General features: G+C 43.4%; 1 protein-coding gene, 1 long non-coding RNA gene and 1 pseudogene across 10 annotated transcripts; 2 read left to right on the plus strand and 1 right to left on the minus strand.

Moving 5' to 3' along the window:
• Window positions 1-5,799: 5,799 nt before the first annotated feature.
• On the minus strand, window positions 5,800-121,418 carry LRRC8D (leucine rich repeat containing 8 VRAC subunit D). Of its 9 annotated transcripts, none has more exons than XM_035018084.1 (5): window positions 120,719-121,164; window positions 120,274-120,318; window positions 99,473-99,620; window positions 98,524-98,639; window positions 5,800-8,741 (listed from the first exon to the last, which is right to left on the minus strand). In XM_035018084.1, the coding sequence occupies exons 4-5, from the start codon at window positions 98,597-98,599 to the stop codon at window positions 6,163-6,165; spliced, it is 2,655 nt and encodes an 884-aa protein (XP_034873975.1). In that variant the 5' UTR covers window positions 98,600-98,639; window positions 99,473-99,620; window positions 120,274-120,318; window positions 120,719-121,164; the 3' UTR covers window positions 5,800-6,162. The 9 variants fall into 9 exon arrangements, with proteins under 9 accessions (XP_034873975.1, XP_034873972.1, XP_034873974.1 ...); XM_035018081.1 differs by lacking the exons at window positions 120,274-120,318; window positions 120,719-121,164 and adding exons at window positions 103,472-103,642; window positions 113,140-114,129; XM_035018083.1 differs by lacking the exons at window positions 120,274-120,318; window positions 120,719-121,164 and adding an exon at window positions 121,189-121,418.
• Window positions 37,579-38,631, plus strand: LOC118019165. Its single transcript, XR_004681598.1, has 3 exons — window positions 37,579-37,669; window positions 37,894-37,941; window positions 38,425-38,631. It is a non-coding gene; the product is annotated as an uncharacterized LOC118019165 (long non-coding RNA).
• LOC118020505 lies at window positions 51,396-51,535 on the plus strand (annotated as a pseudogene).
• Window positions 121,419-144,179: the final 22,761 nt, after the last annotated feature.

The following is a 144,179-nucleotide window of genomic DNA, read 5'->3' on the forward strand; positions in this document are numbered from 1 at the left end:
CACCGTGCTGACATAATCCTCACAATATCCTGGTGAAGAGGAGATGATGAGTGATTTAATCACCATCTTCAAGATGATGAAGGATGCAGGATTGTCGTCTGGCTGGTGACCAGCTGTTTCCACCACAACCCAAGCCAGAGAAAGAGCCGGCAGGCCTAAGTCGTAGGAAAGATTTGGGTTAAACCCCTGGAGATACATCTTGAAGAGGTTTCCATCCAGGCAGTACTTCGTTTCAAAGTACTGAATTATGTGGCTACTACTAAATTAGAGTTTCCCAGTGGCAAATTGAAAACATAGATTTCTTTACAGTATATACACAGCTTGGCTTAACACCTGGGTGAGTCCTTTGGGTGGGTCTTCCCCTGAAACGACTCCAGCCAATTTCCATGCCAGGCTATTTGGCAGTTTCCCAGGGACATTCTGGAAAGGCTCAAATGAGCAGGTTATCCCATGGTTGAGTGAGCTTTAAGCAGCTGACCAGACCCAGCCTGAAGGTGAAACAACGCAATGGGGTAGTTTAGCTACCTGGGCTTGTGGAAGGATGTCTATGGCCTGAGCACAGGTACATGTCATTAGAACAGTTATAGGACCTTCAGAAACCTCCGACTCCTGAGAGAATGATATATACTCCCACCACCTCTTCAAGCAGTCAACAAAAGCAATATGACTATCAGGCCGCCTTCCTACGGTTGCCATGGTGATATGAATGCTATAGTTGCCGCAGGAGCAAAAGGGAGGCATGGAAGTTGGTACAAGCCACAAGCACAAGCAAAACCCCAAATCCTCCCCATCGAGAGCCCAGTGGGAGAGGCAGAACCCAGTGGTGGTAGAAACACCAGTCACCAACACCATCCTCTTCCCAGCTCCTGATGGTGACCAGCTGCCTGGTTCTTGCTAGGTGTGCTATTTAGGACAATGCTTCTCAGGTTCTACCATGCCTATAAATCACCTGGGTATCATTCTGTTACAATAGAGACTTTGATTCCATCGGTCTGGGTAAGGATCTGAGATTCTGCGTTTCTGAGAAGCTCCCTGCACTGCAGTTTGAGCAGCAAAGTCTTTAGGACTTGCATGTGTGAGAACCCCCTAATGAATAGGGGCTTCAACAAGACAAGAGTTTACTCCTCCTTTATGTAACCCTGCTCTTCGAAATTGCCAGGGGCCCAGTCTTCTGTCCTAGTGCTGGGCCATCCCTGCTTTGTTGCCCTGTGTCTGCAGTCTACACTGGACTCACTTCTAAAACCTGCAATTTAACCAGCAGCAATGGAGAAGGGGATGGCATGCTCTTCCCTTTAAGGGTCCAACCCAGAAATTGCACATTCCCTTTCCATTCCCATTCCTTTGGCTAGAATTTAGTCACATGGCCAAATCTAGCCCCACGTAAGGTTGGGACATATTTTATTTTATGCATATTTTATGCTGTGTTCCCAGGTGTGCATTGAAAAGTCCCTACCAAGGAAGGCGAGAAGGCACAGTAGGGGACACTAGCAGTCTCTGTCACAGTTGGGGATAAAAATAATGGCGACACTGGAATGTTATTGAGTCCTTACTCTCTGGCAGGCAACAGCGCCTTAGATGAATCACCTCATTCAATCTTCACAAAAAACCCCACCATTGGTAGGTACTATTATTGTACCCATTCACAGATAAAGAAACTGAGGCTTAGGGAGGTTACGTAGCTTGCTAAGGTCAGGATTCAAATCCAGACACTGTCACTCCTGAGCCTGGAATCTTAGGAGTAGGGAAAGGACTGATGATAGAAACAGCAGGTGGGGCCAGATGGTTTCAACCCTCAGAGGGCCCCCAGCAGTGGGAGGGCGGTGGGTCGTGAGTCTATGAGGTGAAACCCCGCGGGATTGACTACACCAAAAATCTTGCGCATTCCACTGAGAAAGAGAAAGACGATGCTTACCTGGGGCAATTTTTACATCGTGTATTTCCAGGGGCAGAAGGACGAAGACGTTCTCCTTCGGAGTTTTTACGATTTGTGAACCAAGGAGCTTATTATGCCCCAGGTGTTGGCGGCACGGTTGTCTCCTCAGGCTATCCCAGGCTTGAGAGGCGGGGTCTGTGGCCGGCTGTGGTCGCCCCGCCCCCGCAGCAGACACTACCCGGAATCCCTGGTGCATTTGTCCCAGGAGAGCCACCGCCGGCCAGGACCAGATGGGACCACTTCTGGTGTCAGTCACAAGTTAGAAGACATTGGAAAACTGTTTTCCAAAGTTCTCCCCACTCCTCCTTCTATTCATGAAAAGGGCTTTTTGTTAGTACAGCCTTTGGGGATTCAGTGGATAAAGGGACCATTTTATTGGAATGAATTACTGACGCAAGTGCTGCCAGAAATCCTAGCGAGAGGCCAGCACTCTGGCTTTTATTCAGCAAGGTGAATGGAAACAGCTACTGGGCGTCGCTATCAAGGGCACTTTGGAGTTCACTGCCATCAGCAACTTTGAGTTGCTGGTTGACTTTGAGTTTAGCAATAAAATAGAAGAATTTCTCCTTTATATATAAAACATGACAAATGGGCAGGAACTGTTGGCCAGGGCTTATATACAATAATAATTCTACCTATTATGAAATAATACCTACAATAATACATAATTCTACCTATTATGAAATTGCTGAATCTCCACCACAAAGACTGGGGTCCCTGTAACAATTCCAGTTTATTCTTCTGAATCCCTGGAAAAGTCACTTTTCTCTGTTGAGCCAAATGAAAGCTGCGGGAAAGAGTCAAACAGCCAAAAGTAAACCTCCGCCTTTGTGGGACTCACACAGACCTGGAACATTTAAAGGTTCTTTAAATTAATTCTCTTCAGATGGTGCTCAGAGGAATTTGGAAGAAGGTATGAAAATACTAGTGAGCCAAAACGCGTACATTCTAACTTGTTTCTCCCCCATGCCTGGTGCATGCGGTGCCAACCGTAAATTTGAAGACACATGGACTGACAGTGTATTTCTCCATATTCTCATCTGCTGTTTTGTTGAGACTCCAAGACCCAGTATATTTAAAAGTCTGCTAGATGAATCAGCATTTCTTGGGCAACCTCTTTTAAAATATTGCTATTTGCAAACAGTGGCAAGGAATGAGGCACTTAAATCAATTGACCGTGAACTCTTCAGAGTTCAAGGAAATCATTAAGGGCTGATAAAGTCAGTAGAAGTTTGGGTAAGAGAAAAGGTTCCCCTTGATGTTGTCTGAAGGCATGTAACACCAATCAGTTCTAAGTGATTGAACCCCAAGTATTGATTAGGAAACAGGTGCCCACAGGCAGCTGTCAAGCTTGGGAGTGTCACACAGATGGACTCCTACAGACCTCTCTGAAAAGCAAGATGAGCAGTGGGGGGTCCTGCCATTTATGCCCTTCCAAAACGACATGCACTTGTTTTAAGAAAGGACAAGTTTCCTAGTCTGTAGAGCAAGGATCATTAAGATCTGGCCTGTTTATCTCACAAGCAAGATAATGAAGCATCCTTCTAAAAATGCTGTACCCGTGTCTGATGGTGGCATTACTATGCAGGAAGAAGAGTGCCCTATGTGGCTGGTGGGAAGGAAAAGTCCAGGAGTGTTTATAGGCAGAGTTTATAGGTGCAAAACTTCCCTGAAGCTCCTCTTTAAGTGTGCCCCCTCCCAGCCATAGTTCATTCACCCAAGTTCTCTACGCCTTCTAGATTACAGTTATAACCATTTGTATAACTTGCATTACTAATATTCTCTCCTCCACTTTGCCAACAGTTCCTGCCCATTTGACATTTTTTTATATATAAAGGAAAAAAGTCTTACGTTTTATTGCTAGCACTTTCTCTGCCTGCCTCCCCTAAACTCAAAGTCAACCAGCAACTAAGCTCGAAATTGCTGATGGCAGTGAACTCTGATGGCAGTAAAGCTCCAGGAAGTAGCCAAGGATTTTGACTCATTCCAACAGTGAATTCCCAGTTCTCTGGAGTGGCTAGGCACACAGTAGGTGCATAATAAATTCTACTGAATACATCAGTGAATGCTGAAGAGAAATGGAAGGTACGTACATAATAATCAATTTGCTTCTATATCCCGAATTTGTCCTTGCTCTCTCATTTTCTGAACTCAAGATTTTATAAACTAGTCTTCTAGGAGGAGAGAGAGTGGCTGGGATGCTGGAGTTGGGGTCAGTTTCTATTTCAGCCAGAGAGGCCAAGGCTTTCTCTATTAGTGATACCACTTCTCAGAGTATTCTCAGAGTATTTATAAACTCCACAGCCAGCAAAGATGCACCACCACTTACAACAGGCCAGTACCCCGAGACCAGTTTTGGGAGGAAAAGCAAGGATGTGAATCCATCTTTTCACATTCTCCACAAAATCCTTCAAGTCATGCTAAGGTGTGACAAGAGAATGTCCAGTGTCTTTTATTTTTTTGAAGTTTATTTATTTTTAGTAATCTCTATTCAACCCAACGTGGGGCTCAAGCTCCGAACCTCAAGATCAAGAGTCATATGCTCTTCTGAGTCAGCCAGGCACCCCTCCAGTGTCTTATTAGAGGAGTCCGGTCTTGTGTAGAGATGACATTACTTTGTCATCTGGAGTGCCAAACAGTCTTTTTCTCTTGAAAAAAACACATCTATAGAAAGGCTGAGAAACACCTGCTGACCAATACCTAAACAGGTGGCAGGGAATTTTTTTGCTTTCTGAGATGGGTTTGGACACTTTGTAGGGTAAAAAAGGAAAATCATCATCTAAAAAGTAAATGCTGCCAACACTTCCCTGGGCATGAGCCCTCCTAGCCACAGGCAAGCACAAGAAATACAGCCTGTTGCTAAATAAATACACAAAGTCAGGTTTCCAACTCAGTGAGCTACAAGTCCTATTTTTTTCCCTAGCACTGAAAAGGGCAAGAAATTAATGATAATTGCTTTGATTTTGTGTTATCTTCCAAATGTTGATATATGGGAAAGCATTAATCACTAAGCCATTAAAAATTTTGTCTTGGGGGGTGCCTGGGTGGCTCAGTCATTAAGCGTCTGCCTTCGGCTCAGGTCATGGTCCCAGGGTCCTGGGATCGAGCCCCGCATCGGGGTCTCTGCTCCGCGGGAGGCCTGCTTCTCTCTCCCACTCCCCCTGCTTGTGTTCCCTCTCTCGCTGTGTCTCTCTCTGTCAAATAAATGAATAAAATCTTTAAAAAAAAAAAATTTCATCTTGCGGGGGCACATGGATGGCACAGTCAGTTAAGCATCTAACTCTTGGTTTCAGCTCAGGTCATAATCTTTGAGTTTAGGGGAGGCAGTCAGAGAAAGTGCTAGCAATTAAATATAAGACTTTTTCCTTTATAAGTATCAGGCTCCCCACTCAATGGGGAGTCTGCTTGACATTCTCTCTCTCCCTCTGCCCCTCCCTACTGTGCTTGTATGCGCTCTCACTCTCAAGTAAATAATTTAAAAAAATTTGTCCTGATTATAATTAATTTTTTAAAAAATCTTCTATTTATTGGCAACCTTATAGTATCGATAGAAAAATGTGTCTCATAATAACTCCAGACTACGGAAAAACAGCTATTAGTAAGGGGGGGGTGTCATTTTTTAATTTTTTTCTTGTTACTTAAAAAAAAAAATCAACTTCCCCTCGCCTCCCCCCACAATCTACACACCTTCACTGTGTTCCAGGCCTTCAAGAGTGTAAAATCTCTAAAATGGGATTCTCAGAAGTAGAAGCCCTGGCCCAAATCCAGATTTCCAAGCTGGGACCTGACGTGTCTTGAAGTGGTCTGAATTAAAGCAATACTGCACTGATGAGGCAAAGTAAATCAAGACACCTCCAAAAAGGTGGTATAGTACGAAAAATGTCAATTTAATCATTTACTGTAGCAGGCAAGCAATTTGTAAACATTCAGTAGCGGCAGCATCCAAGTTACAAACGATTTAAAAAGAAACCAAGATTAGTGATTATAACTGTTCCTTCCCTTTCCCCAACAGAAAAAAAGAAAAAAAGATTTGGAAACGAAGGACTGAAAACACTACAAACAGGGAACATTCAGTTACGTCTTCTATCAGCCTTCTATGCATCCTCTCTGTGTTTTATTTTTAAAGATGTATCTACTCCTAAAATGCATTATCTTGCAATAACTTGTACGTGAGTGTTTGCAATCTAGGAAGTTGTTCCTGCACACGGATGTGCACGGATCATCTCAGTTTAAATCCCATTCGCAAAGGGAATATTTATGTCTTGGTTCAATGCTTCTTTGACTTCGAGTGGCAGGGTGTCAAAAAGGTGATCTTCCACGACAAGCCCGCTTTTCTTGAGCAGGCGACACTGGCCCAGCTGGGCTGGCAGGCGGTCCAAGCAGTTCCCCTTCAGCTCCAGCTGAGTGAGCTGGGAGAGCTGACCAATCTTCTCGGGGAGGAAGGTGATGCAGTTTTGCCCCAGATTCAAAGTCCTCAACTTCACGCATTTGAACAACTGTTTTGGCAGAATGTCCACTTTGTTCCCAGTGATATGCAAATGCTGTAGGTTCTGAAGCAATCCTATTTCTATCGGAATCACTGAAATGTTGTTGTAGCTTACATCTAAGCATCTGAGTTTCTGTAAACTGAACACCGCCACGGGTAAGGATTCGAGCTTGTTGTTAGAGAAATAAAGTGACTCCAAGTTTTTGACATGGGTGATGGAGGGAGGAATGGTAGCGATTTTATTATGCCATAATTTTAAGCACGTCAGTCGTTTTAAATGCTGGAAACTGATGATCTCCTCAATTGTGCGGATGTTATTTGATTTTAAGTCCAGTTCCTGCAGATTTGAGAGGCTGAAAATAGCATGGGGGATTCTCTCCAGCTCACAGTTTTGAAGTTCGAGCTCGGCGACATTCATCATTTTCTTAAGGCTGTTCAGTACCAAGAGTTTAGTGCCGTCATTATGAATGACTAACTTTGTAAGATGTGGAGCCACATCTGTAATGTTGGAGGGAACTTTGGTCAAATTACTCTTCACGTGGAGAATCTTAAGGTGCCGCAACTCTCGGAGAGATTCGAGTCCAATCATCTTATTGTTCTCAGAGTTCAAATTGCCTATCAAGTACAACTCTCGAAGGTTTTTGAGCAGGTACACCCAGGCAGGGATTTCAGCCACGTCGGTGAACTTCACGTGAAGGCATCTCAAGTGATCGCGGAGGAAGCTAAAAGCAGTCTGTTCCACTTTTGCAGGGCAGTGGCAGAGGTGAAGCTCTTGGAGGTTAGTCATCTGAGAAATCTTAGCGGGAATTTTAGCTTCCGGAATCAGTTCAAGTTTTAGCACATCCAGGTCTGTGAGGTCAAAGACGGCGTCGGGCACACCCGACAGCATGAACAGATGGAGTTCTTGCTTGTCCTGGGCGTTGCGGGACACGTGCTGCCGAAGTTTTTCAAATGTCCACTCGTGGTTCAAACTAATTTCCCTAAGTTTATTTTCACTGACTTCTGACAGGAACACACCAAAGCGCTTTGAATACAGCTGGTCATACTGGTCTACCATGTGCAGGAGGAACGCAAAATCATTTTTGACATCTGGAATGTCACTGAAACTGCTCTCTTCTCTGACTTTTTCGAAAGAATATTCCTTCAAAGGTATCCTGAACAACCAGAAGAGAGTGTAGAGGCAGATAAAACCATAAACACAAATAATGGATATATAACTGATGAGAAGCTTTTTCAGCATGTAAGCCATGTTGTGGGTGCACTCGAATACCTCATAACCAGTCAGGTGCTCCACTTTGGGCTTGCAGATGTGTTCAAAGCTGATGGCGTTGACGAAGTTTGCAGTATAGCAGAGGATGAAAATGAATTTGGCTGTTTTGATAAATGTTTGGACCACGTAGAGCTTGTAGATCAAGTCACTGTCTTCCACATGGGCACGGAACTTCCTTACTTTCTCAAACAGGGCTTTGGCCTGTTCCCCATCTTTTTTATCCAGGATGGTCATGCTGGGGACTTCAATCACAGGCTTCTCGGCTGAGAATTTGAAGCCTGTTTTGTTGATCATCGGGGTACTGGCACTAGGGCTCCCTTCATCACTGCTGGTAGACACATGCTTTGGTAGAGTCTGGGCACCTGTTATTCTCTGCTTGTTTTCCTCCGAGTCTTCACACGCTGTCTCAGACAACGCTTTAGTAGTCCAAGGAGATTCAAAGCACTTTCCTAATATTGAAACAAAATGTTCTACTTTTGAGCATGTTTTGGGATATTTGAACCAAAAGTTGCTACTGACCATGAGAATAATAGTATGTATGAGAGCAAGGTATGGAAAGTACTTAGAATACCACGGAAGGGCCAGATGGTAACACATCTGATTAATAAATACATATTGCTGAAAATCCAGGTTTGTCTTTCGGCCTGTTGGATCTTTCTTCTCTTTCTTTGTCTCCTGATTTGGAACTGTCGAATCGGTGTGAGGATATGTGGCTCTGAGAGGTATGTCAGGTGTCACAGCAGATGCGCCAAAGGAAATGTCACTTGCCGCCCGCCCGTCTTGGTCTTGGTCAGTGGCTGCTTCCATCTTGGGAATATTGGTGGTGACGGCGCCATTTCCCGGGGGCGTGTGTGCCTTTGAATTTACAGGAGATGGCAATACTGGCAAGCAGACCACCTGATCTTTGGTAAGCTGCATGGTTCCTGCAAAGATGGCTACCATCAACATAACGACAGCCAGGTAATCCATAAACACGTCCCACCATGGTTTCAGGATTCGGTAAGTTGGTTGAATGTCATTAAGTGAAGCAACTTCTGCAAGGGTAAACATTCCTGGAAAACAAGAAAACAAAAGACATCATTACAAAGATGCAAGCAAAAACATTAAATGAAAAAAAAACTACTTGCGCCAAATTAAAGTGTTCTCCTCCACGTCCTAGCTTTTTATGCAAGACAGGTGTAGTAGAAAATAAACTAAAAGGAACACCTATGAGAAAAGAGGTGGTTTGTCGTAGGAGCTTTTCTCTCCAACCCAAGAGAAGAGAAGAGGAAAAAAAAAAAAGGGGTGGGGAATAAAGAATGCCTTCTAGGTGAGAAATAAAGGCAGCCTGCCAAAGAGTTGGAGTAGAAAGGGGGGGAATAGTTTGAGAGCCAGAACGGAAAGACTTATAACTTCCTGGACCTTGAAGAAGGATATGAGAACAAGACAGTATTTGCTGTGGACTGGACTGATTCAAGGTTAAGACTGGAGTTTTAGGGAGAGAGGTGAGATGACTTCTATTTTGTACAAGCCAAAATGGAAGGCTCCGTGTGTATTATTAAACTCTACATAAGCCTTGTGTACCAGACTCAGGCTTACCACTTACTAATGGTGTGATTCTCTAAGCCTTGTGTTTCCCATCTGTATGATGGGGACGATTACTTCTGAGGGGTATTGGAAAGCTTAACTTAAGTCCTGATTATAAAGCTCTTAGCACACCCTCTGGCCACAAGTATTTGTTCGCTCGTTACGTTAGCTCTTATCACTCTGGTGGAAATGTACCATGGACAGCTGAAATTAGGGTCTAGAGTTTAAGAAGAGTCTTAGTATACACATACTTGGGATTTATCAATATAAAAATAGCATCGCCTTGGATACAGCCCCTGTGGAAGCATGTGGCATGAGAAGAAGGTCAGAATCACAGGGAAATGATCAGTGACAAGACATCAAAGAGGTCAGGGCCAGTAAGACCTTGGATCTCTACCAAAGCAGGTGACCCCAGCAGCAATGAAGGGAACTCCAGTACCAGGACACCTGAAAATGTGGCCACCAGTTACTGATGGCTGGCAGCATTACAGTCCTGAAACTGTTCCTACAAGAATAAAAGTACCTGGACAATCACCCTGGGAGAAACCAAGAAAAACACAATGTTTATAGGGCAAGTGATGGGAATGGGCTTCTGTAATCATATATGTGAAATAAATGCTTATCTTCTTGAATTTGGAAGTTTCAACTTCTTGAAAAGTAACACCATCCCATTCTACTTTCTTGGGATGCTCCCAGGTTCTAATATTCATATATAAAATGACTTCTTTGAAAAGCTAGTAAAAACACCAGAAAGATGAAAGGCCAGGCAAATACCTAAAGTTCTTGGAATACATTATTTCTTTTTTTTTTTTTTAGGATTTTATTCATTTATTTGACAGAGAGAGACAAAGCGAGAGAGGGAACACAAGCAAGGGGAGTGGGAGAGGGAGAAGCAGGCCTCCCGTGGAGCAGGGAGCCGGATGCAGGGCTCGATCCCAGGACCCTGGGATCATGACCTGAGCCGAAGGCAGATGCTTAATGACTGAGCCACCCAGGAGCCCCAGAATACATTATTTCTTAAAATAAAGAAGATAGATGTTTATCTAATTATGCAAAAGTTGCCTGGACTGCTGTGTTGAGAAGGATTCTGAGGCTGACTCTGGTTTCAGCAGGAAAGTGTTACATGACTGGTTACTAGTGTCTCCCTTGGATGACAAAACAGAGAGCGATGGTGTCAGTACTTTGACTCTGCTTGCTCTGTTTTAGAGTAAGTCTCTGAAGATCGGGACCATGTCTTATTTCTTCTGAAACTCTCTACATACACCTAGTACTGTACAAGGCAGGAACATAATATTTCCTAATAAAATACAATGAATATCTATTCAATTATAATAGCAATTCTCATATCTGTAGTTTGTTTGTTTTTTTTTAACTGAAATGTCTTTTATGTAACTAGGTAAACGTAAGCCCAAGAACTCCAAATACATCTAAACTATTCCGTTGTACTTATACTTTGTGAAAATTGCTAGAAATCACATTTCTAGACTTCAGGGCTGAAGTATGAAATGCCTGGCACCCAGTGTTTATTTAAAAATGACCAAGGAAGTGGGAAACAACATCCCCACCAGAATCCCTTTATTCTGAGCTCTTATATCTTGTGCGTGTGTGTTTGGTTTTGTGAGTGGTTGGGAATTTAAGCAGGAAGCCAGGCTACTGGAATGCGCGGTGGGCCAAGCTACATGAGAAACAGTTCAACCACATGTCATGTGAGCTCTTTGGTCCCTATGTAGAATGCACAAACTGCAGCCCCGAGCCACAGGTTACAAAGGGACTCTTACTTCAGTGTATAGAGACTGCAGAACACACCTCACAGGTTTCTTCCTGGCAAAGAACTTCATACGGTCATACCCGCGGACCATGGTTTTAAAGGGCCATCCGTATAAATAATAAAAAAAAACAGGTTTTCTTGTTCTTTTTTTTTTCTTTTGCACATAATACCTCTTTCTAATAAGATTTTTCTTTACTCTTCAAATAGTTGCATTGGGCTCTCAAGAAGTCAGGATGTTTGGGTTGCAGAACTGAGAGGAGAAAGGAATTTTGAAAGTCATCCTGCTGAGAATATTAGTTACTTCTCTGTTAAGTCCTATTAGAACTGGTTTCTCTGCTTCGTCTTTCTTTTTATTTACTTATCTACTTTTTATTTATTTAATTATGGTTATTACAGTATAGTTGACGTGAAATGCTCTATTAGCTTTGGGTGTGTAAGACAGCAATTCAACAATTACGTACATTACGAAATGTTCACCGTGGTAACTGTGTTCACCATCTGTCACCAAAGGGATTACAATATTATTGACTGTATTTCCTATGTTGTACGTTTCATCCTTCTTTATTTTATAACTGGATGTCTGTACTCCCCAATCCCCTTCGCCTGTTTCATTCATCCCTGCGCTGCCACCTTCCTCTGGCAACCACTGGTTTGTTCTCTGCATTTGTGAGTCAGTTTCTGTTTTTGTTTGTTTGCTTTGTCTTTTATGGTTTCCCCATATAAATGAAATCATATGATGTTTGTCTTCTGCTGTCTGTCTGCCTCCATTCTTGACCTCCTTCAATCCATCTCCCACCTGCTGTGGGTCCTCTGGTTAAAACTTCTCTTCTCCCAAGATTCTCTATGCCCTAGGTTGATAATGTCTTCTAGCTTCTCCAAGCAGCCATTCATTCCCCCCTGTATTCTGGTCCTCCTATGCATTGTTTCCTCTACTTCCTTCTCAATCACCTTCATTAGGCTATCATCTTTCCCAGGAAGCCCTCCCTGACCCCTAGTCTGGGTGGGGTTCTTCTCCAATGTGCTCTCACAGGACTCTGTACCTCTACCCCTGAGAGCCCTTGTCACACTGTGGTGGAACCAATTGATTATTTGTCTGATCCCATACTTGATTTTAAATTCAGTGGGGCCAGGAGCCAGGAACCATGTCCATCCTCCTCATTCCCATATAGCCAATTGCCTGATGCATAGCAGGTGCTTAATCAAGGAAAGACTGTATGGCTCTTGATCGTCATCTTCAGCATGCTGCACCTCCTCAAAATTCCTCAAGAACAACTATCAACTATATATGGCATTGGGCAGAAGAGCATTTTATTAAACTTAATTGCCACCACAGTGCAACTTAGGCCCTTACGAGAATAAAAACTCTAAGCCAGGCCTCCACATAAAAATAAATAGCTAAAGGATCACAGAGCAAAGAAACTGTGGGATCCTTGTAACCAGTACTTTGTAGCTGTTAAAGCTTCATCTATGGTTTTAAAGCACCTTGGACTCGGGACAGGCTTTGATTCCAAGAGAGAGAAGTGGAGGTTGATCACTTTCCCAGAGGAGGGAGAAAGAGCTAAAAGGGGTTGCAGAGAACAGAGCATTAGGGTACTGTAACTTCACAATGACCCTGAATGATCGCTAGCTCAGCCCCCACATCCCAGCAAGGGTGACAACATCTGAACAACAGGGACCAGCATGCAAGGGTGGGCTCTTCTCCTCCACCATGCTGTCTACTCTGCCACTGCCCACCAAGGGTTCTGTGCCCCTGCCATTTCCTCCAGCCCACTTCCCTTTTTCCTTTCTGTTCAACTCCTACTTATTCATCAAGCACCAGCTCAAGTATTACCTCTTTTCCCAAACTCCTATTTTCTGGTCTAATAATATCTGTTTCTAGTATTTGTCTCTTCATGTAGATCTTGAGCTCCTTATGGGCAGAGACTATGCCTTATTATTCACCTTTGATCCACTGTGACCTACCCTCTCCCCTCTAAAGAACAGACAAGGCATTTAGTGATGATGATGATGATGATGGCAGCTATTATGTGTCGCCTTCCTTCCACATGCCAAGCACTGTTAACAGGAGCTTTACATCTGGTATAATCTCCTGCTTTTGTGCAGGATGCATTCCTGAAAATGAATGTAAAAAGTTTAGAGTTTCAGGTTTTAGGGGCTGAGGGAACAGTTCTACTTCCAAAATGCTACACAGTATCATAAAAGCCACCAGAATTCCTAAAATGAAAAAGACAGGGGCACCTGAGTGGTTCAGTCGTTAAGCGTCCGCCTTCGGCTCAGGTCATGGTCCCAGGGTCCTGGGATCGAGGCCCGCATTGGGCTCCCTGCTCCGCGGGAAGCCTGCTTCTCCCTCTCCCACTCCCCCTGCTTGTGTTCCCTCTCTCACTGTCTCTATCAGATAAATAAATAAAAAATCTTAAAAAAAAAAATGAAATGAAAAAGACAGATAAAAACAAGTTCTGGTGAGGATGTGAAGCAATGAGAACCCTTAAACATTGCTGGTAGGAATAAATTAGTAAAACCATATTGGGAAACTTTTGGGTTAGTATCTACTAAAACTGAACATGTGCCCACTCCATGACCCGGCAATATACCCATAAGAAATACATATCCTTATCAAAAGCCACGTACAAAGACATTCACAGCGACACTATTTGCAATCACCCTACGCTGGCAGCTAGCTAAATGTCCATCACCAGTAGAATGAAAAAATGAAATGTGGTATGTTCACAAAGTGGAATATCCGGCATCCATGGGAATGAATGGCCTAGTTATATGGGTCTGCTCGGTTTATAAAATGCGATCTGGGGGCGCCTGGGTGGCTCAGTCGTTAAGCGTCTGCCTTCGGCTCAGGTCATGATCCCAGGATCCTGGGATCGAGCCCCGAATCGGGCTCCCTGCTCCGCGGGAAGCCTGCTTCTCCCTCTCCCACCCCCTCTGCTTGTGTTCCTGCTCTCGCTATCTCTCTCTCTGTTAAATAAATAAATAAATAAAAATCTTAAAAAAAAATGCGATCTGTACACTTAGGCTATGTGCCTTTTTGGGTAGTCATTATGTTTTAACCTTCAATAAAAAGTTTCAAAAAGAAATGATAAAAGCGCAGACACCTGCCCTACGAATGTGCAGTGTCAGCAGACTGAGGCTTTGCCTTCCCCCATCCCAAGGCTCGCACAGGCTGGCTGGGATCCGAGGCCAGGGACCTACTCTCCCTGGAGTACAAAGGACCAAATCTGCCACAGAAAAGCAGGTGCAGAGGTGTGAATCTACCAGCTCTGGCTGGGACTGGCTGAATGCGCACAGATAGAACGCCAATGGAACCCTGCCTGAATTCCATCTAGCCCTCACCATGTTACTCTCATCTGCCACTTTCCCATGACAGAAACAGGCTTGCAGGAGTTACGTTGCGAAGGTCAAATAATTAGTGGTGGGATCTGGATTGAAAAATCTCAGCTAAGGCCAAACCACATGTTCCTTCTAGCGGGCTACACTGCCTCTCTTCTTTACTTCTTGTGTTTGCAGTTTGCAAACTACTTTTCTATGAAGTAGTTTCATAGTTTTCATAGCTGGTTTTCACAGCAACCCAGAGAATGAGGCCCTGCTACTGTCCACCAGGAATGAAGAAACCCAAAGCACAAGAAGTTTAAATGACCTCCTTGGGCTAATTAAGTGACACAGCTAACAGACTCTTTCATCTCTGTATCTCCTTCTCTATCACGTGGTCTTCCAATGCCTGTTCTGTTGGCTAAGGTTGGCTGCTGAAGGAGGAACTTCTGACCATTGCCCTGGGCTTTGAGGAGACAGAGGAATGAAATTATGTAATCATCACCTTCCTTCCCTAAGGTGACCTTTTACGACATCCGCTCAGAATTCAAGAAAACCATGAGCCAGGTGCCACGGAGGGGAATGTGGAAATGATGTAACTTAGTCCTTACCCTCCAGGAGTTCCCGGTCTAATGGGCATCCCCATTAGCAGTAAGTGTGCTATTACAACACAGTAAGAAAACTGCCCTGACCGGGTTAATACAAAATACAGGAGGTGCAGGACAGGACAAACCCATGTCTGCATCTGATAACTGGGGGGGGGGGGGGGGGGGGGGGGTGCGAGTGGTTCCACAGAGAGGTGGTTTCTAAGCTGAGATCAGGAGAGGGACAGTCATGGGGTGCCTGGGACGGTAGGAAATACGATTTTGACAGAAGAAGTAGCAAGCACAAAGGCACAGAGATATGGGAGAAATTAGCTATTACAGAAACTACAAATAATTCTACTGTTAACCCATTCATAGTCTAGTATTACCCCTGTATAGACAGCACACTTTACAGGTAAGTCACAAGGTAGAAACAAACTGAGGCATGGATGGTTTAAATGTAGTCTTAAGGAAGTGCCTGGGCCATAAGGCAGGAAACCAGTATTTTCCAGCAATGTCAGCCACTGACTAGCTCTTATCTCAAACACAGGACTTCAGTAAATGCGCCTGTTACCCTATTTTACCCATCAAAAACTGAGTAAAAACTTCCCACCTCCCAGAGAGTGTTTCAACCATTAACTGCCTGAAAATGCAGTAGCACTTTGAAAACAAAAGTTACTTTTCATACATGCAAGTACATACCAAGTATAGTAAATACATATTCATATAATATAGTATGTTAAATACATGATGATCCTCAAGTGACTTTCTAATGTGAAAGTCAAGTCAAGGAGAGAGATCAGTACCTAACTTCCGTATCTTAAGGTTTGATCTCTTTAGCGAACTGGGACTCAGAATGGATATACATGGTTATCAGTGGATTTTTTTTTTTTTTAACCCAAGAAAGGCACATTTAGTCAGTATTAATTGCATTCATTCTTTGGGTTCTCCTTTATAGTATGTCTGTTGCAAAGGACTTAAAATAATTACATTACAAGCATGATGATTTCACATTCCAAGGCTTCTCTATTTATGGTACATATGAAAATCAGCTTAACATTCCTGTAAGCACACATTTCTCATGGAAATTGAGACAGTTTTTTGTACTAGAACTGAAAGAGGGAAATTAATGGACTTTGGTGGAACACTGATGGATCAGAAAAGATTGAATCTAAAGAATCTAAATTCTTTTACAATATATGATTCTATTTTCTTATCTGAAAGTATGACCAGTAATAATGGACTAAACCAATAACCGATAGCCAGGTTCAAAAATTAGAAGCTATGATGGTTGGACAACCCTGTGAATATACTAAAAAATGCTGAAAAGTACACTTAACTGGGCGAATTGTATGGTATATGAATTGTACCTCAATAAAGTCATGAAAATTTAGAAGCCAGACCTCAATCTTTATTTTACTGCCTAAACCGTCTTTCAACAGAAACTGGATAGTGAAAGTAGGTAGCCAAATTGTAGATAGTCATGCTACACTGTATTCTAGGTTCAAATATGTTCTAAAATGATTGCTATGTTATTATGATTACATTGAACTGGTTCTGGAGAAAAATCTTTAGCACTTATCCTCTCTGAGCATCCATGCCTCATCTATTAAATCTTGGTAACAATATTGGCATGTATTGGAAACAATTCAGTTTAGGGTTTGCTGAATCTGAATGCAGAAAAAGAATCACTGAGGAGTAAAGCAAGCAACTGAAGAGGGTTAGGCCAATTTCTTGAATTTTGAATTAGCATGTAGCATTATGTACACAGAAGTAATCCTGAAATAAATGACAGTAAAACATCGGTTTCAATTTCATTTCTTTCAAAAACATTTCAATTAAAATTACTAATTTTTTTAAGATTTTATTTTTAAGTAATTTCTACACCCAACATGGGGCTCAAACGTACAACCCCGAGATTAAGAGTCACACGCTCTGCCAACAGAGCCAGCCAGCTGCCCTACAATGAAAATTACTTATATGAGGAGGTGGCAAAGTTTGATGCCAAAGAGATCTGGATTCAAATCTTGTTTTTTGCCCATGTTCTTTAGCAGTGTAAACGTGGGGAACTTAGTGTCCGTTGGAAAACTTACATTAATGAGATTATTATTAGCATACAGCAAAATCCCAGCATCAAAACAGAAAAACATGGCCTCCTAATTTAAACTTTAAAAATTAATCCCATCTGCACAAGGAGGCCTTCAATACCCCTATTAAAAGGAAGACAAATGGCTCTGAAGTATTATTTAATGAAAAGAATTTAGAGTACGAAATAGCAAACAGCTTGATTAATCAATCTAATACATATATTTTTCACATAGGTATGAGTTCCCTACCCAATCAAATACCAATTCTCACTTTCTTTCTACTGTGTTCTGTGAAAAACCAGTCAGTTTTCTTGGCCAAACTGGGCAAATGGGAGAACACCTGAGACTAGTGAGGATCAAATTCTCAAATCCTTCAGTGAAATAAATCAAAGTAGAACAAGTTAAAGTTCATGAAAAGGTAATAAGGTATTTCATCACTACCAGTAACCCTTCCTCAACATTCAATGTACATGTAAACATATGTATACACGTGTGCAGGAACGCACACGCATGCCACACCCAATTCAGACATGAAAAACTCCTAATAGAATATACTAAAATATATATTTGTGTAAAGTTGTTTTTGTAGCTCACAAGTTCTGAGTTTTTTCAATAATTATTTTATTTATTTATTTTTTTAAAGATTTTATTTATTTGACAGAGAGAGACAGTGAGAGAGGGAACACAAGCAGGGGGAGTGGGAGAGGGAGAAGCAGGCTCCCCGCGGAGCAGGGAGCCCGATGTAGGGCTCGATCCCAGGACCCTGGGATCATGACCTGAACCGAAGGCAGACGTTTAACGACTGAGCCACCCAGGTGCCCCTTTTTCATTAATTATTAATTGGGACGCCTGGGTGGCTCAGTCGGTTAAGCGTCTGCCTTTGGCTCAGGTCATGATCCCAGAGTCCTGGGATCAAGTCCTGCATCAGGATCCCTGCTCAGCGGGGAGCCTGCTTCTCCCTCTGCCACTCTCCCTGCTTGTGCTCTCTCTCTCTGACAAATAAATAAATAAGATCTTTAAAAAAAATAATTATTAATAAATATTATGGATATTATAATTATGCAAGATACTCTAGCTGATGTAATTCTATATGTAAATATAACAACTCACTTAGTGTTACTCCTTCTTAAAAGATTATAAGAAATTTTATTTATTTTTTTCAGAAGAGGGGAGGGGCAGAGGGAGAGAGAGAATCTTAAGCAGGCTCCACGGCCAGTGCAGAGCCCAAAGTGGGGCTCAATCTCATGACCCTGAGATCATGACCTGAGCCAAAATCAGGAGTTGGATACTCAACCAACTGAGCCGCCCAGGTGCCCTAAAATTTTCTTTTTAAACTCGTTTTTCTATTTTTAGTAAATAGAATTTTATTTCTATTTTCTTAGTTGGTAGAGCGTGGGACTCTCGATCTTGGGGTTATAAGTTCGAGCCCCACTTTGGGTGTAAATATTAAAAAGAAAATCTTAAAAAAATAAAAATAAAAAATAATTTTCTTCTAGCACTACTCTGGTCTAGCTACCTCAAAAATAACTGAAAAAAATGTTTAGGGACTCATCCCTTGATTTTACAAACCACTCAGCTATCTAAAACCTACTAAAACCAGATTTCACATCGGGCAAAATCCACCCATTTTTCTAACTCCAAAAGCTTTTCTTTTTTTTAGAGGGGAATAGGCAGAGAGAATCTTAAGCAGGCTCCACACCCAACACAGGGCTTGATTTCATGACCCTGCCCAAATCAAGAGCCAGACTTTTAACTGACTGAGCCATCCAGGTACCCCTCCAAAAGCTTTTTATAAACCCATTTAACACCTGAAAGAAGAGAACTTGAGAAAACTCAGAACTTGTGAGCTACAAAAACATCTTTACACAAAGTATATTTTAGTGCCTATTTGGAGTTTCTCTCTAGAGTATTGCTATTCACAGAGAAAATCCACTTCAAAGCTAAGGAACAGAACTCTCAATACATTTTAGAAGACCGAAGGCAAAATGTCTCAGGAATTAACAAAAAATGTTTTAATACACCATTGTGTATTTTCTTGCCTTTTCTTCTAGCTCTTAATTCTAAAAGTCAAGCCCCATGTTTGAAAGCTAGAAAATGAGATCTTATTCATGGAACAAAAGAGCCTCTAAATCAGTGTCTTCCACATTTCATTTCATGCAAACATCAATGTTTCTTTTACAAATGATCACCAGCCTTGCCTTGACCAGGAACTCAGGCCAACAGAATTTCACAAATCCTTCAGGACCTACAGGCATTGCTTAGTGCACCTTCTATTAGAAACTACATTTCATGCAACAAATATTTACAGAGTATCTATGTACTAGATACAGGTGCCGGGGATAAAAATGGAAATAATAATAAGAAAAAATAGTAGCTCTCCTTACTGAAAAAGCAGCCTAGAGGAAACACAGAGAAAGAGGTATGGCGACAGTCTGATCAGCCCTGAAAAAGAGAGCTGACAGTTAATGGGCTTTAATAAAGGCTCCAGAGAAAGCCATCCCACGCTCAGAGAGGTGTTTGGTCAAACCCTTCTAATCCTAACTGCATCCAGTTTGCGAGGAAGCCAGTGGGATTGCTAAAGGGAGTTCTGTTTGCATTTCTACATTCTTCCTGCCTGGAAGATAGGTATCTTAGACCAAAACTGACCATTTTCTTTTTAAGTTTACTCACCTTTAATATTGCTTCTCCAGTGTATGACTGGACATGCCTCAGACTGGACTAAGGAAAGTGATCCAGAATGGAGCTCCCCGACCCCCTTAGGACCTTTCCATGGTCCCGGGAAGTCTTGCCACATTCTGTTCCAGTTGCCTTTGGGACAGATAGCCCTTCTCATCACAAACCCATGGGTATCTGCTCTGGATATAGAGAGCTGGGAGGCTACCAGTCCTTGTTCTTGATTTAGTCCAGACTGCTAGAAAGCACCTGAGTACTCTGCCTGGTGCTCATCTTACTAACCCAAGAAAACTTCTCAAAGTTAGTAAAAGATACTCAGATATGGATATACCACACCTTGGACACGTAGTTCATGTTAAAAGGGCTACTTGGTGGTTCATTAGGACAGCCCAGCCATCAGGACTAGAAATGAACGCAGAGTTAGACAATGGTTGCTCATGACCCTTGCTGAACCGGGAGTTCCATCTGTCTGTCTCCTCCTCTCCCTCCACCTGGGTTTGAATTCCTAACCCAAAGGAGGAGTTTCTTTTATCGGCCTGTACCCAGAGCAGGACACAGGGAAAAAAAAAAAAAAAACTTAATAAAGGTCTCAACCAGACCAGAACGAATCCCAGTGACCTATAACATCATTCTAGGAGTGGGTGTAGAAGGCACTGAACCCGTGAGCCAAATTCTGTTGCTGTTCATTACAGGGACATATGAGGTCACTATTAATTATGCCAAAGTTAAAATGATCAGCTTTGACAGGAATTCTTCAATGTCCAGACGGACAGTACCATACAGCTCTTTTGAACAGGTTATTCTGAAGGTGACTCATATTGATAGACCATCTGCATGCAGTTTGGCTTATAAGTAAACATTCCACAGAAAAACAAAAAGACAAAGGTAAGCTTGGGCACACCCTCACCAGGAGATAAGACCGAGGTCTGATCCTTGATGGCGGGCAGGTGATAAGCCAGTGTGAACTCTGGGACAGAGGCAAAAGAGCACCATTTTAGCACACAGCCGGGTGATATAAAAAGACCAAGCAGGAAGGAACTCCAGAGAGGCAGACTCCCGGAGACAAGGAAGCTGCCAGAACCTCAGACTTTCCTTCTCCTTGTCCTCATGGTGTTTTCTGACCTTGCGCACACATACTGGATGCAGATGTTCTGACCGCATCTAACTGTGCGTGCACGGTTTGCTGGAGTCAATAAACACTTAAGTCAGAATACCCTATCAAAGTGTTGAGTAAGTACCCAAAGCACATGGTAAGTGCTCAGTGAAAGCTGCTGTCATTATTCCCTGTGTTGTACGAGGCATTTTATATAAAGAACTCTATAAAAATTCTTTGCTACTACATACGAAGAGAAGAGCTTGCCTTTCATGATGTGCTGATATAAGAGCAATGGAATCTGGGTGTTCACCACTTAGCTGTAGCTTCCAAGAAAGTCAGCTGAATTTTATAATGGCATTATAAGCATTAACTCTTAGCCTAAATCTTTGTTTACTTATTCACTCCCTCATCCCTCCATCCATGAAATATACCTATGTACTCAAGTGTTAACATGATGCAAATTCCTGGAGAAACTCTGGTGAGCAAATTCAGACATATTTCCTTTCTCACAGAGTGCATGCACAGTCAAGGAGAGAGAACTTTCATGACTGAAGATATAAAATGGTCAACTGAGAAGAGCTACCAAGAAGAGGGCCACTCAGAGGCAGATTTACTTTGCAGGGAGAGAAATGTGAGCTTCAGGACCCCTCGCTGTCATGGACCCCTTTCAAGGCCCTGCACCTACTTTTTATATCACGAACTTTCTGTTCTTTTTCTAAAAGAGATCTCCCCTGTGTCAGGATTCCTTGACCTTCCCCTGCTTGCACGCATCATGAAGGCAAATAACAGGGGCTTTTCCTCCAGGCGGCAAGATCAGGAAAGAAGTCAGGACTGGGGCAGAGTGTGGAGAAAGAGTGCAGAGGGGCTGGGCCAGAAGGTCCAAAGGCCCCACGCCGTGGAGAGATGAGGAAAGAGCATCTGAGGAACGGAAGGGTCTGCAGCCTGGAGCTCAGGGAGGGTGTGCGGTGTGAGGGATGCAGTCCCGCGAGCCATGTGGAAGTTTCTGATGTCATCGAACTAAGGGCAGCAGGGAGCCACCGATGTGTTTGGAGCTTGAGATGGGAGGCAGGTGACAATCGGGGTGGTGTCTCTTCCAAGATCAATGTGGACTGGGTGGACAGGCTAGTGAGGGAAGATGGGAGATTAGGAGAAAGAGCTACTGGTTACTCCGGGCAAGGGATGAAGGTGAAGACTGGGTTCTGAGTGGAGAAGGGAGGGAGCGGATAACACGGAGGATTTAGGAGCTAACAGGCCCAAGAACTAACAACCAGACTTAATGGACTGATGAGGAAGGCGAAGGGGAGAAGGTATGACCTCCAGATTTCCTTTAATTCTCTCTGTCATCGTTCCATACCCTTGTTCTTTGACATCCATTTACAGGATTTTACTGTAACTGAATCTTTTTTCCTAAGCCCTTCAAGTCCTTTCCTTTCCCCCACACACATCTTCCAGAATCCTTTATTCTTTTTTTTTCCCCAGATACTTTTAAAAAGTAAGCAGATTATATATAATAAGTGAAAAGAAATATAAGTCCTCACATGTTAGGACATGAAATCTATAAGCTTAAGATAGTCTGAAAAACATTACTTTAGTGTTATCAACATATAGATGATGGATAGCTATCTTTTTACAGTACTTCTGGGGTGAAGCACAATTTTAAAATGAAAAACAGTTCTGCTTTCATCTATATTTAGAGAATGCATACATATAATGCATTGTACTGTACAACATTATATGCAATATAATCAAAAGAAAGCCAGCATTTAGCACTGTAAGAATCCTACATATAGTCAAAGCTTGTAATTTTTTGTGCTAATAAAACCTGGTTTCTGGAATAAACTAAAATGGAAACTAGTAAAAAACCAAACACACTCCTTCTTTAGATCTTTCCGTGGAGACAGGGAAAGGCAGCCTAGTTTTGTTCTTTCCCATGTTTTCTTTAGGTCAATATTAAAATGAGTCCATATTTTATAAGTATACAATAGCCAAACAGTGGGGTGGCAGTGAAGATGGGGCAAAGATATAAGGGGCAACAGTATGAGAACGCAACGAAATACTTTAAACTTATACAAAAATAATTTAAAAATGGCATAATCTATGCACAAATAATCGAGAGTCTCCTTTTACTGAACTGATAATTTAAAACAGAATTTCAATTCTTACACACTGGTAGCATAATGGGTAAGAATGTGGCTTAAGGAGTTAGCCTGCCTGAATTTTCATCCCATCTCCACCTCTGACCACTTCATCTGTAAAATGGACACGCAATTAATGTCTCCCATCACCAGCTGTGTAAACTCGGGGTTTAATTTTCGTCATCCGTGAAGCGGGGATAAAATATCACTGTGACAAGATACACAAGATATCCAGTATAATGCTGAACGCACAGTAGGCATGCTCACTGAATGTTCCCACACCAACCACTCTCCAAAATTGGCTCTAGATGTCCAGACAAAATTAAGGAAGGTGGGAGCCCCTAAAGAAAACCCTGAAGAATGTGGTGACAATAGAGAGAAAAAAGGACCATCAAGGATTTGAGAGGGGAAAAAAAAACAAAGAAGAAGAAAGAGAACAGGAAAAAGACCCAAAACAACAAGATAAGAAGGAGGGGCCTTCAACATAATAAAGGTATAAATCAAATACCACGAAGATGAAAAACAATCAAAACTCTTAAAAATCATTAATGACATTTGCCAAAATAATCTCTATTAGAGTGGAATTCATTATTGACATTACAAACCATCTGAGGTTTAACAAAAAATTCTGCTGAAGGGTCAGCCTTCTAAAGTAATACGAAGACTCATTTTAGAATTAGTGTTAAAATGGTAAGCTTGGCTGAATATCACTTTTGTCCTATTTCAAAGGATTTGATAAAAGAAAGGAATGTTTTATTCACAATTTACTTTATCTTGTTTCTCAGTGCTTAACATCCATTTGTGTAGCCCTTGTGAAAACTCCATATCATCTCTAGAAAAGCGGGTCTGATAGGATATTTAACTGGAAGCCCTTCACTAACTAACGTGTGCATGGACTTAATGGTATTTTCCCTCTTCCCAAATTAGGATGAATTAGCAGAGTTTTAATAGAGAGCCACAATCATCATGAGATAATTTATAACATTTCCCTTAGTTATAAAGTAATAGTGGAGATGTAAAACTAAGGCACAATTGAATAGCCCATGGTTTGTAAAAACTCCTGAGCCTTTTTGTATTGGGAAGGTACGATGACCTTACCTATATGCACATGGTTACCTTACACATAAATTAGCGTAACTGCTAATTCAGTATGCTGATTTTAGATGAGTTGCTTCTTTGAGGATTACATGAAGATCCTTGACTTTAAATAATTGGGGGTATTCACTTTCTTTTTTTAAAAAAAGATTTTATTTATTTATTTGAGAGAGAGAGAGTGAGAGAGAGCATGAGAGGGGAGAGGGGCAGAGGGAGAAGCAGACTCCCCACTGAACGGGGAGCCTGATGGGGGACACGATCCTGGGACTCCAGGATCACGACCTGAGCTGAAGGCAGTCGCTTAACCAACTGAGCCACCCAGGCACCCGGGGGGTATTCACTTTCTGACAAAGCATGACATCCATTCAACTCTGAAAAAATGACTCAAGATAACATTTTTGGGGAAAAAAAAAAAAGGTGCTACATATGCAAGTGCCAACGTATTTATTTAAGCATCTGCTATTTTAACTGTAGAGATCATTAACAGTGTTCCTCAGCCCATTTCATGTCACAGTCCACAGAAAAAAGGGCATTTTTACAAGCCCTTGTGTAAACTCAAGAGGGTGAACACAATCAGGCCCTGGGCTTTAGGTTCCACCCAAATGAACTGATATTTCAGCCATCTGGTACCCATTCCTGGCACAGACTGGGAATTCCAAACTAAAGTATAAGATATTGGATGTAAATAAAGATCTAAAATCTTCTAAGTGATAGAATTTATCCATCTGAGATGTGGTAATTTTTGGAGTGATGAGATGTTATTTTCCTTTCTTCCTCATGAGCCAAAACCCCAGTAAAAACAGATCCTTATAACCAAGAATCAGTTTGCTTGTTTATGTCATTTTACATGCAACATATTAGAACTATAATAATAATGATATGTACTGTTTTGATGGACTGATATCATTAGGTAGATGCTGCTAAGGCTAAAATGGAGGGTGGCTGTTCAATCACCCATTGATTCATTGTCAAGCACTGCATTGTGTGTTAAGGTATTAAGGATTTGTAGTTGAAGATAACTTATCTGGCCCATCATAGACTTTAGGAAACCTTTATTGTCATGAAGCCATCAGGCTCATATCATTACACATTATCAACATATATTTGGCTTAGGTAGCGATAGGTGCTGAGAATATGTATATAATAGAGCAAGACTGACATATAGTCCTTACCCTCCCATGGCTTAAAGATCTGCCCACGCTTACTTTATGTACTCTGGAAAAGATGAAGTATGAACCATTACCACCATTCTGCCCAGAATTACTTAAACAGTCCTAACACATCCTAATCTAAAATGACAACAAAGTATATGACTGTTAGGAAATCTGTGAGAGCTGAGACCAGTGATATGCAATAAAAGTGAAAATATAGTTCATCTTCTGAACTGGAAAACTTTTGAGAGTGACAAATGCAAAACAAAAGGGGAAGCCAGGATAAGGTATAACTGGGACTCTCCCATGAAAACCAGGAGCTGTTGTCATCCTTATAGGCCACATGAGCTAGAAATATTTGAGGCCATTATGTAAGGCTTATGTATAAACACAAGTCTAGATTTTTTTAAGGCAAATAATCCGTAGACACAGTCTATCTTTTTTTTTTTTTTAATATTTTATTTATTTATTTGCCACAGAGAGACACAGCGAGAGAGGGAACACAAGCAGGGGGAGTGGGAGAGGTAGAAGCAGGCTCCCCGCTGAGCAGGGAGCCGGATGCAGGGCTCGATCCCAGGACCCTGGGACCACGACCTGAGCCGAAGGCAGACGCTTAACTGACTGAGCCACCCTGGCGTCCCTAGACACATCCTATCTTAAATATTTGACTCTTTAGCTGTTGATTCAAAGTAGTTGATGTCTCAAGATAGTCTTTACTACTTTATGAATGGGGACTGACCTTTTATCATGGTAGTACGATACATATTACAATTATTTTCTAGTAAGAAATCTAAAATTTTTAAAAAGATGAAATAGACATAAACCATCTAACCAGCATTTCCTACCCACCAAGATATGTGCAGAAAATGATAATATTTGTACTGTACAAAGTAGAAGACCACTGAAGCTGCTCATAACTGGAGTGCCCTGCAATGTGGGCTGAGAGCATATGTATTTTGGCAAACATGTATGTAATTCTGTTATTAGTATGCCATACCACACCTCCTGAGAAACTGACCCAAATGATGTAACACACCGACGGATGTTGTCTGTTTACACAACTGAGAGTGAAGAATACAAGAGGGCAGGATGAATGATAATTTCCCTTAGAAAGAGAATATGTCAACATTACCTTTCAGAAAATGCTCTGAAGATGGAGATGAAATGTTACCAACAGTTGTACTAAATGTAACAAACGTTAAGTACTGACAACAAAAGTCTGGAGGGAAATTCCATGCTATACATGCTCATGTGTCTAGTGTCACCAACTTTTACCACAAGGCATTAGTTGAGAATGAGAGCTACAAACTGCCCTTTCCATGTATATACCCTTAACCCTGGATGACACACTTTTTTGGAAGGGGAAAGAAATAAATAAGAGGTGTTGAATCCTATTACCAACATATGGTAACTGCTAAATCTTCCAGGGTAGGTCCAGATGGGTTAAAAAAAAAAAATCACTAATTTTCTCCCAGTTTGAATTTTTTTTTAAAGGTTTTATTTATTTATTTGAGAGAGAGAGAAAGAGAGAGCACAAGCAGGGGGAACAGCAGGGAGAGAGGGAGAAGCAGGCTCCCCGCTGAGCAAGGAGCCCGATGTGGGGCTCGATCCCAGGACCCTGGGACCACAATCTGAACAGAAGGCAAGATGCTTAACTGACTGAGCCACCCAGACGCCCCTCCCTGGTTTCACTTTTAATCAACATAGTTTTTTGCTCCTATGATAAAGGCAAGTTAAGTATCCTCCAGAAACCATTCTCCCTTTCTCCTTTTTGGTTATAGACACCTGCTACCGTCACTGCTTAGTTGAGCTGGGTGGAGACTGTTGCCCAGCTAGAGGCAACATTTCCTAGCCTTATTTGCAACCAGGTATGGCCCTGTAACTGAGCTGGGCAAATAGGATGTGAGAAGTGATTGCTCACTTCCTGGTAAGCTCTGTAAAGATAAGCCCACCTGCTTTGGCCTTCCTTTTTCCTTTCTCCTGCGGGCTAGAAAATGGGGAAGCAGGCGCAAGCTCAGGAGCCACGTGCAAGGCACAGCAGAGCCGTCCGGCCAGCCGCAGGCTGCTCGCATCTGGACTGCTGCATGAGAAGGAAACGCCTTGTAAGCCATTCTATTTTGGAGTCTGTTACAGCAGTTTATCTGGTACCAAAATTAGGAAAATTTTGAACACCTCAAAAATGCCTCTTAAATACAAGGATCCAGAAATAGAAAGATTTGGATAGACTCATTTGTGAGTACTTCTTTGTGGTTTCCCAGAACACAAAAGAGGGGAGGCTCTTCCAAGAGGAGGGCTCAGGGAGAGCACGACATCGTCAGATCCAAGTTAGGAAAAAGGGCAATAAGGAACCCCTGAAGGGTTTGAACAGGGAGGCGGGCAATGAGATCAGCGCTCCACTTTAGAAAGAATCTTATCCAGAGTATGGAAGTGGGACTGGAGGTAGGAAAGGCTGGAGGAGGGGAAGTGAGTGTGAAAGTTATACTAGTCAAGGTGACTTCCAGGTAAATTCAGTTTTTCAGCGTGAATAGCCAGGACCTGTGTGTAATATATTTAAGTAGAGATTACTAGGAGTCACTTGACCTACATCTCAGGGGAAGGATCCAAGATGGAATTATTCATCTGTGACTAATCAGTATATGGAAGATGAGAGTACCCAAGGGGAGTACATACGGAGAAAAAGGTCAAGGAATCGTGGGGCTCTCTACCATTTAGGGAACAAGTGGGAGAAAAGGATTCAGTGAAGGAGTGTGGGGGGCTGGTTAAGAGAAAGAAACCAAAGGTGACAAGTCAAGGAGGTTAAGGAGTAAAGAGTGACTGCTGGGTCTGCCAGTTGAGGGTCACTCAAGACCTCAGCCTAAGCACTGTCCACAAAGAAGTCTGGCTTACTGAGGGTGAGGAGTTAAGTGGGAAAGGGAATGTCTGCTTCTTGAACAATGGCTGGGGAGAAAAACAAAAGCCTGGAACAACGGCAAGAAGGGGAAGCAGGTTAGATGGAAGGGTTTACTTTTTAGGATGGGAAAGGACCAGGGAGTTAGAAGTTAAAAAGAACAGGGTGAGAGGTATAGAGATGTTTTTTATATGGCTGTCTGTTATTTGGAACATCAAGTTAAAACAGATGCACTAAACACATTTCTACAAGGAGCTCTAGCTCAAGTATGTAGCATGCTGTTATGACCAAATAAAGGTATCAAGATTAAGGAATTCATAATTCCACAGAAATTTTTTTTTTTTAAGATTTTATTTATTTATTTGACAGAGAAAGAGAGAGCACAAGTAGGCAGAGTGGCAGGCAGAGGGAGAGGGAGAGGCAGGCTCTCTGCTGAGCAGGGAGTCAGACGTGGGGCTCGATCCCAGGACCCCAGGATCATGACCTGAGCCGAAGGCAGCCGCTTAACCAACTGAGCCACCCAGGCGCCCCCCACAGAAATTCTTTTTTTTTTTCTTTTTTTCTTTTCTTTTATTTTTTTTAAAGATTTTATTTATTTATTTGAGAGAGAAAGAATGAGAGACAGAGAGCATGAGAGGGAGGAGGGTCAGAGGGAGAAGCAGACTCCCTGCCAAGCAGGGAGCCCGATGCGGGACTCAATCCAGGGACTCCAGGATCATGACCTGAGCCGAAGGCAGTCGCTTAACCAACTGAGCCACCCAGGCGCCCCCACAGAAATTCTTAAACAGAGTTTGGACATATATTGTTTGCTTTTTCTCTCCAGTTAAGTCAGTAAACATTAGCCTTGCTATCCACCATATTACTTACCCAGTTGTAAAACTTTAAAGATTCCTTTCTGGGGAAAGTCGAAAGAGAGAAAAAAAAAAAGGTGACTTGCAAAAAATAAAAAAAAATTAAAAATATATAAAAGAATTCCACGACTCCTATAACTTTGGAAAGAAAACACAGCACACAGACATATGAGCGAGTAGCTCTGTGTATGTTCAAGTTGTCTAAACAGTATCAGGCACTCTCACCCACTGAAACTCCCTGCTAAGGTCAAGCGATTAAAAGAACTCAAGTCAGATTACACTGAAAGGAAGAAGGTGGTTAAAGAAATATTTATTATTCCTAAGCAGAGTGTTAGTGACCTAAATCAGCTCGATTTACTTCCCATTTCCTTGGCCGCAGTATGGAGGGGAAGATGGGGTGAGAAGGTGGTGGTGTGTGCTGCCCGCATCTGTGAGCGACCCGCTTGGCCGGGAGACACCATCACAGAACACGGAGACCGCCGCGCACACATGGGAGACCGAAGAAAACTGCCCCTGATAAGGAACCAACACACACTCGAGTTCATGAAATTGTCACACACACCTCCCCCCCAACGCCAAGCAGTGGCATTCCTATTCTAATTTCATGGAGAAAAAAACCTGAGGTTTAGCAAGTTTGCAATGACCAAGGTCACGCAGCTAAAATCCAGTAGACCTGGATTCAAACCCAGATCTGACTGACCCCTACCAAGCCCATACCTGCCCCTCCCCCAGCTTGTTTTAAATTAGAGATTAGCTCTAAGTCAATTAAAAATTTCCCCCCAGGGGTGCCTGGGTGGCTCAGTCGGTTAAGTGTCCACCTTCGGCTCAGGTCATGATCCCAGGGTCCTGGGATTGAGCTCCACATCGGGCCCTCTGCTCGGCCAGGAGCCTGCTCCTCCCTCTCCCGCTCCCCCTGCTTGTGTTTCCTCTCTCGCTGTGTCTCTGTCAAATAAATAAATAAAATCTTTAAAAAAAATTTCCTCCCAAACTTAAGAATTATTAGAAGGAATGCTTAAGTAAAGGAGACACAGCCCTGGTGTTCAAAGGCTGCTTCAGGACACAAGGAGCAAAGTCTGAAAAGTGAAATGACAATTTACAACCCGACTGCCATTTAATAACAGGATTACCTCACGTCTTTATCATCATCTCAGCTTTTAAAACCACTGGCATGGATTCCGACTAATCTGATCCTTACAGACTGCTAGGAGACAAAGAAATAGTGTCAGCTTCATTTTTTGGCCAAGAAACGGCTGCAATAAGGCAGTGGCCAGGTGAAATTTTAAGTGGAGAGCTCTGGAAGCCTCAAGCGGCATACTCCTACTTACTAGAACAGGCTCCGACACGCGTGATGGTCTCACAATTTTACGTTTCTTCAGGAGTGGTTAACGGCGTCAGACCAAATAGTCTCTGTAAAGCCTTCTTGAAAGGTAGCTTATGAAGCTTTCCTTTTTATTCTGAATTCATTTACTATAAACTGCAACTGTACTTCATAAAGAGTTAGGTAACTCACTTGGGCCAGCCCGTTCTTGGTGCAAAATACGTACTGATGACCCAATGTGAACCCGAGCCCTGCTACAGCTGTGACTACAGGAATACCACAGGAAGGGTAAGGGACTCCAATCAGAGCTAACGTTCTCACTCGGTAGGGGGGACTGCCTGCATTTACTGTATCCTTACAATTCTACTCCGCCAAATAAAAATTTCCTTTAGCGCTCCTGGAAAGATGCACCATTGGCGCCCCTATGACGTTCTCAGTCTCTTAGACTGGGCAATGAAAAAAACTGGTATTAGAGAAAATATTTCTACCTATTACTTTTAATTCAATGATAACACAATCAAACCCAGCAAGTGACATCCTAATAATCCATACCTGGTGGCTACTTTCCATAAACCACAGCTCGTGAGCACGTAGTGTGTTTCTTAAATAACTTGGGTCTTTATTCACTATTAACATAATCACAAGGAGAAGAAAAACCAGACCTGAACTGCACAAGCGTAACTGAGAGATGGTCATACCACTGATAGAAATTACAGGCCTCCTCTGAATCAGACACTGTCCTCAATCTCACAGAGGGCTTCCTGCCCAGTAAAATCTGCCTTAATTGGTTTTCTTTCTGTTGTTGCTGTTGAAAAACAGAGAGAATGAGCCAGCCCAGGCAGCATCATGGGAATTTCAGACACACACACACACACACACACACCAGGCAGCATCATGGGAATTTAACACACACACACACACACACACACACACCCTTTAAAGCCCAAGTGAGTACATCTAGTTTTTAAGGAAATACTAATAACAAGGAACAGGTTGAGGGTATTTTCCACTGGATTAAAAATAAAGCATTCTACCCTTTAAAAAAAAAAAAGAAATCTTAGAATTATAGAAACAGGAAGCAGCAGCTGGATTTATCGTCCTTCATTTCCTCTGAGAGTCGTAGTAAGGAACTCCCCATCGAGACAAAAGCCATGGAGGGGCAATCTCCTCCCGCCTGCACCCACAGCCACATGCTGCTGATGCCTGTTGCAACTCTGGTTGGACACTTCAAAATCAAACTGCTCACTTGATCTTTGAAAGCCTGCCGTGCCCAGGCCCTACAATTTGACAAAACGAAAAATCTGACCAGAACTGAAACACGCATATGTACCGTCCCCGGGTGCTAGCAGAGCCCAGCTACCCACCCCCACCCACCCCCCGCCCCGCAGGTCTCTCTCAGGGCTCACTCCCCTAAGGACTCTGCAGCCTAGTTCTGGTGGCTGGTGTTGGAAAGGGCAGGAGAGCCGGGCTCAGCTTCCCTCAGCCCCTTGCAACTGTGGCTGATGTTCTTTATTTCTCTCAGGTTCAGTTCCCCCATCTGTGAAATGGCAACAAGGCTGCCTAATTTCACATGGTTGTAATGGGCGGTCGCAGGGATGACGAACGCCAAAATACCTTGCAAATCACACATAAATCGCAACACCCAGAGGGACGGGGATATATGTCCTCGTAGAAGGGGTTTTATCACAAATGTTATCTTTTCGTTTGAGCCTCCAGATGATGCAGCATCAACACCAACACTGTTATCAGCACCGTTTCATAAATGAACTAGTCTAGAAGAGCGTAATAGGAAAACCGTGTCGTAACTCCTTAGCAGCAACCAAATCATTGGAAAACATTTCTGGCAGTACATGAGACGTAAGTACTAGGCTGGGAGTTACGAAAGCTGTTCACATTTCAGGTCTGCTACTCTGGGCGAGTCCCTTAACCTCTCCAGGCAACATGATTCATCCATCTGTCACCAGGCTGGTGGGAGACAAAAATAAAATGAGACCTGACTCCAGCTCTTGAAGAACTCACTTGGAGGCAAGGGTGGGGGAGGGAAAGAAGTGACATATAAACAGATTAATTATAAAACGGTATTTACTTAAAATATGGAGTTGAGCAAAGTGCCCTGGGATCGAAAAGCAGGAAATGACTAACTTTGGGGGACTCATGGAAGAATTCCTCTCATTTGTAAACTGGGAAAAGAAGGAAATCAGACTATGTATTTATCAATGTCTCTTTTGGGGCTAACGCTCTCAGAAAACTAGGCTGAGAGCGAGCACTGGCAGTAAAAATACGCAGCACAGGGCCTCTTAGACACGTGTGCATAGGCGACACATCATTTAAAAAATAACGTAGGTGGGCGCTTGGGTGGCTCAGTCGGTTAAGCGACTGCCTTCGGCTCAGGTCATGATCCTGGAGTCCTGGGATCAAGTCCCACATCAGGCTCCCTGCTCAGCGGGGAGTCTGCTTTTCCCTCTGACCCTCCCCCCCTCATACTCTATCCCATTCTCTCTCTTTAATAAATAAATAAAATCTTTAAAAAAAAAAATCATTAAGACTGGGCGACAGGGTGGCTTAGTTCGTTAAGCGACTGCCTTGGGCTCAGGTCATGATCCTGGAGTCCCTGGATCGAGTCCCGCATCGGGCTCCCTGCTCAGCAGGGAGTCTGCCTCTCTCTCTGACCCTCCTCCCTCTCATGCTCTCTATCTCATTCTCTCTCTCAAATAAATAAATAAAATCTTTAAAAAAAAAAAATAACGTAGGTATCTTAAGTGCTAGGGAAGTGTACTTCAGAAATCTCTGAGCAATAAGATTTTTCAGAATATTACTCAAATACAAATAAATCATACTTGGAAGTCTGTGTAAGTGTATGGGAGCTGGGTCTATAGTTAGCCCTATTTGCACTACTGATGGGACTTAGATCTTAGAGCCAGATTACCTAGGTTAAACTCTTGACTTTACTAGTTAGTAGCTGTGTAACCAGCTAAGTTACTTGATCTCTTTGTGCTTCAGATTCGTCGTATATGAAATGGCAGTGGCGGGGGTTGGCGGAGAGGCGGGGGTCATAGTAACACCACCACCTACCTCATAGGGTTGTTAGGAGGATTAAAAGTACTATATACGTGTACTTAGAGCAGTTCTTGGCACACGATAAAGGCTGAGTTAGCTACTGTTGTGATTTGCAAAAGTATTATAATTGGTATTTTTGGACTATTCTTCTACATTACGCCTAGAAGTTTCCAATTTAGTCTCAATCCACCATTTTCATTTTTCAGAAATTTATGGAAAGTTCCATTAATCAATAAAGAAATGTTGGTTAGCTGCTTCAGAAATACATTCCCCCCAATTCTGCTTAAGTGAAACATACTAAGTATGATTTAAAAACCCACGTCCGGTGGCGGATATGAAACTAACACAGGCAATACAGGTTTACGGTGATAGAGATGTTTGCACTTCAGAAAACCGTTCGCCTTTAAAGTGACTACATGGGAGTTTTGGATGACATTTTGGAATTAGAGAAAATGAAAGAGGAAGGATGCCTATATTCCCACAGTTTTTTTTTTTTTCTATTTAGTTTTATATTTAAAACATCACTTGGAGTACTTTAAAATTATAAACATCCAGGGCGCCTAGGTGGCTCAGTCGGTTAAGCATCTGCCTTCGGCTCAGGTCATGATCCCAGGGTCCTGGGATCAAGCCCTGCATCAGGCTCCCTGCTCAGTGGGGAGTCTGCTTCTTCCTCTCCCTCTGCCTGCTACATCCCTTGCTTGTGTTCTCTCTCACTCATTCTCTCTCAAATAAATAAATAAAATCTTTAAAAAATAATTATAAACATTCAAAGTCATATTAAAAAATGCTAATTTAACCACCCACTGAAAAATATAAGCATTTAAATAACAAAGTTTTTTTCATTTTTCTCACTGAATTCACCCAAAATTTCAGGAAATTATTTGGGCTGGTAACAGTATTTTATCATTATTATATGGTAGCCATCAGCTGAAATGGATTGTATCCGGATAAAATTAAACTTCTATAAATCAAACTGCCATGTTTTAATTGGCAGCATTAGCAACACTCACCAAACCAGAAGATTCTGCATTTAATATTTAATATATTAAACATCATTATTTCATTGGCTCTCAACCAACATCAATACTTACTGACTGACTCTTGGGGCCTGTGATTTTCATCTTAGTCAATAATGCTGAGGCTCAGGCCTCAAAATTAATCATTAAAACTTGCTGCTACAAAAAGTGTTCACTAGAACCCCAAAAGAATAAAGAGAGAGGCATGGTATTTATCATACTCTTATGTTCTGTAAAGAATGGGTTACTTTTTCTCAATACAAAACATTGTATTTTGTAATGTTTTGTGACTCTACTTAATGCTTTATAATATATCCATAGGAAATGAAGCAAAATACTTCAAGCTATAATTTACTCTGATTCAAATATATGTTAGGCACATTTGGGGAAGGGTTTTATGAAGAGTAAGGTACAACTTCTTAAGGCAAACTGAGGAAAATTATTTCCCTAATTTTATAGGTGGAAAAAAAAAAAAGCTTAGAAATGTTAGGTAACATCCTCATAAAGTCACAGAACTAAAAACTGATAGACCAGGGGGTGGCTCAGCTGGTTGAGCATCTGACTCTTGATTTCAGCTCAGGGCATGATCTCAGGGTCATGAGATGGAGCCTCGCACTGGGCTCAGAGCTCAGCATGGAGTCTGCTTGAGATTCTCTCTCTCCCTTCTTCTGCCCCTCCCCCGACTCACTTGCTCTCAGTCTCAAATAAACAAACAAACAAATAAAATCTTAACCTCCCCGCCAAAAACCCACAAAAACCCCAAAACCAAATTGATAGACCAGGAAGCAAAACTAAACTTAAACACACAAACACACACACTTTTTCGTAGGTTGTCCAGGTAATCATTTTAGAAACATATAAGGAAGGCATTCAAATGTTTCTTACCGAGGGTACTAGATGAATCTACTTAATTCTACTAATCAATGACATAAAATCAACTTAACAGTGCTTTGTGGACATATGGTCAAAAAGTTAGGAATAATTTAGGTCCCCTGTAAGGTTAAAAGGCCACTTTCTCAACTAACCAATCCTTATAATCAGAATTAACTAAAAACTAAAAACAAAAAGTACAGTGATATTTTAATAATTTTATAGAAAAGGTTTAAGATAGTGTTCAACAGGGGCGCCCGGGTGACTCAGTCAGTTAGGCATCTCCTTCGGCTCCAGTCATGATCCCAAGGTCCTGGGATTAAGCCCCGAGTTGGGCTCCCTGCTCAGTGGGGAGTCTGCTTCTCCCTCTCCCTCTGCCCCTCCCCCCTGCTTGTGCTCTCTCTTGCAAATAAATAAATAAAAATCTTTAAGAAAAAAGATAGCATTCAACATTCAAATAATTCAGTGCCATTTATTAAGTTTCACTTAGAAGATTCTTTCATCCTTTCTTTTATCTGCCTAATTATACTGTGTGACGTTCTAGTATATTTGGTGCAATGATTTAGAACTCCTAGATTACCTGAGGGCCACAAACTATTCCAATTAGCAGGTTTCCAGACTACCCTGCCTTTTACTGTTTCGTAATAAAAAAATAATGCAACTAGTTTATGTACCAGGACAGCTATTACTGTAGGCTCATACAAAAGAGAATTTAACAGTTAATCCTTCTAAGACAGCTTTATGATAAAGGTGACTCTAAAAATATCAGGTTGTTCTAGGAGAAACTATATTGAGTGTTGATCCCATTTTCCCAAAACAGTGAATTCTTTGGGTACCCCAAGTTCTATATCTAGAAGCGATAGGAAAGTTCTGGTAGGACTCTAGTTCTGACACTGACTAGCTATTGGATCCTACCAATCTCTAGGTCTTAGGTTCTCCATCTGTAAAACAGTAAGACTGTATTAGATTGTGCCTTCCTGACATAAAAATTTAAGATTCAGTTCACACTTAAAATCCAAACTCAAATATATCCTTCCACAGAAGCCATCTGCCTCCCATTCTCACCCCGAGGCATAGTCAGCTGCTCAGGGAAGCTGAGTCCCCACACTACTTTATTCACTGTTCATTAGGGTAATCATTAGTATATAATTATTTGTTTGGCCAAGAGAGTGTAAGTTATTCCAGAGAAGAAACTATGTCTTATTGATCTTTGTATATCTATCATATAACAGGTTCTAATTGCTTGGTATACAAAAGAGCCTTACCATTTTTCCCTCCTCCATTCCTCTTCTATATGATGGGCATGAATCTATGTCATGCTCATTTTTTAAAAAAAGATTTTATTTATTTATTTGGGAGAGAGAGTGTGTGAGAGAGAGAAAGAGAGAGAGCAGGAGCGGGGGCGGGGGTGATTAGAGGGAGAAGCAGACTCCCCGCTGAGCAGGGAGCCCGACGTGGGACTCGATCCCAGGACCCTGGGATCATGACCTGAGCCAAAGGCAGACGCTTAACCGACTGAGCCACCCAGGCGCCCTGTTGTGCTCATTTTTAATGATTCAATTGTTCAGAAGAAAAAATGATCTCAAAAGAGTAGTGACTGATTCAGGGCTGGAAAAGACTTAGACACCTGAAGATAAGCAGAAGAAAAAAAAGTTTAGGAAAGATTAATAAACATTTTTAATGGGGTGCTGTAAGTTAAAGCGTGAGGTTACCGCAGGCGAGGGCACAGAAAAAAAAAAGGGGGAAGCAAAAATATATGTTTTTTGGCCTGGAAGGGTTTAGCTTTCAAGTTCCCAAACAAAATTTCATGTAGTACTTGTCGGTTCTCTGGTATTTATTTTTCTTGTTCATGCACATCCCTGGCGGTTAGCAACAAAAGGGAGTGAAGGTTGCTGGTACTGGTGCATAAAGGCTCGGGAGAAGACAGGAAGCCAAGCACCTGAAGGATGGCCAAGAAGCCCTTCGGGACCCTTTGCTGGCAGCTCACAATAGACCCTCTTCAGGAACAAATGCTGACAGGTTTGCATGGAGGAGACTGAGTGACCCACTCTTTCGCGTGTTTTTCTAAAGTAACACCCAAATCAAGATGAGCTGGGGTACGTACTACGAACCCAGATTCCTGGGCTCTACCAAGATCTATCCCTTTCTACATGAGCACCCCCTCCCCCGCCCCCATCTGTGAAAGAGTCTCTGAGAGGCTGAAATACAATGAGAAGTAAAGCAAACTCAATGCAGCTTGGGACTCTTACCAACAAGGCTGAGCTGAGATGACTCAGCAGGTTAGAGCGTGACCCTTTACTTCTGGACTCATTATTCTGGTTCTCATCCAGTGGCTACTACAAATGCGCAGGCACGGATTGGTCTTACTCCAGAGCCCATCTGAGAACAACATGGAACGGCTAACACGGCTCTCGGCACGACACACGGGCAGCTCTTCCTGAAGAAAGCCAGCCCCGGGTCCTGGTGGACAACCAGCTCCCAGAAGTCTGGCTGAGAACTAACAAAAAGGTCATGGTCCACCTTAAATTCTGCAAAATTCTATACTTTAGAATGGCACAGAAGTTGGGGAAAGTAGAAAAGACAAGTTGGGTGGGAGGCGGGATTGTGGGGTTGTCAGTGATGCACTACAAATCAATGCCCAAAGCTATGAAATTAATCATGGTAATAATAATAATTAATAATAATAAAAATAGTAAAACTCCTTCCAATGATTATTTTTTTCTATTCTTCAGCAGCTGCAATGCACTTGCTTCTATTCGAGCTGAGCGCTGCGACACAAGGTACTTTGTCTCCTGCTTGTTCACCTCTGGGCTAAGTTATATACACCACCAGATATATGTAAGGCAATACGGTTTGGAGGAATTAGTCCTCTCACTATTGTTTTTGTCAAATGAGAATTATTTTTTTAAAGCCTGAAAGTGGTGCTTGAAAGAAGCTTCAGGTGTAGGAAGGGATCAGAAGTAAAAAGGGATGGGGGCCACATAAAATGTGCCCCGACTCCACATTTAAAGCTCTAGCTGAAGGGTGAAGAAGCGCAAAGAAGGGCAATCTCAGGTTCAATCACACTGACAGGATGCCTTATCTCCCTTCCTCACCAAGTGTCCCTGGGGAGCAGGGACAGGTCTAATCTACCCTTGGAGACACCAAGGCAGGTGTCGCAAAAGGACTTTTATTTACTCTTCTCAAAATTCCCCACAATAACAAATCAGGCCTCTCCACCTTCTCCTTCCCCCCTCCTCCCTTTGGGATCTGCCTGCCTGCAGAGATGATGCATTCTGGACTCCTCTCCTGCTGGCTTCCGCTGTCCTGCTCTGCCCAGGAAAGAGTCGGTGGTCTGTCTAACTCAAGGATGAAATTTCAAAAGGCCCACTTGGCTGCAGACCCAAAGCTACGTTCTCCAAAAAGTATTTTCATTAATAAAGCTGGCATCTTGCTGTCCATCAGCCTGACTCCTTTATCTTTCTCAGTGGGTTTTTAATTTGGGCAATGGAGGAGGGGTTATTTCTGGGTCCCCTCAAACCTCAAGAGTGGGTAGGTCACCTTGCTTTGTCTATGGTATAGTTTTTAGCAACTATTTATTGAAGATGTATGTACAAAATCGCGGTGAGAAGGAAGTGAAAATAATCTATCTGGTCTTATTTGTTCGTGGGTGGTTCTATGGCCATATCCCATCCCACCAGTTTCTTGGGAAGGTAGTCCAAAACATGGTATCCAAATTTGTGTGAAATCTTGGAGGGAAACCATTCACCTAAAATATATTCAAAAGAGAAACAGCTCAATCAAACATATTATTGATGACTTAGCACATGGGAATAGGTTTCTGACCTATGAGGATCAGTTGAACCACCTGGAAACTTTCTTCCAAGTATTTTACAAGCCAAATGACAAAGGTGAAAACTTAACCCTTAGTATGATTTCTAGAGCCTTGACAAGCAAAGATACCAGACAGCTAACAAAGTGATTTTATTTTACATTTTTTAAAAAGATTTTATTTATTTGTCAGAGAGAGAGAGAGACTGAGAGCACAAGCAGGGGAAGTGGCAGGCAGAGGGAGAAGCAGACTCCCTGCTGAGCAAGGAGCCCGATGTGGGACTCGATCCCAGGACCCTGAGATCGTGACCTGAGCCGAAGGCAGGCGCTTAACCGACTGAGCCACCCAGGTGTCCCAACAAAGTGATTTTTAACATGTGTCATGACTGCAATGCATCTCTACAACCACCCTGTGAACTAAGTATTATTCTCAACCTCAAGTTGGGGGAGAAAACTATGTTCACAAGTGGTTCACCTCGATGCCCACGATTACTCAGCTAATTAATGTTGGCAGCACTGAGACCCAAACCCAGGTCTTCTGATGGTAAAACCTAAATGCTTTTTACAATGTCATGATGCTGGAACCGGGACGCTAGGGTGTCTACACCCTCCTGTGCAGTTTTCCGGAGACCTGGGCAGCAAAAACCAAAAGTAACCTGGAGCAGACAGAAGAACAAGCTAGCTCACTGAGGTTAGATTTCCCTGACCTTCTGTATTCCTTCTTAGTCCTTTTAAGGAAGAAAAGTAAGTGAACTCATTTCATTTTATTTCCTTCCTTCCTTCCCTTCTCTAGGCCTGACCCATAGAGACACAGCCCAGGAACCAGACCAGTGGGAAGCTGATATCTCTAAAAACAGTTTCACATCTGTTAAATTATAGGATGCTCCATTAATTCCAAAGAGAAGCCGAGGGTCCAACTTTCTCAAATTCCCCAGTGGTCAGATGGTCATTACCATCTGTGATGAAAACCGCAGCTGAGCCTGGGGACTCTTGAAAGAGCCAAGCTAAGGGTGAAATGCTCTTGGCTTTGAAGGAAGCATGGGGGGAGGAGGATAAGAGAGCTCCTCCAGAGTGCGCCAAAAGACATCTCTCTCTGTTTACATCCTGTCCCCTCACTTGAATTCTCGAGACCCCACCTTCTTTGGTTTGTCCTTAGAAAAACAGCAACAGGCTTGAGTCCTGAGAAGGGGGAAGTTGGGTGGTCTCAGACTAAACTGGGAATTCCAGGATGATAATTACTCTTAGGGACAAAAACAATGAGTAACTGGAGCCTCCCAAGCCACTAAATAAATAAATGACCAGTGGATGTCAGATACCAGAGTTATTAAGATGATCTTAAAAGTATACTTATGTTTGGAAGAAATCAATTCAGAGGCAACTATAAAATTTCTGGGCTCAGTCCGAGGCATCAAATTAGTCTTCAGGGGCGCCTGGGTGGCTCAGTCGGTTGAGCGTCTGCCTTTGGCTCAGGTCATGATCTCAGGGTCCTGGGATCGAGCATCAGGCTCCCTGCTAGCAGGGAGCCTGCTTCTCCCTCTCCCTCTGCCCCTCACCCCTGCTCATTCTCTCTCAAATAAATACATAAACTCTTAAAAAAAAATTAGTCCTCAGAACTCCATTCAAGGGAAGTAGCAGATTGAAATGTTCATAAAGTAAGAAACTCCTTTTTAGGAGTCATGGTTATCACCACTATTACGAATGTCAGCAAACACCCCCAAAAGTCAGTAGTGGTAAAGAAGCAGAGGAAACAATATTTAGCTTTTGGAAGGAAACCCTCTTTTTTAAAAAAAATCAATAAACAACACCAGAATGCTGAAAAGACACATTTCAATGTGTGTAATTGTGCTTGCATGGAGAGTGAGAGGTAAGATACCTAATACCAGCCTTTCTGGCTAATCCTGCCATTTCCCTCAGTGGTGAGAACAATGTCACCTGAGTGGAAATTACACTTGGCAATGTGAGACTGTGTACGTCATTGAAAAAGCATCCCTATCAGACTTTTGTTTTGATCAGATATAGGGTAAAACAAAAACAAAAACAAAACAAAACAAAACAAAACCACGAAGAGGAGAATGAAAAAAACATGGCATTACAGAGAAAAGATACTATCTAATATATTTAAGAGGAAGCTCTTTCTTGTCAACAGTTCAAACCAGCTTCAACTTGACGGAAAGAAACTCAGTATCAGTTCTTCTCCTCAAACACAAAGCACTACCACTTTCCCCATGCTGTTCCCAGCCCACCAGACCTCCCCAGCTCCTCCTCCTTTGAATACATAGCACAGTGTCATGGTTAAGAGCAGGGCTCAGAAAAGTCCCACCGCAAGAGTAAAAATTCTGGCTCTGCCATTTATTAGCTGTGTGACCTTCAGGGTGGTTACTTAACATCTCTGTCCCTCCCTTTCCCTCATCAGTGAGATGGAAAAAACAGCACTCATCTGAGGCTGTGGTGAGGAGTTAATGAATCCGGACCACAACACTCTAGCACGGTGCCTGGCACACTGTAAGCACTCTAAACATCTACCTTTGATAGTGACAGTAGTGACGGCAACAATGACAATAAGGACATGTGCTTAACCAGACTGTGGAGAAAGCAAGGACCTGGGGGACCCCACAGGTCCCCCAGGCAGCCACATGGAGAGTCCACTAGAAAAAAAGCCCTCTTATTCTGTGGTCCCAGGGGACTCAACTTGACTCTTCTTCTCAGTGGTTCCAGTGGCTTATCAGAAGGAGCAGGCTCAAAGGACCAAAGCCAGGGCAGGAGAGATATGGAAGAACAGAGACAGAGTGCTTGAGTCTGGAAGAAACTAGTTTGGGGCAGCTCTGAGAAGACGTAGCAGCCAACAGTTGACATCATGGGATTTAGAACTTAGAAAGAAAGTAACAGGCCAGATAGGCACATTTTGTTAATATGGCAAAACTCTCCACCACCTTTCCTTCAAGGTCCCTTCGGCGGGGAGCATCTTCCAGAAACTGCTCTGTCTCTAAGTTCCTATAGCACTCCTTCACATTTTTATGGCTACTTTTTCCATGTAATTGTTCTGGAGCATAACTCATGTCTCAATTTGACTGTAATTTCTGGAAGGAGGTATGTGTGTGGCTTATGGTCTTGCATCTCTCTTCCTGGCCTATGTCTGTCCCAAGGCCGAACTCCCACCGTGGACATTTTCACCTGGGAAGTACACAGTGCAGTGGAAGGCTCTGAGTGAGCAGGTGCTACAGAAATACCTGTTACAATACTAAAATAAGCGCACACGTGGCTAGTCCAGAGAAAAGGGCAAGGAGCAAAGCAGCGTGCTTTTGCCTTTACCTCTCTGAGGCTTTCGTGCAAAGGCTGAGTCCCGGAAGTTTAGCGGTAGATTAAGCCTTCAGTGATCCTAAATACTGAAAAGATTAGAGTTCCCCCAAGTAGAATTTAAATTAAAATGATAAACCATAAAATACTAAGGAAGTCCAGCAAAAGTCTGCTTTTCCTCCATGATGGTCACTTTGATATATATATATTTTTAAAGCAGTGAATATCAAATTCTTTTTTTTTTTTTTAAAGATTTTATTTGACAGAGAGCAGCAGTGAGAGACGGAACACAAGCAGGGGGAGTGGGAGAAGCAGGCTTCCCACGGAGCAGGGAGCCCGACGTGGGGCTCGATCCCAGGACCCTGGGACCATGACCTGAGCCGAAGGCAGACGCTTAACGACTGAGCCACCCAGGCGCCCCAATATCAAATTCTTTTGAAAACATTTCCTAGTGGTGTCTTTGCTTTGCAGGTGCCCTAAACGCATGTTTCACCTGCCTACCTGGTAATCTAGCCCCACCTGGGCACCAAAGGATTCCCTCCAGACACTGAGAGGCAGGCCTGAAAGAAGGGAGTCGGGTAAGGGCAGGTGGGTAGAGAAGGAAGAGTGAAGAAGACAGTGGGAACCGAAGAGATGGCAGCTGAAAATGGGGCAACGACGCAGCTCGAGGGAGGTTTGCCACTTCGATTCCTGCCAGCTTCGATCTAGAGAGAACTGCAGCGATCCTTCTCCTTTTGTGGGACAGAAGTTACAACCCACTGGTGACAACCTACTCAAGGCCAAAGCTGCCAGTGTGGGGGCAGAGCAGGAACCGGAATGCGGGTCTCCCGCTGCCTCCCGGGAGCCCTTCCCACTTAGTAGAGCCCCTCCTCTGGACACCCACAGGCGCCAGGGGTTGGGGCTCAGACAGGCAGCTCAGAACTCAAGCCGCCATGAAAAAGCGCTGCGGTCTGCCCCCCCCCCGCCGCCGCCTCAACGCCACGTGTTGTTGACAGTCAACGGAAGAGGCAAGAGAGAGTAGGCCCCCGGTTATCACATTCTTCTGATGAAGCCATTTGCCCTTCTGACAGGATTCCCTGGACTAGAAATGCATGGGCACAATCTGTTCCCCAGCCAGGAGGAAGTCTGGCTGGATGGGGCCCAGGCTTGACAACGGAGGGCATGAGAGCACACAGCACAAGAACTGGGCACCATTTACATTCCTGGTGCCCCTACTGCCTCCATTGGCCATCGCCGAAGAAATGAAATCACTGCTGGATGCACGGCTTTGTGGGTTTCGCGATTCCCGAGGGAGTACAACTGTGAAGGACGCAGGGTGAGGATAGGACATGTAAACCAGATGAGGGGGCTGCTTTAAGAACAGTCTTGAAAGGGATAGTGTTGTGGTTTTGCTGGCTATAAAATTGGGGCAGACACAGAAAATTACTGTGAGGCTCAACAGATGCTCTTGCTAAGTGCTCTGCATGGCTTGTAGACCATCCCTCAGTTTAATCACAATTCAGACCTCCTGAGCTATAAAAGCTTTCTTTATGAAAACCGGCCTGCTTCCTCTGAGAGAGACTTTCTGTAAGTACCACTATGCTGCAATGCCCACCTCAAGTGTTAAACATATACGTGGCACCTGACCTGGACAAAGTGTTCTTTTTAATCTTGGGGTTTTGCTGATGTGCAAAAATCACTCAGCCTCGTTCCTGTTCCATATCCCAGACACCTACACAAAATCAGGCAAATGAGGAGGAAAACAAATGACTACATCTCTTGCCTTCTTTCTTCCTTTGAACCCTCTCAAAGCACTCTGTGTAATAAAAAGGTCATTTCTCCCTAGGGAAAGCAAACGAGAACTGAATAAAACACTTATGACCCCCTCCTCGGTCCCCATCTACACACCTCTGCCACTCTGGTCCCTCTGCCGGGAATATCGAGCTTTCTCGGACTCACCTTGACTTCCCCTTTGTCGCCCATCAGCACCTGTGGGAAGCCTTCCCGAAATCTCTATGCCAGTACCCTATTCCTTCTAATCCTTCTTTGAGGCTCTCAGAGCATCCTGTGCGTTTTGGAGCCTGCGCACCCTTTTACAATTACCTGGCTTTGAATCTACCTTCTTGACGGAGCTGTAAGATTCTCCAGGGCAGGGATCGTTACTTATGCAGGCTTGTTTCCCCAAGGACGAGTAACAGCACCTGGTACACAGCAAGAGTGCAATACATGACGCCATTGTGAGGCATTGTCACACAGTCTTTAACTGGATTCTTAAAGTGACACTTAGGCAGGAATTGCTAGTCTCATTTTACAAAGAAGCTGAGGTGCAGAAGCATTTTTATAGGCTCCCCAAGGCCACCAGTTCTGGTACCTTCCGGCTCCTGGCTAGATTTGCGCGGGACCACACTATAATCAGTTAACGATACAAGCTCTATATAGAAGATAAAAGAGAAAGCACTGATCCTCTGATGTAGGCATACATGTAGTGACCTGTACACTTGAAGAAGAGATACAGAACGTTCAAATATGGATAAAATCATTGTTCTGAAAGCAGGAACACTGATCAGATCCGGAGATGGAACTCACACTTACTCTTTTCTTGAGGACCTTTCTATCCTCCAGCTCTGCAGAAATGTCTGGTGGATGTGAATTAGAGACAGACGAAAGTGCATCTGATTAAAAGGTCATGAGACAAACCGTCGCTGGTTAAACTGCCAAGGGGGCCTCCGACATCTTGAAAGAGCTGGACGTAGGTCGGCAGCAGCAGATAGAAGGCGGCTGGATGTGGCTGAGTCACCATTAGGGCTCAGAGGAGCAACTATAGGTAGAACTGTGGCTGCTGGTGGGACGGGGCTGGTTTGGGTCTTTGACCCTTCATAAATAACCCTTTTAAGGGCACCTGAAACCCTCCTCGGCTGAGGAAAGCAGTTTCAGCACAACTGTACCCTAGAAAAATGTGAGGGAGCCTCTAAAGTGTGCTCAAGGCCGGGCCCCAAGCACAGAAGTGCTGACTTGTCAGGCTGGCCTCAGCGGGTGGGCCTCATATCTGCATCAGAAGTGTTGAAAAGCTCCTCTGCAGGAGCGCCTGGGTGGCTCAGTCGGTTAAGCATTTGACTCTCGGTTTTGGCTCAGGTCCTGATCTCAGGGTTGTGAGATCAAGCCCTGTGCTGGGCTCTGCGCTTGGTGCAGAGTCGGCCTAAAACTCTCTCTTCCTCTCCTTCTGCCCCTCCCTGCCACACTCTCTCTTTCTTAAAAATAAATACATCTTAAAAAAACAAAACAAAACAAAAAACTCCTCTGCAGTTCTAGTGCACAAAGTGAAGATGACAAGCTCAACTAAAATGTCTTCTGGGCCCTTCCTTTTTCATGCATCCATCAAAGTTTAAAACACTGAAGTGAACAGCTAGCTGTTCAGCACTCTGGGGATACTGAAACCAATTGTGCATTACTTAAAATCAACAGAACATTCCTCTACTATAGCCCTGACTGAAAAGTTTTCCAGCCTCTTCTACTCAAACATTTTCAATGACAGGAAACTTTCTACCTTAAAAGGCACTTTGGAATTATATGCTTAGAACAGGTGAATGTATGGGACGCCTGGCTGGCTCAGTCTGTTAAGCGGCTGCCTTTGGCCCAGGTCATGATCCCGGGGTCCTGGGATTGAGTCCCACATCGGGCTCCTCGCTCAGTGGGGAGCCTGCTCCTCCCTCTCTGTCCCTCTGCTTGTGCTCTCTCTGTCAAATAAAATCTTAAAAAAAAAAAAAAGAACAGGTGAATGTTACAGTACGTAAAGTACAGATCTTCCTCAATTTAGGATGGGGTTGTAGCCCAATAAGCCCATTGTGAGTTGAAAATATTGTAAGTCGAAAATGCATTTAACAGTGGCGCCTGGGTGGCTCAGTTGGTTAAGTGTCTGATTCTTGATTTCAGCTCAGGTCATGATGTCAGGGTCATGAGCCTGAACCCCACATTGGGCTCAGTGCTGGGTGTGGTGCCTGCTTGGGATTCTCTCTCTCCCTCTGCCCCTTCCCACCTCTAAAAAATAAATAAATGAATGAAATGTTTTAAAAAATGCATTTAATATACCTAACCTAGTAAACACCACAGCTTAGCCCAGTCTACCTTAATCGTGCTCACATTAGCCTATGTCTGGGCAAAATCAACGAACACTGAGACTATCTTATTATAATAAAGTGCTGAAGATCTCATGTAATTTATTCAATACTGTACTGAAAGTGCACGGCTGTATGGGTACAGCATGGTTGTCAGTATATTGTGTACCCCCGTGATCCTGTGGCTGCCTGGGAGCTCAGCCCACTGCCCAGCGTCATAGGAGAGTATTGTACCAAGTATTGCTAGCCTGGGAAAGATCTAAATTCACAATCTGAAGCACGTTTTCTACTGAACATGTATCACTTTTGCACCACTGTAAAGTCAAAAAAATCGTTAAGTTGAACCATAATAAGTCGGGGGTCGTCTGTGTATCTCAGTGAAACTGTTGTGCATGTGTTAAGTGGCCCACAGCAAATGATCTCTAAACTTCAACTGCCTGGGGCCTGGGTGGCTCAGATGGTTAAGCCTCTGACTTCGGCTCAGGTCATGATCCCAGGGTCCTGGGATCGAGTCCCGCATCAGGCTTCTTGCTCAGCGGGGAGCCTGCTTCTCCCTCTGCCTGCCGCCCCCCTTGCTTGTGCGCATGCTCTCTCTCTGACAAATAAATAAATAAAATCTTTAAAAAAATAAAATAAACTTCAATTTCCTGATCCAAAGCAAGTGAGAGTATTTCCTTTGTAGGATTTGTGAGGATTGGAAAGCACCTAATATCTGGAACACTGTAAGATGCTCAATGACTAATGCTTCCCTTTCTCTCCCTGTAAAAGTGGAGTGGAAGTCTTCACCCAAAGCCCTTTTTGGGCTAAACTTCAATGATGTTTAGAATCCACGGATACTTATGACTCCTCATCAGGCTGTAGTTTTTCCATTTCTCACCATCTCAGTTCTCCTGCTCTGAAATCCTTAGATTTGGTTTTGATTTTCATTTTTTTAAGCAAGCTCTACGCCCGAGGTGGGGTTTGAACTCATGACCCTGAGATCAAGAGCTGCAGGCTCTACTGACTGAGCCAGCCAGGCGCCCCTGAAATCCTAAGAGCTGACAAACGTCTGTGGTGGCATCACTTCCAGAGCATCAGTGGATTCTGGTACCCAGGCATCAGCTGCTTACTTGTGTTAAATATTCTACAAGTTTTAGGAGCCCAAGAATCCCCCCCCCCAACACACACATACCCGGTATCAGTTGCCTATGGGCACGACACCATATATGCAGGCTCCGCAACATTTTGGAGAGATAACGAGTCATCTTTATTTAGTTCCTCAGGAGTAAGTACAGGGATGGGGTGGGAATTCCTTCTTTTAACTGCTGCACCAGGTGAGGTGGCCTCCGATTATACCCCATGTTGTTCCCTCACTGTAAGCCTCCAGGACCAGACACACATCATGCTGCACCTTACCCCATGTCCCCATCTCTGACACTGTCACATCTGCCCAGTCCCTTCTGATCTATGATTCTGGTGTGGCAGCATAACACTGCGGAAATAAAAAAGATGTGGTGAAGACAGGTTCAAATCATGGCACTCTCTCTTACAGCAAGCCATGTGACTTTGGGCAAGCCGTGTTAACTCTGAATATCAGCACCCTCCTCTGAAAATGGAAACAAAGCACTTTTCTACCGGGGTTACTATGAAAATTAAAGGATATGTTACAACAGAACATACAGCCCAATGCCTAGTAGTTATTATCATCAGCGCTGTGCTATGGCAATTTCTCATTGTTACACTGGACTCTGTCCTGAATGCTAATCTATTTGGCTAGGGCCCTGACCTCTCTGCTTAGTTCTTGCTATCTCTGTCCTCCAGGGGAGGTAAAACCTGGTCCCTACACAGAAGCTTTCCCCACCTTCTACCTTTCTTCACAGCCCCTCTCCCCACAAAGCCCCAGAGTGTAGACTTGTGGATTTTTCAGCTCCTATCAGCACCTGCTGGTGTATAAATTGAGCTGGGGATCAGGAGACCTGGACCCTAGGTCCTTTTCAGCCACTAGCTATGTGACCTTGGGCCAGCAACACAGATTTCTTGGATCTCTGTTTCCCCTACTGTAAGATGATGACATTAGACAACGTGATCTCCAAGGCCTCTTCCTGATCCCCCCCCACTCCTCCCTCTGGGCCTCTCTCCAGCTATCCTTTATCACTCCCAATTCACCCCTTTGCCTTCCCACCTACCAAAGGGGAGTCCTTGAGTAATGACCCTCTCCCCACACTGTGACTTCTGCCCAAGCCCTGGAAACATACTATTAGTGGCAAAGAATTGATAACAAGCCATTTAAGGCACAGATTTCTGGAGGCTAGTCAGGAAACTAAAACTCATGTTATCACATCATGTTTATTAGAGAACGTATTCGTAAACTACACTGAGATTGCCTGTTAAAAGAAAATGTAATATATATACTATGTAAAATGTTTCATAAACATTTTCTGGAACACTTTTCTTTTCCTGGTATTTCCCATGGCAACACTGCCACCCCCCTTCCCCACCGGGCTGGAGATGATACTCTGCACAGTCAAACTCAGAGACATTCTATCCTGGTCTCACAAATTACACACAGATGTAAACTGTTTTAAGAAACCATGATAAAGAGATCACTAAGATCACAGAAAAATTTAGAAGTGATTATTCCTTTCTTTTTAAAGAACTCTTTTAGGGGTGTTTGGGTGGCTCAGTCGGCCAGGCATCTGACTTTTTAAAAATTTTATTTTATGATTTTATTTATTTATCTGAAAGAGAGAGAGAGAGCATGAGTGCGCGGGGGGTGGGGGGGAATAGAGGGAGAAGCAGACTCCCCGCTGAGCAGAAACCTGACACAGAGCTCAATCCCAGGACCCCGGGATCATTACCAGAGCCAAGTCAGATGCTTAACCGACTGAGCCATCCAAGTGCCCCAAATGTCTGACTCTTGGTTTCAGCTCAGGTCATGATCTCAGGGTCTTGAGATAGAGCCCCAAGACAGGCTCCGAGCTCAGGATTTGCTTAAGACACTCTCTCCCTCTGCTCCTCTTCCCGTGCACTATCTTTCTCTCGCAAATAAATAAATGAATGAATGAATGAATAAATGTTTACCAAAAAAAAATTAAAAAATAAAAAAATAAAGAGCTCTTTTAGGACATCTAAAAATAATTTCACTTTTAAAAGTTCAAGGCCTCAACAACTTTTCAGAAGCTCAATCGCTCTATAAAATGGAATTGATCATATATGAATAGAAACTTGTAGATACAAAGATATTTTAAATAATTTTTAAAGTTACGTAAGTCAAACCTGTTCACATATAAAATTAGAAACTAAAGATACACCAGGAAAATGAACAGCTACATCTTTATACATATGTTTTTCAAACCAACATGTTAACCTAGAAGATACATGTACTACATAGAAAAATTTCACTACACACATATTTATATACAGTTTCTTTTTTTTTTTTTTAAGATTTTATTGATTTATTAGAGAGCAAGCGAGAAACAGCATGAGAGGGGAGAGAGTCAGAGGGAGAAGCAGGCTCCCCGCTGAGCCGGGAGCTCGATGTGGGACTTGATCCCAGGACTCCGGGATCATGACCTGAGCCCAAGGCAGTCGCTCAACCAACTGAGCCACCCAGGCACCCTATATACAGTTTCTGAGCTTGCTAAGGGCTAACTCAAGTTGCCTTTGAGATTTAAGCAGATGGTTGGGATAAAATCACCTACCTGTGAATTTTTCTAAGCTGTTTGTTTGCTTACAACAATAGCTTGAAAAAATATTCCACGTCTGCCAAGTTTGTAAATACACAGAGATTTAAAACTTTTGTCAAATAAGAGAAACAAAGAAATTTAAATGCCATGTAACCAGATGTTTACAATGTATCCTATGAATATAGAAGGCTTATCTTTTTTGGGGAAAGTAATGTAAAAGTCCTCATATGCTGAGTTACCTATTTAGGAATATGTAATAATTTTGCTTCTCAGAAATTTTCACTGTGTTAGCATACATGTTGTTACTAATGTCTCAGCATACCTATCCATCCTCAGACGAGCAAGTACAGGAGTTAGTCAGCACTGCTCCCTGTAAGCACTGAAACACCAGCCTGTCTGCTGAGTGATGGGTGGGCGTGCTGGAGGACATATCTGGCTGCTGGGGATAACAATGAAAGAACATGAGCATGTTGCAGGGAATACAGCTTTTTCCTCTTTTAAATGCATGGTTCTTTCTGAACTTAACAGAACTTCCCATAACCTGTAAGCCAAGAGCTTCCTCACTATACGGGAGAGCTTGTATCCTGAGGGAAGGAAGGAGACAACTCTTTAAATGGTTATCTATCTTGCCTTTAGGAAAATATACGTAGGTCATTCACATCCAAATAAGGGTAAGTATCAATTATTTTTCTACACCTCAGCTTCCTTAATATTGTGTTGCTGCTGCCCCCGAACTTTGTTAGCATCATCAACAAAAGCATAAACAGGTGGCGAACAAGGGCCTGAGAGGTTCTCCCACGCCAACCGATGAGAAAGCCTTAAATGCTAGCGCACAGGGCTCTCTGTCCTGTTCCTCTCCAGGCCCACATGTAAATCAGTGTTCTGCTCCAGAAAAAGTCATAACTGCACAAAGCTTAAGAAGAGAGCAAAAGAGAATTAGCAATAAAAACACCTCAACAGGCTGAAAGAGGGGCCAGAACAAAACAGGTTTTATTTAGTAGGAATCAAGTCAAATAATTTAATTCAAAAAATGTCAAGAGCACAGATCAGAGTAAAAGAACGGTCTTAACAGTTACCACATTTATGAGAAAAAGACTTTGATGTTCTCATAGATTGCGAGCTTAACAGGAGACAAAGATGAGACTGGCCACCAATCAAACATTACCAGACAGACAATGACTGGGACAGGGGAGGAGGTAGTCCCACTCATCTTTGCACTTGTCAGATCGTGCCTGCCATTCTGTGCTCAGTTTAGTTCTGGGCATCAAAGTCCAAATGTGACACAGCTATTAGATGAACCAGAGCTGTGAAGGGTCTAGAAAGATTAACTCGAAAGCATTTAGTGAGTGCTACAATTTGTACAAGGTATTATATATCGCTTCTCGGCCTTTTGGCTAAGATCAAGTGTAGTATCTGTTCTTATCAGTGTACAAGGTATTATAAAGTGTGCTAGTACCCAGGGGTGATAATGAATGAAAATGATAACAATGAAGAAAATAACTAGCTTATCTTATCCCAAGCGTTGCTCAAAGCACTTTCTAGGTGTTAATTCATTTAACCAGACAACTGACTTGCTTCTTGGTGATCTTCCAGATAGCTGAGGTTTCCCCATTTCTGCCCAAGTGAACAACCCCTATATTCAACACGTTGTATTTAATCACTTATTCTTCCATATTTTATACCACGTTTCCCCCCATTTTCTTTTGTTAAAAATAACATTTAAATAAGCACCAAACTGATACACACCCATCACCACCTGATTTTTTAAAAGTGACGTTTTGATTATAAAGTTAGTAACACTGAGCAAAGAAAAGTCGGAGAACAAAGACACAGAGAGAGAAGTAAAAGAAAAACAAATCAGATGATTTTCCGACCTTTGTTACCACTTGTGGAGTTCCCCTCCACTTTCTGCTGTGAATACACTTGTGGTTTTCATTTTACATTGAAGTTATCATACTGCATATGCATATTTGTATTTGACCTGGTTAACCTGACAAGCATTCTTCCCTTTTACTAAACAGGCTGTTATTGTCAATTTATGGGCTGTGAATATACCATATGTTTGGAGATAAAAACTAAGAAAAATGTTTCCTCATTTGTGCCACTTTAAATCGCTCATTACTAAGAGCTTTAAGGTTTCTTTCTTTTTTTTTTTAAAGATTTTATTTATTTATTTATTTGACAGAGAGAGACATAGCGAGAGCAGGAACACAAGCAGGGGGAGTGGGAGAGGGAGAAGCAGGCTTCCCGCTGAGCAGGGAGCCCAATGTGGGACTCGATCCCAGGACCCTGGGATCATGACCTGAGCCGAAGGCAGACGCTTAACGACTGAGCCACCCAGGCGCCCGAGCTTTAAGGTTTCTGAAAAAATGTCCTTGTCCTTGGAAATGAATGCTAATAGAAAAAGAGAAGTAGTCTCTTAATTGCCTACATTTAATGAGCACTTACTGGACAAGGAGAAATTTCACTGAGTGAGCTAGACTACAAGAGTTACTAGATCCTTTTTCCACTACTTAAACCTCTAAGAAAAATCCTGGGTAAAAAAGAAAATCCTAAATGTAACTGCTATCTCTTAGGCAGTGACAAATCACAACCCCTCTTGAGGCTCTTGAGAAGAGAGCCTCCCAGTCCTAAGGCAGTCTCTCCTCCTCTTAAATGAACTGGCAAAAACAGAAACCTTAGGCTATTGAAGTTCCTACTACCTGCCACAGATGAGGTGCTATAGACCTTAGAAAATGGGAGAGAGAAATTCATCATGGATGAGGTATGACAGGGAACAGATTGTCTCCCACTCTGCTTTCCAATACCTCTTCTTATGGAGATAAAGGGACAGAAGGAAAAACGCAAGTCAGTCTGTATGTCCAAAAAAACACCTAGTTACACCTGAAGAAAAATAATGGAAAGGAGTCTGGGGAGTGAACTTAAACGGCTTTTTGACTATTCTGCTTCCACAGCTTGAGAGCTGAAGCCACAGTTCGCGGTGCTGAGGTTCCTGGCACTCTTCCCATGAAGGGCTCCGCACACAAGGTCTTCGCTAATGCCTGAGCGTGATCTGCTTACTCCATCTAAGTAAAAGGTTAAGGAATGGCAGTAAACCTAGCAATAGTAAAATAAGGATTCTCTGAGAGGCTTAGGAAAACGTTTCTTAGTGCTATAAACAGGAAACTTATTATTGCCTTCTTGCTCTTTCCAAATCCCCTAATTCAAAAACATCTTTCTCTGGGCAGTTGAATACTCTGGTACTAACCTTACTAGGATGTACTGATGACACTATGAAGGTAATATATCCCAACCCTGTCAGAAAATTAATTATCAAGGCAGAAATGAAATGGAGAGCAGAGGGCTATGTGTCAAGGTATTAAGCTCCTCATCATTTTTTATAAGAAAGATGTATTTCTGGGCCCTCATGTTTCTTTTATGACTGATGATGCATGCATATTTTGAAATATAAACAATACTGTGTGTGCATTTTAGGCCGAAGGAACAGCATAAGCAAAGGCACAGAGGCAGGACCGAGTTCATCATATGCCTAAGGTTAAGATGCCTGTGTGAATGGAGCACAAAACTGTACTGAGTCATATGAAATGAAGTCAAAGCGTTAAGGTTTAGCTAGATTTCAGAGGACACTGAAATCCAAGAGAGTTTGGTTTTATTTAGTATGGCAACAGAGAGACCGTGCAAACTCATAACAACATGGAACAGAGCTTTGGAAAGCAGAGTCACACCATGATACATGAGATACAAGGTAGCGGCGATGCAGGGGATGTTAGAGATGCTGGAGCCTGGCTATTGGGTTGTTGTCAGTGTGCAGTTGTAGATGAGGTCAAATCTGGTATCAGTGGGACTGAGAAAGAAAGAGCAGGGGCACCTGGGTGGCTCCATCAGTTAAGCGTCTGCCTCCGGCTCAGGTCATGATCCCGGGGCCCTGGGATCGAGCCCCGCGTCGGGCTCTCTGCTCAGCAGGGAGCCTGCTTCTCCCTCTCCTCCCTGCTCGTGCTCTGTGTTTCTCTCTCTCTCAAATAAAATCTCTCAAATAAAATATAAATAAAATCTTAAAAAAAAAAAAGAGCAAGCAGATGTGCTGTCTCAACAGAAGAAACACAGGTGGGACATGCGACAGTGTGAAGGAACAGAGGTGAGGACAGTTCAGTGATGCCAGGATCTGCCAGCACACCACCAAGTTAGCCATCTTGGTTAGGCATTATCAGCCGCCGTGCCCTTCTCTGCTTCAGGCCGGTGCCTGACAAGTGGTGCAAACCCCATTTCTTTCTACTGTCACACCAACTCTAAGGGGAATCATCACTCCACTTTACAAAGAGGAGGCCTGGACTTAAAGACACTGAGTGCCCACTAAAGGCCACCAGCTGGAAGAGCTGGGATTTGAACCCCTGTCTGCCTACTCTGTGGCTCTTATTCACTCCAATGCTTCCCTGCCCCCATCAAAGCTTCGAGAAACAGAAGCTGCCTGCCCTTCACCACAAACCCTTACCTAACTGAGCAGTTTCCCATACACTCAATAGCTATAATTATTTTCCTTTCGCTAGTTTACAGTATAACATCACATATACGATTTCTGATACTTGGTTGTGAATATATATGGCACTTGGGAGCTCTAAAGTGCTGAACAGATGTTAGGTATTATTTTTATTATTATGTGGGCGTTTTCCTTCAGTGACTAATGTCAGGAAATAGAAAGGGCTCCATTACACACACAGTCTATCTGGTCTACAGCCCACCCTAAAGATGAACTTATTAAGGCATACTGTGAGGTCATTTTCCTTTATACCAAGATATACAGAACAAATGAAGAATCTGTGTTCACGTGCTCGGGATTCTTACAGAAAGACCCACCTGCAATTTTAGGTGCAGGCTGTAGCACGAGCAGATGCTGTTCAAACAACATGCCCTACTTTCTTCGGCGATGACAAAGAGAAAAAAGGTTAACATGAAACACTCAGAACTAACTGGTTTGTTTTCCTATAAACTTTACCTACAAAGTATTAGTAATGAGTAAGCAAAAAAATGCATCAAAGTAGCCACACTGTGCTGGGCTTAGATGTCCCCCTCCCCCAGCTGGGTGCTGGCACGGGGTGGCTGGCTGGGCTTTCAGAAAGCACCCCACTTTTCTCCAGTCCCTCACAGGCTGCTAGTGCTGAGCAGGATCTGAAGAGTGCTGACAAAGAAGGTCATTAAGGCCTCGAGAGATGAATGTACAACATTCTGCATTTTATGCCCAATTGTCAATATTCCAATTACATCACCTGAACAATGTGTTAGAGGCCACAGAACATAGAAGGGGTGTAGAATTAGCCTCTTCTGGTTTCCTTTCTTGTCCCCCTGCCCAGCTGAAACCGCATGGTTAGCCATTTTATGTGTAGCCTTGGAGGCTCAGAATCTGCAGCCTAGGCCAGCTCCTCTAAGAGCATCTCTCTTGGGGGGGGGGGAGGGGTTGGGGGGTTGGGGGCGCTTTGCTGAGGGTGTCGGGCACCTGAGCTGACAGGGCCTCCAAAGGCATGCTGCTCATCTCACCCTCCCTTAGCATCTCACAGTGACCCTGTACCTTAGAAAACCCTCCTTCTCCCACTAGGCCCTTCTCAGCCTCCAGTCATGCCTGCTCCCCACCCCCCCTAAAAAATGCAACCCTATTTTGATCCTGCAGCCCCTCCAATTAACCCATCAAACTGCCACCAATGGTAGTTTCTGAGAGTTCCCTCTGGAGCAACCTTTTAAAAACTTCTGTGGCCTACTAAATAAAGTCTAAACTCACTTGACTGGCTGTCCATGTCCCGTCGTTACCTGCCCCCGACCTTTCTCATCTCTCCACATTTCCCCATATGCCCTGTGCTCATCACCAGACAGAACCCCTGTTGTTTCCTGGGCTTAATTGAGTGGCTCCTGCCATTTCTGATGTTTGGAATATGCCTTGGGGCATCTCCTTTCTTCTCATGTGGGAACTGCCACCTATTTTCCCAGCCCTGGCTCAAAAGTCACTCCTTCTGAGAGAATGGCTCTCTATTATAGCAACAAGTTAATTTCTGTCTTGCAAAGCATACTTACTGATTCATTAATTCAACCAACACTTATTAAGCACTTGGGCACCAGGTACATTGCTGGGAATATAAAGACACTTAGAATCAGAAATACAAGTTATCAAATAGCCGTGTGTGCTTCTGGGGGGGGGGGGGACTGTGGCTTCCCTTCTTCACACTAGTCCATACACTCCCTGATGATGGGGAATGATCCGTCTCCTTCAGTATCTCCCATAGCACTTAATACCATCTGTGGACTCACAAAACTCTCAAGCTCTCTCAATTACAGAATGTAAATGTACTGTAACTTATCTGCCTATCCCTGAGCAGGCTGACAGTAATTTTTATACATTCCCAACAGCCACTCGAATGTACGCCATGTAGTAGTCTCTCGGTAATTCTGAGGAATGAATGAAGAGAGGGAAGGAGGCAAGAAGCAAGCCACCATGACAACAGGGATGTCTGCCTTGTCATGTTTGTGTCCCTGGGGCCCAGTACAGGGCCTGGCACATGTGGAAAATAACAAACATTTAGCAAATAACCATAGCCACTGTCCGTGAAGAACTTCACCAACTGTCAGGTCTCTAGTCTCCTCTCCCAGCACTCAGCCAGAGGAAGCTCTTAGGCAAGTTTCTAACAAGAGACGGAAGTCCTCAGTCCAATTCCCATGGGAGTGAGGTCTTAGCTTCATGATACCTTCCCTGGCAGCTGCTCTGTTGGGCCGGGCTTTAGCCCGATCCTTCCGAGACATCACCTAGGCAGAGGTGTAGATGAACCGCCTCCAGACGGAGGCCCGTGAGCAGCTTGCAGAAAGGCGTAAAGTGACCAGGGCCAACTCCACCTCTTAGATCATGGCCAGGGAGTACCCCCTCAGCATGGCCTTGCCACTGTGGGCCAATGCTTCCTCATTTGGTTATCAATCTGGAAATGAAAAGCAGAAGCTAAAAATAAAGTTCAGTGAAACTGTTCAAGGTTAATGGGATGGCAACCACAAAGAATTCATGCCTGAGGGCAAGGCCCGTGGTTCTGGGCGATAGCACATAATCAGCACCACCAAGAGCTTTGTAACCTCTCCCGGGCCCCTTCTCAGAATTGCTCTCCATGTGTGGCCTGGACCACACAACTCAGCACCTGGTTCTTGCCTCTACCTCATGTGTCTTCAAATTCTTTTTTAAGATGAACTACAGATGCAGCTTCATCTACATAGATCTTATTTACTGGACAGAATGTCCTGAAGGGAAAAAATGGTCTGGGGTCTAAATACAACTCACCACTGTTCAGCTAAGGGAAAAAAAAAGGTAGTCAGCATTTATAAATTGAGAGATCGTACATTAAGAACCTGACTCTATTTTTATTTTTTTTATTTTTTTAAAGATTTTGTATTTATTTATTTGAGACAGAGAGAATGAGAGACAGAGAGCATGAGAGGGAGGAGGGTCAGAGGGAGGAGCAGACTCCCCGCCGAGCAGGGAGCCCGATGCGGGACTCGATCCAGGGACTCCAGCATCATGACCTGAGCCGAAGGCAGTCGCCCAACCAACTGAGCCACCCAGGCGCCCCTGACTCTATTTTTAAAACTGGAGGATCTAGCAGCCTGGGATCCACACACTCCACGGTAATAACAGCTGTAGCCGAGCTATCCCCTTTCGGATGGACCACGTGTCTGCCAGTTTACAACAGCCCCTAACCACTCCTTGTTTTCTGACATGCTTAGCTGCCAGGCCTGGTGAATACCTGAGCTTGGAAACCATATTTACCCAGTCAACTCAAGAGAAAGCCTGAATACCATCCCTGACTTCACTCTTTTCCTCACCCTTATATTTAATCAATAGAAAGTTCTACTGATCCTTTAAACGGTTCTGAAACTCTTAAGTTTCCAATTCACTCCCTCTGGTAGTCACTCTAATGATCTGTTAATCCCAGTGGGACTAAATTCCATGGATCCTCTACTTTCTCAATGTCACTCAGCTCTTTCCACAGGATTATAAACCCTGCCTTCCACCTCAGTTCCCTCGCCTCTCTTTCCTTCTTCATTCTAGAGATCTGGCAAACCACAGTTCTTGTTCCAAATACAAGTCTCTGCTTGCTCAGCACCAGCACCCAGGCTGCTGAATGTGGCTGGAGAGAAACAGGTAATCCTGCTGACTGACGAGACCTATTTTAAACTCATGACCACTGGATCTCTGGAGGGTTCTTAGTGTAGTCTCAGCAACCCGACCGTCTTTCCCTATTCCATGACTCTCCCTCTCCCCTAGGTGACTATTTCACACATTCTCCTCTCTTCAGACTGATCTCCTTACCCACAGCTGCAATACCCTGTGCTCTGTGTCTCACTGAGAAAACAGAAGCAATGGAAGGAGAACTTCCACACGCTCCCATTTCCACCTTTACCAACCTTCCTGCATTTGGACCCACACTCCATCTTCTTCCTTTCTGTTTCCATGAGTAAATGGTCTGCCCTATCTAAAGCAACTCCTGCCCTTGTATTCTAGACCCCAACTTCTCCGACTTCCACACCACCATTCCTCTAGCAACTGTCTCTCTCTCAGGTCACCGATCTTCCACTCACCACTGGGTCAGACCCATCAGCAAAGTGCACGTTGCAATCTTCCCCATTTTAAAAACTCCTCACCTCCTCCTCCAGCTTCTTTTACTCCTCTGCTCCCCTTTAAAAGGAAATTCCTCCAGAGATGTCTACATTCATTCCCATTCTCTTTATTTTTTGTTATTCTTTTAAGATTTCATTTTCAAGTAATCTTTATACCCAGCATGGGTTTTGAACTTACAACCCTGAGATCAAGAGTCACATGCTCCACCTACTGAGCCGGCGAGGTGCCCCTTTTCCCATTCTCTTGAAAAGCCAGAGAACCAGGCTTTCATCCCTTCCACTCCACCAGAACACTCCACACCAGCTACCCAAGCTCCTCACTGATCCTTGCATGCGCCAAGCGTGCTTCTGTCTTGGAGCCTTTGCCCAGGCTGGCCCTTCTGCTTGACACACTCTCCCCTGAGCTATCTCCAGATGGCTCCTGCCATCACCTCCTCCAGGCTTCCCTGATCACCACCTTCTCACACATACAGCTTGACAGCGCCTAGCCTCCACCCTGTGTTTTATTTTTCTCCATTGCCCTTATTGACATGCGACCTATTGTAAATTTATTTATTTATTCTTCTCCATCTCTCTCCCCTCTCATTGGCTTTCTCATTACTAAGTTTTGAATATGATAGCGTGTGTGGGTTTTTTGTTCTATATCATCATGGATGTTCTAAGATCACAGAATACTCCTTGGATTATCATTTGAAGTATATAATTTGCGCTCTCTAAGCAGTTTCCTTTCTGTGGGGAGACATGTCTGCAACTCTCGATGGGTGGCTGGGAAGGCTGCTAGGAAGCACTTTAGGTGTGTCATTCGGATAAGGTCAACACTCGTGACTCAGTGCAAGTCTTCAGGCATCCCGATGTGATGGATTACACATAAACTTGCCACTTACTAAGTCACATGAAAGTATGTACTGAGCATAAAACTCTATTCAATCAGATGCTTGTCAACAATATCTTTAACTTCATTTCTTTTTATCCCCCCAAGGTTATTTCTTAATCATTCAAATGCTAAAGTCATTTGGTGGACAAAGACATCAAATTTCTTTTTACCAAGTCACTCAAAGCTGTGGTCAATGTAATATATTCAAACCACTGTTTGGTCAAAATAGTGCCATCATTTCTTCATCTATCGTGCAGGGAGGTGGTAAGTAAAACAAGTCTTGTGTTTTGAAAAAAATTATTCCATCTGATGGTTCCGCTGTTATATTTAATACTAGAAAGAGGAGAATAGCCACTTTGGAAACATCACCTAAGGAAATATGTTAAAACCCGGGAAAAACTATAAGCACGTGCTAATCAGCATTACAGGTTATAGCATTTTGCATGACAGTGAAGCACTTGATTTTCCCACCACAGTAACACAACAGTATGCCACTAAATGGAATATTATCTAGTCATATAACAATGATGGTTAAATATTAATAGGAAAAAATGTAACATCTCAAATGTTCTGCATACAACAACTTTACATTTTTAGAGACACTGAATGGAAAGAGGTCAAGATGTTTATTATAATAACTATGTGTAGGTACTTTTTTTCTTTTCTCTATTTGCCAAAATTTATCATATTGCTTTTATAATTTATTTTTTTTTTTGCTTTTATAATTTAAATGTGTAACTAGATTTTAAAATTAAGGAAACAGACAACTTTGACACATACGCATTAACACAAAAAGGCTCGACTGCACATGTTATTTTGTGAAGCCGGGTCTTGAGACTTGAGTCCACATCCCGTTCCAAGTCTCCACTCATTTCTAACTTCCTCTTTCAATAGTTTCAGACAATCTTCTCTACATGGTATGTGGTTTTAATTCCCAACTAGTTTAGATTTCTATAAAAACTTTAAAATATAAACAGAAAAAAATATATACCAAAGGTACAGACACCTTAAAATGTTCCCTCTTTCAAGAGACTGAATTATATACAAATACCTATCAATATCACTTTGTGTGTGAAGAGTCCAAAGAAGAGCTATTTCTTTTACAGCCCATGTTTTAATTTTTTACTTTTAAAGATGTTATTTATTTACTTGACAGAGAGAAAGTGAGAGAGCACAAGCAGGGGGAGGGGCAGAGGCAGAGGGAGAAGCAGGCTCCCCGCCGAGCAGAGAGCCCGATGCGGGACTGGATCCTGGGACTCCAGGATCATGACCTGAGCTGAAGGCAGTCGCTTAACTGACTGGGCCACCCAGGTGCCCCCCAGCCCATGTTTTTAATCATAAAGGATTGATGTACTCATTTTGTAGGTGCAAAGACTGAGAGACAGAGGAAGTGTTCATTGTCTCACTAAAATTCCCACAGTGTATCCAGAATTTTAGACAAGAAATTGGAATAATTTTGGAATTTGGAATAAACTAACTTAAATTCAACCATTTATTCAACAAAATTCACATGTTGCTAATGTAAGATGCCTAGAGCTATACAGAAATGTATAAATACATAGCTTTAATCCTAGGGAGCTTGTGGTCTGGAAGCAGTGGCAAGATGTGTTCACCTGCGAATATCACCAGGTGACTCCAATGGTGATGTGACTCATATTATTCACCTGTGTGTCTTCACCACCGGGCAGAGTTTGTGACACGTATCAGATACTCAATAAATGTTGAACAGATAATTGAATTAAAAATGTTACAAGATATAAAAAGCAATAAAGAAAGGAGAAATTAGTTTGGACTAGGGGGATGAGAAATAGAAATGGAGCTGGAAATGAGAAGAAGCCAAAGACAAGCAGGAGAGAAAGAGAGATTCATGTTGGAATAGTTGGAACCAGTAGGTAAGAACCTGTTCTTCACTCTGCAGAAGATGAAATGCCACTGCAGATCTCTGAACCGGGCAATAAAGTGACATATGTTATACCTGAAAAAATTACTCTGACACTCTACATTTAGGAGAGCAAGTATAGAAATTGGTTCAGAGACTCTTGTAATAGTCCACGTAAGAAGAAATAGGTGTAAGCCCAAGAGGTTGAAAGGGAATAGAAAGGAAATATATTTAGGGGTCTGACTGGCTGGTCAAGAGCTGCTGCTTTAAATCCCATTTTCTGATTTAGATTCTACTGATATTTTATTGAGCCCTTCATAGATATGTATATATGACACCAAGCCTGGACCTGCCACATACTCGTGGAACAGTATTATTGCCCCTCACATTATGGATGGAGAGACAAATTCTCTGCAGCACACTCAGCAAGAAAGAGGTGGGGGACAAAGAAAAACCAACAAGCCCAGGTCTTCTGGGTATTCCTTCTGGTCATGACAAACGTTCAACCTAATGAGATCTCTCTGTATTACAGTCTAGAACTGAAATCTAAAGCTCATCATTCCAACGCCAATATATTTTGCAGGAAACACTTTGCTTGTGACAGTCCTAGAAGTGACTCTAGAAAGTCAACTTTTTCATTTGGATTAGATAATCTGCCTCCAGTATACCTTTCCCCTGTCTTATCCAGTTCTCTGTCTCCACAAACCCTGTATTCAGCCACATCAGACTCCCAACATTCCTTTCCTCACATATCCTGACCACATTCACTTTTACACAACCAATTTTCTGATCTGTACAATGAAGATGACAGAGCCAAACCTCACAGAGACACACAAAGCACACATAAAAAGGTCCCACACATAGTAGATACCAAAATATATGTGAATTATTATACCTGCCCCTCCAACCTTGTCTTTTAAAGTTCAGTCCCCATCGACTCCTTGCGTTGAAATTTTCTCCTTGGAAGAATTATATGGCTCCCTCTTTGCTCTTTTTGCAATTTGATTTTAGTATTTTTTATAGTCTCCTTTATGTTCTGGCTAAAAAGCACATGTCTATTTCTCCAATTAGAACACTAAGGCACTATCTTATTTATAGTTCTATCCTCCATGAGGCTGGCATAGTGTGAAGGGTACAGTAGGTCCCAAATAAATAACTGCTGAATTTATCCATGTATACTTTAATTAGTAAGTTGCTAATTAATCTTAAAATGAATTTGTAGGGAAGATGATTATACAACACACATCATTAGAACAAATGTATCTACTAGAGCGTCACATTTAATAAGTCAGTCTCACAATTTAGCAAGAAATAATTCCTTTTATACAACACTTTAAGGTAACATCACAGATTTAATTGGAAAATATTTACTTGTATTATAGTATCTTTGGCGGGTACAATATCACAGCAAACAACATCATCTCGTCCAGCTTGCTGTCCATTCCCACATCCCTCACAGAATGGTCTGATTGAGCACATCCAAGGGCTGTTAACAGCAGTTTGCTGGCCAGTTCCCGTGCTTAACAAATGTTTCCTTATACTGAGCTTAAGTCAGCCTGCTCAGAACTTCTACTCATTAATTCTAGCTCTGCAATTTACATTAATAAGGTTTCTACCCCAAGGAAATTTATAACTGAAGGCACAGTCCTCCAAACTGCAAATTGCCTCCCCTCTCCACAGTTCAAATAAAAAGAGAGGAAAAATATTGAATTTATAACAGGAGAAAAGTTTTTATTGCTTACTCTCTTTCAACCTGATGTGATGCAAATGGGTGTCAAAGGGCTGTAGAGAAATGTGCTAGAAGAGCTGTAGGTAAAGTCCAGCAGGCAAAAGGGGTGGGGTGATATGGGGCAGGGAGGGGCACAGAAGTGCCCACAAAAACAGAGCCTGCAAGTCAACCAGCCCTGCCTACTGGGCAGCGTCATCCCTCACGGGCCACATCACATCAGAGACCTCGATACTTCCATATCCTCCCTCCCTAAGATGGCTAAAGTGTCAGGCTGCCCATGATTTTGAGCTGGAGGATACAAATAGGTTGACTATTTTTTCACTCTTTCTGCTCTGTGCAAAATGAGCCCATGAAAACTTTCAGCAGGTTCAACGTATCTCTGATACATTCAAGCACAATCTAGAATTTGAAAGCAGAAAACCAACAGGACACCACGACCTAAAGGATAGGATCACTACTTGCACAATGAAACAGTGCCTGCCATCTGGGCAAGGGTTTCTCCTTATATTATTTGCTTATCGAGGAGTGTTGCAACATGGTCTTACAGATCAAAAAGGCAGCCTTGGAGAGCAACTGCTGAGCACATAATATCTGCTGAACACTGTTGTTCCAGCCTTGGAGAACAGATCTAAGGACTGAAAAGTACTGTTATATCATTGCTATCTCAGAAAGCTTAAAAGTAGATTTCCAAGAGGCCGCCTTCACTGGCTTCTGGGAAGTCTTTAAAAGTGGTATTGTTTAGGGGCGCCTGGTGGCTCAGTTGCTTAAGCGACTGCCTTCGGCTCAGGTCGTGATCCTGGAGTCCCGGGATTGAGTCCCACGTCGGGCTCCCTGCTCAGCAGGGAGTCTGCCTCTCTCTCTGACCCTCCCCCCATCATGTGTGCTCTCTCTCTCTCTCAAATAAATAAATAAAATCTTTAAAAAAAAAAAGTAGTATTGTTTAGCCATGGCAAGTATATACACTGGATTATTAGTAGGTAATACTGAAGATGAGAAAGTTATCAAACTGTCAACTTAAAAAACCCCACAGTGATTTTATTCTAAAATTTTTTTCACTTTTCTACTACTATTATCATTTACACAAACAATTGCCAACTACCCCCCTCCCCATGATGTTCCTGCCAGGCCCGCTCACACTTCTGTAACAGGGAAGACATTAAACTTACTCATGTTAGGAGATTCTGATATGTCTCCAGATAAAATAGAAACATACTTCCTTATTTCTTCAGCTTAGGAATAAGCACTGACACTAAGAAATATTCTGCTTCTAATTAAATATACCTCATTTATTTGTGAAGAGTCTCTGCAAAATAATCTGGCCACCTATCAATGTTTACAGTGACCCATCAGTAAAACTCAGACAATAACCTTGCCACAAATGTCACCTGCTGGACCCACCCGGGTTAACCTTAATGAACCTACATGGAAGGATATGAAGCACAGCTGGTCTCCAAATTAGAAACAGATTATATTAGCCAGATTAGTGTACAAATTACCCTGAAATTCAGAATCCACTTTCCTTAAAAAAAAAAAAAAAAAAAAAAAAAAAGGAGGGGGGGAAATAATAAGGATTACTTTCCTAAACTAGGCCACAAAAAACTTACGAAATAACGATAAAGGGCAACAAATACTTATAAAGTGTTTACCATGTGCAAGACACCACTTACGCAGTCAAGTTCATGGCAGTCTTACAAGGTAGGTACTATTAGTATCTCTCTTACAGATGAAAAAACTGATGCAGAGAGAAGCTAAGTAACTTGACCAAGGCCAGAAAGCTGGTAAGAGGCAGAGGGGGATCCAGACACAAGTAGCTCTATGTAGTTATTTGTTTTATTTAAAGATTCTATTTATTTGAGAAAGAAAAAGAGCATAAGAGGGAGCATGAGCTGGGCTGGAGGCGGGGGCGGGGGGGCAGTGTGAGGGAGAAGCAGGCTTCCCGCTGAGCAAGGAGCCCGATGTGGGGCTCGATCCCAGGACCCTGGGACCACGACCTGAGCCGAAGGCAGACGCTTAACCGAATGAGCTACCCAGGCACTTCTAAATTTAAATTAATTTTTAAAATTGAATTGAAACTAGTAAAATAAAAATTTCAGTTACTCAGGCACATTCCTCACTCTTCAAGTGTTCAATACCCAAACTGCAAGTGTCACTGGCTAGCAGACTAAGGAGAGCAGACAGAAATATTTCCACCCTTACAGAAAGTTCTACTGGATAGCTCAACTGCCTGACAAAGTTCTTCTGGCAAGGGCCAAATAGTAAATATTTTAGGCTTTGTGGGCTGCACGGTCTTTGAGGCAATTACTCACCTCTGCCACTGTAGTGTAGAGCAGACAGAAACAAGACAGAAAGGATGAATGTGGCTATGTTCCAAAAACACAGGCCACAGCTTCCTATCCCTTATTCTAGAGGACTGTTGAGCTTTCCCGTAGATTTGCCCTTAAGGTTTGGTCTCCCACCATCCTGCAACTTCTCTTAACAGAGAGAAAAATTACAGTTGGATTACAGGAACCCCTGCACTCTGTGTTGAGGAACCTGGGTCATAGAACTCTTTATTTCATCTCTTTCCCCTCACAAGGGCAAGGACACATCTTCTGACCTGGTGGCTTTTTTTTTTTTTTTTAAGATTTTATTTATTTATGAGAGAGAGCGAGCATGAACAGGGTAGGGGGGCAGACAGAGAGACAAGCAGACTCTCCGCTGAGCAGAGAGCCTGATGAGGGGCTCGATCCCAGGACCCGGGATCATGACCTGTGCCGAAGGCAGACGCTTAACCGACTGAGCCATCCAGTTGCCCTTGACCCAGTAGCTCTTAAGCAGCCTAAAATACAGATCTGGGGGCCCCATGTGCACAGACGGGCTTAGTGGGTCTGAGGTGGAGCTGAGGAAGCTGCATGTTAAATGAGCCGCACGGTGGTGTTACTCCTGGTGCTCTGTGCACCACAGCATGAAAACCGCTGCCAACCTTTTAAACACTGGGTGGGAGAAGAGATGGAGAGTTAGGTGGTAAGTTCCCCTCTAGAAGGTGTAATCCCCAAACCGGGGAGAGAAGCTAGGAGGACTTATCCCCGGCAGGCCCAGGAAAGTCCAAGTGTCAACTGAGGAGAGGAGGCAACAAACCAGGCTCCCAGTGGGCCAGCAGGCAAGAGCTCTGGGTGGAAGGAAGCCTGGGCAGAGTGGAGTCAGCCTGGCAGGGGTGGCGGGGGACAAAGACTCTTTCCCGTAGGACCTCAGGAGTGGACATGCGTCCTAGCATGAGGACTCCCACCCTGTCTGCTGTTCCTGGAGCCCAGGAGCAGCCCAAAGAATCTCCGAGAAGTCCTTCTGTCTTTATCTTTTTTCTTTATAAATGGATTCGTTCATTATTAGCTGTGACCTGTGCAAGTCCCTCAATATCTTGGTGCCTCAGTTTCCTCCTAAAATGAAACAAAGTATATAGAGGGTTTGTGAAAATCAAAATCAATGAGTAGGTGCAATGGGCTTAGAAAAGTGGCTCAGGGTAAGTGCTCCAGAGACGTCTGTTAAATAAAAAATGCCACTTACCATTTAATAATCACCTCCTACCAGTCAGGTACAGTGTTAGATGCAAAGATACAGAAATAAAGAGAGCCTGGGGGGGGTGGCGGACAGAAATTGAAACACTGCTGGAAATGCTAGGTGTGTAAGTAAGGGAGTGCGGTGAGAACAAAAAGGATACAATTCTAGAGAAGTGTTGCCCTGCAATGTGCATATGTACACCGAAAAATGGTTAAAATGGTAAGTTTTATGTTATGTGCTTTTTACCACAATTAAAAAAAAATCACAAATGAAAACGAGAGGGAGGGCGTGAGGAGAAAGGGGAAGAAAAGCTGATCGGGGTAATTTGGGACTGGACAGAAGACAGAAGCAGGAGGTTTGCACAGGGATGTAAGGGAAGAGCCAGTTCCTAAACAGCAGACTAGATTCCCACATAGGCTGTGGACGGAGCTCAGAGGTGCCATGTGGGAAGGACAGGAGTTAGGCTAGTTGTCTGAGACAGTGGTTAGTCTGTTCATTATTAAATCTCCAGTAATTACAAAAAACCAAAATATAAAAACCCCCAATAAACCCTGAATATCATTTACTGGGACTCAATATTATCAATCAGAAAACGGGGGCTTTTTATGTTTTTTAAAGGAAATTCACTATTTGACTCTCATATTATAAACTAGTCTTCTTGATTCCATGATACGATGTTCCAGGAAGACTCTTTAGTAATGACTTCCATTGTGGATTTATGTGGTTGGTGTTTTGTGATATGTGGTATTATCTTCCTAGATAAGGATTTGTCACCTTATTGAAAACTAAAAATTGTATCGCTCTTCTAAAAAACAAATACACAAGGGGCACCTGGGTGGCTCAGTCGGTTAAGCATCTGCCTTTGGCTCAGGTCGGAGTCCTAGGACCGAGCCCCACATTGGTCTCCCTGCTAGATGGGCAGCCTGCTTCTGCTTCTCCCTCTGACCCCCCCAACTCGTGCTTGCGCTCTCGCTTGCTCTCTCAAATAAGTAAAAAAAACCTTTAAAAAAAAAAAGAATCAAAAAACAAATACACAAAAAACAACAAAAACCCAAATGGAGAGTGTGTATTGTAGCCCAGAAGCCCCTGGGTGGGGGATCCGCTCACCACCCTGCATCCTCCTCCTGTCTCCTCTGCTCCACCCGCACTGCTCACCCTCAGCCACATAGGCTGAGGCTATTGTACTTATGTTTTCTCTGCCTGGAACGTCTGTCCTCCTGATACCCTATCTGGCAAGGTACTTTCACTTCCTTCAGGTCTCTGCTCCTGTCTACTAACACCTCCTTCTCCCACTGCTCTCTCTCCTATCCTGCTTGATTTTTTTATTAACACTTACTACAGGACAGATAATGCTTATCAGCCCCACCCACTTCATGGTCTCCTTGAGGATAAGGACTCTGTTAAGTTCACTACTGCATCTCTAGCTTCTCAAAGAGTGCCTGGTGTATTGTAAACGATCAAAACCCATTTCTGACATGAAATACAGTGTCGATGAAGAACATTTCACAAACCCTTATTATATTATGGGGGTTCGTAAAGGCTTGGTAGTCAAATAGTTTGGAGCCCCTCACTTTTAATCACATGCATATTTTAAAGCTTATAATCTAGTAAACCCTCCCATGTTAAAAAACAAAACAAAACAAAACCCAAACAGCAAGAACTGACCATAAAAAGGACATTTGTATTCTGAGCAAGTCTGAAGATTCTACTTGGTTATTTAACACATAAAACAACATTGTTTATAGCTTCACTCAGGTCTCTTATTTATCCTTATAATGTTCTTAAGGGGTAAGGATGGGATATTTCCCCCACTTAATAATGAGAAAATAGGCCAGAGAGGTTTCCTTGTCCACACACACCCAGATCAGCAACAAAGCTGGAAACATGGACACCCTTCCTCTCTCACCAGTTTACTGAATCATTAGGGCCAAATGATTCCAATGCCACTTACGAGATAGTCCTATTATAGAAACTGCTGAAATGACAGTCATGACAGTCTTAGAACTGGCTATATGAATAAACATTCTCCTCACCAATTCAGCCAGCTTCCTCCTCTACAAGTCAAATTAAGCATACTTTGCATACTTTGCCGTTGCTAGATTCTCCTGGCATTCCCATGTCAATACACACTGAGTAGAGAAGAAGGCAGGACCCACCGACAAATGGCAACATGTGACCCCAATCCTTAGTGAATTTTTTTTAGGTGATAAAGTCATTGCAGTATAACAACGATCCTCATTACTCCTGAAATAATGAGAAACATCCAAGTATAATATCCCTCATTAAAAAAACAGCTTCACAGCTGAAGGAACAATGAAGGAAAACAGATTCATCACTTAGGGGTCATAGAATCCAACTCTGTCTTGTTACAGCTGAGAAAATGGCGACCCAAATAAGCTAAAAGATTTGTGGAAAGCCACACAACTAGTTTTTGCAAGAGCCAGAGCTAAAACCCTGGCCTCCTGCCTCCTAATTCAGAGTTTTACACTTACAAACTTGATAATCCACATAAACTGGGATCTTTTCCTCCTAATTTTTCCCCTTTGCTTTTGGTTTTGTATAGAGGAAAATTAGTCATTAAACAAAGTACCCACAGACCTTTTGATCATTAAATGCTCCATAAATATTTGAGTGAACTGAACCAAATCTGGACATGACTTATCCCCATAAGCAGAATGCTTAATACTTAAGACTATCCCATTTGTGATTTTTGGTTTCCATAGTGATACATAACATTTACTGCTACATGTGGTCTGGCTCACATCTATGAACAAGCACTTCCTGATGAATGGCAACTCCCACAAGATATAATTTCCCAAATATTTTAGACAGCTGATGAAGAAAAAGCATTCCCCATAGAAAACATTAATAACCTATTAGGTCATTCAGCATTGAAGGGCACTCTAAGTTTGCCATGATAGAGCTGATATTCTGCCCCTATAAATCTGTTTGAGGCACATAAGGGTAGACATTGGGGCTGCATTAACCAACTTAACGGAGAGGATTATAAAATTTAGGATTGTAAGAACCATGCCACATATAAATTTGATTCAATAGTCTAAATCAAGATCATTTCCAATCCTACACAATGACAAGGATGTATTTCGTATTTTAATTCTTCAATGATTAGTGTTAGCTTTATAGAGGGTCCTATTTTATAGGATAGTGAGTGCCCTCCTCTACTGTATCCAGCAAATCTGCAACATAACGATGCTGTCACTTCATTCTGGCCATAAACATGGAGCACTATACAAAGGAGAAGCCGCGGAGAAGAGCCATGAGCTTCAATAGCTGCCTGGTCCTTCACTGCCTCCAGCTGCTTGCTGCGAGGGGGGGAGTGGGGGGGTGTCATTCAGTGTTTCTGTAAGAAAGAAACTTATCAAAAATGTTCAAGGTTAGGTCACTGAAAATACAAGAGGAACCTAAGAAGGGTATATACGAAATGATATATTTATTTATTTTTAAGATTTTATTTACTTGACAGAGAAAGAGAGAACACAAGTAGGCAAAGCAGCAGGCAGAGGGAGAGGGAGAAGCAGGCTCCCTGCTGAGCAGGGAGCCCGACGCGGGGCTCGATCCCAGGACCCTGGGATCATGGCCCGAGCCAAAGGCAGATACTTCACCGACTGAGCCACCCAGTCGCCCCTGAAATTATATATTTAGAAATACATATTATTTTTTCTCCTAGCATCCTCTTCCCAGAAAGCTGTCACACAGAAACTGGTTTTGATCTCTTTCCTATTTTGCAACTTTGTGTTGACAGCGTTGGGGAAGGGTTGTTCAGTGAGAGGGAAGGGGTCAAATATTTTTCAAAAAGGACAGGTTGAGTTAGTATCTTGATGTTCCCTGGATCTCTATCTCTCCCCTGTATGATTACAGAAGCCTGTACACATTGTTTCTAAGAACATTTCAACAAAATTGCCTTTAGTGAGAACAAGACAACTGTTCACAGTCTGGACAGAATAAGTAAGTCATTTGTACTAGAAGCCTGGCTGTAATATGGCTTTAAAACTCCATCTTTATTCCTCTTAGGTCATAAACTCTTCCCACCTAAAATTCCCAAGATTCTATCCCAATTTTGACTCCAAGCAATCCTCTCCCAAACTTGTGGAAATTAAACAAAATATTGTTAATTAAGAGTTAAATCTCTTAAAAACAGTCATTCATGCAAGCTTTGAACAAACATCACAACCACTTATCATATACCTGGCACTGCACAGGAGGGCAAGTGGGGCAAGCCATATGGGTAGCACTTTCACCTCAGAGGGGTGGGGTGAAGCTGGGGAATGGAACAAACACACCCCAACGTTGACTTCAGGGAAATGCAGTTGTATTAAGTCAGCAGACAGAACCCACAGCAAAGTGACAATGGTGAAATACAGATACTGCTTGGTTTCTCCAAAGGACAGCATAAAGGCTGCCCTTCAACATCAAAAGGCTAGATTTTTCACAACTGCTATCCTTACGGTAGTTCACTTGGAGATGTGGAATGAAGAAAACAGAAGTTGGGGAAAGCAGAACAGACTGCTAATTTCTTCGTACAGAGTATGATTGGGCTGGTTCTTGTCTGGCTTGCTCCATAACAAACAGCCGAACCAAGTCCTGATCTCTATAGCGGAAGAACCCCCATAAAGAGTAAGGAAAGCATGGCTGCCTCCGCTCCCCCCACCCACCCCTCAACGGGGCGGTTTCAGACTTCAGGTCTCAGCAGTGAGTGGTGTGGCATCTCTGGAAGCTGCTAGGAGAACACTGTCTACGTTCCACTTCCAGATAATAAGGCTGTCTATCACACACCTGTAGGCAGCTCATTTCAATGAGCACTTACCCTGAAAGCACCATGTAGTTAGCTCCATGCTAGTTTCTGTCAGTGGATAATTACATGTAAACTATAATACTTGCCTCAATAAACAAACAAACTATAGTACTTGTCCCAAAAGAACTTGCATTTAAGTTGGAGACAGAATATATTCTCAGGAAAGCCATATTCCAAATTCTAAATTTGAAAGTCTGCAAGATACTGCGAGCTAGTGAGGAAGAAATCATTAAGGGACTGAGCTCCATATACCAGGTTAAGAGAAATAGGCCAGATGGTGGTAAAAGCCATAGGTGCTCGGGCGCCTGGGTGGCTCAGTTGGTTAAGCGACTGCCTTCGGCTCAGGTCATGATCCTGGAGTCCCAGGATCGAGTCCCCCATCGGGCTCCCTGCTCGGCAGGGAGTCGGCTTCTCCCTCTGACCCTCCCCCCTCTCATGCTCTCTCTATCTCATTCTCTCTCTCAAATAAATAAATAAAATCTTAAAAAAAAAAAAAAGCCATAGGTGCCCAAAGGAAAAATCGGAGAAATACAAGGTAGCGCTTGAAAGCAAACCATCAAAAATAAAGACAACAAAATAAAAGTACACACATACAAAACCACCTCACAATATTTTCAATGGAGTTTTACTGCGGAAAAGAGTCACTGAAGGTACTGAAATAAATCGGTCTACCATCCGTACCAAACCAAACTAGATACTGTAGGTCACCAACATTTTCCAACTGCAAATCACCAGGACGTTTTATAATGAAGTTGACTGACATAAATCATTAACTCCTGAGATGATACTTAAGGCATCTTTGTTAGTATTCCTGTAAGCAGCGAAAAGAAACAAGCGTTAATGAAAAAAGCAGAACTCTGCGGCTATCGGAGACCTGAGATAATTATGCCCTATGTATATTAGTGTAAATGCAAACAGTCTAAGATCTCTTAAGCTTTCAATTCTGTTCAAATATATTTTAAGTCTACGAGTAAACATACTTCTTAGGAGGGGTAAGAGGATATCTCTTGAATATTTGAACCCTGAGACCGTTATGTACAGGTACTCAGAAAAAAAAGCACTTCTGTACGTTTTTAATTAATCATTAATGAGGATCCAAATACCAATTCAACCTCAGGCAATCATCTACTCACTTTCTTTAACAAAGTACAAACCAGAAACTATGTTACACTGTATTACCCATGAGACTAGGACATTTAACCCTAGGTATGCATAAGATAACTTGATCCTGTAAACATAAGACAGCAGCAAGAAAAGGCCAAAGATATGCACCATGCTGCTAGGGGTCTGTACCTTCTAGCAGGGGCAAATGAGCTTTTCTTCACTAGCATTTTATCTGTAAACAACTTACATAACTTTGCAACGGTGAGGCCTGAATGAAACAACAGCGGAAGTAACTTCATCATCCACCACTCAATGCTGTATCACTAAGTATCTCCTCTAGGAAACAGATCTCAAGTAGAATTAGTAGAAGCTCAACTGTGTGCCCAAATGGAAGGTATGGAGGGTCCTACAGACATGATCTAAATGTAATACACTTCCCAGAAGAACAAAATGTTGACACTACTTGCTTACTTCGAAATTACCAAACCGGACCCACTGTCACCGAGCTGGATCGGGCGGGGGGCGCAGTCCCACGTGGGCACCGCTGCCTGCAGTGTCTCCCGCTCACCTGGAGCTCAGTCGTGAGGAATCTCACAGGCAAGGATGGGTCGGCTGCTGGAAGCTGGAACCGTGAAAGCACCTGCACCACAGACTAGACTCCCTTGGGGAGCGGCAGAATGAAAAATGTCTCTGATCTCCTGACAAGATGAGTTTCCCTTCTAAATGCTCCCCCTTAAAAGAAAGTTTTGAAAAATCGTAGGAAAACTGTAGTCAAAGTACTAAGAGTTTAAACCCTTTTCTTGCCTTACACAACCACGTGAGGCCAAGAGAAACTTTAGTGTTCCATCAATTTTCTAGAAAAACCCAAAAGGCATGCAAACACAATTTAACTTCTTTTATCTTCTAATTAAGTTGACCAAAGCACCCAAGCTCAAGAGAACCACTAAGGTTCTCAGTCCATCAGAGCAGAGCCTTGAACCTAGGTCCACCACTGGCTTTGGTAGCCCTCACCCCACCTCTTCCCCAATCCTACAACTCTGCAGCCATATAGCACCTTCCCCACGTCCCCCAGCTAGAATTGTTGAAGTCATCTTCAAGTCAACTCTGTCAACCCTCGTATCTAGAAGGTTGCTAAGCCCTAATGGTTTCAGCTTAGAAATCGTTCACCCTGTGAACCCCTCCCCACTGCCTAAATCTAGGCTTTAACCCCAGGTGAACTCCCTGCCACCCATCTCTACCTACAGCAGCTTATTTTCCTTAGAAAAGAAAAAGGAAATCTAACTGTAACTTCCCCCTGCTGGTTCTGGGATCAAGCAAAGATGCCTTAAGTATCATCACTTCAGGTGTCCCATGGAAACACACCCTGTGAGGTTCCTGCCACACTCACCTGTACCTGCAGTGAGCAGGCCAAGAGAGCAATGACAGAATCGCCATCAAAATAATACTCGGTGGTCTTTATAGAAAGTTCCTGCCCTACACCTTTCCCCAGTTTCTGTTGCAAAGACTCAGAGAGGTAAGGAAGACTTTTTTGTACTGAGTACAGTGGCCGAGAGCGAGGGCTGGAGGGCTGGAAGCCTGAAATCCTCCTGGCCTGCCTCTTTAGAGCTGGTGTGATCCTGGGCAAGTTACTTAATCTTGCTGAGCCTAAATCTCCTTTTCTGTAATACGGGACTAAGAGGAGGACTGACCTCACCTCAAGAGCTGAGGCAATGAAATGACAAAGGCAGTGAATGCTGCTTAGCACAGTGCCTGGAACACAGCTGCAGCTCCGCAGCTAGCCCCACAACCACGGGAATTGCTCTGCTTTCTATGGGGAGGAATGAAGTGAGGTATATTTACCTAAATAAACCTCATCGGCATCATGGAATTCACAAATACCCAACTTCAAGCGCAGGCAGTGGTGTGTGCAGGAGTCGTGGGCGAGATGAGGCAAATATTTTTGAAGAAATCTGTGTGATCTGAGGGGGCCTGTCAGCTTTTAAGAACTTAATCTAGGGATGTTTTATTTTGCAACCCCAACCCCATTTTATTTTTTTTGTAAAGATTTTATTTACTTGACAGAGAGAGACACAGCAAGAGAGGGAACACAAGCAGGGAGAGTGGGAGAGGGAGAAGCAGGCTCCCTGCTGAGCAGGGAGCCCGATGCGGGGCTCGATCCCAGGACCCTGGGATCATGGCCTGAGCCAAAGGCAGATGCTTAACGACTGGGCCACCCAGGCCTCCCCCACCCCAACCCCTTTTTAAATGATGTAAAGTTCCCTGCAAGGGATCAACAGCTTCTAATTCTTACATTTTTATGATTCTACACTCTTTTGATTTGTCTGCTCTGTTGTGTCTTCTTCAAAACCAAGAATAAATACTTTGTGCCAGACACCAAAGAAGGTACCGGGAAATATAAAGATGGCTTTTGTATTTTCCCACCATTTGAAGGCCATTCTGTGGCTTGGTTGGGCTGGTAATTTAGCACCCTGAAAAGAAAACTCTTAGATCTGGGCCCATCTTCCACCTTCTCCGGCTTCCTTTGCTTATCACAGGCAAGCTTATCATTTGATAGGTTCCTGAAGATGACAGACTGTTCAATTGCTTCCACTTAAATTCTAACCTGCCAATTGTCAGTCCTTACAGTGAGGACAGTTATTTTCTCTCAATGTTCCAATCCCTGAAAATCACAGGGTCACAATTTGGGTCATAATTTGTTTCTTCTGAGAATTCCCAAAGGGTATATTTCTTATGTGTATTAGAATTCCTGAGAGCCTAGGAAATCTTCATTTTTTTAAAACAATATTTTATTTATTATTTGACAGAGAGAGAGCATAAGCAAGAGGAGCGGGAGAGGGAGAAGCAGGCTCCTTGCTAATGCGGGGCTTGATCCCCAGGATTTGGGATCATGACCTGAGCCAAAGGCAGACACTTAATGTACTGAGCCACCCTGGTGCCCCGGAAATCTTCACTTTAAGGGAAAAAAAATTAATTAAATATCTTTACGTGAAAAGATGCTCTACATCATTAGTCACTAGAGAAATGTAAATCACAATGATCCACCATTTCAGCCCTACTAAGATGGCTACAATCAGAAAGACAGATAATGACTGGGTGTCATGTCAGGATCACACCAGACTGGCCAGAATGTGGTGAAACTAAAACCTTCATACATTGCTGGTGGGAATGCAAAATGATACACTGCTTCTTAAAGTCTGGCAGTTCCCTGATATGTTAAAATACAGAATTACTGTATAATCTATCAATTCCACTCGTAGGTATATACCAAGAAAAATTAAAATATAACACCCCCACAAAAATGTGTACATAAATGTTCACAGCAACATTATACACGACAGCCCAGAAGTGGGAAACAACCCAAATGTCTGTCAACCAATAAGAATGGACAAATGGATAAATAAATGGATAAATAAAACTCGGTATATCTAGTTTCAGTTTTGCAAGATGCAAAAGTTCTGAAAATGTTTTACCACAATGTGAACCTAATAAGACTGAATGGACTCTTAGCAATTTTTTTTTTTGGCATACCTATACAATGGAATATTATTTGACAATTAAAAAATGAAATACTGACACTACAACTCGGATGAACCTTGAAAACATTATACTCAGGGAAAGAAGCTAGTCACAAAGGTCACGTATTTTATGATTCTTTTTATAGTAAATGTTCAGAACAGGCAAATCTACAGAAAGTAGATTAGTGGTTGCCAGCGGGTAGAGGGATTGGGGACAATGGAGAAGGCCTTGTAATGGGTACAGAGTTGGGCTTTTTTTTAAATGTTTTATCTTTTTAAGTAATCTCTATACCTAACGTGGGCCTTGAACTCACGACCCTTAAATCAAGAGTCACATGCTTAGCCAACCAGGAGCCCCAGAGTTTCTTTTTAGGTGAGGAAATATAAAATTGATTGTGGGGATTATTGCACCAATTCTGTGAAAGTACTAAGCTCCAGTGAATTGTACACTTTAAATGGGCCAATTGTATGGTATGTGAACTTTATCTCAATAAATCTGTCAAAAATATGTAAGCAAAATAAAAAAATAAGTGACTTGCTAGGTCCTTAGGCCAAAGCCATGACATTTTGTTTAGCTTAAAAGGCCTTCAACTTTGACGTCTGTAACGGTAACATTTGTACCAATTTTTCCTTTTAATGTTAAGTATACAGATCTGATACACTTGAAGTTCTTCCGGCCTTCCCTAGCTGCTCTGCTGTGTTCTTACTATAGTCCCCCCTTGACAGGTGCTCCTGAGTGACAGGGCTACCGGGTTACTTGGGGAAATCTTGTTATTTTATTTCATGTTACCCGGGGAAACCAAGAGACAACAACAGAGAGCTTATAGCCCTTAGTAAGAAAGAAAACAAGGCTTTGTAAGATGCAGACATGGTTTAGGAGGCTGGTGAGGTGGAGAACCAAGGGAATGACCCACATGAGCCAGAACACCTTTGGAAACACAATGATATGGCAAAATGGTATGTTTGTGTGTGGTCTGCAGTCAGCTATGAGTGCTATAAGCAAGTGTTCTCAAATGGGGGTCTAAGGAGCTCTAGAGGACCAGAGACACATTTAAGAGTCTGTGACCTCTCTAAAATAATCTCAGTTTTGTTTTCACTTCACTGTTAATCTAAAAGAAACTGATATAAATACACACTGGACCATCTGAATGATCCCGTTACCAATACAGTGCCAGGTTTGCGTTTATGATTGCAGTGGCTTCTAGTGACCCTCATCACTAACAGCACTTATAACATGCTGGCAAGCACACGTGGCAATGATAAAGGTCAATGTAAGACACTTCCTGAATAAGACTTTGATTTCACAGCACCATGAAATAACAAACAGGAGAGTATTGTACTATATTGCTATAGGCTAATAAGGAAAGGACAGAGGTAGACTTGATACATAACTGATGCAGTCACACTAAGTGAAGGTCAAATGATATTAATGCATTCATAATAATACCTTCATAATGGCATGCAAGTATTATAGAACAAAGGTTTTGTTTTAGTGGTTCAAAAATTACAAAGAAGAGGCAATTATCAGAAAAAGTCATGTTCAAGTTGTTTTCAAAATAGTGTGAATGAGTCATTTCTATTATCTATTGACTTCCTTCAGCAGTCTGACGCTTGGCCACATGCTAAAACTTTAAAAATTTTCCACATCTATGAGAACTAAAATTGACAAACATATCCCTGTTCCTGGTTTTAGTAATAGTTGAATTAGGTAAATGTTTGATGTTGATTTCAGTAATTCTAGAATGCTAACTTTATCTTTAAATGTACAATAAATTTATAGCACTAGGAAGAAAATGAGAAATCATTAAAATCATCAAAATTGTAATTCAAGGACTGCTCGCTGACAGATGTGGCCTGATGACGTCTCATGGTTCTGAGATAGTCAGCAAGGCCTTCAAGTCCTTAATGTGCTTCTGAATAACATATTTACTACAAACAAGTATTTTTTGTAGTATTTTCTGCATTACTATTATCAAAATCAAAAGACTTATATGCATTAAGTAAATATTAGGACCCAAGGCAACAACTTTGTTATTTTAAAAAAAACATCAGGGCGCCTGGGTGGCTCAGTCAGTTGGGCGACTGCCTTCGGCTCAGGTCATGATCCTGGAGTCCCGGGATCGAGTCCCGCATCAGGCTCCCTGCTCGGCAGGGAGTCTGCTTCTCCCTCTGACCCTCCCCCCTCTCACGCTCTCTGTCTCTCATTCTCTCTCTCGCAAATAAATAAATAAAATCTAAAAAAAAAACCCATCAATATGGGGTGCCTGGGTGGCTCAATCAGTTAAGCATCTGACTCTTGTTTTCGACTCAGGTCACTGATCTCAGGATTGTGAGACTGAGCCCCACACTGGGCTCCACACTCAGCTCAGAGTGTGCTTAGGAGTCTCTCCCTCTGCCCCACTTCTCCCTCCCTCTCGCCCACTCACACTCTCTCTCTTTCTAAAAAAAATCAAAAATAAAAAAAAATATATAGGTGATTTAGTTTCAGCAGAAGAGCACTCATCATACAAATATTTTTCACTTAAAGTTTAATGGTTTCAAAATATTGTTTGCATTTTTTGTGTGTGATTTTTCAAATGTTTCCATAGTTGCCCAGGAGCTATTAGCATAAGGAGTACATATTTTATTTCATGTTTGTACATATTTAGCGTAAGTAAGCAAAGCTAATTTAAGTCAATAAAAGGAGTTTACTAAAAACTCCTTTAAAGAAAAGAAATTCATGCATGGGCTGTTGGATAAGCAATATTGAGTAGTAACATGGGAGTGATTTGGAACATGTTCATTTCATTCAAAGAACATTTGAGATCCTACTGTATGCAAGGCACTAGGATACAGAGGGAAACAAGATAGACATATCTATGCCCACATGGAGCTTGGAATCAATTAGAAAAGATAAGTAAATGTATAAGTGAAATGTTGGGAAGATACGAGTTACTAAGAAACAAACATCAGGGGGACCTAATTTAGTTTAGGGGTTAAAGAAGACTTCTTGAAGGATATGACATTTAAGGTAAGACAAAAGGAAGAAACAGGAGTTAGCTAGACAAAAGTGAAGCGGCGGAGGGGGAAAGAGTGTTCCAGGCTTCAGACATTCCCTGAAGGCTCGTTTTCAATGAAAGCGTAGCAGATCTGAAAAACAGATAGAAGTTCTCTGAGGCTGTATATGGAGTGTGTCTGGAGTACAGTCGGGGATGAGGCAAGGCAGTAGCTGTAGACTGCAGACTACCTCATGCAAGGTTTTAAAGTCTTCTTAAGGAGTCTGGTTTTTAACTTCTTATGAAGGAGTTCTGAAGGCACGGAGAAATCACTGGAAGGTTTTATGCAAGTCACTGACATACTATGTTTGGTTCTGTAAAAGCCTCTAAGACTTCAAGTAGAAGAGAGCACTGGAGGTCAGAGGCAGGGAGGAGGAGTTGGAGGTAGCTTCACTAGTCCTGGCAAGACTTGATGGTGGGCACACTGGAGCTGTGGACTGGTGGGCACATTGGAGCTGTGGACTGGAGCAGTATACTGGAGTTTCAAGGGATATCAGATAAACTTTAAGTATTTAAGTTTAAGAAAGAATTGAGACTTCTTGGCAACTCATTGCAAGTGGAAGTTAAATGAGAAGGGTATACTAAGAAAAATGGCCCAATGGAAACCAGTGGACAGTGGTGTCTTTCCCAAGATGGAGGAAGAATTGCAAGTCCTTATGAGTTGAGGACCACCTGCATTCAAAGACTGCTTTGTACATGCTGTTTGAAAAAAGTATTTTGTTTTTCTTGCAATTTCATACCTCTAAATCTATTATGAATAGTTTTTCTTTTTTTAAACAAAAATACTACTGACTTGCATAATCACTCACACCCAGGGGCGGCAATATTCAAAACAACTCTGTGTTCTTTTTGGAAAGTCTTGGTTCAAAGACAAAAATCAGAGAACACACAAATCTTTTGATCCTTACTACTGACATGGTGCTTCAGTGCAAACCCAAGCACTACTAAAAACCTTTCTTTGATGGGACAAAGGGCAACAGCTCAACACAGGCACTCAGGTTTAAGAGGCTCACTCTACACTGACAGAAAGAAGGATTTAAGTATCAAAAGAACTGGGAACTCAAGTTCAAGTGTCCAATGCACCTGGGAGAATTTAACCCAGCATTAAGCTTCTCCATGCAAATTCACCATTTTCTAGGAACAAACAACTCTGGGAAAATCTTCCCATGACCCACCTCCTCATGAACATTTTTAATATTTCAAAAATGCTTAAAAACTGGAACAAAGCAAGTTTGAAATCTCAAAGGGTCAGAGCAACTGGAATTAGTTTAAGAATGCATTATACATGAAAGACACCAAGGCTCTATAAACAGGGCATCTTCTTCACACCAAAGCACAAGAAAACAAAAGAAGAACTAAACTAACACAGACGCAGAAAATAATCACATGAAAGGAAACCATGTCTGGCCTAGCCTGCAACAGAAAAATCTCAAATAAACAGGCTTGGTTTTTGTGGGCTTCCTAAAAGCAATGCGTAGAGAAAGGAGAATCACAACCATTTTGAACATCTTGAAAGTGAGAGACAGAATTTTAGTAATATTCCAAGTTATTAGGATTACTAAGGAGACAAACAGAAGCAGAGGATCCAGGGCCATCCACCCTGTCTGGTTGTACACAGCTTAGCCCATGACCCACTCACTGCACTGCACGATCTACCTTCTCGGTCTGTCTCCATCTCTTCCTCCAGGGGCCAGAGCTGGGAAGGCTACAGTTGACCCTTGAACAACACGGGTTTGAACTTTGCAGAGTTCACTTGTACCCACACTGTTTTCAATAAACGCAGTACAGTATTAGAAATGTACTTTCTCTTCCTTATGATATTAATAATTTTCTTTTCTCTTGCTTACTTTATTCTAAGAACCCAGTACATAATACATATAACACACAGAAAATGTGTTCATCGACTTTATGTTATTGGTAAGGCTTCCGGTTAAGAGTAGGTTATCAGTAATTAAGTTATGGGGGAGTCAACAGTGCCCCTAACCTCCATGTTATTCAAAGGTCAACAGTATTTACATGGGTGATTATTTATTTATTATTTTATTATGCTTTTTTTAAGAAGTAGGCTCCACATGCAGTGTGGATCCCAATGCGTGGCTTGAACTCACGACCCTGAGATCAAGACCTGAGCTGAAATCAAGAGCCAGACATTTAACCAACTTAACCACCCAGGGTGATCGCCCCCATGGGAGATCATTTATTTTATTTAATCAACACTTGTGTTGTACTTACTATGTGCCAGACACTGTCCTAAATGCTTCACAAATAAGAACCCCTACTTAATCCTCCTAACAACTGTATGAGAGAGGCACTATGATTATTCCTGTTTTACATGCAGAGAACCAAGGCATGCAAAGACGATGAAGTTTGCCAAGAGTCAAACTGCTAGTGAGTGATACCTCTGAGATTTGAACCCACTCTTAATCATCTGACTGTGAGGCACCGGGGTGGCCCGGTTGGTTAAGCACCTGCCTTAGGCTCAGGTCATGATCCCAGGGTCCTGGGATTGAGCCCTACATCGGGCTCCCTGCTCAGCGGGGAGCTTGCTTCTCCCTCTCCCTCTGCCTGCCGCTCCCCCTGCCTGTGCTCTCTCTCTCTCTGACAAATAAATAAATAAAATCTTTAAATAAGTAAATAATCTGTGGAGCTACAAAGGTTAATTTTCTCCTATATTTTTATATTTTCTTTAAATGAGGATTTATTACTTTCACAATAAGGAAAAGCTAAAAGATCATTTCTACTTTGAAACAGAAAACCAAAGAAAAGAAATAAAAACAAGACCTCAAATACCTCTTCTATGAAATCATAGGAACAAACACCTCATCTCTTGGAGGCCAAGGCCAGATGATCTTCTTTGGGTTACTTGCCATAGATCTTTAATTCCGTGCCCTGTTCCCCCCATTACACAAGTAGCAAGGGGAGCAGAAAATCTGCAGAAGAGTAGCAATGAAGAATGTGTTGTCCGGAAAGCTGCCCTGGGCTCTAGCTCCAGCTTATAAGCTGTATAAACCTAGAACAAGCAGCTTAAGTCCTGTAAGCCCCGGTTTTCTGATCTGCCAAATGGCCACAGCTACACCTGTCTGCTAGAATTCACTCACATAAACCATGTAAGAATACAAAAGCACCTAGTAGAGAGTAAGAGGTCAAAACACTATTAAGCATAGGAGAACCAAACTGTCCAAATATTTGTCTATTTAGATGATTCCTGGGCCAGAGCAATCGAACCCTCCAAAGATCTCATAAAATAACCAAACATGGACAAAAGAAAGAAGCTGAGTAAGAACACAGAAAGGTTTTCATCCATGCCTTAGTTAGCAATTAGCAACAGGGCTAACAGCCTGGAGATCATCTCTGAGCCACAGGGAAATGACTCCTAGGTCTAAAGGCTAGCGTCATGGTGCTGCATTGGAGTCTAAGAAAATAACTACGTTAGGAGCCACGTCTCCCTGATTTGCCTTTTTTTAATGTGAAGAGCTATATTTCAAGTTACTTTACCTGATTCTCCATTTCATTACTGATACAAGAAAATCATTGAATTGAGTAGTCCCAAAGATTCCTTCTAGCTCTAACAATCTATATTTCTCTAATGGTATAAACCTGCTCTCTTTTAGTCATCTCATCAGAGGCTGATGAGATTCTATCACGTTTCTAAGTGATACCACTCTGTCAAGCAAGGAGGTCTTCAAATAGCTTGTAATGAATCAATTTTTTATGTTGCCCATTTAGTATCTACAGAGAGTCCCCCAAAAGTTATGTCGAATGTTCTCTCTTAAAATAACGCTTCTGGCCCTTCTGGACCCAATATTCTTCTTCTCTCTCAAATACAACATCTGCAATCAGGAGCCTGGCTCCAAAAAAGAAACTTAAATAGAGGAAAAATTAAATGTTACCAATACAGAGTTCTACATCCATAAGCCTTAGTATAGTAAGATTGTTCTCTATCCATGTCCAACTGCCCTTTAGTGCTTTCGTGACCATTAACGATGAAGCAGAAAGTGCTACAGTAAAAGCTCATAGGAAAACTAAAGCAGCAATGGATCTTGGCTTTATCAAGGGTTTTAGGGCTATCCCTTGTGCCAAATACAAAGGACATGGAGGATGGGTCACTGTTCACTGACTTGCCCAGGTATCAGACACTGACAGGGATGCTACCCCAGGAGCTCAGGGCATCCCTGGACACCACTGGTAGACCCTAAGGCGTAGGTATAGAAAGGAGGATGAGAAAAGAAGAGAAAATCATTAAAAGCTCTAAAAGAATAAATGGGAGGACAGAAAAGGAAGAACAGAGAAAAATGAAAAGGGGCACAAAATAAAAAGCTACAGAATTGTGTTCAGTTGGAAGGAGTAACTATACCAAGTGCTTTACATACATTAAATTCACATGATAAGCCTCACGTCATTTTATCCTCATTTTAAAGAGGAGCAAACTGAGGCTCAGAGAAATTAACTTAAGATTGAATGGTATGTGTGCACTTTGTGACCTCAGAGAGCTTACTCCGTGACCAGGGGAGGTGTTGGGCTCTCTGCACCCCTGACTGAGGACAGCCTCTCCGAGGTGCCCTCAGCGCTGGGACCCTGGACAGCACAGGGCAGTTCGGTCCAGCTCTGCAGAGCTTTGAAGGAGATTTCTTCCTCATAGGAAGCCTAAGTCTGTCTATCTGCAACTTCCACTTGTCTTTATCCCAAGAGATCAACACACTTGCAGCAACAAGGTTTCCTGTCAAATCCTCCACTAATAACTAAAAGGGGGGAATGGAAAATGTAAGAAAATTTTCAAGGAAAATCTCAAAAAATCCTATAATTTTTTTTAAAAAAAGACTTGTAAGATAAGAGTTAAGAGCCTTGGGATTTGTAAACTAACTACAGAGAAGATTGCAATTAGGTCTGTCTTTGATTAGGTACTTCATAGAGGATGATGTACATCTATTTCTATTAAGAAAGGAATCAGAGTTGCCTTAAGTTTGAGCATAAAAGATTTAGTTTAAAATATTACTGACTTAAGATCAGAGAGTGCAGAGATTTTTATTTCTTCCAGAAAAGCTTAAATTGTACATTTCCTTTATCCTGGAATGGTTCAGATAAAAGCCTGCCTTAAGCAAGAGATTTGGAAGCTTTCTTTCCCAGTACTGATGAAAGCTTAGTTAAAAATGAAAAGCTCATCTAATGTGTGACCTTCAACCTAAACTACTTGGCTTTTAAGTTCCTCCATAAAGTGGGAATACTACTTGGTAAATCGCATTTTAAGCTTGCTGTAAAAATGTTGCCTTTTGGTCTTACTGCCCTCCAAAATATATGAATTACTCGTCTAGAATGAAACACTAAAAAAAGAAAGCAAGGAAACTTACTTTAACAAATATATAAAATACTTCATATATTTGATGTGTTTATACAACATAAATTTGGCAATTATATAAATATTATTTTAATGTTCAGTATTTTCACAGGGTACTGCCAAAGTCATTTTTTTAATTTTTGAATTTTCCCTTCACTGTTTGTAACCACCTCCTGAAGGCACACAATGGGAGTTAGCCTCTTTGTCGAAGCACTGCTCTAATATCTAGATCTCGAACTGGGCATCTGTGCCAGTGCTGATCACAAGCTCACACTTCTTTCAAAGAGCAAATGATGAGGAAACACATGGAGGAATCATCACGGAATAAATGGGTGATAAGGCAGACCAAAATTAGTGCTTACTGATTTTTCCCTAAGAGTACTTATTAAAGCGTTATGGTTTACATTTAGAAAAGCAAAGATAACCTATTATACTACTAGTTCTTTTGGGGTGAAAGCTCAGGGTTGCAGATAATCCTCTCCACCCCCGCCCCTGTATTTAAAATAATGAGAGGATTATTTCTTTCTTCCATTCACAGTTCTTACCCCCAAACCATTTCTCACTTAAGTAATTTTCACAGCTGTACCTGAGGAACAAAAAGGCAGACAAAATGTTACAAAGTAGATGTTGACAAGTTAGAAACTGAAGGGACCAATGACAGCGCAGGTCAAAGGCTCCAAAGCCAACACAGGTAATGCTTGGATAAAGGGGTAACATAGTAACAACCCCTAGAATTCTCCTCATTGTTTCTCCACTAACATTTCCATGTATCAAGTCCCATTCAGAAATGAGTTTAAAAAAGAATCAAATTACTTACCCTTACTTCCAGACTTACTGAAGAGTTTACTAATATGGTTTATACTGCAAATATAAAAATTCAATTCATTTCAAGCTTGTCTTAATAAGCATCAGAAATCAGAAACTTGATTTCTGACCTCTCTACTTATAAAATATATCAAAATAATATAAAGAAAATGTATTAAATTCTACCCATAATCATTAAATAGCATTATTTATATTTTTGTATTCCTTTCAAAACTTGTATATATCTCAACATAGTTGCAATAACCAATGAATTCTTTTTTCATGAATTCTTTTTATGCTTATTTCATAATTTGAATAAATTCTTTTTTATGCTTATTTCATAATTTTTCCAATTGTTTTGTATATACCAAAATGTTTAATTCTATTAGCTTTAAACAGAATATGAAGACTAATTTATTTCTTACCTTAAATGAAATTTCCTAGCTCTAATAATAAGGTATATTAAAATGGAGACCTATAATTTTCACCTGGAAATAGAGACATAATTGGTTTGCTTTTTAAAGATTCTCTTCTGATCAGAAAACACAAAAAGCTTCGCTGGTCTTTTGCTTACTTGAATGCAGCAAAAGATAATGATCCCAATTTCACAGGCTAACAAACTATGGTATTTATAAAATTTATGATTTTTTTGAAAACACCTGGCAGGTTAGTTGGTACTAAAACCATTTTTTTTTAAAGAAAAATCTACATTTCACCTCTTTGCCCTGAGCTATGAAACTTTTCTAAACCTTAACCTGGGTTTGGTTTACATACAAACCCAAATAAAGTCAGAGGATATAATCAACATCGCAAGAACAATAACGGTAATCTTCTCTAAAACTGCATGAAGGGGAGTTTTCTGAAATACAGACAGCAATGACCTCCCATTACTTACAAGCTCTTCACCTACTACCCCAGGTACCGGCTCTAACACCATCGCCCCGCCCTGCCCAAGACGACAGCAGGTTTTATACCAGCAAACCAAAGAACTATTACAAGTTTTACAAGGAAAGCTATACTTTAAAACTACTTTTCAAGTGTTCTTACTCCTCTGCTCATTATTTTTTTAAAGACAGTGAAGACCCATAAGGACGTTGCATGCACAGGAAAACTTAATTATACAGAAAGAGAGGGGTCTGGTTAACTCTGTATTAGGTGAAAACCGTTTTTATGTCAAACCACATAGTGGATGGGTCCTAAGTCCTTCGGAGGGTTCATTCTCACTGTGTAGGCAGAGAGGGTACAGAAAGGGAGCTGACAACCTTCCCAGTGCAAGGTGAGAAGCGGCCAATCCCTTTTCCTTTGTCCTGCCAGTGCAGTGATGGGGGTTGTAGGGAAAGTGTGGTTATCTCAAGCTGGAAGACAAGAGATGGTGTAAATTGTAGAACCATAGGAGATTTTCAGCTTGTTTTGCTGTGATTTGCCCTCTCCTTTCCCCTCAAAATGAAAAGAGCCTTGTTGTTTCTGATTATAAAAGCAATACCTGCTTGCCATTGAAAGAATCAGATAATACAGAAAACTAGAGAAATGAAAGTAAAGATTATCTATAATCTTTCCACCCAGAGATTAACTACTCATGTCTTAATACATATCCTTCCAAATTTTTTCTCTACATATGCACATAAACATGTTTTTGCCTTTTTTTTTTAAGAAAGTAAAATCAATTGTAAACTCTAGGGTAACCACTAAAAAATTTTTATAAAAAGTAGAACTGATTCTACTTAAAGAAGAGATAAAATAGAATCATATAACCTGCTCACTTAAAAACAACAGTAGGAGGGGCGCCTGGGTGGCTCAGTCAGGCTAACTCTTGATTTCAGTTCAGGTCATGATCTCAGGGTCCTGAGATTGAGCCCTGCATCAGGCTCCGTGCTCAGCAGGGAATCTGAGGATTCTCTCCCTCTCCCTCTCTCTCTGCCCCTCCCCGCCCTGAGTGTACAAGCACACATGCACTCTCTCTCTCCCAAAAACAAATAAATAAATCTTTAAAACACACACACACACCACAGAAGGAAGAAAGAGAAAAAAGAAACAAATAGCAAGTGCAACAAATAAAAAACAGTTACAAACATGTTGGATATTAAACCGACTATATCAATAATCACTTTAAATGTGAGTCGTGTAAATACACCAATTAAAAGACACAGCTTATCAGATTAGATTTTTTAAAAAATAGACCCAAATATACATGGTCTATGAGAAACCCAATGTAAACATAAACTTAGGTTAAAAATAAAGTAAGAAAGAAACTGAGATTAAAGCTGTAAAGTGCTCTGAGCTCTGTTCTTCTACCTTTTCTTGAAAGGTAAGTACAGAAAAAAACTAATCTACTGAGAAATTCTATACTGTTCTCAATGTATATATAATTTCCCCAATACATATAAACAATGTCCAATATTTTAAAATGTTGACTTATTTATACTATTTGAGAAATAAATAACTGCACATTATTTGAACTCCCAAATTAATGATAGCTGAATACTTAATGCACATATTTCTCCCTAATCTTGCTTATATCTCACAAACAAAAATCTGCTGACCATAACACAATTGATTTCCTTTCTTTAAGATGAGCTCTCACTCCTTGTTTCTGGAAGTCGAGAAATATTAATAAATGTTCTTACTCGTACCTGAGAACATGTGTGTGTGTATTTATATATATATATATATATATATATATATAATTACTGTAACAGATTCCTTTTTCCATGTAGTTCAGTGACCAATATGAGCTGTTAAACATTTCTTAATAGCAAAGCTATGAAATAATTCACTGATCTATCATGCTTAAGTTTAGATGCTATAAGTTTACAGAAACTCAGTTGGCCTTTCTCTAATCGTCCTGAATTGAATACCCAAAAAAGACATTTTCATCGCTGCATGTCTAGCATGCCCACATTGACCAAATACATCTTGGAAGAGGACTGACTCTCCTAGACGGATTAGCCAGTGGTTAGGCTATGACATTTCACATATGCCAAAGGTATGTTTTTGAATTTCACATACATATCCTTGCTCCTCATGTTAAAAGTGAAAAAAGCAGCATTTGATTTGATTTTCTGAGGTTGGAAAAAAATGACTGAAACTTTCCCATTGTGTGATGATGCTGGAATCTTTGATCTCTACTACTCTAAGTTCACAGTCAGGCTACTTAGTTTATTTTGAGAAAGCAAATCCTTCCTGTTGTTTCTCAGGAAATGGAAGAACACATTTATAGACTATGTTTTAACTTCACATGTAAATGGCTTTAATTTTTTTAACTATGTTTCACTTTGAAGAATATTTAATTATATGGAGAAATTTAGACTTTCAGAAAGAAACTAGAGCAGTGGGGTGAAGAGAATAGTATTCTCAGACTTAAGCTAAAAGGGTGAATTTTTTTAAAAAATGGTCTCACGCAAACTGTTACACCCTGTTTCTTCCTGTGAAGAATTTTCCAAGCATTAAGTTGTATAATAGCTTAATGAGGAAAAAAGGAAATGCCCAAGTTTCTCTCAAATATTTAACAGCACAGAGAAAGATTAGAGACTTAATTTTTGAAGACTGTCCTATTACCTGTTTAGGCTTGTTAAATTATTATAATCGTCTCTGGAGCCATTCACCTGATCTGGATTCATTTTTTAATGCCAGCCACACCTCTAGGGTTTTAAGATGTCATCCCTTTTCTTAACAGGAGGCAAAGACAGTTTAAATGGCTTTGAAAAGTAAACTTTCCAGGGGAAGAACATACCCAACTGAGCCTTAAGTGATGAAATGCTTCAAACTGTTTCTGGTTTTTCTACCAGCAAAGAAATCAAAGTGTACGGAAGGAGACGGAAAGGAGAAAAGAAGGCCTTTTGAGGTAAGATGCTAGAAATAATGCTTAACCTTCTTCAACTGTTGACTTCTCTTCTACAGTGCTACATTTTTAATGAGGAGGGAGAAATAAAGCCAGCTAAAATTAAATGCAATCATATGAGAGAAAGAACCAGCACAGATGATGAACACAAAGAGCACCACCACCTTGATGAAATAACGTGTGATGTCTGGGGGGCCAGCACACACACCCAGCAAACCCACCCTGCCAACCCCTCACCCGACTGCGGTCACAGCCCCATTGCCTCCCTTTCCTGATGGGCTACCCGGTGTGGCCTGGCAGTGGGCACTGGGCATGCTCGCCTGACAGCTGGTCTGGCCTTGAGTCGTCGACTTCCCAACGGCACTGGGGAGAGCTGCTACCAGAGGAACTCATGAATGATAAATGACAGCAATCTAGCGACTCTCATTTTCTGTCCACTCATTTTTGTCTACTAATGGACAAGTCTCACAGACGTTCTGGGACTTATAGGAGACTCAGGGGGGCACTAATTATAACTTCCTCCCCTGAAAGAGGAGGACAGCGAGGCTCAGTGAGACGAGCTGACTTCCCCAAGGCCGCCCCCTGTGAATGGAGAACTCAGACCAGAACTCACGTTCCCTAACGTTCAATCTCTTCACTCCTTCTGTGCTCCTTTCTTCCCTTCCCCTGCACCTTAAGTGCCCTTAAATCACCATCAAAACCTAACATTGCAGGCAAGGCCTTTGTGTTTTATTTTAAAAGACCAGTCATGATATTCATCGTACTCTATCAACCAGAAGAAAAACCCCACCATCACCACCTAATGCCGGCTAACAAAGCCCCAACTGGGCCCTCAATGATTACACATCCTACCTCCATCAGTGAGCTCCTTTCTCTAAGTTTACTATTAATAACTTTAAACTGTCTTCTCAAGGCCCCTTCACTCCCAGAAGATTTTATTGGCTCCTACTTTACTGAGAAAACCCAAACCTTCAGAAACGAACTTTCTCAACTTCCTTCTCCACCTGCACACTCATTTTCAGGCACACATAACTTCTCTTCCTCTCCTGCCCCAAAGGAACGAATGTCCCTGTTCCTTCTCAGACGCTTTTTTTTTTTAAGATTTTATTTATTTATCTGAACAGAGAGAGACACAGTGAGAGAGGGAACACAGGCAGGGGGAGGGGGAGTGGGAGAGGGAGAAGGAGGCTTCCCGCTGATCAGGGAGCCCGATTCGGGGCTTGATCCCAGGACCCCGGGATCATGACCTGAGCCACCCGGTGCCCCTCAAGACACTTCCTTTGACCATGCTTGCATTCCAGATCTTGGCTAGGCCTGTTTTTTCTGGAGCCTTCGTCCATCAGTCATTCTCTCTTCTACCTTTAGTCACTCCCTCGCCACACTTCCCAAACAAAATGCAAGCTCTAGACACGACTGCACACACAAAAATATTCCTTCATGGACAAATGTGTACACACACACACTCCCACCTGGTGCTTCCCCTCTCTAGGCCTACTCTTTCCTCACCCATGACAATGCCGACTTAGACTTTAGAACTCTTCTGACTACTTAACACCAACTGAATATCTCATTGCCACACCCAGGCTCCCACTTTCAATCTTTGCTCTACCTGACCTTCCTGTGGCCTCTGACAGACCTGAGAGCTTTTCCCTTTTTACCACACCTGGGTGCTTTGGCAAGGTGCTTATCCGAGCTTCTGAGAGCTTCTCTGTAAAAGCCAACAACAATAATTATTTCAGGAGATACTACTGAAAGGACTGTATGACAATATATATAAACAAAACAAAAACCCTGGTGCACGATATTTCCATCAGCTTTGTTTCTGTCTTTTCCTGATCTTCTTTCTTTCTCCTCTTCTGTCTGCTTGGCCTTTTGGTCGTTGGGCCATCCGTGAATGGTCTCAGCTACTACATTCATGGCAATAATCATCAGTTCCCATTACTCCCCAAAACACATCTCTGGCCCTGACTTCTCTCTGGGGGCGAGGCCTCTCAAGAACAACTCAGTGTCCCAGGGGCACCTCAACTTAAGTTCAAACTGAACGCATTGCTCTCTCTCCAAAATTGTTCCTCTCATATTTTCTAACGACACCTTCAGACAGTGAATCTTCCCAGCCAGAAACATCAAGTCACCTTTCTTCTTTCTTCTTCCTCCCCTCCCACTTTCCATTCAATCAGTAACCAATTCTCTCTCCTAAATGAGTCTCAAATCCATCCTTGTCCTTTCCTTTCCCACCATCGTCACCATACTTCCAGTCCTCACTTTCTACCTGGATTGTTTTAATAGCCACTGGACTTCCCCCTGCTTCCTTTGCATATACCTTAAGACCATGATTTAAGCATTTGTTTCATCTCTGGTGATTCCACAATGCTGTTGGGAAAAAGCCCACACTTCTAGAAATAGCAGGTGTGGCTCTAGACATGGCTGGATCAAGAATCTAGACCAAGATGCACCCCTAACCCCCTCTCCCCTCTGCACCAAGACCTCTCTGAGCCAGTCACTCACACTCTGTTCCTCACACTGAGCTCTTCCCGGCTCCGAACCTGGGCTATTTCTTCTGGGGCTTTTTTGTTTTTTGGTTTTTTTTTTTCCCTCCTGCTCAGCCTGGTAAATAATCCTATCCCTCTAATAATAAGCACCAAAATCACCTCCTTCATGAATTCTTTCCTCACGAACAAGAAAGAACAAATCACTGCCTTCTTTGCGCCCCACTCTCTATTATTATTTATCACAACGCTGTAAAGCACCTCACATTCTAAGTTCCAGTTAATGATTTATGGGTCTATCTTCTGAGGTCAGGCACTGTGTCATATTCACATTGTTATCTTCAGAACTTAGCACAAAGACTGGTACACAGCAGGTAGGAGGAAGAGAGATAAGGGAACTAAGATTCAGTAGTTTAGAGCTCAGCAAATGTCTGTTGAATGGATGAAGTAGCTTTGCTGTCAATTATATTAGAATAATTGACTAAGAGAGGAGGCTGGTAAGACAGGTGGATCTGACAGCTGGTGAGCTGAGCATAAAGGAACCTGAACGAGAAATGGAAAATGTCAGCACTGATGAAGACCTCTCCTGAGTATGTAAGTTCAATCAGGTCAGTAGCTAGGGTTGTTATAATCAAACTTAGATGAATACCTAATAAATCCTGTTTAAAGCACACTGGGAGAACAACTCCAACAGCCCAAGAACATGGTCTTACCTGTCTAAGCAAGTTTTAAACTCTAGAACATTCTACATTATAATTTTACTGGACTTTGTGCAAGCTTACTAAATTTTAGTAGTTAGACTGCAACCCTCCCCTATATCCATAAAGCACCCTAAGAACTCCAGATGAAAGAAAAATAAAATATAGCCTGTCACCCATATAGTGGTAGAACTGATGGCCAAGGGGAACATCTTTGGTCCAGACAACCATGCCCTGCAGTATCTATTTTGAGACCACGATTTGTCCCCCACAGTAATTGCAAATTAATTTACAATAATAAGCCATGTTATGTACAACATGGTTCCATGCCATTTCATCAACTAAGCAAAAAGGACACTCTATTCTGCATAGGCATGCAGATGACCGTTTACCAAATCAAGTGATCCAGCATTCAGGGGGACATATATTAGAGCCTGGAAGAGAAATGAGACCAAGTGAACTGAGAAGGGAGTGGTGAAAAGCAAACTTGGAGAAAACCAAGCCAAAACTGGCAATGTTTTCCCAATAATAAAGACACATCTATAATTAACAGGCTTTCAAGAGTATTCAGCCATGTATTACTGCATCACACCTCATAAAACATTCATTCAAAAGCCATACCAGGGAAGCACATCCTAGCTCTATAAGCACATGCAGAGCACTGAAGAAGAGAAGCCTTTGAAGTGAGACATCCCCTGCCCTACATAGGTGACCAAGTATGGAAGGGAGCCATATTGCTAACAATGAATAAATAAATAAAACTGAGAAGGAAATGGAATGTGAGGGATGTTAAAATTAAAATGTTATTAAATAAATACAGAATGTTCCCAGTGAAGTAAACACATTTCTAGAAAATGTATGCAGGTGTAAAGAGTTAACAAACATGCAGATAACGGCAAGAAATCTACCTAAAATCATCTATTTTTGAACTTTTAAATTTATTTCAACCTTGGTCATAAGATCAAGTTATATAAATGTACATGTAACAAGATAAAACATATTTCAAAGTCACAGTATTTTTTTAAAGATTTTATTTATTTACTTGAGAGAGCGAGAGAGAGAGCACACATGAGCAGGTGGAGGGGCAGAAGGAGAGGGAGAAGCAGACTCCCCGCTGAGCAGGAAGCCCAAAGCGGGGCTTGATCCCAGGACCCTGAGATCATGACCTGAGCCGAAGGAAGGCAGACGCTTAACCGACTGAGCCACTCAGGTGCCCCTAAAGCCATAGTAATTTAAAAAGTGTATCAATGACCCAGAAGCACACAAATAAGCCACCTAAACAAATGAGGGTTCTCAGAAAGAGATCTGTATAAATGTACACTTATAAGCCAGAGGTAGAGAAAGAGTGGATTATTTCATAAATAGTGCTGGTGAAACTGGCTCACAATATGACCAGTTTTTTAAAAGTAGAAATGGGTTTCTACCTCATATCTTCAATTCCAAATAGTTTAAAAACTCAAGAGTAAACCTGTAAAGTTAATAAAGGGAGGAGAGACTAAACTGTAAGCCCAGAATAGGGAAACATTCCTGAAATGACTCCATGCACAGACCACAATAATATTAAAAACTGGAGGGTTCATCTACATTAAAACTAAAGATTTTTGTTGTTGTTAATGAGAGTCACCATCGACAGTTATCAGGCAAGTGACGTCCTGGGAGAAAGTGTTCACAATACCTAAAGCTAAGAAGGAATTTGTTTCTAGAATATACAGGAATTCCACAAGAATGCTTTCAAGGAACTTCTTGCCAGAAAAGGGCAAGAGACCCGATTCACAAAAAAAGGGAAATTAAATTAAGTAAATGAAGAGATGCTCAACCTCACTTATAATCGTAAAAAAGGCAAAATTAAACTATGAAGTACAAATAACATCCATCAGATTGGCAAAAATCAGGAAATTTGTTAAGAAAAAAAGAAATCATCGTGCAGTATTGGTGGGGACATAAACCTAACAACAAGTTGCAGATTTCCTAGTAAAATCGGTACGCTTACATCCTAAGATCCAGGCAATGCTGCTTGTGGACAATATTGCCTCAAGAAACTATCACCAACAGATTCAATATATCTAGGCTCCTTAGGGGGAAAAATGAATACATACTGCATGAAAGCCAAAAATATTTATAAAATTCTTTTTAATAAAATTTCTAAAAGTTTTGACTCTTCCATGTCCCTATTTCCAAACACATACTCTCTATGGTTGTAACTTAACCCTTGCTGAAACGATAAAACGAAAGGTAAGGCTAAACAAAGTGTGATCATTTCTTTTCACTGGTGAGGTTAAGGACAGACAAAGCAGCACATGTAAAGAAGGGACTGTTTTAGCCTGGGGAATCAGAAATCTGAATCCCAATCCAGGCTTTAGCTTGTTTCTGTGAATTGGATAAGTTACCATCTCTGCCTGCCTCAGTTTCTTCATCTATAACACAGGGATATTACCTATCCTGCACAACACCAGGAGGATTAGAGATAATCCATGAAGTGTCTGACACACATGAAGTGTTCAATAAATTGGAAGTGACTTTTTTTCTTTTAAAACCAGAAAAAAAGAGTATCATGCACTAACCCTAAAAGGTTTGGGTGCTCAGCCTAACCTGTCTTAAACAGAATACCAAAGTCACGGCAAGAGGCATGGAAACCAAAGAGACTGATTCAATGGGAACTCATATGTCTGTTTTTTCCACTAAAGAATAGGGATAAATAATATCTCTTTCCACATTCTTATCAAAAACTGTAAAGGTTAAGGTTGGGAGGAAGCTTCTTTTAGCTTCTGGGAAATGAATATAAGGCTGCCGCTGGTGGTACTCAAGACAGTGGTGATTATGCAACTGGTGTCAGAGTCCTGACTCAACACATGTAAGGAAGGGGTATTCACAGAAGTGATGTAGGGAAAATGCTCTTGGGAGAATTCCAGTTATCTGTGACTGAGTAATCCTAAGACCTCAAAGCGGACCATGAAAACCAACCTCAAAACAAAATCAGATCCAAAGTCAGGACTTTACACATCATCTATTTAATGGACACCAAAGAGGAAAATCTCCACCTGGGAATCTTGATAATCTGGCGGCTAACGTACTGTACATTTAAATGACCACATCAGCATTTCCAGCCTGGAGCAGTTGTTTTACTTTGGCCCTGATTTCCCACCCTGTGGACTTCAAGGTGCTGGCAGAGGTCAGTACACTGAACCGGTCTCACATATAGATGTAATACTACTTTATAAAAACAGGAAGATGCTGTGGTCATTATTTACAATATATACTCAGTTGAGTGATATTACTAGTACCTGTTATCACTAAATATTAGCAACCAGAAACAAGTAAAACTCTAAGCAAGTCAAAATCTTTGAAACCTTTAAGTATTAATAAAAGCTTCCTGATTTTTGTACGGGTTGAGAACCACTGCTTTAAAGGTTACAAATTCCAAAGAAGACAGTTTTTATTTTATAATAGACATGAGAAAATGAGAGGGTTTTGAGAAGATGAAAATCCGAACACATTTATCTCCACCCCTAGTCCTCTCTTGGTCATAAACTTTTCCTTGGCATTTAACATCAAAGCTTGTTATGCTTTCATTCCTATTCATAAGCCATTGCAACTGTCCCACACAGAAATGGCAGAGCCCTGTGTATTAAGAAAATATACATATTTCATTCCTCACTTATAAAACAAAAATCAGGGCACCTGGGTGGCTCAGTTGGTTAAGCGACTGCCTTCGGCTCAGGTCATGATCCTGGAGTCCCGGGATCGAGTCCCGCATCGGGCTCCCTGCTCGGCAGGGAGTCTGCTTCTCCCTCTGACTCTCCTCCCTCTCATGTGCTCTCTCTCATTCTCTCTCTCTCTCAAATAAATAAATAAAATCTTTTTTAAAAATAAATAAATAAATAAAATAAAAAAATAAAACAAAAATCACTCACTTTATCTCTTTCCTCCCCCAATTTCTCCCCTTCTCCTAATATTTCGACATAATTCTAAGGAGGTGAAGTTATAGATCACTGTAGATATTCCAACTGTTGAAGAGAAAATAAATCTTTTATCCAGCATTTCCCAGTGGAAATGTACTCCCCATTTTAATTTATATTCTTCTCAATGCAACATAAAATATTAGCTAAAGAGAGCCTTAACTTTAAGCATTGCAAAGATAAGAAAAATAAACTTATTTCCATCTGAGGAGTACTACAAAAATACTTAATATATAATTTAAAGTTTATACGGGTTTGCCAGTATCTTTCCATAACATGACCTCTCCTTTCTTTCCTTCTTTCTTTCAATCTCTATGTCCAACATGGGGCTCGAACTCACAACCCCGAGATTATGCTCTACCCACTGAGCCAGCCAGATGCCCCTGTAATATGACCTTGTTAGTGGGTATCCTCAGCTAGGGGAGTGGGGAAGTTGGAAGGGCTATGTATGGTGGTGGTATGGTAAGTATGGCAGTGGGCTATAGAGAGTCACACACATCATTTTTTAATTTATTATTTCCTTTCTGGGACATAAAGTGTTCTAAGGGTAAACCAGAAGTACTGCTTTTTTATTCTAAAAAGATATAATATGCTAATCTGATCCTTCAAAAATATACTGGCTACTAAGACCTGACAATACGATTTCTATAAATTAAAATATGCTATTAGACTTTTGGCAGCAGAAAACAAATCACATTGATGCAAACACAGCTGAATCTAGTTACTAAAACAGAGGAAGTGTAAATTTCAAATGAGGGGGGAGGGGAAAAAAACACTACAAAGAAACCCCTGAGCTCTGGGGGGAGAGTGGGAAAAGATCTGAAGATGTAGGTAAGGCTAGTCTCAAGTCGGTTTTACCAGCTCCCTTGGAATGGCGAAAGACCCTGAATCAGCATTGCCATCTCTTCCTTAGGCAGCAACTTTCCAGATTACAGAAGGGCCAGGACTACAAATCGAAAGACTTGTTGAAGTCCCAGCATCTCCATTTACTAATATGACCATGGACAAGTCACATTTTATCAGCCTCAGTTTCCTCTCTCCATAAAATGGAGTACATGAGTCCTATTTCACCAGACTATTAAAGCGAATAACAAATTATAAATGAGATCTAGAAAATGTGCTCTGTAAACAGAAAATGAGGATCTTAAGATCAGTTTTCCTAGGTTATTATTTAATTATTAGTAAATTCTGCTAGGGTAGGAGTAAATCCTGTTTCTAAATAGGGTACAAGTTCAGAAAGTCACAAAGGCTGTTCTATTTTATCTTTAAGTACAGCGACCAATGTTCAACAAAGTCCTCAAATAAATTAATGAACCGGAGGGCCAGGAGCATACTCACAGGTATAAAAGTACTATGGTTGTACAGGCCATTCAAGAGTCTGTCTCACTGACTTGTTTTCACTTTTAGTCTTGCCATGTATTTGGCAAGAGAAGAGGCATAAACACAGACATATCACAATGAAATTCACATTTAAGAAGCCCACGGCCATCTATCTAGAGAAAAGATAAAATTAATTGCTCAGCTCTTATAATGTATCTTGACTATTTACTGCTAACACAATCATGCCAATTATTGATATTATCGCAATGCTTAGAGCAGCTCTGCATTTTAAAAGTGATTAAAGTTCTGAAGGACTACTGGAATAATGGGATCACAGAATTCAAATCACTGCTGGGGGCGGGGGAAGGGAGGGAGAGGACAGTACAAACTTACTAGGCTACCTGACTACAAAAGATTTTCCTTTCTAAGCAAAATGAATTACACAGGAAACATATTTTATTAGAAAAAGTACATATTAGAACCGCAGAGCCAGCATGTGACATCATGAATTTAAATCTACAACTAACCCTGCTTCCTGAGGAGGCCTGGCTGCCCAATAAGGTGAAGGAGCTGAATGCATGTGGTAGTGGGATTATGCATATTCCCCCGGTGCTGCAGAAAAAGACCCTTCCTTGCAGAATCTCACTTTCCTCCCCTTGAGTCATTTGTTCACATCCCTTCCTCCAAAACAGAAGAGTAAGAGGATACTACTGGCTTTCACATTGTTCAAACATTGCATCTGAGGCCAATCCGCCCATCAAACTGATTCTTCTCAACCATCCAACCTCCCTTAGTGACCCTCCACCAGACTGGAGTTTCACCAGGTGGATAAATATAGGCAGAGAAACAAGGCCAGGCTTTCATTAGGGGAAAAGTCAATCTGACTTAGTCTGCAGAGACAGGAGCTGCCAGGGAAACGAAGAAGCAAAGTCTGTGCCTAACACCAACCTCTTCTCCAGCGGTTTGCTCTCCACCTATGAACATCTGAGAACGAGCAAGATATGGATGGATGTGAAACTATCATCTACTCGGTGAATTTGAGGAAAGTCATTCTCAGTTTTACTCTGTTGGAAAATGGAATATAATGAATAAAGATATCTGGCTCATACCTTTAATAGGACCTTCTGTCTGAGCGAGGAAGCCTGGCTAAGAAACCACAACTGCAGTTAACAAGCCAGACACCAGACTAAACACCTCAGAACTAGCTGTCCCTCATTCCTGGTCGCTACCTTTCCAGCGTGTCTGCATCACTAATTCCTCAGTTCCTGAAAGCCTGGCTCCCCCCTCACCGCTCCCCCCAAACCAACCCCCCCCCCAACAAAACAAAACAAAAAATAACAACAAAGTGGGGCTCTGCTGAAGAGGTGGGATTTCGGAGCCTGGGCACCAAGACTCTCGTTCTCCTTTCCACCTTACACTTCGCCCGCCACTCACCCTCTCCCCCTACCCTGCCCCAGGTCCCCACCTCTGCCACACCACTCTTCTAACACCCAAGCCTCCCAGGGCCTTCCAGCAGAAAACCCCCGTCAGCAAAGGAGCAACAAAGCGCCCCGCTTTGGGCAGCTGCAGGAGGAGGCGGAGAGGGCGGAGAGAGCAGCTGGGGACTCCGGGAAGCCTCCCGGGCACAGGCAGCCCAGGCTGGAAAGCGCCCGCCAAGGCTGAGAGTGAGCTCGGGCAGGTCCCGCCCTCCCGCGTGGGTCCCACACACCCGGGGGCGGCACGGCCACGGCCAACAGAGACCCCTGGGGGCGAAGGCGGGGAGGGGGGCGCGACCGGGCACACGCACACAAGTGAGGAGGCGGCGCAGAGCTGGAGAGCTGGCTCGGCAGCACCCAGGGGCGGCGGCCAGTGACAGCCCAGCGCCCGGCCCGCGGGCTCGCGACCTGACCACACGCACCTGGACCAGGCAGCCACCCTGCTCCCTCAGGGCGCTCTCCGGGGACTTGGCTTCAGGGGGGGGCTCCGCAGGCTGGAACCGGCGGCGACGGAGACCTCACTCCTCCATCCTGGGACCCGGCGGCACGTTGCAGACAGCCGTGCACTTCCTGTTTGAAAACACGGGAGAGAAAGAGCGAGAGATCCGAGTGTTGGCCGAGTGGAGGGAGGGGCGCAGACCGGCTGGAGGGAGCACCGGGGGGCTGCGGGTTGCACAACTACCGCCGCCGCCGCCCGCCTCGCCATGGTCGCCCCAGGAGCTGTCCCCCACGCCGGGCAGGCAGCGACCCGCCACACCGGCTCCCAGCGCGGTGGCTCCCCGCGGGCCCGGGCCTCCCCCTGCCGGAGGCCTCGCAGGCAGCACGCAACCGGCACGCTCGTAAGCCCTTCCGTTTCCAGCCCCTGCCCGGGTTCTCCCCTCCCCACTTGTACCGAGTCAATGGACTGCACGCTTCCTCCCGAGCGCAGAGCGCAGCGCCGCGTGTAGTCGGCCTCTGTTTTCCTCCTTTCCTCTCCTCCCCACCCCCGCCCCTGCAACAAAATCGCCGTGGGGAAGGTGTAAAGACAGGACCAAGCCTTTCCAAGGGAGTGGAGGCTGGATTTATGCAAAAATTTTAAGCGAATAGCCACATCCCAGTACATCCACTCCAACTCAGCAACTGAAAGAGCCTCAGGATGGGAAATGACTTGCCTTGCGCGTGGCTGACTCAAAAGAAAGCGTGCACACAGCTGCCACAAACTGGGGGGTGTGGTGGAGGGGAGTTCCAGGGTCCTAGGGTCTCTATGCGGACAACCTCATCCTCACAGTCCCCTAACATTCCATATACCAATTCCACACAGAAGACAGTGGTATAGTATATTGTTTCAGAAAACAAGTATTTCTTTGTGCTTATGAAATCACAGAGCAGTTCCAAAATTCTGAGTTTGGGTTCACTGCTTTACCCTCTGTCTTAGGTGAACCTCATCAGGATAGTGTTTAAAAAACAGTAAACAGATGGTTTAAGAATCTGCCATATGCAGAGCGTGCCAGCTCTAGGAGTTCATATGTGTGCCGGGTTTCTGGGCTTCCAGGTGTGGACGGCTTCATCTGTACCCTGCCTGCCCTTCCACACAAATCTCTGGGGTCACAAGGCATTTACAGGACTGTCTCGGATAAACAGCTCCTTTTATCATCAAGCTGATGGCTTAAATAAAAGTTATTCATCTTTCAAAACTAGCATGGAGAGTAGGATAATTATTCTACATAAAGAGCCAAATTTTGACGAAAGCAGAAATTGGTGGTAAGCTCCTACTCTGTGCTAGACAGCATCTCATTCTAATCTGCTCTTAGTTTTAACATTTCCCAACAGATCTACAAATGTCCTATTCTCATATTCCCAACTGAGGAAACACGGTCAGAGAAGTTAAGTAACTGTCCTGATGTCTCAGCTAGAAAATGGTCAAATGGAGAGTTGAATAACAGGTCTTTCCTAAGTATAAAATCTGGGCCATTTCCTCTACACTCTGCTAATTCTCAAAACAATAGTGAATCCTGGGATAAAAATCAAGCCCAGCGACCATCTGTAATCCATTTCTTCATCTCCAAATGATCCGGCAGTTTACAAGCTGTAACCCCGTTGAACTAGCCAGGGTCCTTACCCACCTCAGTAATATGTACCTTGATCACCCAAGCAGAGGACACTGTGCTCTTTCCTACTACCTACTACTGGCTCTTCCAGCCTTTTCAGAATTACTCCGTGGCAAAAGTTCAAAAGGTTCTAGGACAGCCTCTCTTATGCCAAGGTACAAAGTCTGAGCAAGTTCAGAACCTAATCGGCTGACTAATATTTGTTCCCTGAATTCTTTTTCTCTAACGGGGATTTTTTAAGAGGGCAAACAACACAACACACAGATGGCCTCAACTTTTCGTGAAACTGTTGAAATTCTGTTTTCTATTTCCTTCTGCTTCAGCACTTAGCTCACACTCACCTGTCAGTAGCATGCTATCAGCCTCCAGACAAGCCAAGAAACAGAGCACATGTAAAAAGGTGATTAAGAACCTTGGCAATGGCGAGACCCCTGACACTTGCGGAGACTGAGGGAGGAGGTGAGTGCTTTTACCCTGTGTCCAGATGAACTGCATCTCACTTGCCCTTGCCCACTCCCTCACTAAGGAGCACATTCTGGAGTTGTAGACTGTGCAGGTGATCTGCCAAGGGCAGTCCAAGTGTAGCAGCAGGGTGGTGGCGGCGGGGAGGGGGCAAGGGTGGGGGGAGGGGCAGAGATACAGTCTAATGAGGCCTTATTACTGAGGGGGCTTATTCCTGAGGGGTCTCAGCATCCTTTTAGGGTCCAGCTCTGCTTTGGCTGCCACCTTTTACTTTCTCACAGTCCATTGCTTCCCTGGACTTAGCAACTCTTCACCTCTTTTCCCAGACTTAATGCTTTTTCCCAAAGCACTACCATTTTTACCCCACAAAGTACATGGTGGGAGGGAAGCACGTAGCTCAAAACTTCTCTCACTTCTCTCTCATCTAAAAAAAAACCCTGTCAATAATTACCATGTTTTTGAGGATACAATTCTATTTTAAAATACATTTTGGTATCCCTGCCTCCATTTTTGTTATTCATTATGACTCCAAGAGCCTAGAAGGAAAACCTCTGAAGAGAAAGGAAATTCTTCAGAAAAATCAAAGGAAACATGCTGAAATTAACCTGCATGGATCCCACAGTGTACAGTTTGGGTAATACAACACTCCTATGACTGCATCAGTCCCAGACCTGTTTCCTAACAGCCACAAGGTCTAAGTATCTTTCTTTCCCATTGTTCAGCTATTCTCCCGCACGTTCTGTGTTTCATAGAGAAGTGCTTCTACCTTACACCTTTTGAGTAGAAAAAAAAAATTAAATCACAACCTCATAGGAAGAGAAAAAATATGCTCCCCAGTAGGTACAAATCATGCCACAAGAGATAAAACTGATTTTGGAAGAATACTGGAAGTTCATTTTGAAAGTCTCCACTCCCTAAGTACAACAGCCCATGGATTAAGACGGCAACATTGCGAAAGCCATTTTGGAGGTTCCAAATTAAGTGACAAGCGAAAGCTTCTCTGAGGACTAACAAGTGTGGAGGAGGAGATGATAAACTCGTATCTTAAATGATACTGCTTATCCTTCTTCATCTTAAAAAGAAAGACGAAGACCTTACCTTGGTGGTTAAAAATGTTTGCCACAGATTTCAATGTATGAGGATTCCTAGTTATTATTACAGATGGATTTTGCAAACAAGAAAGAAAATTGACAAGAGTGCCTCTCCGTACTAGCAGCCTTCACATCAGTGTCCCTGTCTGTGTGCACTTCCAGGGTGGCAATGCAATAGGCTTTTCTGAGAAGGAGGTCTCTGGCACTCACACTCACCTCCCAGCCTCTGCAAACCTGGGCCATGGCTTTCAAGGAAGATGTTCTCAGAGCCAACTGGCTGGCTTGATTGGCATTTACCCACAGAGGGTTATTAGCCATTTTTGAGGAGCCAGAGTGTCATTTCCCATGGTAAAAATGCAGTAGATGGGTGCAAATCATTTTTTTAAAACTCTGCCTGCAAGACAGTTTACGGTCCCTTCTGGGCACAGAGTTTCCTGGCTCTGAACAAGCTGAGAAGGAAAGCACTGCTTAGAGCACCCCACAGCATGACTTAGAAGACCCCGCTACAAAGCAGAAAGATAGGGCCAGGGTGATTACAGACCTCGGCTGCTATACCTCGCGACTCAGTGCCTCGGTTTCCCCAGCTTCCAATCACACGTACAAATTCACCCATGCTGCACGGAATTAGTAACTTTACCTGGGACCCTCACATGCCCTGCCCCCCTGAATTTGCAGATCTGCTTTTTTGGGGAAGAGTCATTAACACTGTGAGAAGAAGCAGTGGAGTTCACAGATGTTAAGTCATTTTCTCAAAGCAGCAGGTAATGGAGCTAAAACTCACCCTGGGTCTGTTCTTCCTCCTTTTAACTGAAGAGAAACGAGTGGGTGCATCTTGGCTGTGGATTTATTATTCTGTGCTATACAACTTTTACTCAGAAGACTCTTACTTTTCAAACACAACTTGTAATGTTCTCTCAGCTGCATCATGTTACTTCATCACCTTGCCAAATTTCTGTAAAGTGTAAAGTATAAACATGTATTTTCCAACAGGCCCACTGATTTTTAAACCCTAGCAATGGAAGTCCATACAAATGAGGTTAATTATGCTCTGGGGCTGCAGCTGAACATTATTTTATTTTATTTTATTTTTTTAAAGATTTTATTTATTTGACAGAGAGAGACACAGCGAGAGAGGGAACACAAGCAGGGGGAGTGAGAGAGGGAGAAGCAGGCTCCCCGCCTAGCAGGGAGCCCAACACGGGACTCGATCCCAGGACCCCGGGATCATGACCTGAGCCGAAGGCAGACGCTTAACAACTGAGCCACCCAGTCACCCCTGAACATTATTTTATAAAATAATAAATAAGATCCACTAGTCAAACTGTGATGATGAAAAATCTCAATGTATTTTTTCCAAGTTTCCCCTCTCATTCTTCAGTTAGTATGCAAATATATAAGTAAAGTGGGCCACAGTGGCTGATGTGCAGCGATTTAAAGAGCATATATATGAAAGAAGAGCAAGAAACCACAAAAGTTTGATTAAATGCAAATACCTGTACGCAAGTTAAGAGTATTCAAAATGTTCCTGGCACAAACTGTTAGCAATGGACAGCCTTGGATTATTTACTGACTGTTGATCGTGCTGTGTATTGTGTAGACTAAACACTGTCCTGTAGGACATTTTTCTTTGGAAAGCATGTTTTGTCTATTTATCTTCTGTAGTGGGTATTTTTGCTTCCTTATTAAAAAAAAATACTTAGGGGCGCCTGGCTGGCTAGTCAGAAGAGCATGCGAATCTTGATCTTGGGGTTGTAAGTTTGAACCCCATGCTGGGTATAGAGATTACTTAAAAATAAAATCTTCAAAAAAATTTAATTCTCTTTGGGCACCCGTTTAAAAAATAATCTATTAAAAAATCCAACAAGTTAAAAGGGTTGGCCCCAACAAGTCAAATAAATATATGTTCACTACCAAGAAAATAATGTTCTTAAAAAGGATTTTAAAAATATATACACATCTGATGGTAGAAAAATACACGAGTTGATAGGGAATACGTCACACACGTCACTGTCTATCGAATATATCAATTCTCAGTGATCTATTATAATGGAATCTTGAAGAAAAAAAGCAATTTGTGAAAAATTTAAGGTGACAAAATCGGATAGTTGATTTTCATTTCCTTTCCTTTGCCTGTAACAGAATGGCTAAGGCAAACAGCATAAAAGAGTAACAAAATGCCTAGAAAATCCAGAAACATTATAAACTTTTGCAAGATTATTCATCAATGTTTAAACTAAACCAAATTCTAACCACTTGACATGTCTTGACTCAATTATTCCTGACAACAACCCTCTGAGGTAGAAATTAGCACTACCTCTGTATCACAGATCAGGAAACAGATGCAGAGATACTAACTTGTCCAAAGTAACACTATTAGCAAATACCAGAACCTGGGCAGCCTGGCTGGTCATGGAGTCTACTTTTAACCAACACATTTTACTACCAATAAGGCACAACTGGATTGGGCTTGCTTCTTCCAGCATGAAAGGTCATGGTGGAATAGTCCCATGGGGATGGCACAATGGATATGGCAGCTGAAAGGCTTAGAGTTTTTCCTTTTTGCAGCAAAAATGGTTGTAAGTGGTAAGGGATATACAGCCTGCTACATGTTGCTGAAAAAAAAAAAAGGAATATGGGAAAGAAAGGAAAAGATATTTGTGGAATGGAAAAGCCAGGAAGAAGAGCTGCTTCCTCGCCTTGAGTGGAATCCTGGATTGCAAGGCTCCAGGATCGCCTGGCTACAGCACAACGGAGTTAGCAAGGGAAGGGAATGCAACGAACTCCGTGTACTTTGATCTTCCTGAAGCATTTGATACAGTGTCCCATCAAATCAGGATCACTAAATCAACTGAAACTTATGTGGCAACAAGAACCACACAGGAGTTAAGCAGGCTAGAAAGAAAAACACTGGATATATCTACTAATATGATGAAGGAAAGAACCACAAGGAACAGTGTTCAAAAGTAACTTGGAGATTACTCACACTGTTATAATCAAATGTACACATAGCATCAATTTGGGCGGTGTAAAAGGGCAAATGAGGGCAAGCCAATTGAATCCGTTAAATTAACAGAGAGGTGAAGAAAAGCGAATTCACTTTCATTTTTGTGCTCCTTTTAATTTTCAGGGAGGGGCTAGGATGTCCAATGGGTACTAACCACCTCTAGACCTGAAATGCCGAGGTTGAGCTAAGTAAAGTAAGCAACGGCAAACTAGATAGGTTTAAAAGTTTTGGACCTTAGGTTTGAACTTCAAAAAGCATGATCCTATTATTCCACAAACCATGTAAAGTTCCATGAGAAATAATATTCCTTTCAACAAGAAGACTCTGTTAGCAAAATTCAAAGAAACAAAGGGGCTCAAAGGCTGAATTTGGAGGTCAGATGAAAAAGTCAGTGGTGTATGTATAATCTGGCCCCACTACAAATATGCCACACAAGCAGAAGGTCATGAGAATGGTTTGCAAACACACGGCAGGATAAAGAACAGCGGAGAAGGAAGAGAGAAGAGAGCTAAAACTTGAACTAACATTATTTTTTTAAGCATAAATTATAATTTCTAATTTCTTTAATGTTGAGAAATTCCTTCTCCCTTGGTAGAGCTGCTTGCCTTCCCAGCAGAAATTATACTTTAAACGTCAATAGTTGATTTAGAACTCAAGAAATGGGAGTAAGAGAGGTCTGTAACATTTGGGAAAAAAAATGGCTTAAGTTCAGGCTGGCTCCCAGGAAATGTATAAGTGAGCAGCACCTCATTCAACTCCTAAGAGACTGGACTGAACTGGGAGCCCTGTAGCCTCCAGAACTCACACTGAAGAGACTGTCGATGAACAGTCACCAAGGAAATCCTACATATGCCCTTACCTTCCAAACAAAGGAAAAAAGGCAAATTTAACACAAAGCCATAAAGATTAGAGCCGTACTACATTCTAGATATGAATGGGAAAATGACCAAGTTCTGAAATTATCTTCCCCAAGTACTGATTAGTGGCCCCCTCCCATGGCTTAAAAAATTATCCACACAATGACAAACCCATTAGGCTCAGCCCAGACACCTGCCCCTCCACTCAGAAGCACCTACAGGACCCTTTAAACACAATCATCCAGGCCAGGCCCCACCCCGAATCTACACCATCAGAATCACTGCTGGGGGTTAGTGTGTGAATCTGTCCATTTAAGGAACTCCCAGGGGACTCTAAGGTGCAGCCTGGATGGGGAACCTCTGCTGCAGACATTCTACTCCTTTCTTCACTCAACCACCAGAACTGCTGAAGTCAGAGACTGGAGCAAATAATGTCTCTTCCCATGAATCGTTAGTGGAATAACCTTCCAACACAATGGAATGAAGTCCAAATTCCTTAGCAGGACACTCCAGGGCCTCTGTAATCTGTCCCAAACTGCTTTTCTGCTATCCTTTCTTCCCACATCCCTCCATCACAGCACCATCTCCAAACACATTACATGCTTCTTTCACGTCTCCAAACCTCGCCACCCCTCAAGTCTTCCACCCTTTCTCTACCATCCTTTAAAGCCCTGCTCAAGTTAATTTTCTGAAATGGTTTTTTGTGTGTAAAATCTTCTCTGATCTTTCCTTTTTTTAAAAAAGATTTTATTTGAAAGAGAGAGCAAGAGAGAGAGCACGAGCCGGTGAGGGTCAGAGGGAGAAGAAGACCCACCGCCAAGCAGGGAGCCCAATGTGGGGGGGGGTGGGGGAAGCTTGATCCCAGGACCCCAGGATCATGACCTGAGCCAAAGACAGATGCTTAACTGACTGAGCCACCCAGGCGCCCCTTCTCTGATCTTTCCAGTCAAAACTCAGTTCTCTCCTTCCTCTAAGCAAATGTCCAGAAAACAGGAGCTACCATACACTGCACGCTGTGCTGAATTACACTAAACTGTTGGCATGCTGAGAGCAGGGGCATACGTAACTCATGTTTTATACTGTGGATGAGGGACAGATCCAGGTTCAAAGTGTAGTTCCTCCAGGTACTTACTAGCACTGCAATCCTTGGTAGGTTATTTAAACACATTGTGCCTCAATTTTGTTATCTTTGAAATGGAACAATGACAAATGATACCTTCATGACTGAAGTGAAGATGAAGCATAAAAAAATGTTTGGCTCAATATGGACCAGCTAAAAATTCACCAAGAGGACAGCTTTTCCTTATTGTTTATTATTAATTTGTGTTTCCTATGCTACAGGAATGTACTCCAAGACCCAGTGCTCAAAAAGCATTTGCTGTCAAAGTAATAAGCAATGATTTCTCAATGCCCTTTCTCCTTACCCAATTTTGTTCTGTCATGAAGGGTATTTCATAGTATTTCTAATGACAAGTCATCCCTTCCTCCCCCTTTGTTTCCTTCAAAAATCACTGTACAAAATTCTAACGAACAAGCCCTGTCAGTGTCCCTCCTACTCCAGCCTGACTTTGTGCTCTGAACTATAGTCACTGCCTACAGCCACAGTGTCGCTGCCCAGAGAATCGCCTGCTTCACCCTTAAAACAAACGGCACTTTGTAGGCAAACTGGAGGCAAGCCCAAAGTAGGAGGGGGGAAAAGCCAAGGAAAAGGAAAGTTTGGGCCAGAAACTGAGTTGACACCCACACGATCGTCCACACTGTAACACAGGTAAGGAGAGAACAGGAAAGGAAAGACGTTCAAATCAACACAAACCTTCCCGAGTACTCCCAAAGCATCCCCCCCGCCGCTCACCGATGGACAATGACTTCCAGGGCTCACGAAGGCCACGCTGGTCCCCTCACTGCCTAACACACAGGGCTACTGTTGTTGACAAACAACTGTCCTGTATAATTGGACCCTGCTCTTTCTCAAAGCAGTCATCCTGCCGTTACCATCCCCTCCATCGTTCCCGTGGAGATGAAACCCAATGAAACCCAACGTGAAATAAATCCAAGGCCCCACAGGCAGCAGAAGCCGGGGCCACCACCAGATCTCAAGTCCTCAAGCCCCAGATCCATGGTCCTCCCTCCCACTACCTTACATTAAGTGTGAAAAGCAATTTTCAAAATGTTCTCAGAAACACTCCAAATCCACTAGTTGCAAAGGTAAAGGTAAAACCGTTTTGTGCTCTTAAAAACAATTCTGGTGAGGGCTGTCAGCAGCAGCGAGGCCCCAGCAGCAGCCCTGAGGAGGGTCTGTGCAGTATGCCAGCATGCCGTTCCAGGAAGATCTGCAGCTTTCTCTTCCCGGATGGAAACTGTCTCCTGACAACTCTGTTCATTCGGTTTGGGGAGGAGCGACTGGGGAAGGAGCAAAATTGTCATTCTTTTTTCAAATCCAATCTCGATCCTGAGTTTAAAGCCGAGGTGACGTGGGAAGCAAATCTGTGATCCTTGCTGTGCGAGAGCGTGAGAGGCAATGATGCAGTCCTCAAAAGCACGGATCCTGAAGCCACTGAGGGCCCGGGTTCCAACCATCACTGCTCTGCCACTGCCAGTATATGGCCCTGAGTCCCTCAGCTGCTCAAGGTCATGGGGAAGTGCAGCCAGACTGCAGAACTGGGCCTCAGTGTCCCAGGCTACACAGCACGGAGGTGGAGCAAATGAGCTACTCCATGCAAAGTGCTCCAAACGGTGCCCAGCACGTGTGATACTACATAGATGTTTCCTATTATTATTTCCAGAATGGAACTGGTCTCTAAGATCGTGTTTGTCAAGTGTATTTTATAAGAAGGTTCAAGAAGACTTCTCGTATAAATTTATCCGTAATGCCCCAAACCAGGACAAAGATTATTTACAAGTTTCACTTCCTGGTAGGATCTTCCAGGATTTCCATCTGTGGACTAGAGTCCCTGGAAGAACAAACAGTGGAATGTGAAGAATTCTTCTTCTTCCCGGCAATAGAGCAAGGAAATCTGCACCCATTCTCTCAATACTGCAAACCGGCTTCCATAATGAAAAAAAAAAAAAACAAAACAAAAAACCCCAAAGACCTTCATTGCATTAAACTAACTAATGCGGCGGGGCACATTTTTAAAAATGCAGTTTTTATTCTGAAAGCAACCAAAGCATTAAAAATTTTAAAGTTACACCAGCTGAGAGGGACATGGTTCAGCTCACACAGGGATGACAGTCCCAGGGACTGGAATAAAACCTGCTGATGAATCAAAAGATTTCTTTCCCAGAAAATGCTGAAATTCCAGGAACAATGTGCTATACTTGGGATGATTAAGAGAACAATGCTCTTAAAAATCCCCTCTCAGGCTAGGAGTCTAGCCTCAGCTCCTAACAGAGATCTGCTCAAGGATCACCTCTCCTCCTCTCAGAGGGGGCATCTGTACGACACATTCTTGGGAAGCGATGGCAGGCTCTTCCCCAGGGCAGCAGATACAACTGACAGCAGCACTAGTCGGGTCACAGTACAGGTCTGAGGTCCTGCCCTGCACAGGGGCGCCCCGCCAGGGAGCAGGGGCAGAAACCCAGCCCCCGCTGTTCCCCGACTGGGCAGCTGCCGGCGCGCTGCCGCTGACTTCACACTAAGGGACTGTGGGGTTTGCTCCAAGTCGTGCTGAGCACACAAGCCCTCCACGAGCGAAACAAGCTGGAGTCCAGAGCCCTGTGGGAGCTGGGGGCTGCCGGGCGTACCCCCTAGGACGCCGCTGCGGTTTGTCCTCCAACAAGAGCCAACTTTCTGCAGGGCGGACCCTGGCCAGCTCTCCTGGTTTCCTTTTGGTTATCAGCTGCTCTGTGGTCTCTTCTTTTCCTGCCTCTGTATTCTCCTTTCTGACAGGAACTCTTTCCCTTCCTTTCCACTCCAATTCTCCTTTTGCAAAAGCCACAACACAAATTAATGCGCACCCACGAGGAATGGCAAAATAATGGCACTCTGCCCACCCACATAGATTCTACACTACTTCCAAATATTTATCGGGTCACAATTTTCCCCTTTCTCATGTAAGGACTCTTCTGGTCTCTCCTCTCTTCTCTATTACCCCCAAAATCAATTTTGAGATGTAAATAAATGCTCCTCTTCCCTTATCTTCAGAGGGTAGATGATCTTTCCTCACCTCCAAGTGGCGCTTACCCCTCATTCTCTACTCCTGGGCCCACCTGCCCCCTTTGCCCCATACCCGCATCATCTTGGCCTCACTGCTTCATTCCCAAACTACATGTTTCTCCCTGAATCTCTTACTCCTCAAGCAAGACAACCCTTCAAATGCATTCACTCCAGATATAACAAATTTAAAGGGCAGAAATCGTTACAAGTATGGGGCTTTTGTTGTTGTTGTTTTTCTGCTTTGTGTGTGTATTGGGGGGGGGGGACAGTGCTCAGAACAATGAAATCAAGTTTTGATCTGTTTCCATTTAAAATGATTGTCAAAGTGTATTGTGCTTTTATTCACATCCCATGCTTCTGTTTACCTGGCCACTAAGGGCTATCTATCTCTAAGGGCCTAAGCTTGCAGGCTGTATCCAGCCCACAAAGCCATTTTGTTTGGTCTGCAGGAAGTTCTTATTTAAAATGTTGAGCTAGCCAATCTTTTAAAATCAGGAGATTTTAAAGTAATAATCCAGATTTCTGGCTTACAGTGAAAAATCAGAAGATCTGGCAAGACTTGCCCACATTCCCATATGGCAACAATTGGCTGCTGAACAGATCAGCTAAACAGAGCCCCTTTAGACAGACCTGCACTTTCTAGTTCAGCCCAGGTCCACCCCACTCCCTCCTGATCACCCTACCCTGAGGCTGAGGACAAGCTGCCACAGATCATCTTCGGAGAGGCAGGCGGAGAGGCGTACTTCAGGCAGGGCCTGGTATGTGCTTGAGACCCCAGGGCAAGGCTGGCCTCCAACTCTAAGGCTCCCTCTGGTTAGTGCAGAAACTGCAGATACAATTACAAAGTTTGGGCTTCGTACAGAATTTGCCACATACAAATAATGTGTAAGGAAAAGAACTAAGAGGGAAGGAAAACGTACCATAATAGACATCTGAAAAGAACTAGGTTAAAGAGAGAGAAAAGCATCCCTCCTTCTATGGGGGTGTGTGTGCATGGGATGGGGGTGCGTTCGTGCAAGCTGTGTTAACACTGCAGACCATCTCCTGATCTGTACTTTATTATTAGCTGAATGTTAGGGTGAAAAATAAAACCGCTGAAGTAGAAATTCTAACAGAATGAATTCAATCCCCTGAAATGATTATACTTGAGTAGAACACATCTACAAATGGAGTATATGTATGTGATACAGATATATGGATATTGATTTGACTCGTTGTTCAGTGGACATAGATAGGATTATTTATTGTTTCACTGCAGATGTTTGCTATGGCATTAGTTTAGCAAGCACTTGGACGTAACACCTTACAGACACGAGCTACGTCTGTATCTATTTATGGACAGCAACCACCGTAAGGTCACATCTCCTGAGGAAGAGTTTACTCCTTCGACACATACTACTACCTGTGGCACTCCATCACCAACACTGAGGACAAGAGACCAGGCCTAGAGAAGTCACCACAACAAGTGATTTTAAAATACCCTCTCGGGGCGCCTGGGTGGCTCAGTTGTTAAGCGTCTGCTTTTGGCTTAGGTCATGATCCCAGGGTCCTGGGATCGAGCCCCGCATCGGGCTCCCCGCTCTGTGGGAAGCCTCCTTCTCCCTCTCCCACTCCCCCTGCTTGTGTTCCCTCTCTTGCTGTGTCTCTCTGTCAAATAAATAAATAAAATCTTTAAAATACCCTCTCAGTTCTAGGATAAACTTACCCTCAAGTGGTTTTACTCTGATTGGTACTTTTGAGAATGCTGTGCGCTGGCGAGAACACAGGCCTGGAAGCCAGGAGACCCAGGTACCACTACAATCCCCTCTTCACAGCTTGTGTTCACAGGTTCAGATCTGATCCCTGAATGAGGAACACGAGCCAGACAGGTTGGAAGGTCCCTCTCCACACCTCAAAATCCCATTCTCTTATTTGTTTTTTTTTGGCAAGAATATGAATAGGTATCATAAAATGAATACAAAGCAATACAAGAGAAATGAGAACAGTAGATAAGAGAACAGGCTTTGAAATGACAAGTGTAGTTTCAAATTCTACCTCCACCACCTCTGGTTTTTTTGCAAACCACATCACCTCTCAAGCCTCAATTGCCTCATCTGTAAGATGGGAGTAGTCCACTTTCCACTCAGGATTGCTTTGAGGATTGAATGAGAATGCATGTAAATTCCAGGGCATAGGCTTGGACAATCAGGAAATGCCTAATAAATAGTTACTAGCATTAATTTGGGGTATTCCACAAATCGTCCAATTGCTTCTTGAGCAGTTAAGTTAAAAAAGAAAATTAGCTATATCTGATAATAAATTGATTTTTAAAGCTTATTCAGTCGGGTAGCATCATGGAGACCATTTTCCAAAGAATTTTAATTTTCAAATACTTCTTAGAACTAAGCTTGGAACAATCAGTGACGAGAATTTTGACTGACGGTACTTCATACCCGATGTGATGGGCATGAATCTGTCCTGTCTCCATTGCAGCTCTTGGGTGATCAACATCCTTCAGCAGGAATGGCTGTCTTGCACTTCCTTTCTTCTCCTGCTTTGTAGAATTCATTGCAGTGTTGGTGATCTGTTGACGCGGAGATTTAGCAAAGGAATTTATGGGTTGCTGGGGAAGTGAAGCCTTCTCTGGCAACGTTCCTAACTGTTACCAGCAAGCAGAAGAGGAAAGTAAAAAGGGTTTTAAGAAATGTTCATAATGGAATCTAACGTTGACATGCATGAGCCCTGCCCAGCAGCAGGTGTCCATAAGAGGATATGGACATCTTGAAAACCTCAGAGCAGTGGTCATTCCAGACTTGATTTCAGACTAGTAAAATCTGAAAGGAAGACTGTCATAAAATTGCCAGGGCTTAGGTGACCAAGAAGTGACCTGAAAAACTAAACCATCACCATCCTTCACAAGAGGAAAAACAATAATACCTCAAAGTAGGAAGAACCCAAGATTTTTTTTAAAAAGACCTTTTAAACAGAATAAACTCAGCATTAAAATCAAAACTGAAAAGCTTGCCACATTGTCTCCCTTCTTTTCTTTCGCCCTAGGCTGGGGAACTGCCACCACGGACCCCCTCTGGAATGGCCTTCCAGTTGGCCCCATTATGCCACCCGGTCGGGGATGCAGCACCTCATGGAAGCACGAAGGGCCACACTGTGAACCATCCAGTGTCTTGGTCATCACCTTCCAAGGATACAGATGTATCCTTAGAGCTCCAAGTTTGTCTTAGTAACTAATTGTGAGCCTGTCAGCCACAAATGTTTCAAAACTTTTTTGAGAGTGTCTTCAGTCAGTACCCAGCCTTTGTGTAGGCTCTGTAAGACAGTGGTTCTCAGTCTCAGCTCTACATATGGAATCACTTGGGGGTAGAGAGAGCTCTTTTCTTTTTCCTTTTTTCTTTTTTTTTTTAAGATTTTATTTATTTATTTGACAGAGAGAGAGACAGCGAGAGAGGGAACACAAGCAGAGGAAGTGGGAGAGGGAGAAGCAGGCTTCCCACTGAGCAGGGAGCCTGATGCGGGGCTCGATCCCAGGACCCTGGGACCATGACCTGAGCCAAAGGCAGACGCTCAACAACTGAGCCACCCAGGCCCCCAGAGAGAGCTCTTTTCAAAATGAAACTCCACTCCCAGAGATTTTGATTCAACCTAGGGCTCAAGTAACTTTAAAATATTCCCCAGGCTGACTTGGATGAGAGCCAGGCAGGGCTGAGGAAAACTGGTGCTGTATTTTTTTTTGCCTTCACCCTGAATTTAGGTATTACAAAACTGTCAGGTACACCTCTTCGGGCATTCCTTCAGGGGACAAACATGAGCGGAGGGCCTGCCATGTGCCAGGAACTAGGAAATCAGTGGAGAACAAGACAGATACACCCCTGCCCTCACCAGGCGGACAGGGTACCCGAGAAACAGACAAGGAGGTGGGCAACCGAAATACCACTTTCGGGCTTCCTGGGATGAGGTGAACATTCCAGATTCCTCCACCCTTATCCTTGTGGTTTCATGGGTTTCAATAACATGTCCCGACGATCTTCTTTCCAGATACTAAAAATCCCAATATTTTTATCAGAAAAGCAGACGGGCAAGGCCCTGTCCTTGTGGAGCCTCCATTCTAGCAGGAATGCCTACATTTTCTAGGTACCATTACATTGGTTGCCCCAACTCCAGGGTCTTTCCTAAAGTCAGGTGCCCCAGCTTTGAACAAAGCACAGTGGAAACTCAAATAAGATTGTTTTGTTTGGTTTCCACAATCTTTTTTTTTTTTCCCCAAAATCTTTTTGATGGAGCTTAGCGTTTCCTGTCTTTTTTAATCTGCAAGAGCAAGTTGGGACAACACTGTGAAAGTGTTTTTGAAGTCCTTTCCTGGGTCTTGCCACCAAAACACCACCCTCTGACAGTTCCATAATTTCTCTCTTAGTACCTGACCTCCTATTGCCCAGAGAAACTCACCTGCAAATCTTCTGATGACTCACATATCCTAATACGGTTGCCCTGGAGTAAATCCCCATTGGTTAGTTATTTCATAATTCAGAAGAGCTTGTTGTCATCTATAAACCTAGAAATTCCACTGTGTGCTCCTTCTTTTGGATCAATTATGTAAATAAGGCCTGGGGGACCCACTGTTTACACATCTCCAAGCAGAGGAGAAATCTTTATCCTAGCCTTTATTTGTGGTCTTTAAGGCTGATGAATTCTAATGCCTGCTCTGTCACTTCATGTGTAAGCTACAGCTAGTCACATCACCTCCCTGGGCCTCGATTTTCTCATCTACGAAATTCGAGTGTTGATACCTTCTATAAAATTCTACCTTTCTGGTCAAAGAGTACATCACATCCTTAATTCCAAGGTGACTTCAAGTTTGATACAGCCCTTAAAAGTATAAAAGGACAATACCTGGGGGTTTTCCAATATTTCCCCCCTTCAAGAAATCTCATACCTTCACAAAACATCCCTTCTCTCAGGAAAATCCCTCATCTCCAGAGGACATGGACAGGTGTCCCACGTGGACGAGAACGGAAGGGAGAGCAAAGGGACTGACCATCTGGACAGACAACACACCAGCAGGGTATTAGGGCACAACGGATATTCCTAACAAAGAAGGTGCACACGTTAGCTGTGAGATCTGTAATTTTGTTCTAGGGCTCTCAACGATGTTAGATGGCTACCACCCCAAACAAATAATTTATTTAAATCTAGTTTGTTGAATAGATCTAGAACATTTAGGGAACTTGGCACTAAGTTCTTTCTGAACTGCCTGCTTCAAAAAACATCTAAGCATGGTGATTTCCTAATGTCATTTCAGAGATGACATGTGAAATCTGGTAAGTATGAAATTATACCAATGACAAGCTAAATCCCAATTCTGGGGGAAAAGGCTTGTTTCTAAGCCCCAATCCTCTCTCCTTCCCCAAATATAAAGCTGTCACTAATGAAGTATTTTGGGCGTACTAACAAAAAGAAAACGAAAAAAAAGCTTGGGCCAAGTGGGAATCAAGTTCATACGTGTTTTTTTCAGTACCACTTATCCTATTTACCTCTTCACAAATTTCAAAAGCAACTCTGATCTGGCAAGCTTCAGATTTACACAGAACATTAGAAATTCTCTCCCAGATGTCTAAACAGTATTACAAAGACCCCAAAGGATGGAGTACTAATTTCAGAAGCTTGCAACAGACTCAAATAATTTCAAAAGGGCATCACAGGTGCAAACATTTGCAAAAGCTAAATGCAATGTAGTTTGACCACAAACACAGATTTCTCAGAAGCCCCTAAACTAAAGGCCAGTCAACCCTTGGAATTCACCTCCATCACTCAGCACCCCAGGTCCGGAATGGGACTAACAGTGCCAAACTACCGGATTGTGTGCAGTATTAATATAGGCGGCTACATGGGCGCCTGGGTGGCTCAGTTGGTTAAGCGACTGCCTTCAGCTCAGGTCATGATCCTGGAGTCCCGGGATCAAGTCCCGCATCAGGCTCCCTGCTCGGCAGGGGGTCTGCTTCTCCCTCTGACCCTCTTCCCGCTCGTGCTCTCTGTCTCTCATTCTCTCTCTCGCAAATAAATAAATAAAATCTTTAAAAAAAAAAAAATACAGGCGGCTACAAAGCTTTTGGCTAAGTCATCCTCTACTCCTCTCTCAAAGGATTAGAAGGCAGAAGCAAGATTTTAAAATCTCAAAAGACCTTAAGACTGGACCAAAATAAATAGGACAGCACTGAACATGGACAAAAACAAACCAAAAAACTTCCATTCGATTTCACACACATACAAAGATCTGCCCAATGAATACAAGGATGTAGCAGCTCGTACAAGAAATATCTGGATGTTCTGACTGTTTGGACAGAACCTATACATGGATCTGTCCTAGCTACATGCTTTTTTTTTTTTAAGGCAGTTTTTTAAGTTTAAATTGCAGTAAATAGATGCTTATGCCTTGGTTTCAGGAAACAGCTGTCCTACTGTACTCTTTGTTGACCAGAACACATTTCAATTACTGTATTCAATTCCAGACACTGTTACTCTCCATGTGAGATGCTGACAAAGAAGACATCTACAAACCATGTCCCACACAGGATTATGAAAAGAAGTGGACTATTTTGCACCGAGAACAGGGGAAGGATACATCATACTTTCTTTGTGAAAGATGTCAAAGGGCTGTCCTATTGATGTGGGAAGTTCCCAGGAGGCAGTCTTCAGCTCAAATAATAATCATACATAGTTCAAAGATACAACGACATGTCTTCATAAGTACAGAGTTCCCTGTTTCTGGGGGTGTCTAAATAGAGGCTGCCTAGCAAGTGCAAGAATTTACTAAAGAAGTTAGACCAGGACCTCTCTACAATTCCAGTTCTGATTCCATGATTTCCCACCTGCCCAATATTATACTGCCCTGCTGGCTCATCTGCCACAATCTCTTGAAAACGCCCTTTTCTTCTGATTAGGTTTTGCCCAGATCCTAATCACTTCAGGCCTGAGCACAGCAGAAGTCTCCTAGATTGGCTTCCCAACCTTGACGTCCCTCCTCATGTGTCAAGAACCACCTCCTTCAAGGCCTATTCTGAGATGTAACTTCACTTCACAGTGACCTTTCTGGTTACTGTCTAGAGCAGGATTTCTCAACCCTGGCACTACCGACATTTTTGCCAGGATAATTCTTTGTTGTGGGGGCTGTCCTGGGCATGGCAGGAGGAATGCTGAGCAGGATCCCTGGCTTCTATCCACTAGATGTCAGTAGCACCTGCCTCCCAGCTATGACCAAAAAAATGTCTCCAGACATTGCCAAATGTTTGCTGGGAGGCAAATCACCCCTTGTTGAGAACCACTCTTCTTGAGGCAAATGATTAACACCACTGACCCGTGGTTCAAGTTTTCCACTAACTAGATTCCCCCTACCTTCATCAGTCATGGTCTCTGCTCCAGCCAGGCAAACCTACTTACTATCTCTGACTTGTGACAAAGCTCACTGCTTCCCCTAACACATGCTCCTTCCCTTTTTCCCAAAGCCCACAACACTTTCATCTGGCTCCAAAAACACTTTCCATTTCAGTATTCCTTGACCTTTGAGAAAAATGTAATCCTTTGCAGCTTGTGGTGTCCTCACCCATACCTGTCTTACCGGCCCTCTATCTGTACACGAATCCTCTCCTTCCTCGTTAAGGAACCACAGCATCCCCTCTGGTTCTCTGCTTGCTGCTAGCACTCAGTAAATCCTGATTGGTATTTCTTAGAATGTCAAACATCAGCTCCAATTACACGTGGAAAATATGTGAAATCCCTTACCAACTACCATTGCAAGAATGCATGAGATCGTGAGTATACAGTTTGAACAAAAGTTTGACTTCTTCATACGTAGTGCCAATCCACCTACATGACTGGGATTGAACCAAGTCTAACTTCCATCATATAGCTACCAAAACAATTTAGCTACTGGGACAAGACAAACACATCAAAATTTTGTAAAATTAATCAAAAAAGCTCAGCACAATGTAAAAGTTAAGGGGGAAAGGCCAAGTTCTGACCGAGTTTTTGTTTTTTTTTTTTTAAAGATTTTATTTATTTGACAGAGAGAGACACAACCAGAGAGGGAACACAGCAGGGGGAGTGGGAGAAGCAGGCTCCCCAGGGAGCAGGGAAGCCCGACATACCCTGAGCTGAAGGCAGACGCTTAATGACTGAGCCACCCAGTCACCCCTCTGACCAAGTTTTTAAAAATTCTGTAAACCTTGGCAAGGAGGAAAAGATGTGACTATGGCTCCATACTACGCCCCCCCCCCCCTCCCCCGCTCTCCGTTCAATGCATCACCAACTACTCAACATGGTAACGGAAGAGACTGGGGGACTGGGTCATCTAAGGACAGTCTCCTTTTCCACCTGCTAACGTGTTAAGTTTTAATCAACAAAGTACACACACACCCTCAATAAAAATGAGACAAATCTAAGATAAAATGTTCAAATATATAAATAAACCATGCCAATTCAATATTTAGATTTTTTTTTCCAGCTCCATGTTTAACTAATCGTTTTATGGGAGGCTCCCTACCTAACCTATAGAGATCAAACACTCCAAATCAACTTTGCTGGATCCTTACTTTAACTCATCTCAGGATCTTTCCTCTCTCTTGCTTTGGCATCTTAACAGGGTTTTAGTCAACTGATGTGGAAGGCAGGAGAAGCGACAACTCTACTCCTCTCCTAGCTGATGGTAGGTGTTTGGTTAGTATTTTGTGGACAGTAAAAAGAAATGTTGTCTAAAGACCTCATTTACTGGTTATGGTGCAGGATTCTTCCCATAGGTCAGTAAAAAGCAGAGGTCCCAGAAACTTTGGTGGGGAAGGTCTGAATCACTGTCATCCTTGGCACTCGGAAGTGCCCTTTGGTTGTTCATGAGGTAAACAGCCCTCACCATTACTGCAGACAAGAATTCCTTGCCTGTGCAGACTCTTTCAAAGTCCAGCACAGAACACAAAATAGGTGCTCAATAAACGCTGCCTGGCTGGAATTTTATCATCAAAGCTAAGGAGGGACGCCTGGATGGCTCAGTCCGTTAAGCCTCTGCCTCAGGTCCTGATCCGAGGGTCCTGAGATAGAGTCCTGCATCCGGCTCCCTACTCGGTGGGGAGTCTGCTTCTCCCTCTGCCTGCAACTCCCCCTGCTTGTGCTGTCTCTCTGACAAATAAATAAATAAATAAAATCTTAAAAAAAAAAAACTAAGGAAACTAAGGAAAAATTCCAGAAGTTAGCTCTCTTTACTCCTGTATCTCCTTCAAAATAGGTCCTCATAGCTTTCTCTGCTCAACAAGAAATATTTTTCAAATTCAAGGAAGAGGAACGGAGGAAATCTGCAAAGCAGAGGGAACCATGTAGGAGTCCAAGGAGCTCAAGTTGGGCCCCACGGTTGGCTAGGGCCCCCCAGTACCTATTCTCCATCTTTCTGCCTACCTCTTCAGTACTTGCTCCCACTCACCTTTGCGGTTCTTTCTTTTCCTGAAGCCCTACCTCCCCACCTTCTGCCACACAACCCCCCAAGTGCGTGCCCGTTGGGACCGCAAATCCCCTCTTCCGCTACAGCAGGGACCTACCTCTCCTCCCTCGAACCTGCAGCAGCTCTTCTTCACTGTGGCTGGCTTTTTAAAAAAACACAAAACACAAAAGAAAAGCCCGCCTAAAGCCAAAACCCTAATTTCTTTATCCCTAAAGGATACCCCAAATTAGGGGGGGACATTAAGAGGAAGGCCTCTATCAACCCTCCAGGAAGCAACTTCCCCCAATCCTCCTTCCCAAGCCCCTGGCCAGGATAGGAGCAGAAGTCCCTTTCCCAAGCGCCCACGCCTTCAAACAAGCTAGAAGCGGATTATACCGGTACCCAACCCGGAGATGGCCCGCGGCGGGCAGGGTGCACCTGCGGGCCCCCAGCTCCCTCCCTCCCGCTCGGGGGGCGGGGCGCGGCCCTCATTCCCCGCCCAACCCACCCGGCGCGGGAAGCGGGCGAGGGGGAGGCGTTTCTGGAGAAGTTAAAGGGCTCACCTTCTGGGCTCCCGGCCAGCAAGGCCAGACACCGAACACCCACCTCCGAGAGGAGTCAGCGGAGCCGAAACCGGGTCTCCCCGCCCTCCCGACTGCGTGGACGGGGGCGAGAGGAGGGAGCGCGCACGAGGGGGAGCCGGAGGGAGGCAGTCCGCACTCTCCCCTCCCAGGGCCCACCGCCGCCGGCGCCCGCAGCTCCAGCAGCTCCAGCAGCTCCAGCAGCTCCAGCAGCTCCGAGCGGCACAGTCTTCCGGGCCCGGGCGGCCGCAGACCGGAGACCAGCGCAGCCCCGCGCGCCGCCCGCATCCCCCCCGGCCCCCGCCCCTCGCGGCGAGCTCCCGGCAGCAGCCTCAGCTCCCACCGCGGGGCCGGACGCCCGCGCCGGGAGAGGGGCGCGCTTCGCCTCCGGGGCGGCTCCCAGCTGCGCGGCCCCGGCCCACTGCCCCGGCCCCGGAGAGGCGCGCACCAACCTTGCGGCGCAGCCCGGGCAGCTGGGCCGCCGAGCCACGGCTTATGCGGAGGCGGGAGGTGGCGGCATCACCTGCGGCGGGCGGCGGCTGCACCGGGACGCGCCGGGGCGGCGAAGGCGCGCGGCGCCCTGGACCCTGCTCCCGCGGCCCCGCCCGCGGCTGCCACCTCGAAGCGCGGCGGAGGAGCCGGGGCACCACGGGCGGCGGCAGCGGCGGCGACGGGAGCAGCAGCGCATGACTCTGTAACGGGGGGAATTAGACAAAGCGTAACATGGACTCCGGGCCCGTGCAGGCGCTGCAGCTCCGGGACCAACCGCGGCCGGCGAGCGCCGCGACTGGCCCGGCCGCAGCCAATGGGGCGGGCTCGGGCCTCCATGTGACGGCAAGCACTCGCCCCCGGCCGCACGGCCGCGCCCGCCGCGGGCCGGGCTCACCGGCGGCGGCTGCCTGGCCAGTTAGGCGGCCCAGGGTCGGGGACTGGCGGCGAGAGGCTGCCAGAGGCCGGGCAGGTGCCTGGGGCGGGGATGACCGCCGGTCACCGGAAGACCTACCTGCCAAACGTCTACCTGAACAGGGCGCCGTGCCAGGCAGCCGCTGTCGCCTGGCGGGAGCGGGGCAAGGGCAGCAACCTTCGCCCTTCCTGGGTCTTTACTTTTGACTAAAACTCTGATATTAAGACGTAGGGAGAAACGCCATGAAGTGGTAGGGGGACATTTGCGTAAGTCATTCAAGCAGTTTCCAACCCAAGGAGAAAGTCCTTGCCTCGGATTTGGGGCACTCACAACTTTATCTTGGCACGAATAGCTACCCAGCCTCATGGGGTCCGTCTCTGCTATGAAAGACCTATTGGAGAGTCAGTTCTTGTTTTAGTCCAAGTCTACTCTTTTTTCCCCATTCTTTTTTGCCAAAATTGTCTTGTGTCTGAAGCAGGCAGATGAAAGGTTGTCCTCTGCTGAGAGGTGTTTTCCAACCTGATAGTTTTTCTTCTTGTTTTTGTTGTACGATGGAAATGTATTTCCCATCTTTCTCGTGGGTGGGGAGAAGCAGGGATAAAGAAATAAGGCCAGGAGGGATGTTCGGAATTGTTGGTTTATAACAAGACAAATGGTTCCAGCCCAATACTTCAGTATCTCCTTTTATCGGAATCCACCCTTTTCTGTGAACAATGGGAAGTCTCATCTCTATCAGGATCTCTCCTTGTCAGTGAATGTTCAATCAACATTTACTCAGCGTCAATGTTCTTTGTAAACATGCGGCACAAAATGGGAAGGGCGCTCAGGAAGGTGTGTGTTCAGATACAGCAAGGCCTTACAAAGAGTGGTTTTCTAAGGTTTCAGGAAGGGCTTCGGGACCCTGGCGTAGTGAGCCCTTGTGGATCAGGCACTGAAAGTGAAGAAGGGCAGCCTGGCAGGGAGGAGTACGAACAGAGGTCCAGAGCATGCTCAAGGGACTGTTCTAGACTAGTTACAACATGACACTAGATTTTGAGTCCTTCTGACCTCTTGCATTCTCACTTTCCTTGCCCTGTCCCTCACGAGCCAGGAGTCTCTCCTATTCCACACACCCAGCCAAGAAGGAGGTGTGTGGGCAGGGGCTGTGTGGTAAGTGATCTAATCACAGTACCAGATTTGCTCATCTGGGAGGTTAGAGCAGTTTTAAAACTGTTAACATCTAGTGGTATAATATTTTGATTGAAAACACCCCACTATTATAACTAATTTGGAACGGTTTGCTGTTTGTAAAAACACTTTGTCCCACGTTTTGATCTTCCCTGGGCTTTAAACTATGATTCTAGATCTGAGAGAAATATGATTTCAAGATTGGTATAAATTGAGAGAAAAAAAGTAATAATCAGAAAACAGTCAAATGTGGAGAAACAGATATTCACACATACTATACGCGTGAGTACAAATTGGGCAAATCCCTTTGGAGGACAGTTTGGCAATTTTGGAAGAAATAAGTGTGTGTTCTCTTTGACCAGGTCACTTCCACATCTAGGAATTTATACTTCAGGCTTATATATGCAAAAATGATGTATTTCAGAAATATTTACACATGTGTATAAAAACATATGTACAGGCATGTTTGTAATAGCAAAAACATGTAATAGTGTACAAGTCTAATAACCAAATCCCAGTAGGAAACTATTTAAGCAAGCTCTGCTAGATCTGTAAAAGGAAACTGTACGTAGCCACTCATAAAAATAAGATAAATCTACTTGTACATGGAAGAGTGTCCAAATCTATAAGTGAAAAAAGCAAACCGCAGAACAATATAGATAGCATGATCCCATTTGTCTCAAAACATACATGTTATCAGACACACACTTAGAGGAAATCTGGAAGTACATGTAAGAAGCAGTTAACAGTGGTTATCTCTGAATGTGATATCACTATGGCCATCCACTTTCTGTTATAAAGTTCTGTGTGTTTGCATTGCTTTCATGTTGAGCACATATTTGATGACAAGAAAAATAATAAAAACATTTTTTTTGAAGATTTTATTTATTTGCCAGAGAGAGACACAGCGAGAGAGGGAACACAAGCAGGGGGAGTGGGAGGAGAAGCAGGCTTCCCACGGAGCAGGGAGCCTGATGCGGGGCTCGATCCCAGGACCCTGGGATCATGACCTGAGCCGAAGGCAGATGCTTAATGACTGAACCACCCAGGCACCCCAGTAAAAACATTTTTTTTAAAGATTTTATTTATTTATTTGACAGAGAGAGACACAGTGAGAGAGGGAACACAAGCAGGGGGAGTGGGAAAGGGAGAAGCAGGCTTCCCGCGGAGTGGGGAGCCCGATGTGGGGCTCGATCCCAGGACCCTGGGATCATGACCTGAGCCGAAGGCAGACGCTTAACGACTGAGCCACCCAGGCGCCCCACAATAAAAACATTTTTAAAGGTAAAATTGGTAAGAGCTCTACCAACAACAAGTAATGAAAGATCATTCTGATGGTCCAGGATGTAAAAAGTTGTCTGCTTTCCTTATATGCCAAGGAAAACAAATAGGAAGAGGACAGCAGAGGACAATAACAGATATGACACTGGATTCAAAATTAAGGAATGTGACAGAAAAGGAATGTGAGGCTAACTCCAGATACGTCTACAGGGTTGGGGGGACACAATAAGGTTTCAAGGAAGTTGTGTCTAACAGAAACTTACAGAGGGCACTTACTATCCTTTGCTGAGTTGTGATGGTCAGGAATCAGCAACCGTTCTAGCACCTGGTAATCACACTAATAATAACCAGTGCTAGGCACCCCTCTAAGTACTTTACATATGTTCCTTTTTAGTCCTCACAGCAACCCTAGGAGATAGATACTATTCCTATCCTTGTTTTTTAGGACTGGAGACAAAGGCTTGAAGAGGTTATGTAATTAGCTCAAGTTCACACAGCCTATAAGTGGCTCTAGAGGTAAGCATTTAAAATACTGTCTAATGCAGCCATCAAAAGGAATGAGATCTTGCCATTTGCAACGACGTGGATGGAACTGGAGGGTATTATGTTGAGCAAAATAAGTCAAACAGAGAAAGACATGTATCATATGATCTCACCGATATGAGGAATTCTTAATCGCAGGAAACAAACTGAGGGTTGCTGGAGTGGGGGGTGGGGTGGGAGGGATGGGGTGGCTGGGTGATAGACATTGGGGAGGGTATGTGCTATGGTGAGCGCTGTGAATTGTGCAAGACTGTTGAATCTCAGATCTGTACCTCTGAAACAAATAATGCAATATATATTAAGAAAAAAAAGAAGAAGAAGAAGGTAGCGGGAGGGGAAGAATGAAGCGGGGGAAATCAGGAGGGGTAGACGAACCATGAGAGACGATGGACTCTGAAAAACAAACTGAGGGTTCTAGAGGGGAGGGGGGTGGGAGGATGGGTTAGCCTGGTGGTGGGTATTGAGGAGGGCACGTTCTGCATGGAGCACTGGGTGTTATGCACAAACAACGAATCATGGAACACTACATCTAAAACTAATGATGTGATGTAGGGGATTAACATAAGAATAAAAAAATACTGTCTAAAAGGACCATTTGAGATAAAGGCCATTATATGTGCATCTCTTTCTAGTAAGTATTGTAATTCTAGATTGATTTGTGCTTACCTAAACCATAGCACTTGGCATGCCCTGAGGCACTCACTAATACTGAATGAATGAATGAATGAATGAATGAATGAATGAATAATCGACTTTCCTATAGAGAAGAATCTGAGCTCCTTGGAGGAGCGATTTTGCATTGTTCCTTTTTTTATCACCTGGTAGAGTGCCCAACAGGTGGTAAGCAATAGGAATTTCAATAATCTGTAAACATGTTTTTGAAATATTGTGCAGAAATCAAGCTTTATAAATTGATCCCAAATACACTGGGGTAGCTTATGAATAATATCATGATGAATTCCTTGTAGAATGAAGAATAGCCCTGGGGCACAGGGCTAAATCTGGATACACCTGCATAACCATACATAAATAAATACAGACTATATTTGCTTGGAAAATGGCGGTCATGCTGAAGAGCTGAAGGGATACAAAATTTCAAGTTACTTAAGCCTCTTTTTCTCTCACCTCCTGGTTTCTGAAATGGGGAGAACGATACACATCTTAAGTTATTGTGAGGCCAAGGACTAACTGACATATGGAAAGGGCTTAGCTAAGTGCCTAGAACATAGGCATTGCTCAGTAAATGTTACCTATTATAAGTGTGTCCATATAGTATAAATGTGACCCAATTTCCCTTTTTTTTTTTTAAGATTTATTTATTTTAGACATAATGAGAGCAGGGGAAGGGGCAGAGGGAAAGGGAGAAGCAGACTCCGTGCTGAGTGTGGAGCCAGACGAGGGCCGATCCCAGGACCCTGAGCTGAAATCAAGAGTTGGACACTTAACCGAATGAGCCACCCAATTTCTTAAGCTATTGTGATCCTCTAAACTTTACAGCCACCATAACAGGCAACATCTGGGAGCTCACATCCATATCATGATTTGAAATTGTAGAGTAGGGGCTCAGTCAAAGCAAATGGAAACCCAGTGGTCTCCTCTCCTGTCTGACCTTCCCACTTTCCTCTTCTTTCTATTACTTTAGATGGGCTAAAACCATTTCACTTCTTAGACTTAATTAAACTCTCAACCTTGGAGGTAGAAAGCAAATTGTCTTTCTTCACAGCGGAGGAAATTGAAATGCTGGAGACTAGATCAGAAAGGAGCAAGCAGGGGGAGGGAGGAGAACAGTGAGGGGGAAATGGAACTGGGCGGAGATGCGGGCTAACTCTCCATTACTATTGATGTAACATGAGGTCCAAAGAGGAAGGGAAATTGCCAGACTGTTATAATTAGAAATGATATGGTGAAATTGAAACTAGAAAAACTAAGGGTACATGTCTTAACCACAAAGAGGAGAAGTGGACCTCTCCCTTCTAAAATGGATTCATAGAGTGAAAAAATTAAGGTTGTGTATCTAGGCAAGCCAGGGTTCCTTACTTGGTAGCCCTGGACTGTGTTTTCTTCACTGGGGAGAAGTAAAAAAAAAAAAAAAAAAGTATTACAAAACACCAAATTTAACCACGTGAGGATCTGTACCCATATCCTCTGCCTTCCTGCCTGCCACCACTAGGAGTGGACTATCCATGTTCTTATTGAAAACCAGTTTCTTCACTTTTGCACCCAATTTCATCCAGTCTCAAGTGATCATGGCAGCAAGTGTCCCCTGTCTCCTATGTCACTAATTTCCCCCTCTCTGCTGGATGGCTGCCATCAACCTTTTTAAGAACGTGATTTTTTCCTCCATCTTAAGGAATAAAATGTCTCCTGACCCTGCCTTCCCTACTCCATTTCTGTTCTCTCCTTTGCATCTAAACATCTCACAAGAATTGCTTATACTCCTTGTTTCCAATTCCTTTCTTCCCATTTTCTCTTCAACTCAATCTAATAGGGGTTTCACTCCCAATGCCTCTATGAAACTGATCTTGGAAAGGTAACTGACAACTTCCACTTGGCTAAATATAGCACTGAATCCTTAACTGACCTCTCAGCAGTATTAGACACCATCCACTGCTCCCTCCTCTTTGGTAAACTACCTTGTTTCATCTTCTGAGACACCACACTCACTCCCTTCACGGAGCTCGTCCACTCTTACGGCTTTGAATTCCCTTTCTATGCCAACAATCCCATATTTATATTCTCAGCATATTTCCCTCTCCTGAGCTCCAATTTGCATTTCTAACTACTTTTTTGGTTTTCCCACCTAGACTTCTAACAGATACCTCAAACTTAAAAAGTTCCAAACCAAACTCCTGATTTCCCCCCAAAACCTATGCAACCCACACAGCTTTTGCCCTCTCAGTAAATGGCAACTCTGTCCTTCCAGTTGCTTGGGCTAAAAGCCTTTGGAGTCAGGGCGCCTGGGTGGCTCAGCTGGTTGAGCATCTGACTCTTGGTTTCAGCTCAGGTCCTGATCTAAGGTTGGGGGATGGAGCCCCACATCAGGCTCCACACTCAGCATGGAGTCTGCTTGCCCCTTCCCCGACTCATGCTCATTTGCTCTCTCTCTCTAAAAGAAATAGATAAAATCTTTTTTTAAAACAAACAAAAAAAAGCCTGGAGTCAGTCATCCTTGACTCTTCTGTCTTTCTCTCATAACTTATGTTGAAACCATCAGGAAATGCTGTCATGCTTACCTTCTAAACATACACCTCATTGCCACACCTTGGTTCCATTCACCATCATCTCCCTCCTGGATTAACTCCTTAGCCACTTAACTAGTCTATGTGCTTCCACTCGTGCCCCATCCCTCCCCATGGGCTATTCTCAACATCAGTGAAAGTGAGCTTTTTAACATGTAAGACAAATCAGCTCATGCCTTTGCCCAAAACCTATGATAGCTCCCTTTTTCACGCAGAGTAAAGGCAATGTCCTTACAGTGACTTGCAAGGTTCTTGCATGATCTGCATCCCTCCCTCCCAATGTCATATCCTGACAACCTTAACTAAAACGGCAATTCCATGCCTACCCATTCCTCTTACCTTGCTTTATGATTTTCCTCTCAGCACTTATTATTTACTTATTATATATACTTTTGTTCAGTATCTATCTCCCTTTGCCAGAATATAAGCCCTGTAAAGACAGGACGTTTTATCTGTCTTGACTACTGATGTATTACATGCATTTAGAATAGTGTCTGGCACATAGTAGGCAGTCAATAATGATGTTTTAATGAATGAATGCATTTAGTCCAGATTTCTAATCAATATAAAGTCAGGAAAATTTTTCCTAGGGGGAAATTTTTTTCATGCTGTTCTCTAAGTATTTGTTAAGGAGAAAAGGCATTCATATTCATTGTCCAAATCTAGACCTTTTACTAAAATAATACCCAGCACCTAGGAGTTTCTGTAGCAAAAGTAGAAACTTGGTGGAACATACTACCTTTGTTCTGGTCCCCCAGCAAAAAGAAAAAGGAAAACAATCTAACCTGAGTTGACAAACAGAATTGCAAAATAATAATTCCAAAGTTTTAAATTGTACTCTTATTAAGGAAAATAAGCAACATAACGCAACAGTGAAAAGAATTAAGTTAGAACAGATTAAACGTTCATTGTAACATACCACTTACTTTAAAAATGTCTTACTGTGTAGTAAAGTTGCTATGTACTCTAACCTGGCTCAGAGAAAAAGTTCAAATGGAACGGAGGAACATAGATGGGACATAAAATAGCAAGTGGGACTCTTAATTACAGCTTTGCCAACTGAAAGTTGAAATGACACAAAATGAGAAAAAGCACCATAAAAAGGAATTGGGCAATACTTTAAAACAAAACAAAATAAAACCGGCTCCCAAAGGAAACTGATTTGTGTAGCCATTTGAAAAGAGGAAGGAAGAGTAATTGCTGTTTCCAAATGGTGAGTTGAATGTTTAAAAATCCACACGGAACTCACTCTGTCAGGATGTCTCCTGAAAGCTCTCTTCTGTGGGAAGAGAAGATGAGCACAGCCAGAAACCTTAAACGTCAAGCTGAGGTTGAGCAGGGCTTGAGCTGGAGAGAGGAATGCAGAGGACACGGAGACAAGCCAGCCTGTGGGGTTTTCTTACTCATGGGTGAAATCCTAGCATTCTGGGATTCAAAGAGTAATATTGTCTGAAACTTCATCTGACAGCTCTTCAAAACAGTGTGGCCCAGAGATGACTTGAAAATAAAGTTTAGACTGAGCGGCTGTCATCATGGAACTAAAAGTCAGCATTGCCCTAATGCTAGCTGCTCCACGGATCATGCAGACGTAAGGTGGAGACAGCAGACCTGTCTCCTGTTCCCGATCATCTCGAAGTCAGGGGCCTTTGCCCGGCCCGGACATGGTGCCGGAGCCAAAGGGGAGCTCAGGCCATGAGTCTAGATTTAGATCTAAACCTAAATGCATGAGACGAGCTGACCTTCCATGTCTCAGATTCTGTGATATCCCCTAGAAATTTATCTCTGGCGCACTAATGGACAATCCCTCTTGCCACTTTCCTCACTAATGTTTGCCTCATCTCCCCAAACCTCTACTCTTTTCTCACTTTCTAAATGAGTTTTGTGAGTTAACTGTGTGAGTCTCTCTTCCCTTTCTGTGTGATACACTCAAAGCCTACAGATGTGTTGTTACTTCATAGGGTTTTCTTAAAAAAGTTTTTTTAATTCATTGCCGATATTTAATAACCAGGAAATGTCACAAAAATACCCAGATTCCCAGCATTTTGAACCAGAACAGCAGTCAAACCTGGAGTAATTCCCGTGGACCAAATCCTGCCAGGGCTGAGAAGCTGCAGAGGCCTTTCAGCTGGCTGTCATTCTGCAGGGCCCAAGAGCCTCAGCAACTCCAAGGGGTCCCTGGTCTGGAGGCAGAGAGGGGCGATCGCCCTTTGTCATTTTGTGTACACTCTTCTTTTTTCTATACCAGACAGATGCTTTTTTTCTACCATGTCTTAATGCTTCCTACAAATGTGCTTCACATTTCCCATACCCGGCCAGTATTTTATCTACCTATTTGGTGACTCCAGGCATTTGGGATTGTGATCCATGGTTTCTATTATCAGGCAGTCCTCTCTGGTTTTCAAGCCCAAAACCATCTAAATAGAGTTCAAAATGAAGTGGTAGAATGCCTTAAGCCCTGAAGAACCCAAGACTTTATATAATTAATATAATTATTGGATGGTTAGGACTGAGGATGTACTTCTAACCAGGACTTTGATAGTCATACTCTATAAATCATTATAAATAATTTTCATAGAAATGTAGTCCTCAAGCAATACTTCTAGGTAGGTAGCATTACCTCCATTTGTACAAGGGCAAGAACTGAGGCACAGAGGAGTGAACGAATTTGCCCATGGCCACCCAGCTAATAAATGCCTGACCCAGGAACCGAGCCCAAATTTCTGAGGCCAAGTTCAGTGCTCTTGATGGCACAACCTAGCTGTTGCATATCATCCTTGAAAGTCAATGTGCTGTGATCCTGAGAAATCTTTAGAATGTTCTCTGCCATCAACTCAATAACATGTTTCAATGTCTTATAGCCCAGCTAGGTAGGAGAAATCTTGGAATCATCTTTGACTCATACCCCTGCAGCCCCCACCTCTAACCGGGTGAATGGTCCTGTCTTTTCTTCCTTTAAAACAACTATTCTACCCAAATGTTTGTCTCCGTTCCCCATAAACAATCTTCATCCCAAATCCGTTGACTCACTCTTGGATTAATGTCATGGGCTCCAGTTGAGGCCCTTACACAGCACTCTCTGTCTACTCCAATCTGTATTTACAGGTGAAGTAAATGGCCTTGTAATAGAGCTCCCTGATGCCATTGCTTGTCTCAGAAACTTGCAGTGGTTTCCTAAGTAATTAGCTATAAACTACCTACCGGGTCTGATGTTCAAGGTCCATCCCTCTCTTAGCTACAATTTTGTTCCCAGTATCTGCTATCCTTCTCTGTAGGAGAATTATACTTTCCCACCCAGTCAGGCCTGGCCATAAGACTTGTTTTGACTAATGAAATGTGAGTGAAAGTGACATGTGTCACTTCTGAGAAAGAATTTGAAGAGTCACTGTGGGTTCTCATCATTTCTCTTTCCCCTCTTCCTTGAAAATGGCAAGGTGCCAGTTAGAGCCGTTCTTTCAGTTTGAATGTTGGGATGAAGAAAGCATGGAACGGAGTTACAGCCAGCATGGGGGCTGATCCTAGGGCAATGTGAACTTAGAGGAGGAAACAGTCAAATCTCCTGTTCATATGAAGTAACATACAACATGAGCAAAGAAATCAACCTTTACTGAGAGTTTGATACTATTTGTCCTGGGGTAACCCAGAGAAAGCTGACTGGTGCAGCCTCCACAAGCTATCTGTTTCTTTGACCCAACACACTAGGCTCCTTTTTCAGGGCTCTGTACTGGGGTGTATGCTGTCCACAGCTTTTCTAGTCCTTCTGAATTAGAGCCACTTAACTTGGACCCATCATTTTGCTTGGTATCAACTTAATCCCCAAAGATGGGTTCAGTCAGAGATCACTGGCTCTGCCTATGTTCTCCAGGGTATGGCAACAGGAAACCTAGAACCTTGTAGATTGTCTATTTGTTCACACAATAGAACGATCATACAACCTGGCCCTTAATACCAAGTGGTTGGTGCACTAATCAAACAGCAGTTCCCTTGAACGTCCAGCCATTCAGGATTACATGTGGGGTTGCAAACTTCAATATCTACAACTTCTTTCTTAGAGAGGTATAAACAAAGTAAGCAATGATTTGCCCAAAGTTAGGTGATTTCTGTGACTTAAACTCTAGCTGCTGCGCTGGGTGGCTTTCAGCACTGTGATGTTCTTCATTTAGATGGCAGCTCTGGCAGTGGCCCTGGTTCGGCCCCAGGATGAGACCATCAGAAGACTGATCCAAAGGTCCCCATCTCATGAAGATCCTGTTTTCTTCAGTCCCATTTCTTGCTATTCTCATCACCTGCCAATGTTCCCTATTCACCTTTCTGCATCCGACCCAGTCTTTAAGACCTGCCTTTCTCATGAAGCCTCCCACTTTTCAGGATATCAGGAGGGATGGTGGGAAACTGCCCAACAGAGGTGGAACGTAGCAAATGCACGGGCCCGGCTAAACCCCAAGGCAGCTGTCTCATGAGTTCCTTGGTCTAGTCTGCACCAGGGAGGAAAGAGGATGCTCAGAAGTTTCCAGAGGCAAATTAGGATCAGAAGCCAGGGGAGATGGAATTGGACACCAAGAAGACAACGTTGCATGAAGCTGTAGACAGCAAGTAGAATCATTGGCCAGAAAAGGAGACAAGAATGGTGAGAGCCAGTGTGCATGGGTGAGGTTTAGCAGTTGGGACACCAAGTCTGCAAACACTGGGCTTGGAGCAGAACATTTCTTTATGTGGAGCCTAGAGGGGGTGGTGGGGTGAAGCAGCTCTTCCTTCAGCATCTTTCATAACTATTTTGGTCCTCAGAGACCTTTCCTCTAGTCCCAAGTTCCTTTGGACCTCAGAGACATTTCCTCTAGTGCCAAGCAAAGGGGGAACACCAGGCCACTGGGCCAAACCCTCCAGGTCTGCCCTGGCTCCCGAGCAAGGGTTCTGAGGTCACATCAGGGAAGGTGCCTGCTGGGTGTCAGTCTGAGCAAGGGCAACCAAGGAGGAGGAGGGGAGTCACAGTCTAGGAGTCGGTTGGCCACAGGCTCTGGGTTGGAGGAACAGAGAATTCAACAGCAAAGCAGGAAGGTGTGTGAGGGATTGGGGGAGATGAGAAAGGGGCTGTGCTGTTCAGAGAATAGGCACAGCAGAACAAGGTGCAAAGTGGGGTCAGGAACACCCCAGAAAAGAGATCTGATAGCTACTTGATTTTTAAACATTGGTTTGGGGGTAATTCTTTGTGCATGTGTGTTGGTGGGGGTGGTAAGAACTCAGGGCCAAGCTCTGGTACCCACCTCCTTCTACTCTGAACTACTAACTGTATCACACACTGTTTTATGTTCTCCTGCTATTTTATGTGTATTCTCTTGACTCTCCTGACCAGGACCTAAACTCTGTCCTATGTTTCTTCCCTCTCTCCCACTGCCTTGCACAATGATGAGCTGATTGATGGTTATGAATTTATATATTAATACCTATCACCAACCCTTTTTATTATTTGTTCTACCTGCCATTGCCATGCATGCATTCAACAAGAATTTATTTCTATACATTACACGTAATAACAACATGCACTGAGTACTTATGAACTGTGAGCCAAGCACTGTACTGGGTGGTGAAGCACACGTTTCAGTAAAGCCTAATCCCAGTCCTTGAAGAGCTCACAGTCCGGTGGGGAGGGACAGAGATGCACATACAAAGATGATCCTCTGCCAGATGTATCAGGGGAGGCTTCATGGAAGAGGTGATCATTTTGCTGGGTCCCAAAGGGTGAATAAGGGTTCACCTAGTAGGGCAGGGAAAGTCCCACAGAAAGAGGGAAGAGTATGAGCACAGACACAGAGCTTGATTCTCCATCTCCATCCTATCCTTGTCATCCTATCCTATCATAGAAGAAGGGGCAAGCCCTCTTCTACCCGAAATTCAATGAGGGCTTGAGTGAGGATAAATACACAATTTCTGTTTATACTGTCTATAAAGCAAAAGCATTGGCTTTCTTCTTTTGCCTTGCTAGCAAACATGCAAGTAAAGACCTCACAGCCAATTGCTTTTTAGATGGGGCTTTGCTGAGCTTTAAATTTCTCATCAAGAGTCTAAACATGAGAGTCTTTGCCTTCTTCATTATGAGCACTAGACTTGAGTGTCAATTCAAAAGACCTCCTCTTCTCATCTTGTCTGCTTTTGATTAATTAATTGAAGTTGTATACATCATCAATACATACTTCACATTCATCTTGACTGCAAATAACTTTTTTTTTGCAATAATAAACTTTAAAAAGATTCTTGGTATTTACAAATTTACCCTTTACTTCCCAGCATCCCCCAAATCTTTTCATTTAGCCAAGATGGTCCAACAGCCCTCTCTCCGGCTCTGAGGGAGCTCTTTTATCTCCTGAGTTACCGTGGAATGCTTCAAATAACATGGATTCTGAAGAATGGTGCATTATAACACTAACACAGCTCAGAGAGTGGGCTATTTACCCGGGAGGAAGTTCTTCCCCTGATGAAGCCTACGTCTCTCCCTCTCCCATCCGTAGACCTTAGACACACCAGCAGCAGTTACAGAGACTGTATTTATGTGCCTCCAACTGTATACAGAAACATCTGGCCACAGAGAGCATTTGTGCTGTGTCCCTGAAGCAAAGGCATGGCCACACCCCAATGAAGAATGCACGTGCTGTGCCCGGGAAGGTCAGCAGCAGACTTTGGACCAACCCAACGGCTGGGTGTGGGCATCAGAGGGATTGAGGCTGGACTTTCCCCCCTGGAAAGGCCTCCAGGTTGCTTTACCTTAAAAGTCCAGAAGGCCAATGGCCGCGTCCTGCCCGCTTTGACCCTGCTGGGGGCAGTCCTGTCATTTGTGACTTGGACTTCTTACCATGCAGAATAGCTGAGAACATTTCCCTGGAATAAACTTTGACCCGGGAGGACTCGGGTTTGGGTGGATGGACGGCAGGGATGTGTATGGCCAGAATTTTTTATGCCCTGCAAGAATACTTGAGCTCTTTTGTTGTTGGTCTTGTTGTTGTTGTTAAGGGTGGGGGCCCTAGCCGCGGGTGTGTGTGTGTGTGTGTGTGTGTGTGTGTGTGTGTTAGTTTTACATGACTGTGAACCCAAATGTGAAATGTCACTCTTTCTCCCACTTGCTTCACATCCGTGGCACTGCCGGGTAGATGCAGGGAAGGGTGTAGGTGAGAGGTGCAGAGAGCAGCTAGAGTGAGCCTCCTGGACTTCCCAGCGCAAGGACCTCTCCCCTCCTTCCACCACTCCGCCCTCAGCAACGCTGAGGTCTTCTTCTGAACCTCTCACCTAAATCTCTATCTTCTGCTAAATTCACGATGAACCCCTGGTTTGGCAAGTTTGTGATGCGGTGCGGAGGCCGCTGTCCAAAAATAAGCTATTGTAACGAGGAGGGAAAGGTTGATTTTCAGAGGTGTCCTGGGCAGCCAAGGCGTTCAGCGGCACTTACTGGTTAATGTCTGCAAAGTTTCCTTCTCTACAAAAAGCTAAATGGGGCTCATTAAGCTCCTCTGGTGTAATTTCTTTCTTTCTTTTTTTTTTTTTTTTTTAAAAAGAAAGGACAAGTTAAAAATAGCCTAAGCACAAGTCTTGGAGACAATGAAAGCTTTGGTTGTTAGGAAGAACTGGGGATGAGGTCCAGGGAGGGTTTTTGCAACTGAAATTTAAAGCCCTTGCAGGAGGGGAGGGCTGGGGGTCTCTGGGAGCAAGGTGGTGTGGGGCAGAGCCCCTGCTCCAGAATGGACTCGTACTCAGAGTCAACGCGATTGGGCTTTTTTTTTTTTTCTTTTTCCTGATTTTGCTTTTATCAAGCACCTATTAACATATAACCTATAAGCTACCAAATGGTCATAACATACATTTCTTACTCAGTCTGCTTGGGATGTCAGGGTCCTGGCACAATTTCACGAGACAGCTGGGACTGAAGAACCCGAAGGACAGCTCACTCCCCTTGGAGGCAGCGGCTCTTTAAAGAAGACAACCGTCCTGACTCCTCCGGGGATGATAAGGCTTCGCCTGCTGTGTGCCGAGAGGAAAGACAAGACAAGACAAACAGGTCCGCCGTGTGAGTCCTGCAGGCAGTGGGGTTTTATCCACTGGTCCCTCACTAACCAGCCCTTGTGCTGAGAGCTAAACCAGGAGGGTTCTGGAGGCAGCAAATTATGCTCTGACACCTCCCTCCCCAGGTTTTCAAGTTGGCGAAAGGCAAAGCAAGGGGAGCCTTGGAGATGGAAATTAGTCATCAATGAGCAGTCTGTAGCCCGGGAGCTTTCACGAGGGCCTGTGCCAGCTGGGGAGGTGTTGTTTCTGGACTCGGTGTACGCAGGTCTGCGTGTCCTGGGCCTTCTGGACTCTAGAGCGCTGAGCCAGCTCTGCTCCGGCAGCGCCTCCCAGCTCCCAGCCGTGGCGCCGACCACACCAGTTCCCCAGGACTTAGGGCCTTTCTGCCCATACCAACGTTCATTTGGATTCATAAACATGGGAACCTTTCTTGCTCTCCCTGCCTCCTGGAGGGAGGAGTGAAGTGGGAGTGGGAAAGAATGACTCATTCTGTGGAAGAGTGGGAAGATCTCCAGCCTCTCCCAAGGTCACGTCCCTGCTAATCCCCACTCCAGGAGGACCACACGCACAACACATGGGGTCGACTTAGAAGATCTTGAAAGTGTGGTCCAGCGGTGACTTCTGGGGCTTGGGCTCAATCCTCAGCCCTCCCTGCAGGAGAGTAATGAAGAGGTGGCATGTGGATGGTGGGTAGAGTTGAGACAGAGATTCAAGCAGAGGCCACTTGGCATGTGGTCCGGGGACACGTGCATTGGATTGGGACCCCGACTGGGTGGCCTGCGAGGCCTTTGTAACCTTGAGGTGTTCTAGTTCCCCAGGTATGGGGTCTGAGAAGCACAGTGCCGGAGGAATTGCAAAAGCACTCATAGCTGAGTGGACTCTTCTCCTGCCTCTGGCTTGAGTCACAAACCCAGGAACCCAGCCCTCCTCCCTATCCACTGACTAGCGACTCACCTCAACAGCAATAATTCTGTGGGCCCCACTTCTCGAGTACAATAAGAATATGAGAAACCATTCACTGAAAGCTTATTATCTGCCAGGCACCATGCATTATCTCCTGTATTCATCAGCCAGGCCCAGGTTCAAATCCTGACTGTGCCACTTGTTATCAGGTGTGACACTGGGCAAATTACCTAACCTCTCTGAGCCAGTTTCCTCAAGTAGTAAAATGTGAATAATAAAAACACTTACACTGGATAGCTGAGAGGATCAAATAAATTAATCCATGGAAATGGCTCAGCAGAGTGCCTGGCACAGTGCTCCGTCATGTTAACCGTTGCTATCACGGGCCAGGAGTGGTCATGTTATCATCAGAACTATTTCACACATGTCGCTGAGGCTCCCTGCAACTCTGTCTTCATGTCCTCATAGGACTTGGAAGCCTGGCTTTTCCCCATTATGCTGCATTGCTCTTTCAGACTTCCCTTATATTATGTGCAATTATAAGACTCAGTCTTTTGAACTCTCCTGAGAGTGGAATAATGTTATCTCTTGTTTCCTATTAATAGTTAAACACACTGGCATAGAGATCACAAAATGGTTTCACTTTAAATATCACATCCACAAGTTCAGGGGCTGTGGTGTACACATTTTTCTTCCCCAGCTTCTAGCAGAGTGCCTGTCACATCAAAGGCACCACTACGTACGTATTGAGTTGAACCAACTGTATCCACAGGGAAAATGAAGCTGGCCAAGTAACTAGGGCTTCATGGCTCCCCTTGGCCATCTCCTAGGTGCCCCACTTGGCCCCAAACGTCATTGTCTCCATACATCCCAGGCATTGTGAGTTAGGATGCTTTTTAAAATTTCTTCTCTCTTCTTAGTCATTCTTCTCAGTTTGTTCATTCACGTATCCTACAAATGATCATAAATGCTTATTCTACAAATAAGCATTAGCCTACTAGGCATCAGGCTCTGTGCTAGATGCTGAAATACGATAATGAACCAGAAAACCAAAGTTCCTGCTCTCACAAAGGGATACAGCAAGTATTCAGTAGGTAAGGCCAGACTAAAGTCACTAAGGAAATACGAAACAACCCGTGCGTGAGACAGAAAGGTGTGTGAACCCCGTGCCCTGCTCTGGTGGGAGAAGCGCGGGGTGCCATGGGAACACAAAGCAGGAGCACCTCTAGGACTCGGGCAACAAGAGCACTCAGAGCAGCCTAAACTGAGGCCTGAAGGGGGAGTACGAACTACACAGGTAAGGGATACAGGGAGGGAGTTATGCTTTAGGCAGAGAGAAGTGCTGGGAAACTGCTAACCCAATAGGGATCTAATGGGTCTGAAGTGGGGGAATGGAGCTTCTGCTCTTGAAAAACAAAATGTACAGAAATGAGGTAACTTGAGAAAATGTCTAAAGGAATAGCAACAAATGGCAAATCGCATCAGATGTGATATATGAGTGTGAATACCTCCAGAGGAATGCACTGAGAAGTAGTTTGTCAAAATGAAGTTCACGAACTACCCACATCAGAGTCAGCCAGGATGCTTGTTAAATATGCAAGGACACTATCTCAAAGTTTTAGCTGAAAAAATTCTAAGAAGGTCTGCAAAAGAAAGGCATTTATTTAGACAATAGGACATTACATGGTCTTCAGCAGAAAAAGCCCCAGCGCAGTGGAAATACCATAGAAGAATGGTTAATAATAATAAGATACTTTGGTATTGCAGACCTTCCATTGAACTGTCCGTGACTGCGTCACTCAATTTCACCGAACCTTAATTTCTTCATCTATAAAGTGGAGCTAATAATATCTACCTTTCAGGGTTGTAAGGATTAAATGGTATATATGTGAATAATCAATTTTTTCAGGACCATGTCTATATTAAAATAATAACAAAAGCTAAAACAAACACGCAGACACAGAGACAGAGACACACACACACACCTTTTCATAACCCGTCGTGTGGCTTGTGATGTCTGGCCCCATGATAGCTGCTCAACCTGTTTACTGCTTATTTCCCTTCCTTTTCCTCTCTGCCTGTCTGGAGCTGCTCAGGTGGCTTCCTGGGAGTCTGTGCCGCCAGCCTTCTCATCGGGCGCCCTCTAGTGCTGGATGCTATAATGACTCCTTCAGTCTTCGAACTGAGGATAAAGATTCCGGATCTTAAAAGAAACGGTCCTTAAAAGCTAATAGAGCCTACATAAAAATAACGTTTTTAGTAGGAAGTTACCCATTGTCACCAAGGGAAAATTACTTTGTAATTTATAGCCATCATATCAATGACCAATTAGTGATTTTCTTCTCTAAACAAAATCTTTTAGGAAATACTTTGGGGTTGAGGATAGAACCAAAGACACACAAAGGTTCGCCATCCTGAGGCTTCCCCTTCTGTGCTTCCAAAGCAACTGAAGAAATGTTTTCTTCAAATGTTTTTTATTGATTGCAACCTACAAGTTTCTTTTGAAAGCGTAGAAATATCATTAAATTGGGAATATCAGCGGTCTGATTTTTGGTGCCAGTTCTGTTGATGGCTAACTGGGTGACCTTGGCTAAGTAACACTCCCTCCCTGGATCTTAGTTTCTGCAAATGTAAAATGAGAGCCAAAGTTTCTATGGTCACTCAGGTCTCTTCTAGCATGGGCTCTTTGCCTAATTAGAGGGGCTGTGAAAGGGGGTCAGAAGACCTACATCCTCTTTCCTGTTCCAGTATTTACCACTTCTGGGACCTTGGCCAAGCATTTAACCTGTCTGGACCTCAGTTTCCTCACCTGAAAAAAATGGGAGAAAGACCTGCTCTGTCTTATTTACAGTTCTTATAAGACCCCCCCAGAAAAGAGCTGTTCACAAAATCCATTGAATACTATAAAATGCAAAAGAAAACACAAGGTTCTAAAATAAGAACCCCCTTCTAGTCATCTCCTTGTAAACAACATATGGCAGCTAAGGACTTTAAGGACAAACATATCTGAGTTTTAAACCCACCAGTTAGTAGCTCCAGTAACTTTAGGTAAATCTCAGCCTCATATTTATAAACTACAAAGGAAGAGAGATCAATATTGTTGTGGTAATTAAATAAGAAATATAAGAAATATAGGAAAGGGCTGAGCCTTTGCTCTGCTCTGCTTCCCCTCACCTCTGAAGAGAATAGCGCCACACTCAGGGCAGGCATTCTGCACTCAATAGTTCAGAGGCCCCTAGGCCGACTGCAAACTGACAAACCGTGTGGAGCCTCTCATTTGTACAGGCTGGATTCGTCACACATTTACCAAGTCAAGAATTCCAGATAAAGTGTTTCAGCCTTTACCTGCAGATCATGAAAAATATGGTGGGGATCCACAGCACCCTCATCAACTGCATATAATTACCAGAATAAAAAGTACAAAAAGGGGGCACCTGGGTGGCTCAGTCGGTTAAGCATCTGCTTTTGGCTCAGGTCATTCTCAGGGTCCTGGGATCGAGCACCATGTCACTGTCTGCGGGGAGCCTGCTTCTCCCTCTGCCTCTGCTTCCCCCTCCCTCTCTCACTGTCTCTCATGAATAAATAAAATCTTTTTTAAAAAGTACAAAAAGATGTCCATATTGGGAAAAAGATATCGTAAAGATGCTTGGATGAGAAAGAGCACATATTCCTCAAGTTCTCAAGAACATCCCTTCAGTGAATGCAGAATGGCAAGTGGTTAAACACTTGGTAAGAATCAGGCTTCCGAAGTTGCCACAAGGACTTCCAGCAGAGGAAGGAGCCTCAGGAGCCCTGGGGACTCAGAAGTCCTGTGGCACCGAAACCCCGTCCATCAGGAAGGAGTGAAGTCCGAAGGCCAGAGCATGTTCATATTAAAAAATGTAAGTCATTTTTATTTAAAAGTAGTAAGAAAGTGTTCTCATTAAAATGGACTTTAAATCCTAGTCATCTTTTAAAAAAGATTTTATTTATTTATTTATTTATTTGACAGAGAGAGAGAGTGTGCAAGAGCAGAGGGGAGGAGCAAAGAGAGAGGGAGAAGCAGGCTTCCTGCTGAGCAGGGAGCCCCATGTGGGGCTCGATCCCAGGACCCTGGGATCATGACCTGAGCCGAAGGCAGACACTTAATGACTGAGCCACCCAGGCGCCCCAAATCCTAGTCATTTTTACTGAAAAAAAGAAAAGAAAAAATACAGGAAAGGGCTGAGTGTAGTGCCTGGCACAAAATAAGAGTTCACTAAGTGTGTGCTCTTCTTTTTCTCTGATCAATTTCATCATAGCATTTAAAGGGTAAAGAAGCTAAGAAAGAAAAGTTAAATGAGTTTTCGTAAGTAATCAAAGACTTTATTCTCAGACCCTTGAAGGGAATTCTTTTTGACCCGCTACGAAGTGTACATCTTTAATTCTAGGAACCCGTTAATAGGAAAATCATCAGAAGGCCTCGAATTGTGTTGGAATGACAGGATGAGGTCCATGCCTGGGTTAGAAACAATTCTGGCGATCTCCTTGAATGACCGACTCAGAAATTCAGTACCCCGATTGATCTTAGGAGGCCAGGGATACAGAAACAGGATGATTAAACAAAATGCCCTCAATCTCTGGATTCTCTGGACTTTAAATTCTCTACCCTGCTGGACCCTGCGGCTCCCTGAGCCGGCACCAGCTCAGGCTTCCACATCCTGCTTCCTTACAGGCAAAACATCAGGACTAGTGGCAGGACCGACATCCCTTATCACTGGGTCCTTGACCCAGATTCTGGTCACCATACTGTGTTCTTCAAAAAAAGAAAACGAAGACAAACCTGGAGGCCCAATTAAAGACCACAAGCCCACGGTCAGAGCAAAAAGCGGTGGGCTCTGGCAGGCACTTCTGGGGCCCAGTTATGATGCTGTAAGTAGGCTTGCCGTCTTTGATTTCCCCAACCATCCCTCCCATCATGGGTAAAGAATGTTTGCCTCACCAACAGAGGAAAATCCCCATGAGAGCTCACTGGCCTCATTTGCTGACAGTATTTGGTGGACTGAAGGGAGTGATACCTACTATATCAATGAGGCAACTTCCTGTCAGCATTATTTCCCCTGGATATTCAAAAACAATTTCTGTTTTCAGGCCATGGGACTGAAAGGGGGGAGCCCAGGCTGCACGACGAAACTGATGAAAGAGGCTCTGTGCCTCCCTGAGGACAGGGGCATCCCATGGGGGGGCGGGGGGCAGGGTGGGGCACGTGGGCAGACAGGTGCGAGCGTCTGGGAGTGGTGCAGCGAGCTGGCTCATCCCTCCCACATTTCTCTTGTTTTGAACATTAAGACTGCTGCCAGGGATATATTTAGCATGATGTGCATTCATCTTCGAATCAGAAGGCCCAGATGATGGTGTGTTTACAGCCACCCAGCTATACAGTCGACACCTGGGGGCTGAGTAAGCGGCAAAGCAATGGCTAAGTTTTCCTGAGGGCTCTCCCTCTGCAAAGGAAATCAGGGCTTCTTTGCACGTTGCCCCAGATAGGTCCATCGAAGCGGGTGTGTCTGCTTTCTTGCTTTGTTTACGGTATCCCATGAGATATGTTGGCGAGGATGGGGAAAGGAGATTGTCCAGGACAAGGCCCTCCTTCTGCATTTCAAACTCCCTTGTGCATATAATTAGGAAATCAAACACTTTACAGCAATTCGAGGCCCATTGAACTCTTACATCTATGAAATAAGAAAGATGCCTCTTCGTGAAACAGCCCATCTTTTCTGCGGAGGCCGACTGAAGTCAGAAAATCTGGATGAAAATCCCAGCTCATGCACTTATTAGCTCTGTGATTAGGGGCAAATCCTCAAGGCCTGTGAATAGCAAAAGTATATCCTACGTTCCTTATTGACCTGAAAGTGGGGGTTATGAGAATAAAAATGAAAACATAGGGGCACCTGGGTGGCTCAGCTGGTTAAGCAACTGCCTTCGGCTCAGGTCATGATCCTGGAGTCCCTGGATCGAGTCCCGCATCGGGCTCCCTGCTCGGCGGGGAGTCTGCTTCTCCCTCTGACCCTCACCCCTCTCATTCTCTCTCTCTGTCATTCTCTCTCTCTCAAAAGTAAATAAAATTTAAAAAAAAAATGAAAACATGATAAGGTTTATGCAAAGGCTCTGGAAACGGGAAGGGATATTTAGGAGTGCCTGCCTGGCCCCTGGTTCGTAGCCAGCAAATATTTGTGGAATTGACTGCTGGAGGGAGATAATGTGGGATGTCAGGCATGAAGCAAGCAAAACTGATGAAGAGATATTTGGGGCTTTATCTTTGCTTGCTCTCTTCAGTTATTTACTCTGTCCAGACATGAAACTGGTTTCAAGTCCCTTCAGCCACACTATCCGCACCAAACAGGGAGCCACAAAGGGCACGCAGAGCAGACCAGATTCTCCAACACCATCATGGCGGTCTGGGCCCATCCACCTGCGAGGGACCATGTGCCCCAAAGCCCACTTCTAATGCCTCCTAACATTTATTTTTCACACACTAAGAGGCCAGTGTAATGGCCCTGTGCAAACCTAAGAGAAAAAGAATATGCAGATAACATGTAATAACCTCACGGTCCCCCTTCGAAGCCATAGTTGGATTAAGTTTGTCATGATCTAGAATGGAACTGGAACATGCACAGAAGCACCAAGGGAGCTTGTCACATGTGCGTTGGATGCAGCTCTCAGGGGGGGCTGCTGCTGGCGCGGGTTCTCAGAGCACACTCGGCGTGGCAAGGTGCTCTGGACCGCATCACCGCGGCTCACTTCCCTATTGTCGCCTCATGATTTCACTCCCAACAAAATCGGTGCTCCCTCTCCTCCAGCTGATTCCCACTCACTCCCTCTTCCCCAGGCTCTTCTGTAGATCCATCTGGACCATCCATCTTCTCAACTCTTGCTCGCATCCATGGAACCCTGTTTCTCTGAGGCTCCGGCAGATTCCTATCCTTTCTTCCTCACTCACTGACAACCACCTCTCTCGGTCTCAAGTCCGGCCATCATCATGGGTGGTGTTCACAACTCCTGGATGGCCCTAGCCCCCAGCTTCCTTGGTTCTCCAGCTCTAATTTACCTTCCTCTTCGCTTAGTCCAGATACCGCTTCCTATGACCAGGTTCCTGACCTGGAAGTCACCCCAAACTATTCTATCTCTCGTAAGAGTACTTCAGAAAGGCCACATTGATCTCAATTCCTATGCTACCTCCCCCTTGTTCGCTCTTCACCTCTCCTTTCACTGAGGCTGTGAACTTTCCAGAGTCCCAATAGCCTGAGTCCTTTCTCTGCTCTCCCTCACTTCCTCCCCCTTTTTTTTTTTTTAAGATTTTATGTATTTATTTCAGAGAGAGGGAGAAGCAGACTCCCCACTGAGT

Source organism: Mirounga leonina, unplaced genomic scaffold, assembly GCF_011800145.1.
Source record: "Mirounga leonina isolate KUSES-001 unplaced genomic scaffold, KU_Mleo_1.0 Mir_173, whole genome shotgun sequence".
In the NCBI taxonomy this organism is placed as follows: Eukaryota; Metazoa; Chordata; class Mammalia; order Carnivora; family Phocidae; genus Mirounga; species Mirounga leonina.

Bases quoted from the DNA above. Each gene is read 5' to 3' on its own strand.
- LRRC8D (XM_035018083.1), bottom strand. From the start codon at position 98,599: ATGATAGTTTCACATCCATCCATATCTTGCTCGTTCTCAGATGTTCAT. The intron at 8,742-98,523 runs GTTGGTGTTAGG...CTTGTTTTCCAG, and splicing joins AGCAAACCGCTGGAGAAGAG to GAATGTTTACCCTTGCAGAA.